Source organism: Acomys minous (genome assembly GCF_964271855.1).
Source record: "Acomys minous genome assembly, chromosome: 4".
Lineage (NCBI taxonomy): Eukaryota > Metazoa > Chordata > Mammalia > Rodentia > Muridae > Acomys > Acomys minous.
The window spans coordinates 98415548-98559726 of record NC_140486.1 but is presented as its reverse complement, the minus strand read 5'-3'; the positions used below and the strand labels follow the sequence as shown (position 1 = coordinate 98559726).

General features: G+C 40.7%; 2 long non-coding RNA genes across 3 annotated transcripts; both read left to right on the top strand.

Moving 5' to 3' along the window:
* Window positions 1-27474: 27474 nt before the first annotated feature.
* Window positions 27475-92670, top strand: LOC311595415. 2 transcript variants are annotated; one of them, XR_014778434.1, is made up of 6 exons: window positions 27475-27587; window positions 63763-63842; window positions 67427-67519; window positions 82869-82966; window positions 85130-85237; window positions 92404-92670. It is a non-coding gene; the product is annotated as an uncharacterized lncRNA (long non-coding RNA). The 2 variants fall into 2 exon arrangements; XR_014778435.1 differs by lacking the exon at window positions 27475-27587 and adding an exon at window positions 62423-62516.
* Window positions 92671-110649: 17979 nt separating this feature from the next.
* LOC311596081 lies at window positions 110650-120422 on the top strand. Its single transcript, XR_014778700.1, has 4 exons — window positions 110650-110798; window positions 116970-117069; window positions 117913-117994; window positions 120210-120422. It is a non-coding gene; the product is annotated as an uncharacterized lncRNA (long non-coding RNA).
* Window positions 120423-144179: the final 23757 nt, after the last annotated feature.

Below are 144179 nucleotides of genomic sequence, written 5' to 3'. Positions count from 1 at the left end.
GTCTCATTGGATTCTAAGCGACAGTTTCAACATTCTCTGTATCTCATCATTGATTGCTTGAATCGCTCAAATCAGCACTCATCATCCTGGTTATCTATTTGCTCATACAACTCCCCATTGAGAGGTTCCTACCATACACACAGTTCATACTCATCCTTAGAGGACAGTTTCAAAATTTGTCCTGTTATGTGACACCTCATTTCCCCCCACTCCCTAACTCTAAGTCACACCCTGTGTGCTCCCCCCCCCCGCCCCGCGCCTCCGTTTATGGGAACAATATTAGTCATTTCGGAACTTTCTAAACATTTCATCTTTACCTATATAACACTTTTTATGCTTACTTTGTATTATATTTATTTTACTGCCTATATTTTATTCCCTGTGCTGTAAATTTTCACAGAATAAAATATAGTCTTATTTACTTTTATGTCTCTATAATGCTGAGCATGGTGAATATGGACACTCAAAAATACTCATTTAATGATTGGTGGGATAAATGGGGAAAAGTTACAGCATTTATCTTCCACAAGATCAGCATCTACTAGAGATTTTGCATACACACACACAGAGAGAGAGAGAGAGAGAGAGAGAGAGAGAGAGAGAGAGAGAGAGAGAGAGAGAGAGAGGAGACTGAGAGAGACAACTGCATGAATATAATCTGAAAAGGCAAAAAATGTAACAAATATTTTAAGCAAATGCAAGAAAATGACTAATTGGAGGATTTGATAGGACAGAACTCTAATGAGGGTAGAATTTAGTTTCAGTTGAAGGTTGTAAACAAAATGTTTGAGATTGAGGCAAAACATTCAGCCAAGACAGAGAGGCAGAGGAGACCAGCAGTATATTCAGGACACAGCATCCAGCTAGATCTCATTACCCGTTTTACTCCTGAACTTAACTAAGTCCCTTATTATTGGGTAAAATCTCAGGTAAATTTCTATATTGAAAGTTTTTCTTGCCAATGTAGTTTAATTTGACTTAAGGTGATAGAACCATTTCTTTAATATCATGTGGGGACAACTCTGCCATTAGATAATAGTTATTTTGTGAACTCCAGCCCTCTTCCCTTACTGATTGTAATTGATGGTTACTAAAAATCATGGGAAGAGAAGTGCTCATTTCCGCAATTTTATAACTCAACATTTTGTTTTATGATTGCAGAGAATGCTGGCGATCCAACTTAATATGCTGTCAGTGTATATTTTTTTCCAGTGGTTCACCGAGTTTAAAAGGAGTTGATTCATTTAAGTGTTATGATGAAGTATAAAGATTGGCAAGCATGAAAATTTGAGTGCTATAATGCCCTGTATATAAAAAACGTGATTAATAAATATTGGCTGAAATAGACTGGTATGGAAGACAACTATTAGGTTGTCTGTGGAATATTCCACACTTAGCTATCCACATGACTGCAATAGGAACCATTGTGTTTGTCTCTGTCTACCTCTCATACATTTATTGTGGGGTCCATAAAACAATTTGTTGTCTTTAAAAGTTAATTCCCTGTTTTGTGTGTATAATCTTATCTTTTTCAATAGTGCTTTTATCTTTACTCAAATAAATGAAATAAAATCATGAGTTTCTTTTTTTCATATGTTATCATATTTATTTTTTAAATAACTTATATGCCTTTAAAAATTATAAATTAGGGCCTAGGGCTCAGTTGCCAAACTGCTTGCAAGACAAGTACGAGGACCTTAGTTTTGCCCCCAGAATCCAAAGTAAGAAAAGCTTGGCATTGCAGTGTATGTTAATCAAAGCAGAGATAGGTGGATCCTGGGTGCTTGCTGGCCAGCCAGTCTAGCCTACTTTAGGAAGTTCAAGGTCAGCAAAGGTCTTGATTACAAAGAAGAAAAAACACCAAAAAGAAAACAAAAGAAGGAAAAGGAAAGAAAAAGATAAATGGGGAGAAACCAACACCAAAGGTTGCTCTTTCTCTCTTCCAGGTATTTTGACTCACACCTACATGCACATGTGCACATGCATGCACCCACATACATATAAACACACACACACACACACACACACACAGAGAGAGAGAGAGAGAGAGAGAGAGAGAGAGAGAGAGAGAGAGAGAGCTGTATTTTTCAGTTTAAATAGAACCTTAAGGGATAAATTATCATTTTTGATGATTCTCCTTAAATATTAACAGAAATTTCCAACTCATTGACCTATAAGATTTTCCATGTCCCTAAACTCATATCTTTTTTATTGTACTTATAATAATTTCCGAGTTAGCACAGGCATCACAGGTTCCATATATACCTTTCATAAAGAGGGCGTATGGCAAGCATGACAGTCCATGCATGCCGCTCGCTTATTCAGGAGGCTGAGGCAGAAAGATTGCTATGAATCTGAGACTTGTTGGGGGCCATATTATGAATTCATTTCTCAAAGACAGCAAACCCTATAAAGATTTTAAAATATCCTTTTGTGAACCCAGTGTTAGAAAGTAGAGACTGAACGAGACTTTCAACTGGTTATGCTCTCCCCGAGGGTGGCTGATTGCAATTAGATTCCTTAGACTTCTTAGTAGGAATAAATTACAAATGTCAGTGTCTTAGTGTTACAGGGGGTGGGGTATGCACTGCAATGGTTTTCAAATGTCCTCTTACACTAGAAATGCTTTCTTCCCATGCAATCTAAACCTAAGGTTGATAGGAAATCTGGACACGTCAATCTATTGTTTCACAAGGACATGCGTTTTGCTATTGTTGGTAATTCATTTGCATAGCATCTTACTGTGTCATCTAAGCTGTCTGCACTCACGGCCTCAGTGTTTCTCCCAACTTGGCTTTTCAAATAGCTGGCATGACCATAACTACTTCCTGGCTTCCGTTTCGTGGCTTGGCCCTTAAGTTAAATAAAACTCAGGTGTTATGTCCCTACACAATCCCAGAAGATGGAGGGGAAATGACCATGGCCTCTAGAATAGAAAATCACAAAGGAGAGAGATACCCTTAAACCCCAGGAACTGGTGTTCCAGGGTCCTGACATAGTTGGCTTTCTTCAATGTTTTGGTGTTCTAGCTTCCCATCCTACTAGTTAATATATTTTCCTTCCTGTTTGAACTTGTTAGAAGTAAGCATTTGTCATGAGTGGTCAAACTCTGCTATAATCTCTGGTGTTTTTTTTTTTTTCTGTAGACAGAAAGCTGAGGTGAGGTTGTCACTTGGTAAGGATGACATAGCAGATCCCATAGAACAAGTGACAACTGTTGCCAGTATTTAAGTTCAGCTCAAAAGAGGTGGATTAAGCCAAACTAGCTGACTGGAAGTAAACGGTGCTGAATGGAATTAACTATGGTGAGCCACAGGGCAGAGGAGAGGAGAGAACTCTCTGTGTTAGAGGGAGAGGTTGGTTTTCAAATGCTTGGAAACCCATTCATGGGTGGTGTTTAAAAATCTCAAGCTAGGCTCGATGTGATATTTTCATACAGGAGTGTAAAAACAGCACAAATACACTAAATTAAGGTTTTTTTTCCTTGATTATAAATGCAATAGGAAATAGAAATGTGTCCTTCTCTTCTCATACCAGCATCTTAGCCCATTTGGACTGCAGTGACAAGCAATTAGGACTATGCAGCTTACAAACAAAGACATGCGTGCCCCGCGCAGTCCAACACTGAAGCCTCGATAGGTTTGGTGTTTGTGAAGGCTCTTGTCCTGGCTCTTAGAGGACAGCTCTGTCATTGTGCCCCCTCTTTTGTGGAAAACAGAAGTGGGCTTTCCTGGGGGAGAGGTATCTCATTTAGAAGGTCACCTATCCATTCATGAAGGCTCTGTCCACATGATCTAACCATCTCCATCCCCCATTCCCAAAGACCTACTTTGGGGATTTGATTTCTGCATATGAGTTTTGGCGAACACTAACTTGTAGTCAGTGACACCTGGGAAATGAATCACCATCATGCACTCTCATTAGATCCCATATGGCCCTGAACATAATGAACAAAAGCATAGCTGAAAGAGAGCCAAGCACTCTCTGTGCCATTCCAGCAATGGAATTGGTTCTCCCTTAGAACCACTACATCAGACTATGCTGACACAAAGGAAAGAACTCAGAAAATAACATCTTAGGCAGAATATTACAATCACATAATCGCGCGTAAGTGCTTGGCTCAAGTTCTTCTCCGAGAAGTCCAAAAGAGTAGAAACTGGAGGTCCTGGGGTTCATCAGGACGCTTGGTTCATCATGTCAGTGCCAGACAGACAGACGCGACAGTGGGCAGAGCGAGGCGCATCGTGTGTGTCAGAGAAGTTAAGTTTCTCAATCGCACAGTTGATGGATACAGAATTATGAAACACCTTCTAGTTTAGTTCCCTGGGAAGGCCAGGAATCTCTTTCTTAAACTCCCCGACTTACCTCCCGAGATGAGGCAGCACAGCTTGTCAAGATGACAAGCCTTAAATCTCTAAACTAGTTTACCACAGGTCTATAAATCAAGGCCATTTTTCATTCTTCACTCTGGTGGTCATCCCTCTGCCTGGCTACATCCTGAGGTGGGAGACCTTTCCCCTTCCCCAGATGTGTTTGGAATGCAGCCAGGCTCCCACCTTCCCTTTATCGCTAATTGCCTCATCTCTGGAGCAGGCAAGTGCAAGCTGAGTGCATGGGAGGACCGCATGTACAGGACCTTATTAAAGCAAGGGCAGTCGGGTTAGAAGCTGCAGAGTAACTTATGTCTACCCCTCTGACAGTCAACGTCCTTATCCGGATTCCTGACCCTGCCCCCATCCCCAAACTTGCTTTGTGGCCCATCACATTAATTATGGTGATATGAAAATTAAAAACAAAAACAAGAAACCCCCTTTGTCTTTTTGAGCCAAGGAAGTGGTTGAGGACCGCTCTGGGTTTCCACAGTGCGGTGAGTGGCTCCTGGTGCTGCAGCTGTCATTCTGGACAGCCTATTGCTCCACTGCCCCACAGCCCTTAACTCCCCCTTCTTGTTATGTTGGTTAAGAACATGTGAATTTGAGATAAGTGGCCACTTAAATTATTTAACATTTATGTATGATCAACATGCAGAACCCTATACACACCATCCTCACAGGGCACCCTGGGTGGTAAGAATGAACTTCTCAGAGTAAACTGGCTAGCTTCATCTTGGTGGCCTAGACAGGAATTATAGGAGCCATATCTATCTTAAATTCTTTTCTAGGGGGAAATGTGGTAGGGCTTTAAACATGTTTAAATAAATGTGAAGTGAGCTTGAAACCCATAAGCCTTGTTTCTAAACAGGGGGCTCCATATATCGCAGGCAACAGGATTATATTTCTGCTTTTTATTAATCACAAAGGAAGTGCATGCTCAGCCAGCCAAAACCGGCTTTATTAGAGAATGGACTTTCCTTGCACCTTCGTTTATAGTCTGCATTCTGAGAGGGCTTTATAGTCTTCCTTCTGCTGACTGAGTAATTGAGCTCAGCCTGAATCCTTGTGAATTCACCAAGCAACTCAGCTCGCTGAAGAGGAGAGCAATGCTGGCCTCCTGTCTGGGTCTTTCAGATGCCTCATGCTTCCACACAAGGCAAGAACCCAAGAGGAGATGCTTCGTGAAGACTCGGTCCCTTACACCATGAGGCATGAGGTTGACTGGCGCTTTCACGCATTGGCTCAGTGTTGTTTTAGTTTGCCCCACCGCTGTGCAAAGTTGCAAGGCTGTTCTGTGAAGCTGGAAACTTCACGCATGCTTCCCCAGGTCTCACTGCAGGGACACGTGATGAATGATCGGATCGGCTGACCTGTCATCAATCTCAGTGAACGGAGAGGGAACGACCAAGCTGACATCACCTCCGAGGACTGGGTTACAGGCTCCTAACTGATTTATCTGCCCATTTCTCCTCATTATGAAGAAAGGAAACGGTTTAGTGCAAATATTTTACAGAGACGTTTGGTTAGGGCGAACCAAGCTGGGAAAACAGACACCACCTCCTCCCCCACCTTCATTACTGCTCTCCAAAAGCCGTTGTTCTTGAATCTATATAGAGCTTTGATGCCTCCAAAAACAGTTTTTCCTAGGCAACAAAAGATCAACCCCGGACCTGCTGCACTCTTCTCTATTTAGGGGATAATTCAATAAAAATAACTTCAGTTCTGAGGAGCCCAAGACTTCCTTATTCCAAGTTATGGTTAAAGGGGGGAATATGAAGAGCCAGGCAGATAGAGTCTACAATCACACAACCTGTGTCTCAGATAGGCGATGACATGCATAAGGTCCTCTTATCCTCTTGACGTCATACAGTCAGTATAGCCGTGAACTCATAGCAGCTATGAATATTTGTCCTGGACCCGCACAGGATATATGCTCTCAACAATCAGGGATGGGGGAAAGGCTCAAGGGACCCTCTTCCTTACTGCTGAATTATTGGCTACTGATGAATGCCGGGAGAAGGAAGCCATGGTCTCCAGTTGCGTCTCTCCCCTGAGTCTCAGTTTTTCACTCCCCAAATGACATTCATCACATGCCTGTCTCCTTAAGGTTAAGTGAGATAATACCTGCCTTACATGAGTGCAAGATAAATCTGGCAGCATCTTCATCCCCATGAGTCCACGGCGTGAGCACCCACAGGAAGAAGTTACTAACAATGAATGTGAAGAAACAGCTCATGGCTGTCAGGCTCATGCAACCTCAGTTTCAGGACCTGGGAGTCTGGAGGTTGTGCGTTTTGTTTGACCTTGTGTGTGCTTAACCTTGCATCATCTGTCTCTGTCACCTCTGTGCATATCTGGAAAGACTTCCTGTCCCCCTCAGCCTCATGTATTCATGCACCTTTCCCTGTGACCCAGCGTCTGTCTCTTTCTTTAACCAGGATACATTTCCTGTCTGAACACTTACTCTTTAAAATGGAAAACTGTCTGCAGACTCCTGCCCAGTTCCACTTCTGTGCCTTTTTACATGCTGTTCTCTACCACAGACCAATCTCTGGTCTTCTTTGATGAGTCCTTATTTTCCTTTGAAAAACGTTGATATAGTAGTTTAGATGTGCCATTTCCCTAGCTCTCAGGTTGATGTTGTTGACACCCAGTACGCTTGTCCCAAACATCTATAATGTTCCTCAGTACTGAGCTCAGATGAGGGTTCTATCCCAAGCAAATCATTTATATGACTGACTCTAAGACTCAGGGACCATAAAAGAGAGGGAAAAAAATGTAAGAGTTGATAGAGAGAAGGGAATTCCAAACGCATCCTCTTGACACCATAGAGTTAAAATAGCCATGGGCTCAAAGAAATTATTTTTACTTGTCCTGAGCCTGCATAGGACATATGCTCTCAATAGTCATTGATATGGGAAAGGCTCATGGTACCCTGTCTCGTACTTCTGAATTATTGGCTACCGATGAATGCCAGGAGAAAGGGAGTCATTGTCTCCAATTGCATACTCACTGGTGAGCCCACCAGATTCCAGTAGATAGTGCAATGCCATTGGCCCCGTGGATGGCCCTGCTCAAATCCAGAGGGACACACAAAGAAAAAAAGGACATGAATGTGGGAAAGAATTTAGTAGGGTTGGGGGAGCCGAGGGAGGGGGTTAGATAAGAGAAGGCAGGGGAGGGAGTGATTTGAATGCATTATATATAGGTATGAAATTGTCAAAGAACAAGTTTAATTAATAAAAAAGATTGTCAACTTGCTGCATTTCCTATAATTATATGCACACGCATCTATCTTCTACTTTTACACTGGAGGCTTTTCAAGCAGAGATTGTCATTCCAAAGCCTGCCACAGGGAGCTGCTTTAAACGTGATTTTAGAGTACCATAAATTTAGTATGGAAGACCCTATAAAATCCCATTTCTTTGTTTATATAGGCATAGGATAAGCAAATGGTTGATATAGCTATAGATGGCTATGGAAAAGTATTTATACATGTACATATATAATACATACATATATGTGTGTATATACACAGACCAATACACAAGCATATATCTCTTTGTTCTGTTCGCCTAAAAGATAGCCAAGTATTGACGAATACAGCAACTGTAAAGTTGTTGATCTCTAACATCCTTTTCTGACAAAAGAAACCAGGCCTCTATGGGGAAATGGCCTTGTATGAAGGAAGAAACACACAAGTTTGTCTTGGAGCAGCTTTAGTGCTAGAAAATAAAAACATGCTAACACCTCCACACATCTAGCAAACACACCATAAGAGTGTGACACATTGGAATATGAACCAATCAAGTAACCAATGATCAAAACTAGATACAACAAAAATGAAAAACAAATTGGATTATGACTCCAAATACAAAGTGTGTGGATAGGTATAAGGCTTAATAATTATTGACTAAATTAATAGAAGAGAAGGCACACATGTCCTGAATATGATAACTTAGGGAGATACTCTGAACTAAAGGGAAAGGCTATAATAACTGTCGGTCTTTAATGATGGGATGGGCATGAGTATTCACTCCCAGCACAGAAAATGGAGAAGCATTAGATCTTTCCATTAGAGCAGTGGTTCTCAACCTTCCTAATGCTACGGTCATGCTGTGGTGTAACCATAAATTTATTTTTGTTGCTACTTAATAATTGTAATTCTGTTACTGTTATAAATAGTAATGTGAATGTTTTTGGAGATAGAAGGTTGCCAAAAGGATCTGCGACCTACAGGGTGAGAAGCACTGCGTCAGCCGGAACATTCGAGTTAGGCTCACTGGGGTAAGCATGTTGATGGTATGTATCCGACTGGATGTGATGGGAAGGACCTGCTATTTCTCCTCCAAACTTATAACCCTATTTTAATAATGAAAAAAATCAGAAAAAGAATCGCAGCTGAGGGGCTGCAGAATACACCTCATCAGTTCTCCTCAATCTGTCAAAGTCATCACAAAGGAGGAATGCCTGGACAACTGTTGTAGGCAAGAGACACTTAAGAAGCCATGATGACACCCTGGGTGAGATCCTGGAATAGGAAGAGGAGGTTTGCAAAAGCCTGAGAAAGTAGAATAAGCATGGAGTTTAACAGTACTGGCTCAACACTGGACCTCACTTAATAACCAGTGGTACCCTACAAGCTACGGTGGGAACGGTGGTGATGCTACAGCCAGGGAGACTGAGAGTGCTCAGATATCTCCTTCAGTTTCCTATAAAGCTGACATGAATCTAAGACAGAAATTCTGTCACAAACTGACTAAGGGAAAAAAATCCAAAAAAGAAGACTAAAAGCAGGATTTTATTATAATATCAAAGAGACATCAATTCTGTTTCAATGGAGGTACATTTTTTTTTCCTTGCTTTATCTGGGTAGCTCAGGCAAATGAGTTTATGCCACAAATTAACTCAAGAATTGCCTTGATTTTCTGCCCCATTATATCCCTCTAACAGACAGGAAGTGAAAACGTTACACAAGAAGTGGTAGCATGTTCTACCTATGGGCAGAATTTACTGGGAAAATTAATGCTTTCATGCCTTTAACACCTAGGCTAATCTTTGCTTACTCTGGCTGATTTTCTGGTCTTGTAAAAGGAATATTCTAGCTTTTTTCTAAGGTTGATTCCACAGTTACTGGGTTTCTTTTTCTTGTCGGACTACTATGTGATGTTTGCCTTTCTCCTTTTGATGTTTTGGGAACTGAAGAAGGACTGGAGAGAAGTGGTTGGCTCAATCAGAGAGTTTGTGATGCCTTCATGCTGAAAAAAAAAGAAAGAAAAAGGTCCTTAGACACTCTGACCCAGAACCCGCAGCACTGCCAATGAGCTCCCGGCTGTCCTTTTGCTGTATCCACCTGCTAGAGATTTGATTCAAAGACAATAGACATTTTAGTTCCAACAGGAACTAATGATGTTAGCATTCTGTACTGGCTAGACTTATGTCAACTTGACACAAACTAGAGTCATTTGAGAGGAAGAAAACTTGATTGAGAAAATGCCTCCATAAGATCAGGCTGTGGGGCTAGCCTGTGGAGCATATTCTATGTTAGTGTTTGATAGTGGAGGGCCCAGCCCATTGTGGGTTGGGCTGTCCCTCTCCTGGTAGTCCTGGGGTTCTGTAAGAAAGCAAGCTGAGCAAAGCCATGGGGAGACTAGAAGGGAGCAGTAAGGAATAGGGTCTGAGGAGCTCTGGGTACGTAAACTGTGAGACCTTGTATAACCTGAAAAGGGGGTGGGGTGGGGCGCAGGCTTTTGGTTAAAAACTTTCTAAAAAACATTTCAGGACCGTAAAAGCAGAGCACTGAATTAGCCAAGCCCTGTGGGACTGTCTAAGCCACAGGCCTGTGGAGCCAGCCCTGGCCTCAAGACACCAACAAAACAAAACAATAACAAAAGTACAGTCAACTCTTCTTTCTGCTTTTTTACCAATCACGTAATTTGGGGAAGCTTTCTTACATTCTTGCATTCAAGTGTCTTGTAATATGGACACCTCACTTTGGAACATTAAATAAGACAATTAATGTCATTATATAGTAAGCACTTGATAATAAGGATCATAATAGTAATAATTATAGTCTGAGCAGCAATCAGAGGTCCCCCTATTGGCATCGAGTAATTTCTGCCTCAGCTTTTCCGACACAGTGTGGCTAGGAGAATCTGGCTGTCAGCTGCCTGTTCCACCAGTGGCCCTCAGAAAAGGCCATCTGGAGCCTGAGTTTGACATTGCTCCTAGTTCAGACTCCAACGCAAGGCCAGGGGACTGCTTACATTGGCACCTCCTTGACAGGGGCGCATGTTTCCATTTACTGTTGATGTTGCCTTCCAGAATTCCAGTCCCTCGCAGGGGTCTGAAATGTCCTGGGGCTCTCTGCTTGACCTCCACACCTGGGGCTGCTGAGCCTGCTTCCTGCTGGCACTGTCTGCCTGTCCACCCGGTCGTTGACCTCCCGCGGGCCAGACCACATAGCGTGTGTGCCCTGTGGCCTTCTTGTCTCTATACTCTCTTTGACCCGACACCATGACGTCTGTATTTGCCCTCGGGCTGCCTGCTGACTCTGCTTGTAGCCCTTTGTAGCAGTTGAATGTCCTCTGAGTTTGGCGTTTCGCCCAGAACTAGTGACCCTGAAGCAGCCCCGGGCCTTGTGCTCCAATGCCCCATAACACACTGGTAAAATACAGTGCCTGTCTACCCTCACTGCCTCCATGGTTTCCTAAGCCAACAGAGAAACAATGTCTAGAAACTTCTCTGCTTGATCTGAGTTGGGTGCTACCCAAGTATGTAATGCATTCTGGGCTATACACACACCCATGAGCTGTGTTAGTCACTCGGTTTTAATTAGCACCGCTGGGGTGAGTCGCTCTCCTCCAAAGACTCCCCCTCCCTCTCCGTGATTCTAAAACGGCAGAAAGATTGGGCATTCTTTCCTTTGAGGTCAGCAAGAGTTCTCCATGAACACGCCTCTTTGTTCTTTATGACTTGATTATATTCATTAAAAATTTTCAAGTAGACCCAGTGCAGAATTACCCCCTTTGGGATTATATATACTAGTTGACAATCCTTAATCCTAAGCCATTTATTTTTCACTTGGTAGGTATTGTGGCAGTGAGCCAAATTGCACTGGAAAGATTAATAGCAAATCTGCCCCTGCTTTCCTGAGCTTAACGTGGTGCAGTGTGAATTGCCTTAACTCACCAATAGGTTCCTGCTGTCTACCTAAGGGCGCACGCTGGGCTTCAAAATGCGTGTTCTAGATAATTGTTTTTCTATTGGATGGGTAGCTCTCAAAGTGAGTTTTTGGCCCCCAATTGATTCCAGTTACAAATGACTTTGTGGAAACCATCTTTCTTGGCCTATAAATAGCCTTATAATGCTACCCTCTCCTTGGACCACTGTCGCTACACCCTCTGGACATCTCTTTCTTGATTCCCGTATGATCCACAGGATCCTTCTCTTTTGTTGCCTTGAAGTTTTCCCTCATCTCCAGACCTCTAAAGCTGCAATCATGCTTAAGGTTTGTGGTGGAGAAAGGTGTTTCCACTGTCCGTTCGACTTGTCTCCTCTCTTGCACCTTTTCTGACTAGTCTGTGCCCTGGGAGGGAAACTGAGTGGATTGTGTCATAGACTCAGTGACTGCTGTGGGTTGGCGTGTGCCCGCCTACCATTTGTGTGCTAGAGTCCAGATGCCAGTTCCACAGATGTAGCCTTATTGGGTTCTTGTGCCTGCACTTAGCTCACATGGAGTCATAGCCAGGTGAGACAGACTCTAACCAAAGCCGAGAATGTCTGTGGACACATGTCTACTTGCTATTTTCCATGGCAATATGAAGGAAGAAGCGGATCCATTTACAGCCTGGAGAGTCCAGCATTGTTCTCAACGTCAGAACCTAGGTTCAAGAGTAATAAGAACAGAGTCTCGTTATACTCACTGTCTCTTGTGGTTGCCTTCCCACACCATAGAAATCCCTAATAAATAACCCATTTTAATTTGTTTTTAATTTACCTATTTCCTTGGGTGTACTAATAAGACCCCTTCCCATTAAAAAATATTTATTTTATGAGTATTAGTGGTTTACCTGCATATATGACGGTGCACCATATTTTGACAATGCACACAGAGATCAGAAAAGGGCATTGGATCCTATAACCTGGAACTGTCAATCAAACCCAGGTCCTCTGGAAGAACAGCCGGGCCTTCAGATCATTTTTTCTTATGCTTATTTACCTCTTTGGTCATCTCTTTAAAGTACAGAGACTACCTCTAAATATTATGTCGATTCTCCATTCAGTTTCAGATCCTCCTGCTTATCTACTTGTTGTTTCCCATGGGTTATTTGATAGGCATCATAAATTCTCTTATTAAAAAATTTAGCTTTTGACACAGCCCCCTATTTGCTCCCAGTATAATCTTCTTTCTCATACCATACTTCTGATAGCTCAGTCAAAAAAAAAAAACTTGGTGTAGCATAGCTATTTGCTATTACAAAGTTGTATCTCTCACACCCCACATTCAACACTTCCACCAATCCTGTATAAACCCACATTAAAAGAAAGAGAAAGTGAACGACTCATTTATTGCAGACAGGGGTGTAAAATGCTACGATTACCATAGAAAACAATTTAGCATTTTCTGAAAGGTTAAACACAGACCTGTGTAGTAAGCATTTTTGGTTTCTTTAAAAACACAGAAATGTTCTGGGAATGTTTTTGTTTTAATCCCAGCTGAGAGCTATGGGGCTGCGTCAGACTATCCACACCAGCTGACTATGATTTGCCTCATGCTCTAGCAGGAGCATGATTTTGCCAGCTGAGGAGAGTTTATGTCTGAAATTCTAGGGATTCTTCAGAGGACATATAGAAACCAGAGACTCAAGAGAGGCAGCAGTTACTCCCGCTGCTGCTGTTGCGGCTGCTCCTGCTCCTGCTGCTGTTTCTGGTTATTGTTTGCTCCTGCAGTTTGCTGTATTGCTGCTTGAAGGTTGGAGGTATCCTGATGACGATGAAGGTCAAATTCGCCCCAAGGATCTTGTCGGCCCTAATCAGCAGGAAGTAGTCTAACGATACCAATGCCCCTTTCCCTTCTAACCTTCCTTCTCTCATACCTAGTGTTTGGGGGGGGGGTGTTGAAAGGGATAAGAGTGGTGTAGGGATGTAGGGAAAAAAAGAGCCCAATGGTAAAAGTCTGGCTACAGCCCTGAGATGGAGCTCAGCAACTTGGCTCAGGTGTAAATCCAAATGAACTGAAAGCAAAGACAGAATCAGGTATTTGTGCACCACAGTACACAGCACTGTTATCCTCAATAACTGCAAGACAGAGACAGCTCAAATACTCATCAACAAATAGCTAGAAAAGTACATATGGCATCACTTCCCAGTGGAATATTATTTAGCCAGGAAGAAAAACAAACTTTTATGCATGATACGCCACAGATGAATCTTGAAAGCATTTTGCTTAGTGAAAAAACAAACAAACAAACAAACCAGGCACAGGAGAACAGAAGAGGTTTCACTTGTAAGAAGTATCTAGAATATCAAACTCATCAAGACAGAGAGCAGATGGTGATGACCAGGAGCAAGAGGGAAGAGGTTGTTTTTATCGGGTTTAGAGCATGTGTTAGGGATTATACTATTTCCTGTTCTTGTTGCTATGATAAAATACCTACCTAACACATGGAAAGGAGGAAAGATTCATGATGGATGAAATTTTGAGGGAATAGAGTCATTGTAGCCATAAGGTGTGTGTTTGTGTGTTTGTGTGTACGTGTGTGCGTGCATCTGCGTGTATGTGTGTATTGGCTCATTACATTATGCCAGAGATTAAGAGGTAGAAGCTTAATGCAAGATTTGCTCTGAACCTCAAGGCCTGCATCCTCTTCTTGGGGACCCACTTTCCCAAGCTGGGCTACCTCTTCTGAAGGCTCTGCAGCCTTCCCCAAAAGCACCACCAGCTGGGAAACAAATGCTCAAACACATGAGCCTCTGGGGGAAGTTTCACATTCCAACCATAACAAGGATGATGAAAAAAAATGGGAGTGGATAGTTGATGTGATGGTTACACAGCACTGACTATATTAAATGCTACTCAGTTATAGACTTATGAATGATTAAAAGGATAAATATCATGGGATATATATTTTATTACTATTTGAAAAATAAATATATATGCCACTCAGTATTTTATCCAACACCATCTGTGTCTCCATTAGCAGCATATCTCATATGGACTGCTGCAATAGCCTCCTCACAGCTCTTCCAGCTTGAAAAGACTGTGTTCATATACCATTTATATCTCATATAAGCAACATGAGCCTGTCAATCAAGATACATCGGATACTATCATTTGTGCTTCATGCTCTGTAAGGTATGCCCATGTATCTCAGAATAAAGTCTAAATCCTTATTCTAGCCTATATGTTGGAGCTTCATCACCTTAGGCCTAACCTCCCTCACTTTTCTTTAACTCTTCTAGGCAGTCCAGCCTTATTTCTGCTTGAACATACCCAATAAATTCACACCTCAAGGAGCCTTCACTTGCTAGGCCCTCTGCCTGAAAGGGCTTGTGTCTTACTTCTGTCTGCCCATGTATAGCTCTTATCCCGTCACTCATGATGCCCTGATACTGTCTAAGATATGTTAAACAATACTCATTCCTGAACTTTATCTGTTAGCTTATTTTTCTTCATAGAACTTCTCTCTCCCTGGCACATCAAACACAGTACTATTTACTTGGTTCTTGCCTAGATTTTTTCCCCCTACCACATGCCTTGAAAATAGAGATTTTTGTCCCCTGATGTCTCCTGTGAACCTAGGAAACTGTTTGGCTCATAATATACTTTTGATAATGAGTGATCAGAGGTAGTACTGGTGTATCTCCTTCTGACTCAGATGGATAATTAATTCAATTAATAAAAGTTCAGACAATTTCTTATTGTGATCTGTCTCTGACATTTAACATATCATTTTGATGATATTTTAAACTTCAGGGTTTTTTTTAAATATAAAAAAATGGATTCTTTTTAAACATCTGGGGAAACTGACCACAGAACTTTGAGCAACCTGTATATAATTCTATCTCTTCTGCCCTGTTTGATCTGCAGGATCATTCACTGACTTCAATGTTGTGCTGTACCTGAATTTTCTCCAGTCCCTTGTTCCCTTTTTATCTGAGTCTTCGGGTAGTGTGTGAAGAATCATCAGAGAGAAAGAACCAAGCACCTGTTGAGGACATGCATAGAAACACACACATGTATATGCATGGATATGCACATATAAACATATGTATGTATATTATATATGTTCACATATATGTTCACATATATGTGGGTATATGTGCACATGTATGTGTATTTATGTATATATAGACGTACGTGGGTGTAACTACATATGTATGATGCGGATAGTGAGGAATTTATTTATTGCAAAGAATTGGCACATGTAGTCATGGAGTCTAATAAGCCCAGAAAGCCACTGTACAAAAGATCTATGAAAGAGTCCACAGTGTAGCTCATATGTGACAGTAAGTGCTAAGATATATCACATATATATATGTGTGTGTGATATATATGATGTGATATATTTATGATGTGATACACACACACACACACACACACACACACACACACACACACACATATATATATATAATTGCTGTACATTTTAGTCTGAAAGCTGGGAGACTTGAACTCCAAGAAGAGCTGATGTTTTCACCGGAGTCTGAAAGCAAGAGATCAGGGTTTAGCTCAAGCAAATGACATGGCTTCTCTCTACCTCTGACGCAGAGACCAGACAGCCCCTTTATTCTATTCAGGCTGTTTGGGTTTTTTTTTATTAAGGGGGGGTTTATAATTTATTTAGATTCAATTGTGAACCCCATCTCCAACCACAGAGACATGGCTAGAAACTAGATATTGTTTGAATGCATATATGGGCACCCAGGACCCAGTCAAGTTGCCATGGAAACCTAACCACCATACTTTCCTTCTTACAGTGTCCACTGGGATTGCTTCTTTGGGGTAAATGAACTACACAGTGCCTCAGGTTTCTCTTGGAGAAAACTCTGTCATCTCTTGTGTTTCCCCACTTCCAGAGGGTGTTGGTTCATATGGCGGCAGTTCTTTATGATTTTGACTATATCCTAGGGCTCAGCACCAGAGCTGTGACTGAGGATGCCTTACGGGCCTTTTTCTCAATCCTGCAAATGAACATTTGTCCACAGAGGACCTGCCATCCCGATTCTCTGTCAGCAGGAAACATGAGCAAAGGAGGCTAAAGAATGAGCAGAAAGGAAGGTGATGACAGTGGCTGGCGGCATGTTGCCTTGTGGCACTCTGAAGCCGTAGGGGAAGCTTGAATAGGCGATGCCTCTTTCTCTCACAGTTTGTGGGGCCAGAAAAATCTTCAAGCCACCTGCTCTGTGAGCTGAGAGGTCCCTGGACCCATCATACTGCAATCCTGTCTCCACAGGTCTGTTCTGGAAGACGGCCAGAAGAGGATCTTGGACGCACAGACCCACTGGAACAAGGTCTGCAGGTTTTCTTGTAGAACCCAGGTGACGGGGGACACTTGGCTCTGCCACTTGCTGGCTGAAGCTCTCATGCATACATTGGGCAAACTTTCTTTTAGACTAAATTCTACTCTGTAAGGTAGAGGCAGTGAAGCCCAGGGTTGCACTAATTCAGTGACATCCTTCTTCCCTGACTCAGGGTCCGGGAGACAGTAGAAACTCACAGGATTTAGTTTCTCTTTTGTTAGGTGGGTGAATGGTACTAGGCAGAATGTCAGGGTTGTGTTTATATCGGACTGATATAGTTAGGCCTTTGAGCTTGATTTTGTTACATTCCCAGCATTTTTTATGCATGCAGCATGCTTAGTACCATATAGTCTGCACATATCAGTCATAGATTATGTTGCTTTGTGTTCCCTCTGGGTATCTCTTTATTTCTGGTTTCCACTTTGGAAGTTTTATTTGACATCTATTAATATTCAGAAAGTACTAATTATATGCCAAGCCCTTATCTACATGCAGCTGTAGGCTCAGAAGATAAAGAAGGCAGAGGCTCGATCTTTACCAAAGTCATAATATATCAGCGGGTCATCAACAAGTCTGAAATATCTCAGAAGTTGAGAGGTGGTAGCCAAAGGTGCCAGGAAGTTAGAGAATGGAAACATTTCTTCTCTGAACTTATTTTATGTTTCTCTGGCAGCTCTTGTCCGAACATATTTGTAATTATTGAAATAAATATTTAATAAAAGATATCCAGGCTCACCCTACAGAATTAATGTTCCCTTTTTTACCGTGCTCTGGCTTTGAGCAAGATGTATTCTCATCCATATTTTTAAAAATTGGAATTAATATGCTCTTTCTGAGCAGTTCAATTTAATTACTACTTTAAAATTCAAAGAGAAACACCATTAAATATTAACAGACCAATCTGCAAAAACAAATTTCACTGGAACTTTGGCTTAGGTAAATGGGGATTTGAGAAAGTATGACAGAGCTTAAACAATAATGGAAGCATGAAACAGTTTGTACTTTCTAAGCTTCTTTTTTCTTTATTTATTAAAGTTTGTCTTAGAACAAAGTTCATTCTGGCTCTCAAAGTAGCAGGAGAGTAATAGGACGTAGAGAAGAGCGCTCCGCAAAGGAGACTGAGGAAAAGAATAGACATCACTTGGGTCCGGCCAAGACATCAAGATTTAGTTTTCCAAGAGGAGCCACATATCTGAATTTTATTTTTAAATATCAGGTCTGTGTTAGGCGTAACGCAAGCCCTGCAATTCATACAGTATGACTGTGTCTCCAGTCAAGCCTCCTAGCTTCATGTTTGAGATTCCCACCTAAAGGCGGTTCCACAGATACCCAGCCATCAATCACAGCTCACGCAATGGAAACTAACCTGCAAGCAGCGGTTCTCGCCAGCCGGAACCCGGGGAAGCCTCTTTACAACACGCAGGGCCAGGGTACCACTGGCAGAAACCCAGATTCAATTGCCTTTCTGTTTTGTTTGTTTTGTTTTGTTTTTGTTTTGAGCTGGGTAAGGTTTTTTGTTTTTGTTTTTGTTTTGTTTTGTTTTTTGTTTTTGTTTTTTGGCACAAATAGCTTTCAAAAACCCCACAGTTCATGCTAATGTGGAGACAGGTCTGAGAACGGTTGCCTGAAGAACATGTGTCCACCCCAACCCTGGCTGTCACACCTCCTTTTGTTTTCCGGGTTCTGGAGGACCCCTCGACAACCCCAAACCTTCCTCCAGCAGCAGTGCCTTTGCCTCTTGGTGAGCAGGGACGAGGAAGTCACTAACTATTCCTTTCAGCGGGATGTGTGGTGATCTGCGCTCATGTGTGATTCATGGCACCATCACGTCATCCTCTGTTGTTTCCGGCTCCTGCTTTTCTATGTATTGTAAAGTAGGAAATAAGAGGGACAGATACCGCCTTGCTATTTTTCAATTTTATGCTGCCTAAGCAATATTCATAACAAGCACTGTGGTAACTCTCTCATAGACTGCCATGGTTTTTCTGCTGTTTGGGTGTGTTTATATATATATATATTTTTTCTCCCTCTAAGTATTGAAAACAAATTAAATCCAGTTAAATAGAAGATCCAGGGAAATACAGCAAATAATTATTCCTGCCAAGTGTGAGTATTTAACACCTGCGTGCTTGGGAAACAATCAAATTGGTTTGCTTTGTATATTCTGCGAAAGCACTCCTGGGAGCTGAGGGAAGCTCTTTGGGGTTGGTTTTGTTGTTGTTATTTATTTTATTTTGAGAATGTTGGCAATAGGCAAGTTAGGTTGAGTCGCAAAGTCTCAGGATACAGCCATGCGATTCTGGAATATTGCATATGGTCTGGATATCATATTAGAGTCAGGTTTGGGTTATTAATCTGTGAACCTGGGGCCGGATGGATTCCATTAAAGTAAGACTTTGTACACTTTCATATAAGTCATTTCTGTCATGCTGCTTATATTTCTCAGTGGCTAAAGGTTCATAAATGGCCCATAAATAATTGTGTGAATGAAGGCTTGGGGATGAGAGTTTGTCATAGCCAGAATGAATGAGGGGCAGAAGGTAAAAGGGAAGGAAAGTGAATGCTGGAGGTTTCGTGGCTCCCCCATATCATGAGGGAACTGATTTAGAAACCCGTGTCGTTTCCCTTTAATTACCCCAGAGATGGTTTTTGGAAAACACAGCTCAAAATGGAGGCTTGGTATGATTTATGGCAGCATTTTTTATTATTTTATGAGATGGAATTAAAAATTCAAACCAGTGTAACTGTGGCAATGTGGAACAACTCATTAAGTGGCAGTGAAGGCTGCCGTTCATTTGACTGCACCTGCTGGCGAGGAGCACGCTGCTACTCGCCCCATTTGACTGGGTGCGACTCTGACAAGATGTCCCAAGCTCGGTCTCTGGAAAGCTCTTTGTGTGGAATTGAGCCAATTTTCCTAAATTCTCAAGTGAGAAGAGTTACTCACCTATTCCATGCCACTTAGTCTAGCGAATAGTGTAGTTTGGCAACCAAATATATGACTAAACTCTGTTGGATGTATTTGTTTCATTTGTATACATGTACAGGCTTGTGTGTGTGTGCACATGTGTGTGCAAGGTCATGTGCATGCATGGGTGTGTAGAGGCCAGAACTGACATCTTCCTCAATTTCTCTCCATCTTGGAGACATGGCATCTCTCACTGACTCAGGAGCTTGATGATTTGTTAGGCTGAATGCCAGCAAGCCCCAGATCTTCCTACGTCAGCCTCTCCAGTGCTGGCATTCTATCTACTTTTGACATGGATACTGGGATCTTCACTCAGAGATGTTTGGGCAAGCATTTTATAGATGTCACCATCTCTCTATTCCCTTGGTTCTGTTTTGTTTTGTTTTTAATTATTATTATCAAACAGAATTTCTAAAACCCTTTCTGTAAATACCAGCCACAATCATATAGGGGGAAACTTCTGTTGAGCATGACAGTGAGGTAAGAATGTAAATTATCGTGTGATAGTCTAATAATCTTTTTTTAAAAAATTGTTTCAAGTGATTCCTAGGTATCACTAGTATGGTTCTAAACAGTTGGTTCACAATTGCATGGTCTACCTAGGCCTAAGTACCCTATATTCTAAAAACTCTGTTAATGTGTCTACTAGTGTCCGTTCAAACTCCACGTGACTCTGGCTGTGTACACTGGATGTTTTGTTGGATCAGTATACATGATCTAAGTAGGTGTGCAAAGAAGATACAGGCTCTCCATTTTGTCTGTATCTAATTTCTCTTATGGTCACCTTTTCTGTTCAGCAGCCTTCCTCTGAAGCTTGGTTTGACCTAGATTTTTCCATCCTCAGTGAGTCTTAACAACATTCCATTTCCACTCTGGGTGCCGTTCTGAGGTGGAGGGGTCATTCGCTTCTCATTATCTCTCTGATATTTTCTCTCAACTCAACTGCTTTGAAGTCATCCTTCATGGACCGGCAAAGCACTCTCCATCCGTCTCATGCCACCTCACACAGAAGAGATGGGTCTGGAAATGGAAACAGTGGCCGTCCTTCTGACGACCACGCTGCGGTACTCACTATCTTTGACATCACTGTTTCTTCTTACCTGTTCCTCACTGAGATGATGCGGTAGGCTCTATTTTAGAATCTGTTTTACAGTTCTTGGCTCTTTCACTTGTCAGCCATTTAGCAAAAATACTTCCTGACCTTCAAGGCAAAGATTGGAAAGAGGCGACTAGGGCCCTCCTCACTCAGCCATTGTCTCAGCTCCCAAGAACTAAAAGAGACTGAGCGGACTTTATTTTATGACATGTGCCCCTTTTCTAGCTAACAAGCACCTGGCCTGGTTATTGTGGGTGGAAGACACATTTTAATACACAATACAATGCATTTTGAAATCTGAGTTCTGTGGGTTTACCGGGTGTGTGTGTGTGTGTGTGTGTGTGTGTGTGTGTGTGTGTGTGTGTGTGTTGGTCAAAGGCTATGCATGCTTCTGTGTATGGTCGCATGTGCCTATGCCCACAGAGGGACCAGTGGAGGGCATCTGGTACCCTCCTTATCTCTTTCCATCTTGTTCTTTTGAGGAAGAATCCTTTGCTAAATCTGGAGCTCAAGTTTCCAGATAGGCCAGCAGTCAGCAAATCCCAGCAATTCCTTGTTTCCATCAGCCTTGGTGCTGGGGTTGCAGTCATGTAGGATGTTAAACCCAGCTTTTACATAGGTGCTAGGATCTGAATCCAAGCCTCATGTTTGAGCAGCAGATGCTCTTAGCAGCAGACACATCTTTCTAGCTGCTTGACATTTTTTTTGAGACAGGGTTTCTCTGTGTAGCCTTGGCTGTCCTAGACTCACTTTGTAGACCAGGCTAGCCTCAAACTCACAGCGAACTGCCTGCCTCTGCCTCCTGAGCGTTGGGATTAAAAGCGTGCACCATCCTGTCAGGCTTGGCTTATTTCTTGATGTGTAAAGTTGCTATAATCTTTAGATGATTATTTCTCAACACACCTTGGCTTCATTGCTTATTGTCTTACTGGGAAAAAAAATCTTATTTTGAGATCAAGAGACACAGCTAATTTGTTCTTTTCTAATTATAACAATTCAAACAGCCCTTCACCCTACAGGGAACATATCAGATTTTATTCTATTCATTATAGGTGCTAGAGATATCATAGTAAAGAAAACAGAAGAAAGAACATACAGCTTCTATGATCTCAGTGTGTGTGTGTGTGTGTATAAGCACATGAATAAATAATAAATAAATTACTGTATGAGACACACATGTATTATACAGAGGGAAAAAGATAACACGATCAGGTGGAAATAAGTCATGAAGATGAGGGTCTGGGCTTGGCTGTAAAATTGGCAGTTGGGCAAGGGAAACATGAGAGCAAACCACGGCTGTGTTTTCTAGGGCAATGGTTCTCAACCTGTGGGTCGTGACCCTGGGGGGGGGGGTCACACATCAGATATCTTTTATATCAGATATTTATATTACAATTCATAACAGTAGCAAAATTATGCTTACAAAGTAGCAGCTAAATAATGTTATGCTTGGAGGTCAAGGCGTGCGGAACTGTATTAAAGGATCACAGCATTAGGAAGGCTGAGAACCGCTGACCTAAGAAAAAAGCTTAAGCTGCTTAGAGTCAGAAATATGGCTGGGAAGATGTCTCGGTTGGTAAAATGTTTGTCCCTCAAGCAGGAGAACCCATCTTTGACCCCTTGTACCCACATGAAAATGTCAGGAGTGGGGGCATGCACTTTTAATGCCAACTCTGGAGTGGCAGAAGAAGGCAGACCTTGGGCACACTGGTCATTAGTCTAGCCTAGCTTACTGTGAGTGGTCCAGGTTCAATATGGGACCCTGACACTGTCTTAATGGAAGGCAGGAGAGACGGGGGTAGGGAGAGGAGAAGAGGGCATTACACTTGAACACATCTGAAATTACTTTTGACCACCACACACGTGTGCACTCTCCCTTACACCAGCATGCGTACACACTGTGCGCAGTGCATGTACAACACACACACACACACACACACACACAGAGAGAGAGAGATATTATCTATAGGAAACATCAATATGTTTTCAAAACATAGTTAATATCTTATTACTTCCAAAAGATGTGGCTAGTTTGAGGCTGATTTGTCCATATTGGATAGTATTAACAGATTGTGCCTCTTAAATACTTCAAAGGTCAGGTCACATCTATGCAAAGAAGTCTGTAGAGAATCTCCATTACTGTGTGACAGAACCATTTAGTAGGATATAATAAGGTCTAGGGATATGAAGACCCAGTTCCTTCTTTCAAGAGTGCTTAATCAATTAGGGACGATGGATTTCATTATGAGTATATAATGAAATCAATGGTAGACATATGCCTCAGAACTGTTACAATCACAAAGAAGCCATCGTACACCCGAGAGAGAGAGAGAGAGAGAGAGAGAGAGAGAGAGAGAGAGAGAGAGAAGGGGGGAGGGAGAGAGAAGTGAGGAGAGGCCTCCACAGAGAAAAGCACACAAGTAGAATGCCAGAAGGGATGATCTGAGCGGAGACATTAGGCAGGTGGGACAAGCAACTCATAACTCTGTGCGCGCGCGCGTGCGTGTATGTGTGTATGTGCACGTGCGCGCGCACGTGTGTGTCTTAAGAGGTGGGGAATGATGATTAAAGGAGTTTCCCGTGACTGAAGCAGTTTCCCATGAGATACATCTTTCTTACCAGGCACAGGCCAGCAAGAGTGGGCTACTGTAGCCTCCACCCTGCTTAGACTGAACTAGGTGGAGGAGTGCCTCTTGTCTCTTGCCCACGTCTTCAGAGAGTACTCACCTCTTCCGTCCTGATTACAGCCTGCCACAGCTGAGGAGCCCTCCTTCATTACCACCTGTCCAGTGTGAGCTAGGCAATGTCTGCCGTATACCCTTAGGCTGCACTTACCTTACTTCAGCCATTGCTGACTCATGTCAGTGCAAGGTTGCGAGGGCGTGCATCTGTTTTTCTTTCACAGATCATCAATTTGAGAGGGAAAGCTATCATTTCCACATCAATCAACATATTGCTTAACATAGAATAGTTGCCTGATATGTACTTGTCTCAAAAGACATTCATTTCTTCTTTTTACTTGTGCTTTGGTTTTCCTCTTAGACAAGATCTTACTATGTCCCTTGGGCTGCCCTTGAACTCTTGATCCCCTTGCTTCTACCCTCCCAGCATTGGGATCTAGGCCATTTCATTACTATAAGCCTGCATTTTCCAATATGGCAGCCATTGTCCATTAGCAGTCATTTATATTGAAATTAATTAAAATTTAATAAGATGAAAATTCATTGTTCCAATGTCATTTGCCACATTCCAGTGTCTTAATAGCCCACATGTAACTAACAGCTGCTATATTGAGAAATACAGAAAAGATTCCATCATTAAAAAGTGTTCATTTGACTATCACTATGTTACAATATTTTTAAAAGGAAATTTCTAGATAAGAAGTGCTTCAGGCCACTTGGGAATTGTACCCATAAACTGTCAAAAGAGCACCACTCAATTCTATTGCACACGGCGTTAAAGTTATTGATGAAACATTATAATTTGACTCCAGGTAATTTATTTTTATAAGCTTGGCAATACGCAAGCAGATATTTATTGAAAGAATAAAAATAATAGCATTTTATTGATGTCTACTCTGTGCCAGGTATTGTGCTAATAATATGCTAAAAATATTTCATATCACATATATATTTAATTCAACCTTTAGAATGACCCCCTAGGAATATATATTATTGAAGAATTTAGATCACAAGAATGAAATAATTTGCCTGCAAAATATAGCCATGAAATAAAAAGCCCTGGCCCAGCCTAGAACTTTGGACCACAATCTGTCCACAAAGTACATCATTTAAGTGCATATATTTGTATCCACATTACTTGTCAATAAGCATCTCTAGATTTGGAGGCATCTTTAAGTCTTTGCACACTCAATTCTTCCTTCCTTTACAAGGGTGACTACTTCTCTGAAGATAACGCGCACTTCCTTCCCAGGAGGGTATTGTTATTTACCCCAGACAACACACTATGAACAGAGCTCAGTAACTTACGTTTTCCACTTACTATTTTTTTGGGGGGGGGCGGGGTCTGGCATTTATTCCCATCAGTACATGTGGCTTCGGTTCACTCATCTCAACTTTTTAATATGATCCCTTGCATAATTATAGTAGCTTCTCCATTCTTCTGATAGATATTTGTATTGCTCCTAGCTTATCCATTGTGTGCTAGGCCACAGAGGAGATCTGTAAGCATGCATTCTGGAACACTTCTCCCGAATTTTCATCTCTAAAAGTCACAGGGACCTTTCACATCCCTGGCCCTGTTCCTGGGCAGTGGTACATTGCTCTAAAAGTGCTCAAAAACTGTCCATTTCACATTTCTCTCTCCGATTTCGCCGAGGATGAAATAGTTCTGCTTTGCTTCTCCTTTCCTTGGTGAATGTCTTTTCTAACACATACGGCACACGCGCGCGCACACACACACACACACACACACACACACACACACATACACACACGTTTCCTCTTCTGAGCCTTGCTCAGGGGGAGTCCCTGCCCAGTGTCTACCTGGCTGCTGCTCCTTGATTTATGGAAATTCTCTAGGTTCTGGTTAATCCCTCGCTGTTTATGCACCCTACAAATCAGCTTTTTAAATTTTCCTTTTCCTTTTTTAATTTTCTTCTTAGACGCTTTGAATTTAAAAGTCCTCAAATGTTTCATTTCCCTTTTTAGGACGTATTTGTGTGTGTGTGTGTGTGTGTGTGTGTGTGTGTGTGTGTGTGTGTCTTTCTTAACAGCTGATGCTAGCCTTTCTTCCTGGTGTTTTCATAATGTTCACAGGATAACCTCATGTTTTCTTCAAATGGCTTTGAAACTTTGCTTTTTAAATTAAGAACATAGTTATTTGCGGTTTTATTTCCATGGGTGATATAAAGCAGGTATCCAGTTTCATTTTCACATAGAGTAGATAACTAAATGGACTATTTTATATTTTTACCATCTCCCTCCTTATTCTAAAAAAGAAGTTCTGTCAGTCACTGTACCCACATAATTGTAGGGAACAGAGCCCCAGGTGCTTCTCAGCCCCCAAGTTTTTTATTCACCTCACTATACAATGTTATAATTTCTGAAATAGGATCACGCACTCATTTGTCTTCGTAAATTTTTTTTTGAAATTGCCTTGGGTGGTCTTAGGTTTTTTTTTTCTTCTTGCTTTGTTTTCAGAAAAACTTGGCAAGTTTCAGTCTGTTCCGTCTGTCACTCCCAGAAACAGCCTGTTTATTGGAGCAGCTTCCACTGTGATCTCTCTCTCTCTCTCTCTCTCTCTCTCTCTCTCTCTCTCTCTCTCTCTCTGCACTGCTATGAAGGGGGCCCTTCCTGGGGTGTTCCTGAGATTTGGGGTAATGTTCAGGTCAAGGATCAGATAGCCAGTGCTATAGTCATTCCACAGAATGAACAAGGACAGAGCCTAATTCCAGGGCACAACGAGTGCCGCTTTCTCAACTCAACTTGTCAAAGACACAGCCCAGCACTTTCAAAGTGAGTGTGGCTGGGTTCAGGGCTACATGCCCCTGGCCTAGGTCCAAGAACTACATTGCTTCTCTTTTTGGCTTTAGCAGGAAAAGAAGTGAAAGTGACTCTTGTTCAAGTTGCTACAGCCACACAGAAGTTCCCGGTTATGGCACATTGTTTTTGTAGAGCTTGCCTTCAACAAGTTTCCCATGTTCTGCAATCTGACCAGAGGAGTGTAGGGCACGGACTACCAGTGTTCCAGCCACATGACTCTGTTTGCATGTTGGGGTTGGCAGAAAGACCCTGAGAAAGACAAAGGAGGGATGGGGATTTGAGTGACTTGGATCTTGAAAAAGCTAGATGTAATTACAAATGAAATTTCAGTCTTGCAGCTGTGGTTGTTCACCCAAATACAGTCTTCCCCCACCTGTAAACTTGACTTCCTATTCATTAGTGGCTCTCCCCCATCAGTGACTATGTTCTAATCATAAATGAATTCTTAATAGCTTCAAACCAAAGGAATTATAGTACAAAGGTCACTGTTTGTTTTTTTAAGTGGCTTTTTGTAACCTAATACCAAAGATTTGTGATAAGAAAATACACCCCTTCTGGAACTGGTTGGAAGATGAAAGGGCCAGGTTGACAATGTCACATTAAAGACACCAAAGTAAAGAGCGAGGGGCCCCAGGAGTAGCCCTACACCGGATGCATGTAATCACAGGCTTTTGTTTAAGCAAAATTGGAGCTTACCCTCTGACAGAGACCTGCATTAGCAAGGATATGAGTTGGATGCTGCTCTTAAGAAAACCAAGTTAACAATAACTTAAGCATGATAAAAATTAATTTATTGCTTTCTCTACCATGTAGGCTGCTGTAGAGGTGCTGTAATAGCATAGAGTGTTCTGCAGGACAAGGCCTTGTGTGGTTTCTTAGAATGAGGTGCTCTGTCAGCATGTGTATGAGTCCCCGCCCCTACATGGAGGACATGTGCCTTATTTATAGAACATTCTAGAAGCTCTGCAATTGTTTCTTCTCAAGTGGCCTTGCTCATAATATGGTCATGTGACACATATTCTATAAGAGAAGCTGGAAGTCTTGACCCTTGTTCTGGGAAGCCATCTTTCTCAGGAAAAAGCCAAAGTGATAGAGATGAGAGAGACCAAGATGGAGATGAGGTGGGTTCTGTTTGCATAGGGATGATTGGCTTTGATTCCAGTACACCACAGAGTCCAGGGAAGATTCGCATGCTTCAACCACCCCAGAGGAACTAGCTGTCCCTTCGTATCCCAAATTGTATGCCCAAAGAATTGGCTATTCAGACAGTGCTCATGTTTTAGATCCGTTTATTCTGTAGAGGAGATAAGATGAGACAAGAAGACAGATGTATGTGCCACACAGAGGTTCCAGACAAGTGACAGGAAGTTCAAAAGTAAAGGTTAGACTTTCCATAAAGATGGTGCTTCACACCTGACACATACATTTGTCACTTCTTATCCTATGTGCAAATCTGGGTGTTATTAGTACTCGTCTTTCAATGACCACTGAAACTAACAGTGGAGAAGACAAGAAGACAATGTCTGAGGCTGCACACACTAAGTGTGGCCAATCACTTAGGCCTGGACTCAGTCAGCCAAAGCTCAGAAATTGAAAACAAGGCTGGAGGAAAGACAAAGAGGGCTGGGGACAGACACTGCAGAAGATGACACTTCAGTTTCTAAAAGACTCTTGCACAGATAAGTACAGAGAGGTCAACTTATGGTGGATGTCTGGATGTGGAAGACAGTGAAACATTCATACTATGCCCCATAGGGCTAGAATGAGCTACCCTGAAATGCGGTACCCAGGCGACTATCATCTCTCCTTTGTCCCCTTCAGAGAGGCTGGCCTAGGCATAAACAGTGAGAAACTGAACGCACGTTGAGTTCTTATATGCGGTAACACACTTGTGCACTAGTTCTCTATGATACAATATTTCTAAGCAGTTCATCTGAATTTTAATGGAAGCTTGGTAATAGTTCCTGTTTTCCCCCTCCCCTCTTTTTAGCTTCTTTCTCATCAATACACATCCAAGTATTATGCAATGAAGACCTCATGATGTCAGGGCTGAAGAGATGGCTCAGCAGTTATGGGCATTTACTGTGCTTCCAAAGGACCTGAATTTGATTTCTAGCATCAATGTCAGGGAGACACAACTGCCTATAACTCCAGATCTGGGAGGGGGGTGGGGACTGGGATCCAACTCCTGTGGCCTCTGTGGGTTCCTGCACTCACATGTACATACCCACATGCAGACAGATACACACACACACACACACACACACACACACACACACACACACACACACTTAAAACTAACAAAATCTTTTTTTTAAAGGCTTTACAAGGCAACAGGCTAGGAACTATAGTCAGCGTTAAGACTGTGAACCAGGTTTAGTCCATGTCTAGCTCAGGCCTGTAGCGTATGCATTTGTCTTTGGCATATCCAGACTCTAAGTAGGTCTGAGCCAAAGGAGTCGGTAAAGATCTTGTTGTCTAAATTCTCCTTTCCCAGATCACACGAGAGAGGAGGTGAGAGAAGAAGAGATGATCAACACAGGTATGTTTAACCCAGGGCCATTTCTCCATTTGCATAGCAAAGAAATGTCTATTTTCCAGTTTCATCTTAAACAACATAGAATTGCAGGGAGACAAGAAGGGGGAAAGGAGTTGGGTGGAAGCACAGGTAGTTTTATTTTGTGTGTGTGTGTGTGTGTGTGTGTGTGTGTGTGTGTGTGTGTGTGTGTGTGTGGTTTAGGAATGTGCTTTTGATCCATAGTGTTTTGTAAAAACCAATTTTCTTATGTAAAATTGTGACCCCCCAGGGGCATTGTGGAATGAAAGTAGCAGAGTTGACTGACCTCTCTGAGTCGAGTTAAAGTCTATGAAGAACTTAAAGTATTAAAACAAATTTAAAGTATTAATATTATGTATCAAATATACGTTTTTAAACTCCAGTTTTCTGAGTAGCCATGAAAAAGCCAAACACACAGATTCTAAATACAAACCAAAGGGGGCCTGGGGAAAGCAGCACTCACAAAGCTGGGTTTCTTTGACCTTGAAGGTCACTGCTGGACTTTGGGGCATTGGCGATTTGGAGCACTTGAGAATTTACCTTTGGTTATTGCAGAATATTGGAGTACACGGCTATGCTTTACAAAACAAAGTTAAGATAAACAGAAATGGTGGGGTTTTTATGAGAAATCTCTGAGTAACGATTCTCCTTCTCCTGGAGGTTATCGATTGCCAATTACATTAAGGGTTAGTTGAGCCTTGTGAGCTCTTTTCCATCAGTGCTGGAGGCTTGGCTGGCTTGGCCATGTGTTGATCTTATGGAGGTCTCCAAAGTTGGTTGGTGTTCTTGAGTGGAATGCCATGGCAGGTCAGAAGAGGGTGTTTGGCAGCATTCCTTCCCTTCATCTAGTTCTTGCATTCTTTATGCTTCTTCTTCTCATGTCTATATCTATATCTATATATAAAATTGGGAGGCAGATGAGGTAGAAGATCTGAGAAATGTTGGAGGGGCAAATGGGGGATGGATATGATCATATTCCATTATATACTCATACAAAAATGTGATAGATAGGAAAAGTAATATCTGAATAAAAATTAATGAGAAATTAAATTTGACTTTCTTAAATTTATCTCTGTTGTAAGAAAACAATGAAACCAAGATTTTACAATCAAGATCTAGTATTCATTCATTAAAATTAAAATTCATTTCTACATGATATTAAAATTTCTTTTCCTCACTTGGTTTTCCTTTTTTCCTGTCAAGACATGACAGAAATAGACCCAATTCCCTCCAGGGAAATCCATTTTAAATGTGAGATTCAAGATATTCCCACTGAAAAATTCACAAGGAAAATATGCTTTTTATATTCAATAACAAAATGCATGTACACACACACACACACATACACACACACACACACACACATCCTTACACATTCACCCTCCTATAAGAGAGCCAGCAAAAAGACCTGACTTCAGTTTGAGAAGTTTGTACTGAAACTTGTAAAAACATAACAAAATACAGAAATTGAAACAAATATTTTTACTATAGTTAAATAAAACAGTGCTTGAAAGCTTGACTTAGAAATATTAAACCATAAGCAACGAAGGAGCATCCTTTAATAAGAATCAGTTAGGACTTCTAGAAATTAGAAATTGCAACACCAATACTTAAAAGGCTTTATGAGTGGGCCAAATAATAACTCAGCCAACAAGAAAACTAGCGAGCTGAAAGAAGGTCCAAGTTAGGTGGCTAAAACACAGGGCAAACAAATTTGAAATGGGCATTGAGATAAATGATCATGAGAAAACTTAGTAAGTGTCCTTCATATTTGCTAGGACATTATTTCCTCTGTTCCATTCTATATAATCTTCCAGAATTTTCAATTAGATAAATACTAAGTACTGAGTAAATGACAGTAAAGAACAGCTAAAGAGAGAGATGAAATTACACAGGAGAAGCAGTTAGACAGGCAGCCAACATCTCCATGACTGAGAAATATAACTGGAGTCCTTCACAGCCCATAACTCCATGTCCAGTGAAGCCATCCTTACAAACTCTAGAGTAAAATAGGACATGCTAAATAAACCTCACAGAGAAGTCATCGTTAAAAAGGAATGCTAGGTGGCATATACTGCAAATGAAGTGTGTGTGTGTGTGTGCCTGTGTGTGTGTGTGTGTGCGCGCGCGCGCGCGCAAAAAGTTCTATGATAGATTGTCTGAAAGATAGAAAGGGGTATGGACAAAGGAAAGCCATGTGCAATTAACCAGCATTGTTTGCTAAAGGGGTAGATAATACAGCATTTTATTTATCTGGAGAAAACAACTTTAGAACAAAATTATTGGAATATTATAGTAAATGAACGAACAACAAATTAACTTCTAATTTCAGTAAAATGATATCTTTATGACAATTATCAGCCATATGTGGGTGTGTGTTGTTTTTATTTTGTTTTTATGGGCACACATGTGCACATGCTTACATGTATGTGTATGCGCGCAGGCTCTTACAGAAATCAGAAGAGAATAATCATATACCCTGGAGTTAGAGCTGCAGGTTATTTTGAGGTGCCTGACATGGTGGTACTAGAAACCAAAACCCAGTTCTCTGAAAGAACAGAAAGTGCTTTTGACCACAAACATACCTCTGTAGCCCCAGATAGATAATAGTGTGTGTGTGTGTGTTTGTGTGTGTGTGTGTTTGTGTGTGTGTGTGTGTGTGTGTGTGTGTGTGAGAGAGAGAGAGAGAGAGAGAGAGAGAGAGAGAGAGAGAGAGAGAGAGAGAAGACATAGAAAAGGGGGTATAACACACACACACACACACACACACACACACACACACACACACACACACTCAAGGCATTTCCTTATTTCTCTATGGGATCTAACTCCAAAAGCCCTTAGAGATGTCAAATCCGCAAGCAATGAGGTCCCTTATACAGAATGGTTCAGTTTGTGAGTATGACCTGCACACATCGCACTGCACAGTCGAAACCATATAGATGGCTCATTGTGTGTAATACAATGTAAATGCTTCATAAATAGCTGTTCCACTGCACCAGTTGGGAAACATTAGGAAGAAGGCATCTTCACATGCTCAGTGCAGAAATACTGTTCTCATTAAGACTTCTTTCTATCCATGGTTGGTTGCAACCTCAGATACAGACATCAAAACCTATCTCTGTGTATATGAGTGCACATATATGCATGCATGTGCATACAGTCAAAGCTGGACAGTACGTTAATTGGAGATTCATCGACATGGCATTATTACTGCATCAGTGAGTCTGAAACTTCAGGATAGGAGTTTCCTTTGTCAAGTAGCGGAAAATGTGCTCAATGAGGAAGCAAGATGGATTTTGCTAATACAGGTGATGAGCTCATGCATGCAGACTTTATTATTATCCTTTAAACCTCGCAGGCGTTCTTTATCTATTCTTCCATGTCAACAATTCTTATAGGCTCTGGGCCTCCCAGTTTAGTTCTGTGCCTGTGCGGTCTTTGACAAGTCATTTTTGTCTCTCAAAGCCCCAAGTTCCCGATTGGTCGTAATGCTTGAAGATTTCAATTCTCTCTGTGTCCATTGTGTTTTTACAGTCTTGAACATGCTTTCACAGGAGACCTTAAGAGTCCCTGAGCCTCGGACTGGTGTTGCTGTGGTTAGAACATATGTGTTCTCTCTCCTGCGTGGTTTTAGAATCCATAATTTTGTACAGTAAGAAATGAGTAGTAAAAATATAAACATGGTCTAGATAAAGACATTTAGGACCCTAGAGGAAGTTACCACAAGATTAGAAGCTGATACAGTTAAAAGTAAAAATGATTAATTTATTCTGTAAATAGAATCTTTATATTTGCTTATAAAATTTGTGTGTCTTACAAATAGTAGTTTAAGGGGGGGGAGGTAAGATTTGTCATGAGTGAGTGGAACAAACAAACAGAACATTTGAGGAAAATAAAGACAATTAATAAAATCTGCCAGTTTTCATTTTCTTTTGGCTCCCCGGCTAAACAAAACGTGAGTACTGTAAACATTCCACATATGTAAACACTACCACTGCGTCTCTATTAATCACGTAGTACAACAATTGATATTCTCAATTAAAACCCTTAATTTGCCTGCTACAGTGCCTGTAGTCTCTGGAGTAATTACTTTCTTATTTTCCTAGATAACTTATTTAGGGGGGAAATAAAATAATGAAATGATCTTAAAATGAAAAGGCCTGAAAATAGCGCTCTCATTTAAATTACAATACTTCACACTGATCTGAGGATCTTTGTCTATGCAGTAATGCAGCTGTTTTCCTGAGGGTGTTCTCGTAAGTTCGTAAGGGGAAAAAATGCCATGAGCCTCCCTAAAACCCAAGGAAAGCAGCTGTGTTTTTGATAAACTGGCCCAGAGCTTCAACACTTCAAGCTATAGGGAAATTTACATGGGGATTTTCTGCCTTATATATCCATGAGCAATGTGTTTTCAACTGTAACAACTTTAGTTACTGGAGAATTACAAACCTGACCTTCAGCAGAAGACTTCAGCCCACCCCACCCCCAAGCTGCAGACTGCCACTCCCTCTGATCTATTGAAAGACAGGAGGGAAATCAGCAAGCAGCGAGAAGACGCTCCGGCTGAACCGATCATGTCTTTGATGGCATGGCTATGCCGTAAAATGATGGCATGACCAAACATACCAGTGAAATGTTGACCAGGTCTGCTGTGATTGAACAGCTCGATGCTGACATTCTGGAATATTCTTGGTTCATGGGCTGTGCAACCATCCTGCCCCATCACCTATCCTCTTAGAGGCTGTGTGATCCTAACTTTGGAAAAGATTTTTAAAATCTTAGCACCTGAAGCGTACTTCAGTTTCCTTTTAGGTTTTCAAGAAGGGACCTGGGTTGTAGCCACCAAATTGCATTTAAAATATGAAGAGGCAAACTATGCATTGGTGACTCCTCCCTGTGCTTGCAGTACAGTGCCCTTGCTTTTCCTAGTGGTCTCCATCCTCCAAGTTGCTTGCTCTGCTGATGAGCGGTCTCCTGGGCTGCTCTTCCCAGCAGAGTCATTGTTCTCTGTCAGACTCACTCTGTGTCAAGGCAAAATGTGTCCGCTCAAGGCTTGCTTTCCTCTCACACACCATCCATCCTGCTGGCTTTTCCTAATTCCCATTGCTTCTGTGCTTTGCTCAGAGTGCAGTCAACTTTCTCCTTCTTCGGTGAGCAGCACCTATTTTGAGAGCTCTGTTAGGGGGGGTGGTTTGTAAAGTTTGCTTGTTTTACGGGGAAAGATGGGATCATTATAATAGACATTCTGCAATCAAATTCATTTAGCACCATCATTTGGGAGTCCTGCTACGGCTCAAGGGTCTGTGTTTTCCAATAAAGAGGATAGTTAGGTGGACAAGGAAGCACGTGATGGACCATCATAAAATGAACCAATTGTATGGTTGGAACTCAAAGGTTATTTTTGTGGTGAGGAACTGGAAATTTATTCCTGAAGAGGCATGTTAGAAGACTCAACTGGACTGTGATAGTCATTGCTGCCTGTATTAGTATGCTCTCTTAGGTGAGTGATAATGTCCCCAAAGTCATAAAACCAGCTAATGGCAAAGGCAGGATTCTGTTTCTAAAACATTTATCTATCTCTCCATGTCTGTAGACAGTCTTCCTTTCCTCTTCATCAACCCAGTCTTCTACTTGTGCTGCAGAGTCCCAGAACCAATATGAAGATTCATGTTTGTTTACGCATGAACAAGAATGGTCAGTCACCTACCGATATGACAGAAACCAATTAAGTTGACTTGACTAGCTTTCCAGGTCTAATTGTCTTCCTGACTTCCTGTTCTCCAGGCCTGCGGAAGTGCAAAGTAGGTCATCTTTCAGTAGATCATCTTTATCTGTCCTATGAAGGGATCCCCAAGGAAACTTATCATCTGGCCTGCTGGTACCTTGCATGGCTGGGAGCACCATCCTGGTACCCTGCATGGCTGGGAGCACCATCCACATCTGTTTCTCCAGGCAGTTCTCCTGCAGTCAGCTTTGGAAGATATGAAGGCTTCAAATGTCTCTTCCCAAACTCACACTGAGAAGCACTAACTCTTCATGCTAAGAATACTACTGTGGCTGCAGATACGGCCTTTTATTGAGAATCACATTTAGATTGTGCCATGGCGGGTAAATCTTTCCCAACGTAGGCAATTTCATCTTAAGTGGGACATCTAGGATCCATGACTGAGAGAACATTATTGTGAGATCGGAGGCAGAGACCTACAGAGCGGTAATGGAAAATATGGCTGCAGTCACTTGGAGCTAGAAGAGAAAGAGGAGCACAGTCTCCCTTGGAGCTCCAAGGAGAAACTAAGAGCAAGGGCTGGACCATGATCTGGGATATCCAGTTTCTGGGACTTTGAGACAATAAATTGCCGTGGTTAAGACTGCATATCGTGTGGCATTTTATTAAGCAGCCCTGACAAAGCAATAAAGCAGCAGGCTGGATAGAGAAGCGAGGGAAAGAAGAAAGAAGGGATAGGATGGCCCTGATCCTAACCATGAGAATAGAGTGAGGGGAGAAAAGAGGAAGGAAGGGGGAAGAAAAACAAAACAAAACCAAAACAAAACAAAAAAGCTATCAGCTGTCTTATCTTTCTTCTGCAGCCGTGACGTTGTTTATGGGCAGAACTTATTACTGTTCTCCTGGGGCATGTCACTCTTCTTCATATTCGGTTTCCTTATTATCATCAATATCATGTATCGTTCCACATGGCAGAATAAATTAGCAATTGATCAAGCTGACATCTACTTAAAATGTTCTTCTGGCTTAGCAAAGTTAATGTTGCGTACAGCAGTTCTCAGCCATACCTACATCTCATTCTTTTGGAGTGGGAATCTGGGAGTAGCGAAAATCCTGTCTTGGCTGGTAGTCCTCAGCTGGTGTCCCAAATGTGCCACGAAGACAGAGTAGCTCTTCACGGGACATCTGTAGTGGTCCTGACAGAAGAGAGGTGACAAAGGGCAGTTTTCAGAGCAAAATCCCAAAGATATTTGTGTATCTCATGTGTATATTTAGGGATGTGAAAATTAAAACCACCTTTGACACTATTTTTAAGTGACTGAACAAGCAAGTGGAGTACTGAGTAATGGGTGTTTTGGTCTCTAAGAGTGACCAAGGGCATTGACCTGACACATAATTAGGTTAGTAAAGAAGATGTCACGAAAGCCCAACACAGTACTGTTACTTTCTTGGGCTCTCCTTGCTTTCTCTGTCATCTTTATGTGAGAACTTAAAAGCCTGTTTTCCACGGAGCATCTTGGTCCAACATCCACGGTCCTGGTGGTCATGCTTACGCAAGATGGACTGCAGGAATGCCACTGAGTTAGTCTCTCCTCAGATACAAAAACTTCCAGGTCTTATAGGAAGGATAAGACTATGGAAAAAGTAATCTTTGCAAAGTACAATTTTCTTAATCAATTACCGTCTTGTAAGGAATGAGTGCATTAGCAGAAAGCGAGCATCACACTCTGCCTTGGTGTTCAGGGTGTGTGGAAGGATATGTGTACCCAGTTGTATCTTCTCACCGGTGCACATTACAGGCATTGCCCCACGTGTCCAGACCTCATGTGATAAGTGTTACCTGTTTTGTTCCTTGTGCTTCTAAAAATGCCCTATGACCAACTGCCCCTGAAGGTACACTCGGCAGTTGTGATACTTCAGATAAAAATGGTGAGCTGTTATTGGTCGCTTACAGACTTGTGATGGCGGCCCTATAGATGCCACACCTATGTTTTTTTGGATGATGAAAGACGTGGTTCAGAATGTAGACTTAAAGGAAATTTCAATGTGTTGCCCGGCGTCTACGTGTGATATCTTATAAGTCTGTAAGTTGGCTCAGACCAACTAAAGATAGGTGGAGTGCCCCATCGTTCTGAGAAAGGCGTAGATTTAGCACCCCCTCCACCTATGCCTGTGAGCCTTCCTAAATGCCCTTCCTTTGCTAGTGTTAAATGCAGTAAAGCTTTATTCAAGGTTTGCTACGCTTAGAAAATTTCTTTCTTTGAAAAGAGGAAAGAGTTTATTTCGCTCACGTTTCCTCACAACAGTTCGTCATTGAAGGAAGTTAGGATAGAAACTCAAACAGAGTAGGAACCTGGAGGCAGGAGCAAGTGTAGAAGCCATTGAAGAGTGCTACCTGCTGCCTTACTCCTCAAGGCTTGCTTAGTCTGCTTTTGTTTGTTTGTTGTTTGTTTTGTTGCTGTTGTTTTTAGGTCTAGACAGACGTTTTGAGTTGATAGGGATGAGCTATGATAGATATTGATTTACAGTCAGAATTTTAGACCCACCAAGATAGGAAAGATGATTTCCTCAAGGTTTCCAAATACAAATAGCCAAAACACTATGAATGTAGCATTTGTATAATTCTTGACTGTTTTGTGGTTCTTCTTGCTGTATGTAGTTCATTGTATTTATGTGTAATAACATAAATGCATATGTAAAAAAGAAATATAATAAAAATATTTTTAAAAAGGAAATTTCTTTTAACTTCTTCTCCTACAATCTATGTCTAAATCTTCTGTTCCCAGAACATAGTTCAGTTTTAACCCTAACAGATGTCAAATATACCGATGCTTATGCTCAAATTATTGCTTTATGTAATATTTGAGACATTTACAAAAAGTATTATTTCTATTATGTCTTGTTTATATGAGATTCAACTTTAATCAATTATTGTGTATTTTTATTTGCTAAATATTTTCATTATAGATGTAATTTTCTTTAATTAAAAAATTTTAAATTGTAAAATTTAAAAATTAGAAATTAATTAAAAAATTATGCATGACTGTTCAAGCAGCAACTGTCTCTGTCATTTTTTTTTTTTAATTTGGAAGCTGATAACCTGCACTTCCTGTTTATTCAGGTAATTAATTTTACTCCTTCTTAAGTCTCTGATGGGGTTGAATACCAAATATTTCAGTTTCATAATTAAGCTTAGTTGTTTAGGGATTAAGATGTTTTTAGGTCTAGATAGATGGTTTAAGTTGATAGATATGAGATATGGTAGATAATGATTTACATTCAGAATTTTAGACTCACCAAGATGGGAAAACGTTTTCTTCAAGGTTGCCAAAAACAAATAGCCAAAATTCTATGAATGTAACATAAATATAATGTTTGATTGTTTTACAGTTCTTCTTGATGTATATAGTTTATTTTATATCTGTATAATAATATAAACATATATATATATAATTTAAAACTGTTAATAAAAAATAAAAAAATCACAATGCTTTTAAAATAAATTTTTGTTAGTGTTAAATGAAAAAAAATTAGGGGGACAGGCACCTGCCACAGTACATGTGTTAACAAACTTGCCAAAGTCATTTTTTATGTCCAACTGGGAAGCCTGTTGGGAATCAAACTCAAGTCCTCAGGATTGGAAGCAAGTGACTTGACTTGCTCAGCCATCTTGAAAACGACTGGTTGCATGTACTCTTCAAAATGCTGTACTTCTATCCCCCAAAGAAATTGACATCAATGCAAGTTTATTTGTGATAACAGTCTTTAGAATATATTACTCTTTTAATAAAAGTAACCAAATGAAGAATAGTTGAGTAGATTATACGTTTAACTTACTATTTTTGTTTTATTGGGGAGGTGGTGGTGTTTTATTCTGAGATAGGATTGCATGAATCTTAGGCTGGCCTAGAACTTGCTCTACAGTTAAAGTTGGTTTTGAATTTTTATTCTTACTACTTCCAGATCCTGTGTGCTGAGATTACAGGCAGGAATCACCATGCGTGACTGGTCTAACTTATTTTTTTAAGCCCCAGGAATTTTTCAATCTTAAGGTGGTAAAGAATCTTTGAGAAGATCATGACCTCTAAATGATAGACTCTTGTCAGCATGAAGAAACTTGGTTGTCAATGGAATGTTTGCAGGGGGGATCTTGCCTTATTTGTATCTCACGCTCAGGGGAAGAAGTTATAAATAATTTAGTCAATGTTTGTGTGTATGTATATACATATGTAATAGCTCCTTTCTAAAAATGGAGCTGTCTGTCTATGCTGGCCAGCTGCGCTCTCTCCAAGAGGGCAAAGTCCTTGCTCGCTATGCGAGAGAGAAGTGGACTGAAGTCCCTTGGAAGTTGAGCTGACAATATGGAAGAAGTGTCATAGCTGTGCATGACAACTCTCCCTGCTCTGCAACAAATATGCCACCTGGAGCCCCACCTGGAAGTCCACTGAGAAGCACAGTGCTGAGATAGTCAGTAAAAATCTTAAGTTTACAAACAAGCAGTTTTGTCTATGCAGCTCTCTTCCCTTAATGCTGTCATCATGTCATGGGAGAAAGTGATGAAAGAGGGAAGGACCATAAAATAATTGCAATGGCCTATTGTTGGGTAATTCAGAACACAGTGACTAGCTTGTCATGAATAAGGACTTAGAAGGAAAATGAGCTTAGAGATTCTCTTTCATTTCTCTGCTGCTCTCCGAGGCAGAAAAGTAGAGTGTTTTCAACAAAACTACAGCATGTGGTGAAGCGAAATGACATGAGCTATGTGACAAACCAAATACAATACATGTGCTTTGCACTAGAAGTGGCACACTGCTGAAAGACATTAGGTGCAGACTATGTGAAGCCTGGCCATGAGGATGCTAATCCAACTGAAAGACGGTGGCTACCACTGGAAACCGGGGACTTTTTAATGATGCTACAGATGTAGTTAAGGTAACAACATCATTTCCTCCTTCTTTAGGACATTCTCGCAATGGAAATTATGAAGCCCAAAGACACAGATGTAGCAAACTCATCCATTCTTAGATTAAAAAAATGAAGTCATTGGCAACATCAAGTATGATTCCATAAAAAAAAATGTTCATTCAACATTTAAAAGGTCCCAGATGGTTTGATATTTCTCCAAAAAAAAAACATAGCCTATACTTTTTATTAAATAAAAACAGCTAATTATTTCCTACGAATAGAAGCAAACATTGGTAAAATATGACATTTAGGTTTACCAATTACATTACATCTAGGGTCATAGATATTATACAAAATAACATTTGACTCAGATATTTATCCCACACTCTTCTTTAATATGGTTTTCAAAATCTTATCTACTTACACGTAGAAACTTAAAATGCCTTTCATTCTACAGATATCTTGGATCCTAGACATCCAAGGGTTGTTGGCCAGGTTACAGGCCAGGTTAATGGTCTGGGTGTGCTTGCTGTGGATGAGCAGTAAAGCAGGACCCTCAGTGTTGCTCTCCAGCCTCAGTTTCTTCCTTTAAGTCTACCCTTAGTAATCTCTCTATTTATAATATACCTTAAAACTCAAAATAAACTGTAAGAGCTACTTTCAAAAGAAAGAAAAGATATTTCTCTTTAGTGCTAGTCCTAGTAATGGGGCTGGAAACCAACATAATTACAAATGGAGGGAGGCGAGGGGAAAATGGAGGGCATCAGAGATATGGAAGGGAAGGAAAAAGGGAAGGAAGGAGACAGACAGGGAGAGAGAGAGAGAGAGAGAGAGAGAGAGAGAGAGAGAGAGAGAGAGAGAAAGAGAGAATATCATTTGCTACATTTTCTGAAACCACAACGAAAGTCAAATAGAAATCGATGACAGAAACATATCTGGAAAATTCTCATGGAATCTATAGATAGAAACCTTCCCCAACCTAGATCCCATGCATGGCACTGCCTGGGTAACCAAGAACCAGAGACTAGATATACCAGGGACATAGGGTAAATACTACTTGTCTTAAAAAGGCAAAACCAACGGCAACAAACAAAAACCGTAGTGATAAGATGACTCCTAAAAATATTCTGCTATACTCATATATCAGTGCCTTGTGCAGTCATCATCAAAGAAGCTTCCTCTTGCAGCAGATGGGGACAAATAGAGAGAGAGACATCACACACACACACACACACACACACACACACACACACACACAGCACACACACACACACACACACACACACACAGAGAGAGAGAGAGAGAGAGAGAGAGAGAGAGAGAGAGAGAGATATCTTGGAGCACTCAACCCTTAATGGATGTTTTTTATCACATTCCTGCCCCAGAGCTCAGGGAACTCCATGGAAGAGGAGGCAGAAAAAATTAAGTGCCAGAAGGATAGAGGACACCAAGAAAACAAGACCCTCTAAATCAACATGAGCAAAGCTCCTATGAACTCACCGAGACTGAAACATTATGCACAGGGCCTGCACACGTTGGCACCAAGTCCTCTGCATATTTTTTTATAGCTTTCAGTTTAGTGTTTTTATGGGATCCCTGAGTGTATGAACAAGTAGATTTCTGATTGTTTATTTATTTATTTTGCGGGGTTTTGGTTTTCAGATTTTTGAGACATGGCTTCTCTGTGTAGGCTTGGCTATCCTACAGTGACTCTGTAGACCAGGCTGGCCTCGAATTCATAGAGATCCACTTGCCTCTGCCTCCCTGAGTACTGGGAAAACAAGTGTGTCCACAATGCCTGGATAGGTTTCTGATTCTTATGCCTATTCTTGGGCTTTCTTTTTCTCTATTGGTTTGTCTTGCTCAGCTTCAATGAGATAGTTTTGTTTTATACTATTGTGTTTTATTTTTATTATGTCTTAGAAGCCTGTTATGTTCTAATGAGAGACAGAAAGAGCAGATCAGAAAGAGAGGGGAGATGGAAGAAACTAAGAGGAAGAGTGAAGAAAACCCCAGGATATATTATGCGAGGCAAGAGTCTATTTTCAATAAAAGGGAAACAGTTTTTTTTAAAAGAGTAGGGTATAACCCAATTTCAAGAATTATTCACTAAAATTTATCATAATTTTTTGGTAAAACAATAATTGTTTTGCAATCATGAAACTGAATAGACAGTTTGTTTAGCTCCACTTAGTACCCCGAAGAAGTTTCCTGATGAACTAGGATTTTATTGTTTGATCCTTACCATTGTGAAATTTTGTTTCTAAGAATATTTTTCTTATCCTGTAATGATTTAGTATTATGACAGTGGATTGTTTCTCTTGTACTTCTCTGAGTTTCTAGACTTAGTGTAAGTGGTGGTCAATTGGCTGCCAACTTGGCTAGGGTGTATGCTATTTAATCAAATAGTAGCCTAGGGGCTGCTCTGAAGGGGTTCTGTAAATACTGACTACCCTCAGTTGCTGATGTAAAGCATATTGCCCTTGATACTGTGAGTGGACTTGATTCAATATGCTGAAGGCCTGATTTTCCTGAAGAAATTCCACCTTCAACCCGAAGCAATCTCCAGCATGACAGTCGGCCTCGTGGATTTCAGACTGAAGAAGACTGTCACACTGCCTCCTGCCACTGTTTCCAGCCTGCTCTGCTAACCTCCACAGTGCAGTTTAGACTTGCTGCTTGTTAGCTGTGTTAGCCAGGGTTGTCAAGATACACATAACCAATAGGATAGGAGGGAGACAAATAGCGATGCGATGAGGGGATTGGCTTACATGATTAGAGAAGTCGAGAAGATTCATGAGCTGCATCCTGCAAGGTGAAAGCCTGCTGAACAGATGAGCACATTTCCTGAACAAATTCCAAAGTCTTAGAACCAGGAAGTACAAATGTTTGCCCTCAAGGCCAAGTGACCAAGAGTCACTGGGAGCGGATGGCTATCCCATCTGAAGCAGGGAACAAATTTGCCTCCCTTGTATGTTTTTTTTTGTTCCATTCAGGTCTTTAATAAATTATAATGCTCAGCTAAAAAACAACATAAAATAAAATAAAGTAAACAAGAAAAGAAACTCCCAGGCTCAGATGGATTTAATTCACAATTCTACCCAACATTTAAGGAAAAACTCGCACCTTTCCTATTTATTGTTTTCCAAAAAATGGTAGAAAGAATATATCATGATATTGTAGCAGCCATATATTTAAATTCTGCACACTGTCTCAGCATAGACAAAAATTTCCAATTCAATTCAAATGCATCAATATATTAAAAAGGAATCATAAGTACAGTTCATTCGGAAACACAATCAACATTGGATGCAAGAAAATCCAATGTACATTTAACTCCAAATTGATGATCTGAAATGATGTTACCTAATGGAGTGATAATACCTTATAGTGATGAAAGCAATGCGCAAATACACAGCGACAAAAATGGGACAGGTAAGGAGGTCAGAAATAGACCCATTAACACGCACTGCTTTGTAACAACAGTGAGAAGCTGATTCCACAGGGAGAAGCCAGGCCTTCAGTAATTGATGCTGGAACAATCAAATGCTAGTAGAAAATGACAAATTTCAATATCTCCCTCAAGGCTGATGCAAACAAACCTCAACAGAGATCCTGACCTAAAGGTAAGACTTTTAAAATGAAAACTTCTGTAATATAACAGTAGAATACGTGCATGATCTTGGATTTCCTTTTTATGTTGTTTTTATACAATAGGAAAAAATGAGTCATAATAAAACAAATTGGACTGTATTGAAATGAAAAACTTACTCTCAGTAACAACACAGTTATAAACCGATTAAAGCAAGCAGAAATATTATCAAAATTAATTGCAATCACAAATGACAATGAAAACAAGAAAAAGCTGAACCATATGAATGACCAGATTAAATCTCTAGGACAATATTTCTCATAGGTCACAGATGAAATATGTTCTTTGTTATGAGGAGCCCCATTCTCCTATGGTTTCCTTCAATTACCAAAGGCAAATGAGCCTTTTGGACTTTCCAACCCGTATTTTCTTCTCAATAAATTGGTTATTATAAATTAAGTCAACTGACTTAAAATATTCATGTATACATTTGTGTATGTGTGTGTGTGTGTGTGTGTGTGTGTGTGTGTGTGTGTGTTAGTGCATGCATGCAATGGCTCACATCTGGATGTCAGAGGGCACCTTTTGGTAGTATGCTCTCCCCTTTCACCTTTGAGGCAGGTTCTCTCTCTTATTGAATCTGTCATAGTGTATAGTCCAGACTGGCTGTTTTTGAGATTCTGGATGATTTCCCTGACTTTACTTCCAATTTTACCATAGGAATACATGGATTATAGAAGTGAGACACCACATCTGGCTTATTACATGGGCTTTGGGTATTGACCCCAGGCTGTCAGGGGTCCTTCTATTTCCCCATTCTTCCATGCTACTCTCACCTAAAGTCTCAGTAGGATGTCCTCTCCTCTGACCCACTTTCCTGGTAAGTAAAGTTTTTCATGGGATGTATCCCTTGGACTAGTGTCTCGATATAACTGAGTATATACCGTTTGTCTCTTTTTGCTTCTGGGTGAACTCACTCATTATGATAGTTTCTAGTTCAATCCATTTGTCCAGAAATTTCGGGAATTTCTTGTTTTTAATAGCTGAGTAGTATTCCATAGTGTAAGTGTACCACAGTTTCTTAGTCCATTCTTCTACACTTAGGCTGTTTCCATGTTCTGGCTATTATGAATAAAGCAGCTATGAACATGGTTGAGCATATGTCCCTGTTGTGCAGTAGGGCATTTTCTGGATATATTCCAAGGAGTGGGATAGCTGGGTCTTGAGGAAGCCCTATTCCCATTTTTCTGAGAAAGTGCCAGACAGCTTTCCAAAGTGGTTATACTAAGGCACCAGCCAAGGAGAATATAGGCAGTAAACTTCGAATCCCTACCCAGACCTAGCCGATGAACAGGATATTCTCCACCGTTGAGTGGAGAGTGAGATATGACTCTCACACGAACTCTGGTGCCTGTTTTCTGACCACATCCCCTGGATGGGGAGGCCTGGCAGCACTCAGAGGAAGGATAGCAAGTTACCAAGAAGAGATTCGATACTCTAAGAGCATATATAGGGGGAGGAGGTCTCCCTCCATCACAGACATAGAGGAGGGGAAAAGGGAGGAATAGGAGGATACAAGGGAAGGGCTAACAATTGAGATGTAATAAGAATAAATTAATAAAAAAATGAAAAAAATAAAATGATGGGAGTTGCCTTGGCAAAGGGAAATGGAAAAAAAAAAAGATGACACCCTAACAAGGAAAGGACAAACATTTCTCTATCTAAAACATGATGATATGTTGGTTTTGAAGGTACACACTTTAGCTGCCCTGTCAGTCTGTGAACTTGACTTATTAGCGGATGTTTGACCAAGTTATTTATAACTCTTTTTCAACCTCCAGCACAGTAGAGTTAATATTGTTTTGTAGTAATGCAGGAATCTTTTGTGCTTCAGGAGAAGTACAGTCTCCACTCATTCCACAGTCCTCTATTTGTCACTCTTTTTAATCCTCTCCCTTCTCTTCAGTCTGATAAAAGCCATGCCCCTCCCCCCCATGTCTATTTGTATATCTTATTTAATGAGGTGTGTGCTTAAGTCTTTGAACCATTTGTGGGGGCTTATTTGTTATTGAATGGAAATTTTACAAAATTCTCAACATTAGTGCCTTGTTTTATGTGTGTGTGTCAAATTTATTCACACACACACACACACACACACACACACACATATACATACACACATACACATACATACCAAAACATATACAAACTAAGATAGATATTTTCTTTCCTTTCAGTTTTATTTTGCTTAGGGGGGGGTTGTTTGTTTTAAGACAGTGTCTTACTTTGCAAACCAGGCTAGCTTCAGTCTCTCCTGCCTCAGCCTCCCTAGTGATGGGATTGCAGATTTAAGCCTCTATGACTTAAAGTTTTCTTTTATTATTTTAGATCACATATTGTGGCCTAGTAATTGTTTTCAAGTAACAGTTCTCTAGTGTGAAAATTAAGACTTCAGATGTCAAACATTCCCTGGAAAAAGCACTTTTCTTCTTCCTACTGACTGATTTGGCACCTTTGTTTAAAATGGCTCTAATTCTGGGCTCTGTCTTGATGTCAAGGCTCGGTGCTCTCAGCTTCTGTAGCTGTATATGCGGGATTTACATTGGGTAACTCAAGCCCTTTGTCCATTTTACCTTCTTTACACTTAAGCCTTTACAGTTGATCACTTAAAACCAAAGTTCGTCCTGTAACCGTCACGTTTTCTTATTCTGAGAATGTAACGTGCCAGGCCACGTGTTGTGATCATATTTACCCTCGCTGGACTCTCGCTCCCATCCTCTTCTGTTCACCCTGTCTTCTTCTCAACTGTCCGCTGCCTGCCTTTGTATCTTTTAGTGTGTGCCACTGCTGTCCAGGTAGCACCCGATGCTGTGTGTTGGTGACCACAGCAGCCATGTTATATCCAGTAGACAATAGTTCAGGGTGCTCCTCTCTATTTCCCAGCTCTTACACTGTCTCTCTCAGCCTCATATGATCCCTGGTGTTGAAGGGAGTGACACTGATGACCACGTTCAGCACTGAGCACTGAACTGCCATCCTTTAGATCAGTGTAAAGAAAATGGCCTTTTAACAATGTTGCACTTCAGAGTCCGTAACTATGATTGTATACTTGTTTTATTATCTAATTTAGGTGTTTAATTTTGCGTGTGAAGAGTGATATTGCCCTGTGTAGGTATTCTAAATATTTTACCAGATTTACTCCTAAATGATTTTTACTTCAAGTTTGCCTCCAATAACATTATTTTAAATTTCATTTTCCTACTGCTGGAAGCTGATGTAGAGGCTAAGGTTGATTTCTAATTGAACTTATATCCTTTGACCAATGTAAAATCACTTATTAGTTAAACAAGTGTTTTCTAAGGATTGTTAAAGATTTCTACAAGATTGTTAAGGAGTTCTACATTAATAATTACAATGCCTGTGAATAAAAGCAGATTCCAGCCGGGCACAGTGGTGCACGGTGTAATCCCACCACTTGGGGATGCAGAGGCAGGAGGATCTTTGTGAGTTAGAGGCCAGCCTGGTCTACAAAGCAAGTCCAGGACAGCCAAGGCTACATAAAGAAATCCTTTATTGGGGGGAAAAAGCAGGATTCCTTCTTTCTTTCCAATGGTTTGCCCTTGTATTTTATTCTTTCTTTTAAAAATTGACTTAATCTGTATTTTTATTTTATGTGTATGGGCTTTGGCCTGCATGTAAAGCTGTATACCACATGTGCACAGTGCCTGTGGAGGACAGACAGCAATAGCTCTCCTGGAACCGGGGTTATAGGTGGTTGTGAGCCACTATGTGGGTGCTTGGAATTGAACCCAGGTCCTCCAGAAGAGCAGCAGTGCTCTCCTGCGCTCATTTCTGAAGTCCTTTAATTTACTGTTTAATGCAAATGAGGAGTGTTCTGCCCTATCTTCATATTCAGAGCAAAGACCTTAATTAATTATTTTTCTTCTTAAACAGTGGCAGCATGCTTCCAATGCTATCTTGGTTTAGTTTGTCCTCACTTTTAGGGATGATTTTGTAAATTCAGAATGTTAGTTTAGGGATAGGTGTGTGATGTTATTGTAAATAATTGTGTCTTAATATGTTTTGTAAGTCATTGTTTCTGATGGTAAGTTGATCATATTTTATATCATTTTTCCCTGTATGTAATATATCTTCTGCTCCTCAATATTTTTATATTAAATATATTTGTTTTATGATCGTTATCCCTAAGTTTGGATTTTAGAGGCTTATTATGATACCCAAGTTTCATTTCTTTTGTATTTCTTCTGCTCAGAGTTTGTTGACTTTCTAGCTTTATGACTTGAATTTCTTTTCAATTGGAAAAATGATAGCTATAATAATAAAAATAATATTTTCAGTGGCAGCTAATTGTTGTTCCTGTCATTGCTAAATAATAATAAAACTTTATAGCTCTCAGAGGCTCATATACATATAAATATATCACAAGTAAACACACAAATTTTCACATATCGATATAGCATTTTTAATGGGTGATTGCTTTTCTAACCAGGAATTATAGTTTTATGTTTCTTCATATGCTTTTGTTCATTGTTTACTGGACCTTCTTAAAATAAACATGTTATTTTAAGATAATTATGAACGTGCTTTTTTTCAGCATGTTAAATTTTCTTTTCTTTTCTGAGGTTGATAAGTTGTTGTTTGACAAACTTGATTCCATCGAGAATGGGATTTACTTACAGACCTGGACCCACTGACACTAGGCATTGCATACAACAGCCTGCCATTCTTTAAGGAAAATACACAAACAAACAAACAAACAAACAAACAAATAACTATGACTTGGTTTTAGGATCATTAGTTTGTTTCTTCCAGAGTCCTTATTTGAATCAAGGCATGTTTTTTTCTCCCTAAAGTTTGCTTTTCTGGCATTTTGACTGATTGATCATTGTCTTGATGAGGCCTCTTCACTCCGGCTGGTAGACTTGCTATGTATTGTAATACCCCATGTGTGCTTTAGCATCCTCATCCTGCTCTCTGCCTCATGTATTGCTTTCCTCACTTAGCATTTGCCCAAAATTAAAAGGTACCTTTACTTGGAGCATGCTCTCTACACAGACTCTGTGCCCTCCCCACCCCCTTAATCCATCCCATAAATTTTAACTGCTTCAGCGGTCTTGAAAGTCTGTTCTTGGCTTTCTGTGAGAGGTGGCATGGCTGCTACCTTGTTGTCTCTACTTTACAGTATCAAGGATTGGATGTGATCCCATGCAGAAAGCTCAGATGAACGTGGTGCAATCCTTCTGTATACATACTTTCTACAGGGTGCTGGGCCTGTAGCTCCATGTTTGATACATGGGTGGAGTTGGTTCGTGTAATAGCAAGCCTTTATCTGAGGCAAAGTCAGAACTGTGCTGAGATACACTTTAAGGAGCCATACATGCATGCATGTGCATATGCATGCACACAATACACACACACACACACACACACACAGAGAGAGAGAGAGAGAGAGAGAGAGAGAGAGAGAGAGAGAGAGAGGGAGGGAGGGAGAGAGAAAACAGGAGGAAACTTCTTATCCTTTCCTATTACTCATTTGGATTGCCTTAGTATCATCTTTCATTGTGATGTGAACTTCAAGTGACATCTGTGAATTTTGTTCCTTTTTATTTCAGAGCTTCAATATATGCTGCAAACTCTACACGCTGCTGCCTTACCCGATGAGTGTCTCTGTGAACTTGCCTTGCCACGGTGATCAGGGTTTTGAGCCCTCAATTGTTCATTCTCTTGTGATGAGCGCATTAGGGGCTGAGTGGAGGACTCATTAAGATTTTAATGCTTTCAAAGAAGACCCATGCCAATAAAAATGTAGAGGGAAAAGTGCTGTAACAAACTATATTTTACAGTTTCTAGTTTTATGAAGTTCTAATGGGATTTATTGAAAATCCTCTTACAATGCTATTAATTCTACCCTGTGTGAATAACCAATAATCACTTCAAGATAGATTTACTTGATTTCTTGATAATTAATTGGCTCAGTTCTGGATCTGTTTGGATTAATTGTGAATACACCATAAGACATTTGACTATGTCTCTGATCAGGGAGACAAGCTCAATTCTATGTGGATAAGACCACATTAATGATCAATAAATTCAGAAGTAGTTGCTCTGGGTTTGTTTGTTTTTGACCATTTTAACAGTAAACTTGAGCCACTGTCGTCCTATAATACTACTGAGTGATGATGGCCCAGTGAGCTTCCATAAACTCACACCTTGCAGAGCATTTGAAGTCAGAAATTGTAAAACTGCGAGAAAATATCAAGATCAAGATTGCATTTAGTATGATTGTATTAGTCTGCTAGGATGGCCGTAACCAAGCACATGGCATGTTCATACAGCATAAATTTATGTTGCATAGCTCTGAAACTTCAAGTGTTGAGGGTCAAGGTACTGGAAGCCTTGGTTTCTTCGGTGGCCTCTCCCCTTGTCTTGTGGTGTCTTATGTTGCTGTTCTTCTCTGTATATCACAGCCTGGTGTCTCACATGCTCTTTTTGTAAAGCTACAGTGATACCGGATCCGATCTCAAGTCTTGGCAATGGAGCTTTAGTTATCTCACTTAAGGCCCCATTTCCATATATAGTCACATTGGGGAGTATGTTTTCAAATGCACATTTTAAAGGAAACAATTTAGACCATAGTAAGCCTTGTATTACAGTGTATTTATATATAAGAATATAATCAAATATTTTTTTTAAAGTAGGAATGGAGGCTGTTAGACTCCTGGAATGTTCTGTAAAGGCTCATCTGATAATAGCTAGGGATACCAGCTTTGGGTAAGTGATTGGAGTACAAAGGCTCTGAGTTCATCAGTGAACTAATCTACTGATAGTTAATAACTTGATAGCCTTATTAGACAGTAATGGGAACTATGAGGCAGGGTCTAGTTGGAGGAAGGTTTCCAGGGTACACCTTTGAAGCGTCTTCAGTTCCTTCGCATCTTTCTGCTTCCAGCTTTGAGTTGTTCTTTACATAATGCTTTCTCACCACTTTGAAAAAAATCAATATATATATAAAGAACCCAACCTGATCCGGCTTGGCAAACATCAGCATCAGCCCCATGGTCGCCATGACTTTCGCCATTGTACGAAATGGTCTTCAGAGTCAAGGCTGGAGTTCCCCGGGGCATACGCTTCCTCCATGTCATCGCTGTTCTAGACCCAGAATTCTTCATGTCGAAGACACAGAAGCAGCTTCCTGGACACGTGTATGTTTCCTTTCCGGTTTTCCCTTTAAGGGCAGAATGAGTGAATATTCACAGACAGAACTAGCTATTTGGAGAGGGGAACATGAATGGCCGCTCTAAGGAATCCACACCTGTAGGTGTTCCTTAGGGAATGCATTGGAAACAAAGAAGAAGAAAGGTACGCAGGAGAGCAGGGGCTTCCAGCTAGGGCCTTTCCCTGTGCGCACAGCAGTCTGGGCTGGAGAGCGTTCTTACCTGCCTTTCCTACTTTGGTGCTTCTCTTCTGGCCCCCCTGGCTATCTATGCTTCCTGCGCATGGCTTCTTGCTGTCTGCGTATGTGGGCACTGTTTCCGTTTTGTGCGTTGTCCTTTCCTTGAGTCATTCTCTGCCGACTCATCTCCTCCTGTTCAAATCTGAGATTTAAAGTCACCCACTCTCTTGAAGCTTTCTCCCAAATTCACTTCTAGCTTTTCGTTTGTTTTGCTTCCTTTTCATTTTATCCTGTTGTTGTTGTTGTTGGTGGTGGTGGTTGTGGTTTTTTTTTTTCTGTTTAGGATATTTGTTGTAAAACACCTTTTTAAAGTTATTTACTTGTTTTTTTTTAAGGGAACCGATGTAAGATTTATTTTAGCTCCTAGCTTCCGGGGGATCACAGTTTATCATGGTGGCAAAGGCGGCACCACATAGTGAGTTGTCTGTGGCGGCAGAGCATGTGACAGAAGCTTGCTCACGTGGTGAAGACCAGGAAGCAGAAAGTATGGCAGGAAGAAGCCGCGGATAGCACAGCCTCAAGAACCTACTACCATTGACAGCCTGCTCCAACACGGCTGTCCATAGTATCACCAGCTGGTGAGCAAGTGTTCCAATATGGAAACCCATGAGGGACATTTCAGATTCAAATCATAACACCAAAATTTTTTTTTGCAAGGCAGGATTTCTCTGTGTAGTCTTGGTTGGTATGGACTCTCTTTGTAGACCAGGCCGGCCTCGAACTCACAGAGATCCACCTACCTTGCCTCCTGAGTGCTGGGATTAAAGGCGTGCACCACCACACCCAGCTCCCATTTTTTAAAAACTTTTTATTGAGATGCAAAATACACATAGAAAAAAAAAATTCAGTGCATAAACCTTTCCTTCGAATCCTTTTTTCAATGTGATTGCTTTTGATGTATCTGCCAATATGTGTATATGCAAAAAGAAATGACAGAAAACCAAGTGGATTTTTCCTTTTTTGAACATTTGCCTCAGTGAGGGCTTTGTTCCCACTGAAGACCAGCAGTACACATAATGCCACCAGTCTCTCTGGGTAAGAACGGAAGGCTCATAGATTTTTTTTTTACTGGTGTGTGCTTCCCTAAGCCTTCTGACAAGAGGCATGTCTCTTTCCCACAGTTGGATTGGTAACCCTCAATTTCACGCCGTTATAGACGAGGAGAGGAGGTGTGCGACACACCGCTCAAAGACAGCGTCTTCCAGACTGACCACTCAGCTATCACCTCCTGCTTCCCTTGTTTGTTTTTTTTTTTCCTTCTGCCTGTCACTTCCTGACTCCCAATTACCTAGACATCTGCCTAGGTAAACAATCTGGGAGTGTGCAAGAAATTGTGCAAAACATTTTCATTGAAATGCCTTCATATTGTGCTCGAACAGTAGTAAATCAACAGGGGTACAGTTCATCATCCTAAAGACGATTTATTTTCCTTCTTTAAGAAGGAATTAGTATTTTCTGTTAAGTTGTTACAAAGCCTTTGAGTCCACAAGTAAAGAAAGGAGAGCCCTTCTGGAATGCTCTGTCTCCTCAGAAAAGCTGTAGGCTTGACACGACAAGCTGCCTAGGCGCTCTATGAAGTAGCCAAGGCTTGATTCTCGTCATAGTACTGGATGTGCAAACAGTGGACCACAGTCCCACCTTTACACTAACTGGGACTTAGGGACACCCTCATCATGAACATGTGGTCCTTATCTGTTTAAAGAGAGATCACCCTCATAACCTTGTTGGAACACTTGCAGACTGCAGACCTGGGAGAATTTGCCACTCTATAGCCAGACAAGAGGGATCTGGGAGAAGGGTGGGGACTCTCTCTCCCCTGACTCCCTGTGTGCTAGTCACCTGGGACAGCTCATTTCATCTGACTCCTGACAGACCTTGTTTGTTTTCTCTGAAAGGATAAGGCTGTCACAGTGGCACACTGGAGGGCAGCAGAAAAGCCATTCTTGCAGTCTGAGACATGGGAGGGGAAAGGTGTCCTGCTGGAGCTTATGTATTTAAGACATCCATATTTGGAACATCATTTTCAGTCTTATCCTCAAACGGTAGATTGACCAAGGGTTTCTAATATCACCTAAATTACTTTCTCATGTAACAATTTCATGGCAGTTGAGTGACATGTGTTTATTATTTCATTGAAGTATTCATTTCTACTAATACTATTAAACTTAGAGCCAGTGAGATAGGTCAGCAGGCAAAGGGACTTGCTGCCAAGCCTGATGTCTTGAGTTCAATCCTGGGGACCCACATAATGGAAGGAGAGAACTTAACCCTGCAAGTTGTCCTCTGCTGTCCATGTAGATGCTGTGGCATTAGTGCCACCATTCCACGCAGAAATAAATGAGATTTTTAAGTAATGAAAAATTAAATATGAGTTTAGAATATGTAAAATGTAATAAATAACATCAGTAATAATCTTTTCACCAAGAAATAACTGCTACTTTCAATTAGTATATTTGTTTTAGTTTAGTTTTATGTATATTATCTAATCCTGATATTACATCTAATTTAGTTTTATAAAGCAAAATTTTCCCATGTATTGTTTTAGTGCTTTTGTTTTTTCCTTTTAAATTTTCATTCTTTTGTGTGTGCCTATAAGTGCATGTATGTATGTATGTAAATGTTGAATGAAGATGATTGTCTATGCTCTTTGCCTAGTCCTGTACATATGTATATATGTACATACATATGTATGTATGTATGTAAATGTCGTGTGAAGATGAATGTCTATGCTCTCTGCCTAGTCCCATACATATGTATATATGTACATACATATGTATGTATGTATGTAAATGTGTGTGAAGATGTCTATGCTCTCTGCATAGTCCTGTACATATGTATATATGTACATATATATGTATGTATGTATGTATGTATGTAAATGTTGTGTAAAGATGAATATCTATGCTTTCACCTATTCCTTTAATTTTTCTCAGCTTCTGCCTTCCTAATCAGATCACTAAACCATGTATTTTAATTCCTATAAACATGTCATTTCTAAATCACATTTATTACTTTTTCTTTAGCCATGATCAAGACATTATATATATTTTAAAACAGTGTCAATGTGAATAACATCACTGCATCCTCCTTAAAACTATCACATCAAGAAAGTATTTGTAGCGTGGTGTGGTGGCACATGCCTTTAATCCCAGCACCCAGGGCAGCAGAAGCCGGTGGATTACTGTGAGTTTAAGGCCAGCCTGGTCTACAGAGTGACCCCCAGGCTAGCTAAGGCTACACAGAGAACACTGTCTCGGAAAAAAAACCAAATAAAATAAAAATAAAGAATTATTCACTGACTGGATAATTTTGTTGTTTGATATGGTAGCCACTAAACACATGTGACTATTCAGTTCAGTTTAGAACGTGATTCCTCATCTGTAATAGCTGTATTTCCAGTATTTGATATCCCTCTCTGTACTAAACCACCTTCATGATCTGCACATGCAGACCAGTCCCATCACTAAGGAAACATCTACAGGATGGCAGTGGTCTACAGTGTGGACCAAATTATACATATTTAAGCTTTTCAAAATCTTTATATCTTACATTAATTTAAACTGTCTAGATGATTACTTATTATTGCATAATAATTGGCACCTTCTATTCCTTACTTATTATTTCAGAATAATTGCTACCGTCTATTACTTTTGGAATTAGGTGACATATAAATTGCAAATGTGTCATTAAAATAATATCATAAATTCTTATAAAATTGATTTCCAACCATTAGGAGATGACTGGATAAAGTATCAGATTCATAAAAGGGACTTAAAGATTAATTATATCTAGGATGTTTAGATTTACCTTATTGCCTTGTGCACGAGTCTTTCTCTTTTATGTACACCTCTGGGGACTCTGATTATGCATGATGTTCCTATCTGGGTCACCATTACCAGGTTTAACCAGTGGTAGATGAACAGCAGGTAAGTTTCACCAAATATCAGTGTTAGTCCAAGTTAGGTCCTTTGGGGCATTTCATATGGTGTTTGGCTGGAAAATCCAAAAGCCACATTTATATTTGAAACATTCCCCACACCTAGAGGTTCTACTGAGCTGAGCTGGACTTGAAAGAAACAAAGCGATAGTATGTCCTGCAACTAGCCCAGGCCTCGCCTTTCAAAGTACTTAGGTATAACTAAGGCAAGCATACATTTCCTATTCTGACTATGGAGTCATAGAATGCTCAGCCATAAATCAGCACAGGCCACTTTAATTTCTTTCCTTGCCTACATAATCAAAACATGAAGCTCCCTTCTCTTTAACACATAATTCTTCTCAATCATTACATAAATCGCCATATTTCTTCATAACAAAGTAAATGCCCCGGTCCAGCTATGATTTACAGATCGGGTAAATTATTAGCCATATGGTTGTTATGTGCTGTTCTGCTTACAAAATATGTGTTTTAAGTAAACACATCTAGGGCTGAAGAAGAGGGCCATCCATTAGCATTTAGAGCTTTTAAACATCTTCTCTACAGCAAGTGCAAGCACATACAGCTGGGTTATATCACCTTAATACTTATATTGTTTTTCAATCTGTAAACATCGGGGAAAGGACGTAACACTACCCAAGCTATCATTTACCATACAGTTAACATTGCCTTTCTCTTGCTACTTCACCTCTGCACTTTAAGGACTTTGGGTGCTTAACTGTATCTGCTCTATTCCCAGGGCTCCAAGATCTCACCATTTCCATGATGAACCACAAACTTAACAATAATTTTACCATGGGCCGAGGAACAATCTAGTTCAATGAAAACCACATAGACTAGTGGTCAGGTGACAAATACTCTCTTCTTTTTCCAGAAAGCAGTAGAATTTTTCAGAAGGAGCAAGATATATCTGGTTTGGAAACTACAGCTGGGTCACATGAGTCTTGGGGTGGGGGTGGCACTAAGTCTTCTCTGTGTCTATGTGTGCACAACGTATGTTGTGAAATGCTCTGTGATATGCACACAAATGTGTATGTGCAGGTCTGGATATGGAATTCTGAGGCAGATGACGCTCTATGTACAGACCAAAGATTTTAGAGTCCAGACTCGGAGTCTAAAGATTAGAAGAAAACAAGGAGACATTTTAAGGGGAAGCAAAGTAAGAGCATTTCGTATGTTTGTGTGTTCCAAAAGATCCTCAGCAAACTGTGCATCAAAGATGGGTTTTGGTGAAAATTTGTTTTGAGACCGAAGCAGAGTTCGTAAGCGCAGAGGGGTTTAGGGTACCCCTGAATACTGCCAGAGATGCAGGAACTGCACTCAGCATAGTGGTGTCATGCCATGGGCCAGTCTGTGTTGATGCCTATAGGCTCTTTGCACCGGTCTTTTCTTTTACTCATCCATCCCTGTGTGGGAGGACTTTAGTTCTTGCCAGTGTTTCTCCTGCTAGACTCCGTGCTACAGAGTTCAGAGAACATACTTGAACATCTCTTCGGACACCAAAAATGTGTCTACAAGTGGCCTGCTTGGTTCCTCCAAATTTTTCTCTACACTAACCATCTTTCAGAGCAATTTTAGGAATGTCAGATTGCATTTTCGACATATGAAACTTCTCCTTTGCCATAATTTTTAAATTACATCGATGTATTCATTTTGTGTGTTTCTGTATGGGGGAGAAGGGTGCATATGCACCATGATGCTTGCACGTTGGTCTGAGGAAAGCATTCAGAAGTCAGTTCTCCCCTTCTCTACCACATGGGTCCTGGGAATTGTCTGAGCTCATCAGGCCTGGTAGTAGATCTTTTCATCATTAAGCCATCTCACCTGCCCTGCCATAATTTTTGTCAACAGAGGACATCCCCATCTAATAAGGTGTGGGCTCATAGGAAGTGGCATTATTTGAAAGGATTGAGATATATGGCCTTTTTGTGTCCTACATGTGTCACTGGGGGTCAGGGGGACCCACTTTGAGGTTTCAGAAGCTCAAGACAGGCCCAGTGCCTCACTTTCTCTTTCGGCCACCTGCAGATATGGACGTAGAACTTGGCCTGTTCCTTAGCACCATGTCTGTCTGTAGCACCACGCTTCCTCCCACAATGATAATGGACTAAAGTTAGGGACCTGTAAGCCAGCCCCTACTAAATGTCCTCCTTTATAAGAGTTGCCATGGTCACGCGGTCTCTTCACAGCCATATGACATTGACTGAAACAGCATATAATGCTACCTCATGATTCAGCTTCCTTCTTTTTGACTAATTAAAATTTGGCTGATTAACAGTAATTTTGAAGAAGTTTTCTAAAGACATTGCTCACCCCCTCCTATGTAACACTTAATTCCTTTGGCTGATATATTTAATTGCTTCTCTTCCAGCCATTCCTTACATATTTTTTCCAGCAGGTACTTGTTGTATTTGAGATTCTTCTATGTTCAGCTAGGTTCAGCTCCTATTCTTTTGAGACATTGTCCCTCACTGACCTTGTAGTTTGATATTTCAGCTGGAGTGGTTGACCAGTAAGCCCTTGGGATCTGCCCGTCTCTGTACATCACCACTAGTGCTGAGGTTACAAATGAGTACTAATGTGCCAGCTTTTTTGTGGGTGCTGGGGACCTGAACTGAGGACATGATGCTCACACAGAGAGCACGTCAACCATGGAAGCATCTCCCTGTCTTCCTCCAGAAAGCTGTTAAAGAGAAATATGTACTATTGCCATTCAGTTACAATCTTTTTTTTCTATGCTATTTTTTTTTTCTGGAGCATAGACCAGATACCTTGAGGAGAGGCATGTGAGAAGGACTCATTTGACAGGAAAGAAATGGAACTCTAGCGGAATCTCTGGAGGCCATTCCAGTCGTAGGTGGCCTCCCTTTCGAGTCTATTGATATGAAGACAACCAGCCCTTATTTTCTTAAGCATCTGTAGCTGATTTTTTTTAAGTAAGTAGCAGTATGTTGTATCTTCCTCTTCTCTTCAATTAGTTTGTTTGGTTTTCTTATCAATTCCCAAATGTTCTTCATATGTTATATAGGTACCCCCTTTGTCAGTTTTTAAAGATAACAAATACCTTCTCTGAGATACAGGGAGTTTTTCACTGGTTCTTTTTATAATTTTTACTGTATATTCTGAAAAATACAGTCTTCTTCTAGGGCTTGTGTTCATCTTTTGTAAAATGATGGGCAGAGAGTCCTTAGGGACCTGTCTGGCCCTTATATTCCAAGTGCACAGTACGTGCTTAATAAGCACATCTTTGAACAACAGGACAGGGTGCTATGCTTGGCCACCACCTGTCATGTTGATAAACTCCTTGCTGTCCCTGCCCGATTGATCACACAGTCCAGACTGATCACTTAAGAGACTATTCACAAACCACTTTGGTTAGCTCTGGAGTCATCCATCTTTTTGAGCATGTATAGAAATAGTCTTGCAGACACAGAATTAAAAAAAATGTCTTACCTTTGCCTAGGCCAGAAAAAATCATAGAAGCCCCCAAATAATATTGCATCATTTTAGCAGACACACCAAATGCATACAAGTTGTTAAAAAGAACCTGAAAATGGTATAGTCTATAGGTAAACCATAAAAGGAAATGGTTACTGAGCTTTCTATAGTTCTAGAAATATTCAATTAATTGTAAAACCTACAACCAACTGAAGCAAGTCGTTTCTAGCAGCCATGTTTGTACTGGAATAAAAAATACATCATCTGTAGGGGTAGCTTAAAAGAAAAACCAAGCAGCCATGACAGGTCAAGATGACTGACATCCTCTGGTTACTGAGGGGTACCCTACCTTTTCCGTTTCCTCCATTAATGCTGAGACAGGAAGGGTCATGAAATAGAGCTTGGAGGAGTCAGAGAGAATGCCTTTTCTGGGGTCCAGAAGGCCCTTGGCTATGACCTTCCATCACCAGCACCTTGGCCAAGGCTCATTTTGTTGATTCTTCCGTGTGTTGTCCCTGGGAGGAAGCTGCCAAGGTTTTGGTCCCTACTTCTCACATTAGTAAGAGCTTGAATGAGCTTGTGTGAGAACCTACTGCACTAAAATACTAACCCAGATTCAAATGAATGGTAAGTGTAACAGAAGCCTTAAATTGCACAAAAGAATAAAGACTCAGGCTGTCCAGCCCTATATGAACATGGCCCAAATTGGTGTCATTTGAGAGGAGGGTATTTCAATTGAGAAACGGATTCCATAAGACTGGGCAGTGGCAAGCCTGCAGAGGGCCTCTTCTTATTTAGTGGTTGATGTGGGAGACATTGTGGGTGGAGCCACGCCTGGGTTGATGGTTCTAGGTTCTGTAAGAAAGTAGAGTGAGCAAGACAGGAGTCTGTTAGCAGCACCCCTTCATGGCCTCCTCATCAGCTCTTGCCTCCAGGCTCACATCTGGTTTGAGTTCTTGCCTTGGTTTCCCTCTACATAGTGTGATTCAGGATATGGAAAACAAAGGAAGCCTTTCCACCCCAAGTGACTTTTGGTCGTGGTGTTTCATCACAGTCACAGTAACCTAACTAAGACAAATCTACACCAGGGCATCTCAGGGTGTTATCACGCCCTGTGATTGAAGTCAATGAGAAATGACAACGACTTAACCCAGGAAGGATGACAAAGTTCACAGAGCCTTTGGGAGTGAAGCTATGGTTCACTCTTCCAGGAAAAGAACCAAGACCTGCTGAGGTGCTTGCTGAGGGTAGAAGAAATACAGAATGGGTAGGAGGCGACAGTAGTCGTAAATTCCACCAGGGGTTAATATTCACCATGTTTTCCTTTGTAACTCTGTCTATGATACCTTCACAGAGGTGGGTGCTTACCTCAGTACTCACTATGGCTCAGTACTTCTCAAACTTCAGTAAAAGTCAAAGGCCCTCAGGATCCCAAACTTCCCTCTAGTCTAGTAGAAGAATAAGTCTAGTTCATCACTTAATGGAGAGACTCAGTGGTCTTGAGTTTTTCAAAGTGTCATCCAGGCCTCCATCTTGCTCTCTCAGCTCTGTGATAAATAACAGGGGGCTTTTGGGAACAACCCAAGCCTACTGATCCCGTGGATAATAAGAGACATCATGACCATGGAAACTCATATAAGGAGACATTTAATTGAGACTGGCTTACAGTTATCACCATGGTGGCAAGAATGGCGGTAGGCAGGCAGATGTGGTGCTGGAGAGGGAGCTGAGAGTTCTACATCTGGATAAGCAGGCAGCAGGAAGAGAGTGAGACATTGGGCCTGGCTTGAGCACCTGAGACCTCAGAACCCACTCCCATTGACACACTCCCTCCAACAATGCAATGCCCACTCCAATGAGGCCACACTTCATAATAATGCCATTCTCTATGAACCTGTGAAGGCTATTTTCATTCAAACTACCACGCATTCCCACCCTGTGATGCCACCTACAGGAAACAACCTACCCAGCAGAGGCTTACACCTAGACACTGCCAACCTTCACTTCCTGTGCCCACTGGAGGCTACTGCTTACCAGCCCCACTGGTCTCATCTGTCATCAGAGTTCATTTGACTCGATTTTCTCTAGACGCTAGCAAACTGGTGTCACTGGCAGCAGTGGCCTCAGGAGCCTTGAAGGGAGTGTCCAGAGCATGTCTATGACCTCTAGTTCTCCTCTTCAGGCCAGCTGAGCAGATGCAGAGCCAGACCCGGGACAGCCTTCTGCACAAGACTTGGAGAGCCACGGCCTTTTCTGCTCACCCTCTTCCCTGCCCCAAGGCTGTACCTAACTGATGCAGAATCGTCTCTCAGAGAACACACCTGGTGAATCCTCAGCCCTTTCATCTTTTGTTCTCTATTCCTCATACACGTGAACAAAGTCATCAAACTTTGGCCAGTGCCTTAGCTCCCTTTCTGTTTCTGTGATAAAATACACAGAGCAAAGGCAACTTCTGGAGTTTAATTTGGCTTACAGTTCCAAAGAGATGAGGGTCCGTCATGTCAGGACAGAGGCATGGCAGCAAGTGTCAAACACAGTGACAGGAAGCAAGAAAGAGAGCCATCACATCTTTAGTAATAAGTATGGATCAGAAAGTGAAATATTAGTGAGGCCTTAAACTCTTAAAGCCACTCGCAAGTGGCACACTTCCTCCAGCGAGGACGAATCTTGTTATAACCTCTCCCCAAAGTGCCACAACCAGAGGCCATTTCCCTCAGCCTAAGCGGGGCGTTTCTTATTCTAACCACCACAGCAAGGGTGCAGCAATTTCTTCTGTGCGTGTTTGTGGTTTTGTTTCATTTTGTGAACCATGGACCACATTGATTCTTTTCTCTTGAAGTGTTACAGTTACCTTCAGTGTCTCACCCTATATTTCTTAAACCATCTAGGCTTACCAGAAGTTGGATTTTTAAGAAAATAAATGCCAAGACACTGTGCTCCAGTTGGTCAAACTAAATCCCTACCACCCCAAACAAAACACAAACACATCCAAGAACAACCTGCTCCCCTGTGTCGGCGTGCTTTCTGGAGTCATAACTCCCATCATGCCTCCTTCATAACTTGACATCTTGTGGGTGCTGGGATTGGTTTCATGGCGTCTGTGTTGTTTATTTATTTATTTTTTTTAAACTAGAAAAGCCCAAGACGTGTTGACGTGAACGTGATGAATGGATCCCTCCTCCCTGTGGAATGCCTAGTCTCCACTTGGCCATTATTCAAAATTTGCATCAAACAACATGATTTCCATTACAGTAGCTTCATAGTCATAGCTTTATATCTGGGAAAGTAATCACAATCAATAGCGATGTCTTCTCAAGCTTCCTGAGTCACCTGACGGCAATTACTTATGGCAAATCTCTGTCTCCCCTCTCTCTCTCCCTCTTCCTTCGCCTTTTCCCTCCCCCTCTCCATTTATAGCCCTTTCCATCTCTGCCATCTCTCTACGTCTCTCTTCTCCTCCCTCTCTCTTCTCCCCCTCTCTCTTCTTTTCCTTCTCCCCTTCCCCCATCTCCTGTCTTCCCTCCCGCTTCTTCTTTCCTCCTCCCTTTCTCCTGTTCCTCTTTCACCCCTTTTACCCTCCTCTGCTCTCTTTCTGTCTCACTGTATTTCTTTCTCCTTCCTCCTTCTCCTCCTCCTCAAAATTCCTTCTTCCCCTCCCCACCCACTCACATACTCTCTTGGTCCTATTTTTTTTTTTTTATATAGGAACTCTGAGTAGTATACTTACCAAGATATTTCAATAAATGGAAAAAGGTTCTAACATGTGTTTGAATATAGAAATAAGTATTTTACAAATCTATCATGCATAGGAATAGAATGAGAATAATTTTGTTCCCAGTAATTTCATGAAGTGATGGTTCTGCGAGCAAAATGACTCTAACATCATACCTAAAAATCAATAGGTAAAAATATTAACTATGACTTAAAAATTAATGTTGATTATGACCACATTACTAGATTTTTAAAAACTAATTGTAAAGTCATTGTAATGAAAAAAAAAAGATGTAAAATTTCAGTGACTGACAAATGGAAGATTTTATTGAGCATATTTGAATAAGACTAAAACCACTTAGGGCAAAGGTTAATTTATATTCAAATTGGTATTGTGATAAAATTAACATTGACATAGTGAATATTCTACACATATACAAGGAATCCATTTACCTTGTTCTTGATACATGGGAATTACTTAATGAATAGTTTTTACTTTATGTACATTTTATGTGTAACTAAATATATAAAGTAGACAAGCTTTAAAATGTTTGGTAAATATTTAATTTTATACTTATAGGTCATAGTTTATTGATAATTTTTACTTCTCTTACAGTCTACTAATAAACGTATTGATACATGATGTGCATCAATTTAAAGTTTTGTGATAACAAAAGAAACAGAGTAAAGACACAACACACAGACTGGGTAAGAATGTTTGTCCACTCAACACTGGATAAGAAGTTAATACCCAAAATGCATAAGGAACAGACAAGAATCCCTGTTTTTTAAAAATGGGCAAATGATAACGTGAAAAAATGTGCAAAGGAATGGAATTGTCAGTTTTCAAAGGAAGATAAACAGGAACCCCACAGGAATAAAAATAAGCTCAATATTATAAACCACTAGAGGATTGGCAGTCAAACGCACAGTGTATTACCTCATACTCATTAGAAATGTTGTTACCAAAAAGAATAAAGATCTGGGTACAGTGCATCATGTCTGCAAACTGAATACTTAGGAAGCCAAGACAGGAGTATTTCTATGAGTTTGAGGCAATTCTGAGCAACACTGTGAGTTCTAGGACATTCTGGGCTACAGAGGTAAGACCATGTCTCAAAAAGATTAAAAAGGAGGAGGAGGAAGGAGGAGAAGAAAGAAAAGGTAATATGTTAGCTAGAAATGTGTAGCAAAAGGAATTGTTACATTGTTTGGGGATTTAAATTTTAAATTTTTTACCGTTCCACTTGGTTGACTCCCCAAAAGCAAATTTAAATACTGATGAAGAAAGACAGATCGTTTTTTTTTTTTCTTAGAATAAAGAGATAAATTTTCATTTGTTTATCCTGACCTCGTTCATGTTTTCTTTTTTATTTCTTTTCTTTTTTAAAAAGTTTAAGTGAGTTTTAATTGTTTGTAAGGATTGCAACAATAAACAGCTGTTTGAGAACTCCTCACACAGGTAGGACATTAGGACATTTAGTCTGCAGGGTGCACATGTCACATGGAGATGTGGTTGGAGGAGGAAGTTCTCATGATGCTTTCAAATCCTCGAATGTCAGAAACTGGGTTGTTCTGATACACTGATAGATATTGGCTTCAAGATTTATTTGATTTCTTCTCTCTGAATGACATGAGATGTGAGTGTGGCAGCTACCTCAGCACTTGGTGTATGCCAAGCCTTCTTTCCCCACCTTGTACCATGCAGACTCAGCTCTCCCTGACAGTTGAGAGAGTGGAATGGAAGTTCCTCATTGCATCTTTTTAATCCAAGATTACTGTCCCTAGGTATACCTGGTGGGTAATCTTCATTGTCAGTTTGAGGATTCAGACTCACCACTGATGTTTCTAGAAAGACTTAATTAAGAAGGGGGAGGATCTATGCCACACCACAGGCTGGGATTCCTGAAGGGCAAAGTGAGCTCAGCTTTCTCTCTCTGCTTTCTAATTACAGACACAAGGTGAAGAGCTACCTCAAGAACCTGCTGCCGTGATCTTCCCATCATGATGGACTGTACCGTGAAACATCAAACTGTAAGTAAACCCTTTCTTTCTTAATCTGTCCTCCCCAGATATTCTGTCACAACAAGGAGAAAAGTAGCCAACAGTATCTGCAGGCTATTGCCACCAAGACACAGATACAGAGACAATGGTGTGGCATTTGCATATAACCCACTCACCCTCCTGTCTATATAACAGTCTCTGGATTACATATAATAACTAGCATAATGTAAGTGATATGTTAATAATAGTTATATTGTGTTTAGGAAATGACGGCCAGAAATGTAGATCTGTGTTTTGAAACTTTTTGATTCAAGGTTAGTTGAAACCAGGGCCAGAAAGCCGATGGGTTGAGAAAAGCCAACTATATTTTCATTTTTACATCCGTTTACCTTGCTTCGTAAATGGCAGAGATGACATTTACCCATAATCACACTTACATTCTTCTAGAAATTTATTAAATTCCAGAAGATTCCCTTTGTGGGTTGGGACTTTATTTCTTAAACTTTATTTCCATGTGGTTACAAGCAGGGTGATCAAACAGACCAAATGAGCACTATCATTTTAACTGTCAACATTTTAAAACCAAGAGTACTAATATATCCCAAATTAAGATAGAGCCTTAAGAGGTGAAATGTTCTTTTATTCCTAATTTTCTTAAAAGTTTTTTTTTAATTGGGAATATCAACATCTTTTGGAAAATATTTTAAGTTACGTATTTGTTGTATTATTTGCCTCTTGTTGGATTTCCGCGGCTTCTTTCCTCTTCAGTGCTAATTGTTCATGGTGTTCTCAATCCTTAAGAAAGACACAGACAGCAAAACATCCTGAGCCATTATGTAGCTTCTATTATAATTGAGGATGTGTTTATAAGCAAGAAGCATAATTAAAAATGATAAAATAGATATATAGAGAAAATGCTGTGGGGATCAAAGGAGGGTGCAATTAATAGAAGTGAGACTATGGGGGGGCAGGGGATTCACAGAAATGTTGTTCTTTATGTTATAGTCTGACGATGACAATGCATTTTCCATGCTAGTGGCGGGGAACAGTGATGGGCTTGCAGTGATGCCACTATAGAAAAAAAAAACCTAGAAGTGTGAATTAAAAACGTGGGATAGAAAATGGAAATATCCTTTTAGGTTGTTCTTTCTGGTGTCTGAAAGGGGATATATAATACAAAGTTGCTTTGGGGTCAGGCTAATGAAAGCATTAAAGGATTTTTGTCCTCAGCCTATGAGTATGGGCATTCAGACTTGTCAAATAATTTTTACTGCAGCATTATGCTCAAAACTCTATTTTGCCAAATGAATGTGGAGAAAGTGTTGATGATAGATTGGCAAAGGAAAAAAAAACTAGGGAGCAGTGCTGAGAAGGAGATCAATGTATCCCAGACTAAGGCAATACGGGATGTGGTAACTAGAGGAAAAGCCACAAACGCCATCAATTAATTAAAAATGTGAGCTAGTGAAAATGCAGAAATAAAGATTTTTTTTTTTAGTTTTTCAGCCTCAGCAACTTAAAGGTTGCAGAGTTTTCCCCTTGGAGAAGCAAGGCAAGAAATGAACTGAGGGGGCTAAAGGAAAGGCAACATGGGTCCTCACGGTAAACACCGTGTCTGGAAATACTGCTCACAGCTTCTGTGCTCACAGAGGGGGAAGTCTTTGCTATTTTTGGAATAGCCCAAAATTTTCCCTTGTATAGCAAAGCTTTGGCTTCATTGAGTTTCTTGCTTCCATATCTGGAAAGGCTCCAGAATTACTACAGACTCTAGGCAATCATGGTCATCCGCGATCTCGGTCCACCATATCATAGATGCTTAAGCAGTGTCATGATGTGATGCGGTCAGGAAAGAACTCTAACGAAAGTGGTGAAGCTTGAAGGTGAGGCTCCTACAGACACACTTGTGTACAAATGGATTACGCTGTGCAGGATGGAAAGAAAGCAAGCTGGTAGCAATCTGGGTGTTCTTCCACCCAGGACTGAAACCTATGTGGTTGAAGTCACCTTGACATGGTTCCTTGAAGGTCATGTTGGGGTGGAAGTATTCATAAGTTAAGTTTTTAAAGGAAGGATAAACCCAAGCTTCTGACGTCCACTCAAAACAAACAGTCTGCATGCTGTAGTTACAGCCTAGGTCAGTTGTGACTCCCCTGGAGCCATCCTCTCTGACTGACTCAGTTCGCTGCAGCACAGACTTCTCTCCTGAGATGGACATTTAGAATCAAAGCTCAAGAAGCACTACCTACCTTGGCCGTTTAATCAATTATAGGACCATCCTAGAGACACAGAACACGGTAAAATGGACAGGGAAAAGGACTGTGCTTTATTTTATAACCCCCCCCCCACATATACACAATGTGCATGCATATAAGACATAAACTAAATTAAATCAACAAGGACAACAACAAGAATAAGACACTTCCTGTCAGCAATAATGCCACCCCAAAGAAACTAAACTATGGTAGAAACACAAAAACTCAAAACTGATGGAGTCACTTTAATTTTCATCTTTCACAATTCAGTCCATCCACTCTGCTTAAATAGAGTTCACAGAACTAGGCATATTTTCCTAATTTCCAGAGCTGTGTGACCACTCCTCCCCTGAAAACCTTTAACTCACTGCTATTTTAACTCACTTTCTTTCCCTCTCTCCAATACCCTTCCTGATATGCTCAATTTCTAATTAAATTGATTAGCCAAGAATGTCCTTTATTTTAATTTTATAACTACAGTATAACTTTGTTAAGACATTTTGATGCAGTGTAATTTCCCTGGGGTCCTTCAGTGACCCAGAGGAGACACCAGGTTGGAAATTAAAACAATAGGGGCTAAAAACAATAGAAATTTCCAGGCAATTCAAGACCTGGAGGGTGGAGACTGTATGCTTTCATTTTGTATCCGTGGCTATTTAGGCAGTAGAAGGTAAATTCTGACCTCAGATCTTCAGATGGCAGACTCTTGGAGCAGAGCTGTGTCACACAGCCCCATGATAAAGGAGTCAGAGTATTAAGTGAGATACATTTCCTTAAAGACCTTGAAACAGAGCACACCTGGCCATGCAGCACATAGGAAGACAAGAGAGCTGGCCTCTGGCTGTTCCAACAGGCATGCTGTCAAAGTATACATTTTCCTGGGGTCTGTTGACTTTAAGGTTTTCCTGGTTGGCAGGGTTTCCTGAAAAATGCCCGTAACAGAGTGGAAACGTTATCTTAATGATACTATAATTTGGTTTTTATTGTGATATGGTTCATCTAGTGGAAGTATTTGCCACCATAATCATTTCCAAATTTTTTCACTATGTATAGTACTCTTAAGCTTATGAAGCTCTGCACACTTCATCTCACCTCACCTCCTCTGACCTAGGCAATAGACTTTACTAACCTTGGTTTGCAAGAGTAGAGACATAGAACCCTGGAGAACATAGCAAATCCTCCAGGTTTTCTGCTTCTCATGATTTTGGCTACTAGACTACGTGGTCAGGGGCCTGGATGACTGCTCAAAACTGGGTTAAAACTCTTTGGGGACTCTGGAGCTGCTTTGAGTGTTTAGAATTTGCCTGCTTATTCTTGCGGTCAGACGTGTTCATTCGCTCCTTCCTTGTCTCACACCTTCAGCCGCAGTGGAGTTGTTGGTTCCTCTTAGGAGCTGCCACTGACGTCACTTGTGTACACTCCGAGGACAAGGGGGCATCTGTTTGCTGTGACTGGGTAAGTGATGCTCATATCCTCCTTTAACGTTCCTGAGTACCCACAAGCAAGGCAAATAAATCCATTCATTGTTATGCCCCAGTGTAGCAGTCTAGCCCAAGCAAGTACTCAATATATATTGTTGAATGCATGAATGAATAATTAAGTCTTACTTGAATAAGTTGACCTATTTGTTAGAAAAGCAATAATTTAATAATCCAGTACTGGAAATGGCTTAACGACTTTTCTCCTACTAAGCACATTTTCTTATTGTGAAACAGACCATGAATCCAATTCCCCTGTGCCTTAAACTATTGCATGTGAGTAAATGAAGCTACATAAAATTAGCTAAGTCAAGCAGAGGGGTATTTGAGAAGTTTCTATTTGGAAATGTAAAGCCAGTTTCATACACAATGAATTACTGAACCGATCAAAGATGTCAGATATTTTATTGTTGTTTCTTAAAAGAAAAAAAGAAAAAAAAGTTAGCTATAGAAAGACTCATATCAAGTGGATCAAATTCGCGCCAGTGTACATTTCAATGTAAGTTCAGGGTAAATGCATCTCAGCTGGCTCAGAGCATAAATGTCAGCTTGTGACACATTTACACATGCACAAACTTCCCCAGAGGATGCTAAATCCAATAATGCACCAATGATCTGATGTTTCCATTTTCCCTTGGTGCTGATAGTGGAACAGAAATGCAGGCACCTAGTTAGTTACAGGTAGGATGGCGGAGTGGTTTGAGAAGTGAGATTTTTTTTTTTAACCTTGGCCCATGTTTTAGTTTTATTGTTTGTTTTGAGACAAACTCTGGCTATATAGCTCAAGCTGTCCTTGAACCTCATCTTATAATGTTTTTTTTATCTTGCTTCCTGAGCTAGCTTCTCCTTTGATAACAGCAGCAGACTAAGAAAACTATTCACTGGGGGCATGAAGCTATTTCACTACATAGACTGAAGGAAGGGCCCGGAGGCTATTGCCTGCTCGAGGCTCAGGCATCAGAGGAGCCCAAAACAGATGCCTCTGTGGAGTGAGGTTCTTCAATGGACGTGTGTAAGGCTTTTCTGCAAAAGCTTGATCTTTTTATTTAAATAATTTTTAATTTACTTATTTAATTTACTTATTGATGTGTGTGTGTGTTTCTGTGTCTGCATCTCTCTGTATCACTGTTTCTCTGTCTCTCTCTGTCTTTCTGTATTTCTGTCTCTCTGTCTCTCTGTCTATCTCTCTGTCTCTGTCGTCTCTGTCTCTCTCTCTCTCTCTCTGTATGTGTGTATGTGTGTGTTGCTGTGTCTCTGTGTGTGCTTGTACCACACAGAGGAGATCAGAGGGCAAATTGCTGAAGGAGTTGGTTCTGTCCTCCCGTCGACATGGGTCCTGGGAAATGAACTCAGGTTTTCAAGCTTGGTGGCAACTGCCTTTATTCACTGAGCCATCTCGCCAACCCAATTTTAACATTTAAAATTATTTTCCTTTTTATTTACCTCTATAATGTATGTCTGTTTTTGGGATGGTAAATGCAAGTGAGTACAGGTGCTCACAGAGGCTAGAAACGGGTATTGGATCTCCTGAATCTGTAATTAGAGTGTGGTAAGCTGCCTGGCATAGGTGTTGGAGATGACCTGGAGTCCTCTGCAAGATCAGTCCATGCTCCTAGCTCTGAGAAACCCCTCCATCCCTCACCTATTCTGACCTTTAAGCCAGGTGCATATGGACTTCAGACTCCACAGTGGAAACGGTCTTGAGCAATAAGAAGCCTCACAGGGAGTGTTGCTCAAATTCTTTCTGCGCTAGAGGTAGAAAACCCCCATAAAGGGAATAATCAGGCTGGGAAGTGGGAGAACAGGGTCTCAACTCTGGTTTGCAGCAACTTTTGATGCGATCATTGGTAAACCTACTTTCCTCCTTTGGGTCTCAATCTTTATATCTGTAAGTGAGGAAAAGAAATTCTGTGTCAGTCCCTAAGCAGGATTGCTCTCAAGCTGCACCAGAAGGTCTTGCAGAGCCTTTGGGAGAGCAGCCAGACTCAGGAGTCTATGCTTTTACTGGCTTCATAGGTGAATCTCAGAAATTAATGAGATGCGTATGGAATACATCCCTCCACACATTGTAAGCTTTGGCTTGCACAGCCAGCAACCAAATCACCTCGGATATCCCAGGGTAGCAATAGAGTAGGCTGGAGGTATGTCTGGGTTTGAACGAACACAACTGTTCATGGGCTTATGAGACAATGTGTATTGGAGGAGGACAAAGATAATATTACTTTCTTCAAGGTCTATAAATGTCACAAAATAGAGATGGGATGTAGTGCTGCCAACAAAGAAGATTCATGGAAAGCTTGTAAGGAAGGGCTCATCGTGTATAACGTCTTTTTGTTTGTTTGTTTTGTTTTTTCAAGACAGGATTTCTCTGTGTAGCCTTGGCTGTCCTGGACTTACTTTGTAAAGCAGGCTGGCCTTGAACTCACAGAGATCCTCCTGCCTCTGGCTTCCCGAGTGCTGTGATTACAGGCGTGTACCATCATGCCTGGCTATGTGTAACTTCTTAATTGAAAAGTTACCTCTCACTGTAGGCTGTGTACTCCCTATTGCTGAGCGTGAGAATTGGAGGAGTCAATTACTAAGTAGGTAACCTTAACTAGAAGCTGCCAAAGTAAGATTTTTGCCATTGAAAGTAAATAGCAGTGCCTAGGAGAAGATACGTGCTCATGCGCATGTGTGCTCTTCTCTATCATTGCTTTCTTATAGATGCACTGGAGAGCGTTGTGCTTTGCACTGGATCTGTGTGTGCAATGTATGCATTTAAGTGGTTTTATGGTGCTCGGGGGGAAGTAATAGCCATAGCTGCCTGAGACTGCAGTTAGAATTTGGGCTAGAAAAATGACACTTTGCAGATTTGTATTTCTTTCATTTAAGCAACTGATTCAAGGATAAGACATCCTTTTTGACATGCTTATTATTAGCATTGCTTGTTTTCTGACAAGTTTTAAATTTGGAACCATGATAATACTTTCTAATTAAGACATTTAAGCACCACACTTAAAACCAAAAAATGAAAAATTTCAGTATTAAAAGCCTTTACATCTCAAAAGAGTGTGGCTATATTCAGACCAGGATTTTTAGCAGCCAGAGAATGCTGGGGGTATTTACATATCTGAGTTTCTTTCAACTTTGTCCTTCTAATTGCTAGCTTATTGTGATTAAAAAAAAAAAGATAACAGTATATGGGTTTTTGGCCAGTATGCATAGTTTCGTCTTAACTTCTCATCTCCAAAATCTGTATTAGAGAGAATTTGTGGGCTATAGGAGCCTCTGAAAGATAGCGTCAGCCTAAAAAACCTATGAGGTAACCAAGATGCCAGTTCAAAAACTGATGGGCATCCATGTCTGAGATTGTATAATCTTCAGGCAATGCATTCCAGATCAGGGCTCCCTGAGAGTCCTCCATGTAACACATTCCTTAGGACATACTAAGCTCTCTATCAAGATATCAAACTAAAAGTTTCTTCTGGGCTCTGCGGTTCCACTGCCTTTTGCAGAGCTCCCTGTGCAAGCTCATTGCTCTACTCAATAGTTTGAGACAAAGATCTGCGATCAGCTTGGAAACGCAGGGCCAAGGACAAGCTTTATTTGAAAGCCTCTATTTGAAAACCTGGTCTATTAAAGCTCGCTTTGCAGATCACCAGCACTGTGACCTCACTGTGGAGGAAAGGATGCTGCTACAAGAAGGAAGCTGGCAATTGAGCAGCATGGCTCCACATTTTGCTGAAATCAAATAGGCCCTTTCCTCTTTGTTAGGTGTCTTATTACCTAAGAAACAAACCAGCGGGACACCCGTGTCTGTTATTCATCCTTTCTGCCCTGTTCAAAGAGTGCCAGTTCCCATCACTTGTTCAGCGAGAAAAGTTTCTCCCTGCAACAAATCATTTTCCCAGGAGAAAGTAAAACTCTCACATAACTTAGGAGAGTAAAAAGTAAAAGCACACGTGTAAGTTAATCTCTCCATGGGTGAGTCTAGGTATGATATTTGGTGATTGAACCTAAGGACTTAAATAGTGCCCTGTTATTGGACTATCTCTCCATTCTCACTGGGCTACCAGGAGAAGAAATAGTTTCTATAGATGTAATTTTTTTTTTTTTTTTTGCTATTCAACTTTGTTGTGAGACACAGACCTCCATTTTAATCCTGAATCTTCTACTTATTAGCATTTCACTGTTTTTTTTTTTATGCTCTGAATTTTAATTTAGTCATTTGTGAACTAGAGATGACGGTAATAACTCGTAAGGCTGTTTAGAAGATTAAATGTCGTGGCCAATATGTTCAGGTTTTGCAAAGCTATGATTACTCCACCCCAAACAAATCCTTCAATTACCTCAATAAAAGGTATGTGTGTGTATGTGTGTGTGTGTGTGTGTGTGTGTGTGTGTGTGTGTGTGTGTGTATAAATGTGATAGACATAGGAGGAGTCTTACGTTTTAGGTTTGCCCTATCTTGTGTCCCGGTCACATGACTTACAATAGGCCACATCCTCCGTGAGTTTCTGTTTTCTTTTCTTCAAAATGGGCCTAACTCAGGTGAGGAGGTGGTGACTAGTGATGATTGTTCACATGGTGCAGCCTCTCAGTGACAACACCAATCTCCTTCCCTTTCTGCCTTTGACTATGGAGCGAGCGATGAAATGGGGGAAGTGAAATGCCACTGCCACATATTTCATCCTCCCATCATACTGATGCTTATATTGATCACCAGGACCTGTTCAAATCACTTATGCGCATTATCTTATTCAATTCTTCCAAGTAATCTTCTCTCTAGCATGGCGTGTGTGTGAGGTTCCTGTTATGACCTTTGTTTCATAGATAACAAAACTTAGAAATTGGGGTGACTAGTTAAGGTCAAACATAGGCCTCCCCAACTTCCACCTCAAATTGATATGGTCAGTCGATTATTTCCTCCTTCATTCAATGAGCATATCCATTAGTTTATGATGAATGCCTTTGCCTTTTAATGTTTGTCTCTTGTAAATAATCTTTTTATTGAAACCTGGAAGGCTTCTGCCTTAAGAATAGGTAGACAGGCCTTATCTAAGCTGTCTTTGCACTTATTCTACTCAAGATAATATCAGCCTATTTCAGCTTGAGTATTTGGTCATTGCTTTTTAAAGTATGTAATTAATGTGCTCTTATGAAAAAAAAAACCAACAACCAAACAACGAAACAGCCCCAAAATTCATTTTCTCATTTGCTTTGTAAGAAAGGTATATGACTTGAAGAAGACCGGCCCTTAAGTGAATAGACAGCTTGTGTGACTAATAAGAATATTGTCCCTAAACAAAGACAGTACATCTGCAAACATGAGTGTTCAATTAGAGTTTTAAATTAGCGTGTAATTATATATATATATATATATATATATATATATATATATATATATATTCAAGTTTTGCATATACATATGAAAGAGGGGAGGAGAGTTTTAATCTTTTAGATGGCCTAGTTTTGGTGGCAAAACAATTTTAGGAAGTGTTCAAACTTTAGAAGCCAGTCACATCTTGCTTAATTTCGGACCCAATCCAATCTCAGAAGGACTGAAGGCAGATGCCTTTGCTCATACCTGGCCTTTTAAGTCATCACATTTTATAATTCAACACAGGGATGAGCTGTTGATATGGATTACTGCACTCAGTATAATGAAATTGTCAATATGCTTTGAGATGCACAGCATGTAATCAGACACGGAGGAAAATAGCCCATTCAACCTCTAAAACAAAGCACTTGCCTTTGAAACCATGACTGCACAAAACAGCTGTGATCTCCACTGAATGTAGATTGTTTGTCTTAGAGCAAACTAAGTATGCTCTTGGTTCTATAACACTCAGTAGTATCAATAGACATTTTGTAAATAAAAGGTTATTTCTTGATGTGGTACTTAATACTACAGGTGGACGATAAACATCCATGGAGCTATCTGGGAATCTATTCTTGTTCCAAGCACTCCATTTGTCAATTACGTTGAACAACTACATGGGTTTAAATCTGATGGCCTGCAATGTAGCTCTTAACGAATTTCAAAAAACAACTTAGTATAAGGAGGAAATATATGCCAATGTTTAACTTGGGATCAATTTTCTGATAAGGACTCAAGGAAAGCCATCAGTTGGGTATTGCTCTATATTGGAGATTCTCACAAGTACTCACATTTGTTTAAGGCCCCGTTTTTACGTGTTATGAAGGTGGGTGTTGCCTCTGTTCTTATTGAAGAGATATAGTGATCTTTGAATCTCAGAGCTATGATGAGGTAGGAGCAAGCTTGAATCCTCCAAGTGTCCTCAGTAGGGACCAACACACACACACACACACACACACACACACACACACTGACACAGAAGTGTTTGTGAAGGAAGAGGTGAACTCTGGCACATCCGGCCACAGACCTTTGCCTTCAGACAGATCACCAATCTCTGGCTGCATATTTATTTATTTATTATTAATTTATTCTTGTTACATCTCAATGATTATCCCATCCCTTGTACCCTCCCATTCTTCCCTCCCTCCCATTTTCCCCTTACTCCCCTCCCCTATGACTGTGACTGAGGGGGACTTCCTCCCCCTGTATATGCTCATAGGGTATCAAGTCTCTTCTTGGTAGCCTGCTATCCTTCCTCTGATTATGAAGCCTCTTTGGCAAATACATATTTGTGCAGCATAAATTATTCTAGAATCTGGAAATTCAGAATTTGGGAAAGTACTGGGAGTCATATAGAACCAAATTCCCCATATATACTCAGAAGAAAATAAGACTAAACCTTGATAACAACAAAAACAACAACAAAACCCCTTGACAAATGTCACCTAAAGGCTGAGTTACAGAATGAGGCCATGCTCCAGTCCTCGCTGCCCGGGTCCTATCTCTGTGTGGCTACATTTCTGGGTAAGCAGTTCCATTTTTACTTGTTTCTAAAGACACATTACAGGAATTTTCGGACAGGGAAGAAGAAATTAGATTTTTCCCCTAGTGTTGTTTTTCCCTTAAAGCCTACACAGGGATTAAAAAACTCTTGTTGAGAAAATAATTATAGACAAAACCGCAAATAACTGCAGTGCTATTTAGAGACATCTGTAGCCAGAAGAGGAGGCTGAAAGTAGCAGAATAAACAAGTCACTGAATTCAAGAGCTGGGAGGGAATTTTTAAAAGTCATATTTTCAAATGTTTTTCATAGACCATCTACCCATATGGCTTGAGCAGAGGGATGACTGGGGGTACATGGATGTATTAGAGTTATATAAGCAAATTTTAATACTTAAACTTAGCTAAACATATGTATGTACATATTATGTATGTATACATATGCATGTTTATTGTTGCTGAGTGTCAAGAGTCTGTCTATGTACCTGGAATAAATGGGGGCTTTAGAAAAAGATCTTTGTTCTCGGGGAACTGACTTTGATGTTGGGATTATTGTCAATTCGACCCAGTGACTTGGTGAAGTTAAAAGTCTTCTGGGCCAAGCGACAATGAGTTTTCAATGTCAGCCTTATCCTGTAAAATCTGAGCTGTCACTGTCACTGTAGGAGTGGCTAGGTGCAGCCTTTGGCTGAGAAGACAGAACCGGTCATTAGGCATGGCCTACGACCTATCACAATACAGACGCTTCATTAGCCATTCTCAGCCTCATAGATAATGCAGCTGTGGATGGCATCATTTGGCCTAGTGAAGAATTGCCCCGGAGATTGTGTTGACATCTGAGATTTATTTTAATCCCTTTTTGCAGATTTTATAACGAGCCCTGTAACAAAGTATGCCAAAGAATCATTACATATCTTATAAAATCTTAATAATACAAAAATTAGAAACGTTTTTCATGCATATGTTCAATTTCTTCAGAATCCATTGGTTTTCCCTTGACTGATTAGCATATAGTGCCCTGTGTGGGAACCTTGTCTTTATCAGGTCACGCTGCTGGACGGCTCTGCACATTTGATTTTGTAATGAGAAGTCTTTACAAGATGAATACAAGCTGCAATTGTCAAATTTTGCAGTTTGGGCAACTAAGATGCTGGATACATGAATACCTGTCCTGAGGGCTCTCCGCACTAACTCACCAAGTGGCTAATGTTAGCCTGTGTGGAACATAGTATTAGGTACAAAGCAGGTGAAAAATAAGACTTTAGAAATGTGGCCAGAGTTCCAGTGTTGCAACGAATTATGGGGAACAGTAAGGAAAATCACATGATTCTCTCAAAGGCAGAGAACCAGGGAAATGGCCAAACAAGAGTCCAGAATCTACGGTTAGTGATGTACATACCTTCTCATCCTGAGTTCATCACTTTGTAGCTGTGAGATTCTGTCAAAACATTCAATTATTCCAGCCTGCTTCCTCCTTTGACAAATGAGATTGATACACCCTACTTCATTACACTACTGTGAAAATGAAGAAGAGAACCTGGCACTGAGGAGGCATCCAGAGAAGGTCACTTTTATTCCCCGTGATGGCATTTAGTGCATAACATCTCAGGTTCTCAAGCCAGCCAGTTGCTTTCAAAACCAAGGGAAGGTACACTGTCCATCTCAGCACATCTTCATGAAATTCTCACAGTGGCATGACCTCTCATCAATGGTCTTCTCTCTACTCCCACTCCCAACCTACGAATCTAATTGATTTCCCATTCTTTTCCTAAACTTCACTTTTCTGGGTCCTGCAAGCTTCTGCTCTATATAGCAAACTAACTTTTCCTTTGCATAGCTTTTTCTTGATATTTTCTCCAGCATTACAGTTTCTTTCAAAATTTGCCATGGATAAATCTTTCTATCCTGATAGCCCCTTCCCCAAAACCAGAAGCTCATACTTTTTGTTTTGAATTTTTATTTATGATAAAGAAAATATGAACTATAAAATACCTTCTTTGGAATGTTTCAAAAGTCATATTATAGCAATGTGAAAAGTTTGAGGTAATAGTAATGGAACCTGTCTTAATCATTTTTTGCTCCTGATTCTCCCCACCAAACCTAAGGAGACAGTCAGGCCGCAAGCTTGGGGTTTCTATTAAAAGGCTTGCTTATAAATCCTTCATCATCCTTCACAACTGTCTTGGCTAGTCCTCACCTCTTTCAGACATTCAGGATTTTTATTTCTAAAATTAAAGTCACTAGGCATATATACCCAAAGAAAATTATGGAGACAATGTCGTTACTCACTGGGAAAGGACATATGAAGACACTCGGAGGAATTATCAAAAATGAAGACAGTGTCTCCCATTTTCCTGCATAGGGAGGGTGAGAGCAGAGCCACTGGAAGGTTGGGCAGGACTTCCTTCATGCATGATGAATGATGGTTTGTGGGACAGTCCCACAATCCTGGAATAGGAAGAGGAGAAAGAAACTTCAGTGATAATGAATTTCCCACAAGTCAGTTGGATGGAGGCATGGTATCAGACTGAAATTCAGGAAACAGAATGCACGACTGTTTTATAGATATATTTTATATTATGTAATTTGTTAGAACATATTAAATATGGTGGAGGGAAATAAGTCAAACATTGTGTAGGGAACTTTATTGTTGGAAGGCGTAATTTTGAGTATTATATAAGGGGATAATTTCACTGAAAATAAAACATTTGGAGAACATTTTGAAAGAGGTGAAAGGTACCCATAAGGAACTATAAAGAGTATTCCAAACAGAAGGACAAGAGCTGTGGAAAATAGATATATGACATGCCTGGTATAGTGAAAGTAATTGGTGGAAAACAAATAGAAATGCATTGTCCAGTTGGCTGACCAGTGACCACATGTGGCTTCCTTGCATTTTCACTGTCGGCTGTTTTGAGCTGAGGTGTATTTTAACTGGAAGCCCCACCCCAGATTTCAGGATAAAAACAGAATATAAAATATGACATATGTAATGTTTTTCTGACTACATGCTGGGAAGATAATATTTTGGATATATTGTCTCAAATAAACTCAGATATTAAAATTAACTGCATCTGTTCTTTTGGATTTTTTTTTTTAAATGTGACTACTTAAAAATTTAACCCTGTATTCTGCCCCTCCTGTGGCTCATATTATATTCTACCGGCAAGGCTATTAGAGAAGGCAGTATCCAAATAGTGATAAGAGGTTTATTCTTAATCCCTTTAGGTCACTGGAAGAGGATTTGCATATGCTCTAAGTGAGAACAAAACTATTGGAGGATGTTGGAGGGTTGATGGGCATCATCTGCCACTTTTTATAATAAGAGCACTAGTTATCCTTTCCTAGGTTGTTAGAGGACAAGGATGAAATCAAGGAGACACGTTGCAGGGCATTCAAATAAGCCAGGCCAGATGTTCACTGACTTGTGTAGCCACATAGATGGTGAGAGGGGGTCAGGGACCAGAGGGATTTCTGGTGTACTCAATGTGGAATGTGAGTTAAAAGAAAATAATTGAGTTACCCGCCCCCTTACCTCCCCCCCACCCATGTGTTGGCCCTGAGCACATATAAGGATTCAGTCTGCCATTACTGAGGAGAACAAGCATGGACTGGGCCAGACACTCCATCTAGATCTGCACATGGTAAGGTTGAGATGTGCGTTCGGCTTCCAAGTAGAGACTGAAGGGGACTGTTTGCTGTCACAGTCAGGGGAGAGAGATTAGCACAAGACACGCTTTAATATAAAGTTGGTATTAGAGCCACAAGGTTGGATGGTATCACTGACAGAATGAGCTAGAAATAAAGACAAAAAGGCAGGAGGACATGGCCAGGGTCACCGAGAGTTCATGAGCAATTCCCTGGTAGGCTGGAGCTGTGCTGCGCATGCTCTCTCCAGCACTCCCCTCAGGGTGCTCGTAGACTCATGCAGAAGAAACAGCAGGATTAATTTTAAAGGTTCTATTTGTTCTGGGCTGGGGAGTTACAGCAGGAAGACTGCTAAGCAGTGTGAAAAGAGTCAGATGTAAAGTGTATTTCCCAATGTGCACATATGTCATGGTTTTACATCGTGGTGAACTCCTAGAAACATTCCCATCTTAACCTGTCATTGAAAATCCCAGTGATCCTGATACCATAGTGTGCCATTAGTGATCTCAAAACGTGCCTCTCATAACATCTTGGCAAAGTTTTAATTTAACTCTAATTGTATATGGTTTTAATTTGTGAGGCTGTACTTGATAATGCTTGAAGTGGGGCTACCTAAGCATGCTGTGAATGCTATTCATTTTTTTGTCTACCTGTCTGTCCATCTATGAGTTTGTTAACCATAACTAGTAAATTGCTAATCATAAGTTGCTAACCATAACTAGTAACCTACATCTATGCAGTTCCCATTATTTTTTGATCTTGGGAAATTAAAATTGCCTTTAGCTTTTTTTTTTTTTTTTGTAGTTTTTTTTTCTACTGCCTTCTTTCTCAGCCTTTCGTCACCTACTTACATGTGTCATTTAGAAGGCATGCGTTGCCTGGAGCCTTTTTGTCTTTTGCACATTCAACTTCTGCTTCCTCTGTGCTATGAGCATACTGTCATTTCCCTCTCGTGCCAATAGGTTTCTCTTTCTGCCTCCCAAACAACGGCAAAAAGCATTCAATGTGTGAAACAAAGCTTCCTGAGACACTTGGCACCGGGCAATGGAGAAGAGTAGCCTCTGAAAAACAGGAAACAATCTGAATCCTACGATTGCTTGAGTGTAGGATCAGGAGAAAGTTTCATAGCCTACTTGTAGTAAATGGGCCCTGTAGTATTAGACAGAATCACTGAGTCGAGGAGATATAAGTGCATGGAAAAAAAAAACCACAAAGTAGCTAGAGTTTTTAGGACTGAGCAATGGACCAAAGTAGGATCCACATAAAAAAGATTCTAGAGAACCAGGGATGCTCTCTCTTGACATCCTGCAAGCATATGAAGAAACTAAGCAACCCTAGGGGAAACCACTTACAAGGGTTAGTGCCCAGGTTACTCAGCATCTACACAGATCTAGGAATACTGCTCTACTCACTAGTCACACAGAAGACCAGGGGGCACAGGAGACACTGAAGGGAGCATGGCTGAGCAGAAGGACACATTCATCAGACTGAGTATGGTTCTAATCCTAGTAAGAAATCTTAAATTCAAGAACCAAAGGGGTCAACCTACTCTGCAAGAGGTTCATAGTGCCTCTTGCATAGGCATGCCAGTTTCATTGTCACCATGCCAGTGTCCAAGGAATTACTTGTTCCTAAAGTGTGGGATTATCCATTCATCGAAACCAACCCAGGCTTGGCAGAGGTTTTGAGATAAGAATCCATGGGATGAGTTGTGTCCTATGTATTTAATTAGCTACATAAATGTAAAACTCCCTATAAAATATTTACAATGGAAAATAGTATCTGAAGAAAGAAAATGACTGGAGTTAGATTTTTTAAAAAAATTAGTGACATCAAAGGCATGTCTCAAAATTAAATGAGAAGAAAATTTTTAGAGAGAGATAAAGAGAAGAAAGCAGTGATCTCCAGTACAACCTCCACAGACTGATATAAGTAAGTGTGTTCCTATCTTTGAGGAGCAGGTAGTCGAAAGACACATTTGGTGAAACAGAGAGTGAAAGTTTTCAGAATTTGGTGAAAAGCATAAATCTGTAGATCTACAAAGCTTCAGCTTGGGACACAAACGCTCAGCACAGTGCTCGCCTATCAGGTGTAAGTCCCTGGGTACTACCCTAGTATTAACCCCCAAACCTTACATTAAAAACTCAGGTTGGCCTAGAAAGCTCAATGAATCTCAATACAGGAAACATAAAAAGAATCACAGCAAGGCACATGACCACCCACTGCTCCACGACAATTGTGTTAGCGAGGCCTGAGACTGTACCAGGACGCCTGGGATTATTATAGAGGTGGGGATTGTTAAGCTTACAGTTTCTGCAGTGTCCTTCTAAGATCGGAAAGAACCAAGCAAGCACCATAGAAGCCAGAGCTTTGGGTCTCTGCTGGGGCTGCCGAATAGCAATGGCTAAGACTGGGTGGCAGAGAAAGCCTGTGCTCCTTTGAAGTCGGGAAACAGAAGGAAGAGTGTCAGTGTCACATTCCCCTCTGGTGCCATGCCCTCCAAGTCCCTAAGGGTCTGCCCTTTAAAGATATTACCTACCATTCATAAAAGTGCCCCTGTAGGGACTAGACCCTTAACACAGGCGCCTCTTGTGAACACTGTACACCAGAACTCTAATATCAGTTTTTTAAAGTCTTGTAAGGAACCAAGGGAAAAGAATGACACAGTGAGAAGAAATTGACAAGCATTTTTTTAAATTACTGAAGAAAACAAGCAAGCAAACAAAGACTGTCAATCCTAAAATATGATCAGAGAGAACATTTCTTTAAAAATAAAAATAAAATAGCTATTTCACACATGAAACGTTCCCATAAGTCACTAGCAGGTCTGCCTCATAAGAAATGTTCAACATGGTCCTAAAGGCAAAAAGAAAATTAAATCTTTAACAAAAGAAATACCCAGTGTAATATTTGGTTATATACATGAAAGCCAAGTAAATTATAGACAATAGTAACATAAGAGTCAAGAGGCAACATCAAGGCCTTCTCACAATAGGTAGGAGGTAGTATCAGAAAAATTCTTATCTAAAGCTGTACACATGTAGACACATCTATAATTAATAATTCATGCTAAATCTTTACATTGTATACATACTGACAAATCAAAAGAGGTAAAACAAAAGTATGAAGGAAAACCTGCTGTTCACTCTAAGTCAGGAGTTTACACATTACACTCTTGGAAATGCCTTTGATCAACATATTAGTTGATTTTGAGGAAAGAACAACAACAACAAATAGCAATTGAAAAGCAGAGAGTAAACTGGAGCTGGGAAAAGCTCATTAATTGCCAATTGCTCCTCACTGATCCTGGGGGATCACGGAGTCATCTCTGTCCAGTGGAAAAACCTGCAAGTGGGAAGTTTACCTCAAGATACAGGATTAGTAAATTTAAAAGGAAGCAGGAGATGCCAGTCGGGGAATAGCCCACATTGTATCCTGTGTAGGGCAATTGCTACATTAGGTGTTAGGCCTCATTTCTGGTATGTGGTTCCCATCCTAAAGCTTGTGGGAAAGGAATTCCTACATTGTTGTAGATTCAGCCTTACTAACTGATGCCTTTAAAATATATAAAAAGTGGTATGTATGGGGGTTCCAACAAAGAATAGATGCCGTCCATGTACTTATGTCAACCAATTTAGGGAGGGAGAGATAAACATTGAGGGTGTCTTCCTGATGTTAACTGAGAAGACAGGGTGGACTGCAGGAAGAGGCATCATCCCGTCTGAGAAGCAAGGCGAGAAAATGCTGATGGGACACGCAGCAGAGGTTAATTAGTGTGCGGATAGAACCATCAGCATTCGAGTTGCCCATGTCTGCTTAAACAACACCTGACTGCCAGAGGCTAGTTCTCTGGTCAAAACAACAGTAAAGAAAAGCCACGTTGGTTTTAGTTACATAATTTTTTCTGGAAGACCAGGAAGCTATTGTTAAAAGAAGGCAGAACAGATAAAGTGAACATGGTCACATTGAGACAAGCCTCGTTCACATGGCAGCCCTGTGAGCCCACTCGTAGAGTTACACACTGTATTGCCCCACTATTAAATAGAGAGTAATTGAAGGCAGGGTGGACTGATGGCATTCCACCACCTCCCCAAATCAGCTGTTTGGGGTCTTAGAGATAACTCCGTGTCACTCCTGTTAGATATCAGGAAATTAAGGATCAGATCAATGACATCGTTCTTAATGGCAGAGCCAACATTAGCTCCCATTCTTCCACACCTTTATGAGTTTCTCTCTGATCCCTACTGCCTCACAACTACTGACTATATCACATATTCTAAAAGGGTAAGAAGAAAATGATAACAAAAAATGGATATTTTGAGAGAAAAGCAACCTTGGGGATGAACTAATCATGTGTACAGAGATGTCACGAGCAGGGTTAAGGCAATGAACAAAACTGAAATGTATATGTAATTACATAAATCAGATAAGTGGGAGTGTGTGTTCTTATACGATATTATGAAGCCGTCTTTTCGCTGATTTGGTGAGAGCCTCAGCAAAGGGTATTTTATTTTTTTGTCTCACTTTCTAATTTTTTTTTTTTTTGGTTTTGTAATCCTTTTAAGGGGAAAAATCTTGCTAAAATTGAAGTGAATACATTTAATGCAGTATAATCAGCTTCTAAATCTACTTAACTGGAGCCCCATCATGCATTTAGCATGCTGAATGAAAGGCGCAAATGGGAAACATATTATAATGAGGGCCGGGTGAATTTTCTGAGACTAAAACTTCACTTTCCTGAAATGTTTTTAAGCATCTGATTTTGTAGTCAAGTATATCTCAATTTGCATATCTCTCCATTTGCATTTGACCTAGACACCTGCATTACTTTTTTGGAGAATTCTGCTTTTGGAACACTTCAATGACACCCCACGATGACAAAATGCATTTTCCTTGCTGTGGCTCTTTGAGGGGTGAGTTGTGATTATTTTTAAACTTTTCTCTTGCTTATATTTAAATTAGAACTATTTGTTTACTTATATTTAAAGGCTGTTTCCCTTCTCTGGGTTTATTTTCCCATCTGATTTTTAAGAAGTAGATGTAGTTTCAGCAATATGGACATTTTCTGAGAACTGAATACACATGGTAACTACTGACAGTAATTGCGAGTGCAAACATAGAAGGCTCCTTATTTTTGCTGCACTTGGAGCCCCTTATCTTGTCTTTCTCTGGTGCTGAGGAGACAAACATCCACACCTCACAGATTCCAAATTGAACCTATCAGCTTCCAACTGGCTCTGCTACAGAACAGTCAAAACGATGCATCATGCTAAATGCCGTGCTTCCGAATTGAAACCCTGGGGTTACCCTTGAGTGTTACCTGCATGCTCTGTGCTGTGCAATCTATCCTTGAGTTGGTTGGGCTGGCCTTGTTTGGTCTTCTCCTCTATCTGTACCATGTCATTGGCTTAGTTCGAGGCCCCATTCTGCCAAAGTTGAAGCTTTTCAAGAGGGTGTTTGAATGCTGCATTTTCTGTCTATGATTAACATCGAAATATCACACTATTTTTGCTCAGGGTGCAGAATACGGCATATCCCACTTGTCTTTACGTTTAAGAAATGTAAGCATCCTTGTGCTATGCATTGCATCTTGCTCTCCTTGTCAACCTCAAGCTTGCCGCTGATTCCTCCTCAAAGACAGCCACCCAACACCCCTCCTTAGGTACCATTGCATGATTTTCACATACTCCTGGGCTAATGTGAATATTACAAGTAGAACTCCCTCCTCCTGACTACACAGTTGGTGGTACATGCCAGGAACTGTGTTAGACATGGTCTCAGAATATGGTTGGTTATTATATCCCAATTCTTCCACATATTAATCAGCAAGGAACTTTGGACAAACTACTTAGTTTCCCCCAAAGGTCAGTTTCCCATTTGGAAAATGGTGGTAGTGACTCTGTGCACTTCCCTGGGTTTTTGTGAAGATTATATATGAGGGTGGGAGAAAATGGTGATGAAAAGAGTGAAACCAGTGCAAACTCCTTTTTGCTTTGTTTTGTTTTCCCACACAAGATTTCTCTGTGTAGACTTATCTGTGCTGGGCTCATTTTGTAGATCAAGCTGGCCTCGAACTCACAGAGACCTACCTTCCTCCCCTCTTCAAATGCTGGGATTAAGGAGTGTGCCACCATGCCTGGCCAATGCAAACTCTTAGGGACAACCATGAATTCTCAACAAAGACCAAACCTACTAAGGCTACCGTATCATATCTCTTACAAACTGCCTAGACTTGTATTTAATAGTTGTACAAAAGAGAACATTTTTAAAAGCTATGGATTTTCTCTACTACACTTTCAATAATTGACTGATTTGCAAGTCAAATCTATGATTATATGTAACATAATCCATCTTTCACAGATGTCCATGAAAAGGGGTGAGAAATTAGTCACCAAGAAATTATTGATTACTAGCTATGATTATTGATTAATAAATTATAAACTTCTAGGGCCCATGTCTTGGATTTTCTTAGGCAAAAGATTTACCTGAAGTTTCCTGTGTGTGTGTGTGTGTGTGTGTATGTGTCCTCATCTGCTTTTTCTGTTAGTATTTCCAGTCTCCAGGCCTGCCTGGAGGGTAGCAGGGGTGGCCAAGAGAAGCCCCTGATTTATCAAGCCCTTTAAACAGCCCCTCCAGTTCTTACCAGAGGGTTGAGCTGCCTACCCTCCACCTTTACTTGACATCCTCTGCAGTCAGCTCCTATTCCCATTCTCTTTGTGGTCCAAGCCACCTCTGCTATTGAAGTGAACCTTTCACCCCAACTCCCAGAGCAGCCATCAGTGCCTCCTTCTCAACGGGTCAGAGAGCAGGAGAAAACCTTGCTCCAGAGTTGTTTGAAATACACAATTATTGTAGTTCCCAGAAGATGTGGGCAGAGAAAAGGTGAGCTCAGCAAAAGGTATCATTGAGTGATGCCAGGGTCTCTGTACTCCGAGACACACTTTAGACTCTTCCATGGCAATAAAAGTAATACAATAAAATAAAAATAAAGGGCACACACAAGTTATCTTACTACTTACATTAGGAAACAGCGATATTTGTCAGTGTGAGAGATGAGTTTGTTTTATGTTCTCCAGCAGGGCTCCTGGGACTGTTCCTACCAGCCTTGTAGCTGGGTCGCCACATTTTCTTGTCCCTGGAGCTGGTTTCCGTTGCTCAGAATAAAAGAACATCATGATTTCAAGGTAAGAGTTTATGGAGTCTTAGTTATATCCTCTTAGATTAGTGGTTCTCAACCTTCCTAATGCTGTGACCCTTTAATACAGCTCCTCATGTTGTGGTGAGCCCCAACCATAAAAGAATTTTGTTGCTACTTCATAACTATAATCTTGCTACTGGTGTAAACTGTAATGTAAACATCTGATAGGCAGGACATCTGATATGCGACCCTAAGGGGATCACAGCCCACATGATGAGAAATACTGTCCTAGAATGCCTAGTTTTGAGTATCCTTATGCCCAGCTAGTGCCTCTTAGTGGCCTGAAAGAACAAGGATGTGAAGGGAGGGAAGGTGACATTTATCACTCTCTTCTTTGGAAAATTGTCACAGTAGTTTTCCTGAGAGAGATGCAAAGAAATGTCTACTTACCCCAGATAGCGAGGACAGCAACAGATGTCCAAGTCCAGTGGATCAACTGAGGTGGCTTATAAGACCTTTGGTGACTCAGAAGTACTGGAACATCTCCAGGGCAATGCAGAGCCTGCGACAGTTGGAGTCTTACCAGTGCCCATTCTACTTGAATATAAGCTCTGGGAAGGCAGGGCCCTTTGGTTGGATGGTTAATTGGTTGTTGGTGGGTTTTTTTTTTTGAGGCAGGGTCTCTCTGTATTCTTCACTGTCCTGGAACTCACTCTGTAGCCCAGGCTGGCCTCAAACTCACAAAGATCCACCTGCCTCTGCCCCCCAAGTGCTGGGATTGAAGGCATGCACCACCACCATCAGGACAAGGAGAATCCTTATGACGATCACACAATGACTTGTGAGCCATATGAGCCTAAGAACTCCTAAATCCTCCAGCCCCAGTGATTTCATGTGGGTAAATACCCCTGTCAAGATTGTAACATGTCGAATCCATAGCAAACAGTTACACCATACAAATGTTTACTGGGCCCCCTCCATGTGCCAGGTGCTATGTGGAGGTGCTGGCAGCAGGGAAGACAACATCGCCATTCATGACTCTACCCTTTGGGCAAGAACAGAGGGATGAAGTTAGGGAGGGCAGGGAAAATCGTGAAGAAAGAGTGAGGGAAGCAAGCTCAATGGCGGATCAGAGCTATAGAGAAGATGCCAAATAGCTCTCCAAGTAGACAGACAAAGCAGAGGACTCAGCCAACGAAGGGTGTTCTGAAGTGGAGGGAAGTGTGAATGAGCTGGAGGGAAGGCAGGAGCTGAGTCACGTTCATGTTATGAGGTGCTATATGTACTTTTGATGTCATTCTTCCATATTGGCTTTTATGTAAACTTTCATGCCCTTCTTAGTTTCCCACTATTAGGATAACCTCTTCCCATCTTAGGAGGCAGCTCTCATCCTACTGTGGGAATTGTCTAGCTGCCCCTATTCTTTATTGTTGCCTAGCTCATGGCTATTATTTCTAAAAATAAGTAAAACAACACTAACAACAATAATGATAGTTGTTTATTGAGCCTTAATGTAATCCATGAGTTTATAAGCATTAAATCATTCCCACATCGAAACTGCCTTTCACAGAGACAATGTCAACCCTTTTTATAAATGAAGAAACCAAAGCTAAGAGACTTTAACCCCTTCAAGGTCACTGGGAATGGAGCTGACTTCTTCATCTGACCACACATCACTGCTGCTGGTTTTTAGCCACAGATTGCTTCCAGGATGACTTTTCGAAAGCTGGTCGAGTGTCCTGGATCTAAGCTAATGCTAACGTCTGCTGTTGGGCATCTTCTGGGAAAGGTCCTAAGCCCTAGTGCTTCAAAGTGTTATTTGGGGATAATGACACTTACCACTGTCAAGGCCACATAATAAAGATTAATTAGTGGATTTTGGTAAAGCACTGAAACAAAGGGTGATTTAGGCATAATTGGGAGTCTTGCCTCTCATTGATCTTGAGCATCCTTTTTATTTTGCATCGATTCAATGTTATTGACCAGCCTGATGGCCATTAATCAGTCTGCCTTAGGTTTTACTATTTCTAAATGAAACTCTGCAAACCAATAGTCTGAGGTAGTTTTCCTGGTCTGTCCACACTTATAACTCTTATTTTAGCTGTGGATTTGGAAGATCGAATTAATTCAACCTTCAACAGGTTTTAAAATACTTTAAAAATAGCCATTAACACATGGAATCACAATTTATTACATGTGTCATCCAAGGCTCCCAATTGGAACTCTTAGGACAAGGACAATAATTTCTTATTCATTACAATTTAAATGTTGCTGGTAAACATGATGCTCAACATGCAAATGGACTAAACATTAGTAAAATGAAACATTTGGGAAAAACATTGCGGTGTGCTCAGAGTACTCTCCATTCAGATTCGCTTTAGGAACAGACACTTAAGGACCGTTAGAAAGAAGCTCGATACAGTCAGATGAACAAATGGCTTGGTTTCTTTTATCCTTCCCTTTCCTGTTATACTATATTAACCCAATAGCTATCATGAGACTCTTTACAGCCACTTCCTCCCAAGTCTTAATGTCTCTGTTTTATTTTAGTCCGTACATAGATACCTATAGCACAAGATAAGGATTCTGAAGACTCGGTTTTATTTCTTTCAGGAGAAAAAAGTCAATACTAAAGATTCTGTATATATTGTGTGCACATAAACTTTAAACAGAAATGTATAGGGGGATTGTAGGGCAAGCTATAGATACCCTAGCATTGCAAGTGGCCTGCCTGCATCTCCCCTTGCCTATTAAACACCTCCTTTATTCTTGAAAAACAAATATTAAGTAAAGTTTAGACGTTAAAAAAAAAAACCAAACTTCTGACTGACTCCTATTCCTGTTCATTTCAACCCATATAACTCCTCCATGCTTTCTCATAACAGAGTATAATCGTGTAAATATTTAGCGGATTTAAATGCTGGGATCTTCTAACCCATTGTCACTTATTTTTCCCTTTTGTCATCCAGAAAAGTAGAAGAGGTGGAGGGCTATTGTGCTGTTTCTTTGAGAGGGTTTGCGTGGCTAGGAACACTAGAGCAGAGACATGCAAGCCCTGTGCACTGTGGGCAATGCTATCCCTAAGAAGTGAGTACCCGCAGAGGAAGCATATACTCGCGCAGATATGTGCTCAGAGGAGACGACTAACAGGACTGGCAAATTCTAGAAAATGTCAGAAAGGGTTGGAGCTTCGCTCAAGTCTTAAAGAAAGAGACACGAGTTATCTCTCTGAAATAGTGGGCTGTTAATGCGAAGCCCCGGGACGCAACGCCACACCAGAGCACTGCCGAGAGAGCGCATGCAAATACGCCTGTACATAGTCAAGTTGTTCTCCATTGGCGCGTGTAGTCTTCTGGAAAAAAGCCTGTTCATCTGCCGCTTGCGTCCTATCCCTGTTCTCTCTGCAAGCTCTTCTTGCCAAGAAGCCCAATCACAGCATGCATCTGAAAGTCCCATGATAGAAGCAAGCCCTGGGCCCCATGCGCAGTGCCATTCTTAGGCACATGAACCTGTGCTGTATAAGAAATCTATCCAAGCAAGCCTAGGAAGCAGCCAGTGAGTAGACTTCCTCTACGGTCTCTGCTTTACTTTCAGCTCTGGGTTCCTGCATTGGCTTCCCTGGGTGACAGGATGTCACTGGAAGTGTAAGGAGAAAGAAACCCCTTCATTCTCCAACTTGCTTTGAGTCATAGTGTTTTATCACAGCGACAGGAAGCAATTTTGAACAGGTCCTTACACTTGTGTGACAAACACTCTACTCCCAAACCAAGAGCAGACATCTTATCATGTCCTAAGACTCCACTGCACTTAAGAGAAGAAAGCCAAAACTTGGTTAAAAAAAAAAGAAAGAAAAAAAGAAGAAAGAAAAAAGAAAAGAAAAGAAAAGAAAAAGAAAGAAAGAAATGGCAGATGGAAAGGGAGAAGCCATGACTTCTACCTTCCAACATGACCTCCAAAGTAGAGACTATCTTGATGTCGCTGTGCTGCTACATAATAAAATGGAAACAAAAAATGGTATGATTTTTGCAACTTGTTCTGTTTGCAGAAACTTACATTGGCTGAACAGATATCAAAGTATCTTGGGCTCTAAGGAGACAATCCAAACTCTTTGGAGCACTGATATTATTCAGAATGGATTTACTTTAAATTGCTGCCAAATGGATTAACTAACATTGCGATTACTTGTCTCTGTGCTATTTTTTGTGCCTTCAACAGCAAGCACACCCCATCCGGCTCCATAATTGCCTAGCAGATTGCTGTGGGGTGGCTTTGGATCATTGCAGATGGTGCCTCCTAGTGCCAGTTCCTCAGTCCCTGTTTACTCTGCCAGTGGCCTTGGTCATGATCTTCTAATAGCTCATTTAGAAGAGAAGAGAGAAGCATGGGGTCTCCCTGTTCACAGTTCACTTGAAATCAGCAGCCAATACTGCATTGTCATGGATACAAGGGTACAGGCGGTGAGCAATTGCTGAGTATGGCAAGAGCGTTCCCAAATTACTGTTCAAATAGATGATAAAGAATGGAAACATACAGTATATTTGTCAAAAGTATTAAATGGATGACAGGGATAACCTATTACGGTGATCAGTGACATATCGACCACTTGAATGCAGTAGGGAAATCTGTCAAGATGGAGCCAACGTTGAGTTCAAGTGAGAGATTTGAAAGTCACTATGGTGTTTCCAGATTGTTATTATCCCCACATGTGCTGTGATGGGGTTAGCAGACCTTCTGTCATGTTTTCTTGATCCTTTTATAAAACATTCAAATCTCCAAAAAATTCCCAAAATGTGCTGTGTTTGAGAGCACTGTGGACATAATCAGCAATAGTCAGAGAGGTCCTAAGCATCATAGTTCCTCCTCCTCCTCCTTCTCTTCCTCTTTTTCCTTCTTCTTCTTCTTCTTCTTCTTCTTCTTCTTCTTCTTCTTCTTCTTCTTCTTCTTCTTTTCTCTCTCTCTCTCTCTCTCTCTCCCTCCCTCTCTCTCTCTCTCTCTCTCTCTCTCTCTCTCTCTCTCTCTCTCTCTCTCTCTCTCTCCCCCTCCCCACAAGCATTATGGGATTATAAAGAAAGTTGCCCTATAACTCCTAATATTCATGTTAGGAGAGAAAAGCAAACACTCGACTACTTATACAGTAACTGAAGTAAAGTCTTTGTCTATCAAGCTGTAGACTGTACTTTACATGTCTCCACCAACATCAGAGTGTGTATTTCATTGCCTTCTCAGACAATTGAAACCTCTGATTGTAGCTGACATAGGTGATATAACACCACCATGGGACAATTGCAGATGCCTTGACGGATCATTCCATCATGAAAATGTGGTGCTGGTTCATATCTTTAACTACAAACACTAGTAGATGTTTCTAAAATTATCAAGAGAAAGAGAGAGTTTGTGAAAGGATGGGTAGATGGGTAAAAGTAAGAGGGAAACGGAGAGACGAAGACAGGGAAAGAAAAGAAAAAAACAGAGGCAGCCAAGAACATAAAAAAGAGAAAGTAAACTAAGTAACAAAATGGAAAGAGTCTGTTGGCTGTTTTTATTATTTTTTTTAGAGCTAACCAAAGGTCCTGTAGTGATTTAACTCAAGAAACATCTGATTAATGCTATCAGCAGCAATATATTCAGCACCTGAAGTTTAATCCTTCATAGGCTGTCATTTTGGGAGTTAGAAAGGGAACAGAGCTAACTAAAGTTACTGTACATGAAGACCATCCAATAGTATTCCATAAGATTAAATCATTTTGAGGCTAAGCATTTAAGCATTAAACTTAATAACTTTTGTAAGTACCCAAATTAACAAACAAATTTAATAAATGCCTAATCTGTGACAAACACATTTTTTAAAAATAAAATCACCATCCATGGGGTCTGGGGGAGATGGCTATGTGTATAAACCACTTGCCATGCAAGCACAAGGACCTGCATTTGCATCCTGAAAGCCCACCTAAAGTCAGATGTGGTAGTGTGGTAGTGTCTCTAATCCAGCGCCTCCACGGTAGAAAGGAAGGTGAGCATAGGATCCCACAGGCCCCTGGGCCAGCTAGACTGATGTGAGCAGTGGACAAACAGGGGAACCAGTCTCAAGCACAGTGGAACTGAAGACCAACACTAGAGACTGATTTCTGCTTCCACACATGCAGACAATGGCATAAATGTGCACGCACGCCACAGACATGTACATAGTCTTTACACACAAAGATTTTAAAAATTCACCCTCTAGCATGTATTAAAATTACTGCTATGGTATAGGGAAATTTAACCTTTGTTAAACCATGCTGACCTGAGCCTGAAAGGTGCTGGCATTTCTTACTTACAAATTGTTAAACTTTATCTGAGGAAAAAAATTAGGCCAACATTTTCTCCATCAAACAAACTGCCTATGACATTTTAACATATGACCATGAAGCTAGCCGAGTTCGAATTTCTTTTTTCTTTTTCTTTTTTCTTTCTTTTTTTTCCCTTGATTTGCAGGATGTTTCTAAAATTTTTGCCCAATTTTTAAAATAGCGTTTATTTGGAAAAAGAGAAAACATTCCATGGAGAATATAAATGTTAATATTTAATGTGAAGAGAGAGAAAGTACAATAGACTTCAAATATTCTTTGAAATGACATGTGTTTTGTATATACCGTATCTGACCAAGGTAAAGTCAGAGAGATGACATTGACAGCTGTGGGTCATGACAGGAAAGTCAAATGCTTGTCTAGACACCGTCTTTGATAACAATGGGCATTTTCAGATGGCTATAGAAAGCATCTCCTTTTCTAAAAGGTAACTAGATAGGATGATGTGTTCTCACATTACCAATAATTGCTGTTAGAATTGAAAGTATAACATTGTCATTTCCCTAACTGGCTTGTGTATCAGGTTAGAAACCATTCTCTCTTTCATAAATGATATTCAGTGGGTAGAAAATAATTCTGGTTCTTTTTTAAAAGCTATGCATTGTTAGGGACATCATTATCCCGCTAGGTAGTACACCAACTTTTATAATGACCTCCTCTTTCAGTAGATTATATGAATCTATATGGATGAGCAGCTTTAGTCATGGTCCCTTAACAGTCTCCTTTAATGGCTTCTGTTATACATTCGGTCGGATTGTGCTGCTGTGTATTTGTTCCTATATACCTCTTTTGTCATTATCAAGAATGTATATACCGTGTGTAACAAAGTGCTGCAGTAGGCCCCTCCTTTCTCTTTCTCTTCAAGGCCAGAGTGAGCTGGCTGCTGTCCTGAGTAGAACTGAGCCTGCGCAAGCACAACGGAGCCAGCTGAATTGGACCTTCATCAGGTTACCGTGCAAAAATATCACGACAAAAGCCTGTGTTCCATCTTGTCTTTTGATGAGTGCAGTTCAAAGCGGAAACTGTTCCTGTTTGGCATTGAGTGCCAAATTTCTAAACTGGCGCCCTAATTACAGCCTCGCGGCATGAAGACCTGTCCATTTGCGCATCAGTGGAAAGTAAATCCTGTATTGTCCTGGGGTCGGCCGCGATGCTGTCAATGAGCTACCAGAGTGTATAAATGACTCTTTGTCTTATGTGGGTTTTTCTTTTTTTTTTTTTTTTTTTTTGTCCTCTAACAGTTTAGAATGAAAAAATTTCAAAGATGTAGCAAAGTTTGGAGCACATTTCCAGTGAATATCTGTATACTTTCCAGGCAGAGTCTCCCATTATCAGTTTATTATGCCTACTTTAGCTCAGATCTAGTTTTCCACCCACCCGCTACCTCAGAGAAATCCCTAGTATTCTTGTAAAGCTTTTCCAAGTGAAGCACAGCCACTGCTCTCCCCTAAACACTTCAGCCTGGTGTAATGGTTTTGATGAAGAAAATGGATGCATTTCTCCCTAACCAACTTTGAAAGTGCAATTTCAGAGAGGCGAATAAAGGTAGAGGAAATTATTTTCCAGGAACAAAGATATGAGGAAAAATAAGTTTTGAGATACCACCTAGGGTCATTTTCTGGTGGGCTACTCCAGCCTTACTGGAATGTCAATCAATATAACTTCTTTTTGCTCCTGAGAGCAGGAGGAGGGGTTGCTCATCATCAGATTTTTGTGGCGTCCTTGGGGATTGGCAGCACGCGAGATTAACTCAGGGCCATGCAATGCTCAGACCCTGAGAATTGATAGTGGGTTGTGTCGTTATGCCACTTAGCAGACTGCGAACAGGTCTATTAGTATGTGCTGTGAGAATTAAGCAGTGTCTTTAGGACAACTCGGGCTTGGGATGAGATAGCAGGTTCCCTTTCACGAAGCTTTGTTTGGCTAAACTACTGAATATTCAAGTGACTGAGACACTTCTGTCTGTTCACAATGTGTTAACGTTATCTAGACAGCGAACGAATCTTCCTAGGTCGGAGATACTTGGATAAATGAGCAAGCAAACAGGGTGTGGAAATTGAGGAGAACGAAGTGTCCTCCCACAGATGTTAGGATAATCCGCTTCACGGGAGTTCCTACATTAGAAACACAAATAAATTAAAGGGGCAGCACTCAGACTGACAGGTGAGTGAAATAAGGGATTACTGGCCTTCAGGATGCTCTCCAGGTGCTTCCAGTGATTTGGGGCTATAAGTCACAGCATAGAATGGAAGTTGAGTGCACAGGACAACCTGCATGACGAGGTTGTACGGTACTCCCGTTGCCTGGGGTAGAGGAAAGGAGGGTGGAGAACAGCCATAGTTGGCTAGTTGGGGCCCAATCCAAGGATGAGATAGAAGCAGGGGTACTTAAAACTTCTTCCAGGCTAGAGAGAAACAAGGAAAACATTTCAGGGGGTTGAACAAAGATAACTAAGTGTGTGACAGATTCAAAAGGAGAGATACAGGTGTTGACAAATGTGCACCCCTTTACTGGACATAGAATCTTGCCCGTGTGATTCTCCAGAGCAAGAATGCTTGATTTTTCTCTTTTGTAGGGAAATATCTATAGAACCATGGTTAAAGTCTGCACCAGGTCTCATCCGATGTCCACTGAATTCTTCCAAGTGTTTCTATCCCTGGCGATCTGTAATTGGTGCTGTGCCCCACCTCATCAGGACAGGCACATCAAGAGTGTGAGTGGAGAAGACCCCAAAGATGGTGGATTATTTGGTCCAAGGGAAAGTACCACAAACTGAGAAATTTCAAGAATATAAGTCTTCCGTGATTAGGGAAGTTTAAGCAATTCTCCTAAATTCATACTGAATGTTAACTGAAAGCATTATATTTCCTTCTAATGCAATATTCTTGGTTTGGGGGAGTAAAACAGGGGTAGAAATTCACAAATGGGGAAAGCCAAGGAATGAGAACATGGAGGCAAGAAAAGGAGGAATAAACAGTAAAAAAAAAAAAAAAATGGAGGTGAAACATAGTCTTGAATCCCAGTGTTTTATCTTGAAATCTCCCCTTCTCCCATTTTTCTACAGAAAACTACATTACACATAATCCTTTCTCAGGACAACTGACTTGATTTATACTTTCTATCTATAGCTGTGTTTGGTTCACACACGTTTTAGTTAAAGAGAAAAATAAATCCCAAGATATAAAATTGTCCACAAATTCTACACATATTTTTATGTGTATGTGTGTATGTCTTTCTGTGTGAGTATAAACAGCTTGTGGATGCCAGAATAGGACATCAGATCCCCGGGAGCTGGATTTCCATGTAGTTGGGAAGTAAAGGACAATCTGATGTGGGCACTGGAAACCAAACTTTAGTCCTCCTGATGAGCAGAAAGCATCCAACCTCTGGGCTATCTCTTCAGCCCCAATGAATTCTAATGTCATATGCTAATTTTTTTCATCCTAAAGCTTCATGCCCATTGCCTTTCTATAAGTCATGGTTATGCTCAGCTCAGAGCTCAATGGACAGTAGGCATACATTGGGGGCCTTTAGTACACTGCATACATGAGCATTTCACAAAAACATTGAAGGATTAGCTAAGTTTTTATGTTTTAATGGTTAAAAGAAACTCCATGAGAAGAAAATGCCATCTAAAATTTTCTGGAAGAGCAGTCAGAAATCAGGAGCACAAAAGCTCCATTTGGCTGCTGGTACCCAACAGCCGCATCCCCTTCTGTAGGCATCCTTGTTGCCCTCCTCTAGCACTTGACAATGGGAACTCTGGGTTCATGGAATGTTTCTCACGTCCTATAAGAAAGAAGTCCAGAATGTATCAAGTGAGGGCGCATTATTCCCCATCCTTTGTTCTTTTCACAAAAAACCAAAGTCAATGTTCATCTTCTATACAATTGGCCTTGCTGGCAACCACCCATTGTCTGCTTGATAATGGAATAAATTTGAATTTTAGCATAGGCCTAGTTTAGAATGGGTACAATCAATAAGCAATAAACATAGGCCCTGGGGGATTCTGAAGATGAAAATAGGTACTACCTTGTGCATGATGAAGAGGAAAAGGCTGAGCTGAGTGCCCAGAGGAAGGAATTAACAAGATAAATTGGATATAGAAGTTCTCTACTGCATCGTTGCCAAAAAACGGATATATAAATACACCCTTTATTTTGTCATCATGTATGAGATTTTCATATCTATTAAATAAGGTTTCCAATATTATGCAAAAGGTAAAAAGACCACAAGTTAATTATAGACATTTTAAATGATTGGCAAATGCAGGTTTTTCTTTTTTCTTTGTCTTCCCAATTTTTATAGTATTTATCCATTTATCCTCTATCTACCCAACTAACTATCCATCTAACAAGCCACTCACCCATATCCACCCACCCACCTATCCATCCACCTATCTCAAAAAGAATACATTGTAGACATGTACTAACATTATGAAAAACAATGGAATACATTTCTTCCTCCAAGTGGTTTCACAGTGTAACAACATACCGTATCTTCCCATTGAGGGAGTTATGTCTGGGTTTGTGGAATACGGTCTCTAAGGATGGAGGATAACCATGGTGCATTATCTTGGGAAATTTAATTTTTTCTTTGAAGCTAATTTATTAGAAATATCAATTAACAGGTCATTTAAACATTTTTCATAGATGAACATTTTTTTTTAGATAGAACAGTTGGAAGTAGTTTATGGAACTGGCAAAATTTATAAGGTTTTAAAATATTGCAGCATTAACAATGAGCCTGCCTGACATTCCATGATTCAGGAAAGGTTTGCGTTAAAGCTCTCAGAATGAAGGAGGGTAGGTGCAGATTTCCAAGGGAAAGCTTTGGGAATGACACTGCCTGGCAGGTGGAGCCAGCCTGGGAAGGGCATCAAATGCAATGCTGAGGAACTTGGACTCCATCCCGGAGGTTCCAGGAAGCCAGCATAAATGAAACAATGTGACGAAACTCCCAGAATGGTTTCGGTCCTTTGGTAAGCTGATATCAGGTACTGTCTAGAGCTTGTTGAGTTAGCAAAAATAACCTGGATACAGTGCTAGAGACTGTGAGTCAGAGTGCCACCCTCTCGAGGCCACCAACCAACTTGCCGTGCAAGTGAACTTGTATAAGCTCTTCATCCTGATTGCGGCTCAGTCTAGCAAAAAACGGAGAAGGCGTTTGTTCTTCTGCCCCTCCAGGGCCATTGTGTGTCTCAAGGGAGAGACATGCCCGTGAATGCTCTGGGTAAACAGGGTGGGCACTGAACAATACACAGAATGCTAATAAGTATGAGTCACTGCAACTGTATCGTAAAAGCGCTCAGTAAATATTTTCATAGATTTCTCTAAGTGAGTTACTAAATGTTGCTCTCTCTTTTTATTTTAAATCCATGCAGCATGCCCTTACTCAGAGGATTAAGAGTTCATGTTCCTTCAAGGTTATAGTCTCTCTGGTTTCATAGCACCTAAGCGCAGCCTCCAGTACAATAATTTAAAAGGTACTAAGCAAGCATTCTTGCACAGCACTGTTCTGGTAACCAGGCATCATATGGGTGGCCCTCTCTTCTCTTACCCCCAAACAACTCCAACCTCCATCTCTCTCTTATTTCTGAACATCAGATTCAAGAATATGTCTTGAAACCCCACCACCACCAGGAGTCCTTGTCACTGTTTTGTTTGTGTTCTTCTATGCCATTTTCTGCTCTCTTAAAAGTAAGCATAACCTGGCTTTCTTTTTCTTTATCATGTGTGTTTGTTCCTATAGCAAGAATGAAACGTCTCCACCTTGTACAATACTAGATTCTAGAAAAATAATAAGAGTATTGGAAGTCTCTGTGTCTGATGTGAAGGGGCTTCTAAAGGGATGGGTAAGCAATGATGGAAGAGGTTTCCTGCAGAGCACTACAACAGGGAGAAGAAGTGGGCAGCAGAAGATTGTGGGCACCTTGAGCAGGCAGTGATTGACACTGTCTGCAGAGTACTGGCGAGGACTCATAAAAACAGAGGAATTAAAGGACGTCAAAGAAAGGGAAATTTTTGGATTAATTTATTCGAATACAAATTGCCCCCCAAATGTTTTCTGATGTATCTTAAAATTATAGACAATATGTTTGAAAGTGAGTGAGGAAATCAGGACACTGAGCAAACAGGGAGAGGAGAATAAGATGAAAGCGGGGTGGGAACTAGTCTACAAAAATAATTAAGTCAGATCCCATTGTTTGTTGGATGTTCATTGCAGATTTGGCTCTGAGTTTCCACAAAGAGAAGCAACATTATGCAAATGAATCAGAGCATACTCGAAATGAAAGGCAAACCAACCACTTATTGATCTCAACCTTTCTTGACACTGTGAGACATGGCCTTGGCAGCCACATGAGAGGGCCCTAGTGAAATATAAGCCATATTTTTGTACACCATCGCTGCATCCAACAGGACAGCCGAGGAGTTTGCACTCACTGCCGTTCTGCTGGGAACCAGTGGCAGATGTCTGTGCCAACTTCAGTGAAAGCACTTCTGTGTTGTCAGGTATATAACTCAGAACAATAAGTACAGTTTTGCCAGGTTGGGCTGGTGTTTGGAGCTAAAGGTACAAGACCTACTATGGCAAAGAGTTGGGAAAGCAGCAAGGGTGACTGTGGAGCCACACAGAGTTTGGCATGCCCATAGCATGGGGTGTGTCTGGGAGCTCCCGTTCCATGTAGGATGAAATCCAAAGTCTTGCTGTTACATCAAGGCCCTTGATGACAGGTACCTGCTTTTGCTTGTAGCTATAAGCATTGCTTTGTCCGCACCTTGGAACCATAGATTTTAATCTCCCTGAAGTCTTTGTATTTTGTTTTGTTGTTTCCTAGCTATCTCATACTTTGTCATGATTGCCATACCTATGTCCCGTTCATTCAAGGCTGAGCATCTTCTGTCAACTGTAGAAAGAACCCACCATTCAGAGCTGACATTTCCTTTCTCCTCTGGGCTTCTCAGTGCCTTGATCTTTTTTTTTTTTTTTCCCAGAGCTGAGAACCGAACCCAGTGCCCTGCTCATGCCTAAATCCCGATCCCTGACCCTTTGTTTGTTTGTTTGTTTGTGTTTGGTTTTGTGGTTTTAGGCATGCTGGACTTGTTCTCTCCTCTCTAATCTACACCGATGTGACAGGATTCTGTTTCATTCATTTGCATTTCTCTACCACCTGGCAAAACATCTTACACAAGTAGTCACTTAATTAATATTTGTGTAAAGAAGCGGAGGCAGAAAGGGAAATTGAGGTGACAGGCTGTCCAGGACACTAACATTGTTAGCTGAGAAAAGATTGAAAAACATCTCTCTCTCTCTCTCTCTCTCTCTCTCTCTCTCTCTCTCTCTCTCTCTCTCTCTCTCTCCTCCCTCCCCCTCCCCCCTCTCTCTTTTCTGGAAATGTTGAGTTGCATATTATAAAAAAAAATGGAGATCCAAGAAAGGCACAGAAGGAGTAAACATGATAACCCAACACTTAGCAGGGATTACTGGCCGTATTGTGTGACAAGATAAAGACAAACTGATCAGTTGGCACTTCTGGAAGGTGCACTGTTGTGTTAGAGTACAGGTCTTGGCTGAGATGGGGTCTGAAAAAAACAGTGTGTAGACAAAATTGCTAAGACTTTGGAGCTCTTTTTAAAAACTTGACTTCAAAGCTACATACTTCATCAGCTGATTCTCTCCTGGCATTAATAATTATTGTAAAACCAGATAGACATAGAGTGTGTCAATGAACCTGATACATTTATGGAGCTGTAGCTACCGCCCTCACCTAGGATGCCTCCTTCCTAATCCATCAGAAGGGTCCTCAAGTCTCATTGTAGACTCTGTCACTCCCGAGGAGTAAGTAGCCACTTTGCCGTTTTTCATCACCATTTACTGGTCTTTAAGTTTGGTGTAAATGGACATACAATGAACACTCTTTTATATTTTCCCTTACATTGTATATGATTACAATTTTATCATTTTCGCTGATGCATAATATTCTACCACACGAGTATATAAATACTACTAATTTATTCTATTGGTGGATATTCAGGTTATTTCCAGTTTTTATATATTGTGAATGATTATTCCATCACTTTAATGCCTTGAATTGTTCCGTGAGGCCGACTTTGGCTCTAAATCAGTTACATCGCTCAAAACCTTGAACTTAGGGTCTAGTGCTATCTCTGACAGTTACTAAGTCTATTACATTTGTGAACAAAGCCAGTTGTGTTCTTAGCAAAATTCAGATAACTCTCTAAGCCTTCCACTTGACTCTTAAGACAGAGGAGATCTCAACTACACTAGAGAATTCAGTGCTTGAAATGACACTAAAGAATTTAGCGTCTGCATGAGATCATCAGGTGACTCTGAGTCACTCACTGTTGGAGCTACTGAGGCTGACATGCATTAAACGCCCCCAATTGTTGAATAAATCAATGAATGTTAATAATAGTTAGCAATTTCACCCTTCATCTTCCCTGTCTAAGCAATAAGCCTTTCTAATAGACATCTTATTCAGACACGAAGCCAGCACAGAAATCATGGGTACCTGACTGAGATACAGTGGCAAGGCTGGCCCGATGGCTCCTGTGTGCACCTCCACTGAGTTGTACAGTGGGTGCGCTGCTTAATTCCTCTTCTTTTCTTAGTCACTGTTCCCCTACCGTGACATTCTCAGGGTGGTGAAAGTGTTGTTTGATCAGGTGCCGTGTTCCATGGAGCACGTCTCAACAGGGACTTACGATGGGATGGAGAACAGATGTTGCTTGCCTAATACTCTACGTTGCTACTTCATCCTCGATTCCACCACATGTGCTTAGCTCTTGTGAGTCACTGCAGAGACTCATAGTATTTACCAAACAGACCCACTTATGTAACAGCAGCCACTGTGAGTGCTTCCTTTAGAAGATGCTCATTGTCCCTGTTCTCGCTGCTTAGCTGCTTCTGATGGGGACCCTGGTCACAACCATCTGCTCGGTGCCAAAACAACTATTTGCTGAATGGATCATAAACCCAGCCCAGGTGTTTTGGTTACATGCTACCCAAATAGCTGGTTTGATTAATGTAGAAAGAGTGATTTTTTTTAAAAAATGGGGATGAGGGCATTTTAAAAAGAGAGACGGCAACTAATTTTTATACATTGTGTTAAATTGAGAACATTTATGATGATTGAATCAAGAAAATCCATTAAATATGGCTGTAATTTCCTGTATTACTCAATTTGGGGCTGTAGTTTCACTTCTTAGAAACTGTCTTTAATGAATGGCAAGGTTCTTGTGGCTTAAGGAAGCCATTTCTAGTTTTCCTTCTGGGGTACTACGCTCTTCTCTCCAAATGTCAACTAGGCATCTAGAAGTCTCCTTTTTTCTCTTTTTGAAATATTGTGCAACTTATGTCCTTCTTGCTGAGTAGAGGTCTTCTGATGAACCGGTGTCCACTTTCCCAGAGACCATGTCACTCAATCACACAGTTGGGAGTGTCCTGAATTGGCCCTTCATATCTGTGGCTCCAATCTCCTCATTCCTCCTATCAGTAAGTCCTCTTTTCTTCATACCCCTATGACTCAAGACTTAACACTACGCTGTGGATGGATTACTGTCTTTGGAATCCTTTTTTTCTAAGACCAACCCTCTTCCTACTCTGACCCTGAGTTTTATTTGACCTTATTATTCCTCCCTGTAAAATTAACACTACACACCCTTACTTCTGCCTTAAAAACTTCCATTGGCTGGGCTTCCAGGAAACAAAGAGTCCTTTGTCCTTTCCCTCCTTTCATGTGATGGCCTTGGCTTGGCGCTCCAGCATTGGCCTCGCCCTACTCTGGCAGGCATTTGTCACCCTTATAATAACAAATTCCCTCAAAGGTGTGATGCAGTTACTCTTCATGGGACTGACTAGTATGTTTAATACTTACACAATTCCAAGATGACAGCATTCTTACCACGCGAAGCCCAAGCGTGTTCAACTATGCAAAGCATAGAGGCCCCGCTTCTCCCAGCTTCATACTCTCGGCCCCGAGTCAGTGCTTTTCATATACATATTCTCTTTTTCCACCCTGAGTCATCCGTCCTTCACTTCAAAAAAGTTTCATGTCACCCTTGAACTGTTGGGTTGAATGCTAGCTGCTCTGAGAAGCTTCGTCTAGTTCTGAACTTTGCCTTGCAGCCTATACAAGCTGAGAAGTGAGCATCTGTGTGCTCATCCTGAAAGCTCCCAGCCAGAGGAGAGGCTCCTTCCAGGAAGGCAGAGTTGACTTAGTTTTTGTGTCCCCAGATTATGATCAATGGATGACTGATAAAAAGTGAATGAGCAGATTACTTAACTTGTCATTTGAAGTATGAAGCAGAAAAGAGCCACAGAGAAAATTATTATGGAGGATTGAAAATGGTATTCTATAAATCTATACAAGTAACACTAAATGTACTGAGCATGCTGTATCATTTATTTAGAATATATATGTAAGTACACACACATTATATACATGCTTATACACACACATATACATGTATATACACATATGCCTTTATCTATCTATCTAAAGAAAAAGAGATAAGGATTTTGAGAGAGGTTAAGGGTGATACATGGAAGGTGTTGGGAGGAGGAAAAGTAATAATTTCCAGAGCAAATCTTTCCCCAACAATTTAATTTAATTTCCATCAGTATTGAGAATAAATTTGTTTTATTAAACCTTTACTTAACTTGTTTTTTGTCCATATATAAAGTTTATTCTGATTATTATAATCCCTACCTTGTCAAATTCCCCTCTCATCTCTATTACTTGCTCAGTTTCTCCCTGAAGTTTCTTTTCCAACATTCACACATTTGTTTGTTTGTTTGAGGGTTTTGTTGGTTGGTTGGTTGGTTGGTTGGTTGGTTGGTTGGTTGGTTGGTTGGATGGCTGGCTGGCTGTTTGGTTGGTTGGTCCTCTACTGAGCTTAACTAAGATCCTCTGATTGGCCATGAATTTGGAACTATTTATTGGAGTTTGGTGGGCTCCTAGTAGGTATAATTGAAGACAATGGCTGTCCCTCCACCAGAATCCATAAACATTCCATAGTTTCAGCAGGGAACAAGACCAGCCCTGTGAAGCTCTTCTCCGAGCCGCAGTTGAGTATTGACAGGCCCAGTCTTGCACAGGCCTAGTCCAAGCAACTCCTACTGTGAAATTATGATTGTTTTGTGTCATGCCCAGAACATAATATTTACAGCTCTTCTGCCTCTCTTCCAGTTCTTACATTCTTCCACCCCTTCTTTGGTGATGATTCTTGAGCCTTCGGGAGCACGGTGTAAATGTAAGTCCTCTTTAGGACTAAGCGCTTAACTATGTCTCATTCTCAGTCCCTTGAACAGGCAGGTGTTTCTTCATCGACTTCTGTTCACTGCAGAGAGGAGCTTCCCTGATAAAGGCTAGGGTAGCACTTATTGGTGGTCATGAACATAAATATTTAGAAGCTATCCTGGTGCCATGACAGCTTAGCTAAACAACAGTAGTCAGTTCACTCTAGGGCCAAAGACCTCAGGCATAGGTTTTTGATGGAGCTTGTAGTACCAGGCATGAAATCTTTTTCTCAGCCTGTGTTATCTCATCCAGTGTAATTATTTTTCCATTTCCATCCATTTATCTACAAACTTCATTTTTCTTTACAGCCGAGTAAAATTCCATTGTGTATATGAACCGTGCTTTCATTATCTGCTTATCAGTTGATGGACATCTAGGCTAATTCCATTCTCTGGATATTGTAAACAAGGCAGTGATGAACTTGGTTGAGCAATTATTTCAATGGTAGTATCTAGAATTTGTGAGGTGTAAGTTTGTGAGTAGTATAGTTAGGACCAATAGAAGCTCAATGTCTACCTTTTAAAAATCTCCAACACTGATTTCCATAATAGCTGCTTCAGCTTGCTCCCCCAACCAACAGTGAACGAGGTTCTTCTTTCCCACATCCTTACCAGTATTTCTTGGCATTTGTTTTTCTGATGTTAGTCATTATGATCCTGGTGAGATGGAATCTCATTGGAGTTTTAATTTGCATTTCTCTGATGACTAATGGTGTTAGGCACCGTTTTGAAGTATTTATAAGCCACTGGTAAATTTTGCTTTAAGAAGTTTCTCTTCTGATTCACACCCCAGTTTTTTTTTATTACTGTCTGTTTTCTTAATATATTTTAGCTCTTTCTGTATTCTATATATATAGATATGGAGGTATAGCTGGCAAATATTTACCTCCCATTTGTGGGCTTCCTTGTGGGATTGACATTGTCCTTAGCTGTACAGAACTTTTTAGTTTCATGAGATCCCATTTGTCAATTGCTCATGATATTCACAGGGCTAATAGAATCCTATTCAGAACTTCCTTGCCTGTTCCTACATGTTCATGTGTACTTTCTACTTTGTCTTCTAACACTTTCAGAGCATCCTGTCCTGTAATAAGGTCCTTGATCCACTTGGATTTGGTTCTGTAGAGATTTGGAGATAAAGATATAGCTTCCTTCTTCAACATGTTGGTATCCAGATTTCCTGGCACTATTTGTTAAAGATGCTGTCTCTTCTCCAGTGTGTATATTTGGCATATTTCCTAAAAATCAGGTAGCCATAATTGCATGGGCTTTATATCTGTATGCTCTGTTGTCTTCTCCTGAGCTGCCTGTCTGTTTTGTGCAAGTATCATGTAAGCTGTATTCCTCTGGCTCTATAATACAACTTGAAATCAGGAGTGATGATTCTTTCCACAGCATTCTTACTTTGTTCAGGATTGTTTCGACTATCTCTGGTCTTTTTTTTGCCAGTTAAATTTAAGGTTTTTTTTTTTTCTGTCTGTGAAGAATGGCCTTGGAATTCTGATTGGGACTACACTGACTCTGTAAGATGCTTTTCATAAGATAGTCATTCTTACAACATTAATTCTCACTATTTATGGATATTAGGAGGTCTTTCCATCTCCTTGTGTATTTTCTTCAACTATAATTGTCTTTCGTTTATTTAAATTAGTTTATGTCCGGATATTTTATTGTGGCTATGGTGAATGAGATTGCTTTCATGACTTGTTTATACTATGTTTGTCATTATTTGCTAAGAAGGCTATTATTTTTTCCTGGTAGCTTTATATTCTGCTACTTTATTGAAAGTTATTTGTCAACTCTAAATTTTTGGTGGAATCTTCGGTGTCTTTTATGTTGAGAACCATACCATATTCAAAAGGGGACATTTTGGCTTCTTCCTTTTCTGTTTTTATCCCCTTTCTTCCTCTTGCTTGTCTTATTGCTCTAGCTAAGATTTCAAGCACTGTATCAAACAGACATGGAGACAGTGGCACCTGTCTTGTTGCTGATGTTAGAGCAACCACTGTGTGTTTTTCTCCATTTGGCATGGCATTGGCCACACGTTTGTCATGTATCACCTTTATTATGCCGAGGTATATTCCTTTCATCCCTTCCCACTTTGTTTTATTATTGAAACACTAGATTTTGTCTAAGGCCTTTCCCACATCAGAGCTGGTTTTTCCTACTCCAAAGTCATAGACATAAAGAACCTTCTCGCAAAGCAACAGCCTAAGAGAAGACACAATTGTAGAGAGGAAAGAAGGTTCAGCAGTCCTGGATAGTCTAGATAGATTAAAGAAAAAGATAGAAATTTTGAAAATGGTTAGACACCAGAAATTCTTTATTTTTTTAATTAATTAATTTTTTTATTTTTTATTTTTTCTTGCTACATCTCAATGGTTATCCCATCCCTTGTATCCTCCCATTCTTCCCTCCCTCCCATTTTCCTCTTACTCCCCTCCCCTATGACTGTGCCTGAGGGGGAGGGGACTTCCTTCCCCTTTATATGCTCATAGGGTATCAAGTCTCTTCTTGGTAGCCTGCTATCCTTCTTCTGAGTGCCACCAGGTCTCCCCCTCCAGGGGACATGGTCAAATATGAGGCACCAGAGTACGTGCGAAGGTCATACTCCACTCTCCACTCAACTGTGGAGAATGTCCTGTCCATTGGCTAGATCTAGGTAGGAGTTTAAAATTTACTGCCTGTATTGTCCGTGGCTGGTGCCATAGTTTGAGCGGGACCCCTGGGCCCAAATCTGCCTATCATAATGTTCTTCTTGTAGGTTTCTACTTCACTATTCTCCCATGCTTCCCTCATCTAGAGTCCCAATAGGATGTCCTCCCCTCTGACCCAGTTTCCTGGTTAGTGAAAACTTTCATGGGACATGCCCCTTGGCCTAGTATGCAGATATAAGTGAGTATTTACCAGAGATTCTTTAACTATACACATAGTGACTTGGTTGTCACCTCTATATGGATTTCTAAACTCAAGTCTACATATGAAGAGATTCTGCTAAAGTGACAATATCTCACAGAGTACCATATACACAGTCTGGCCTGAGCTAGCCTGTACCACAGAGGGTCAGATATTTCAGAAGATGAAAAGAAAAGAGATTCAGGATTAAGACAAGACAGCACAGGGGCCCTCCTGTCTGTGACTATTTTAACTCCTCTGACACTGGTGTGGCGGCTAACTAGAATCTCATTACCATCACTTCTGAATATTGATTATAAATTGCTGAATGTATATTTATGCTAACTTGGTTGCATTATAGAGTTTATTACACAATATAGAGGTAGTCTGTTTAAATGCGTCTCTGGTTATTTTTGTAAGTCTCAGTGAAATTCCATGGAGTCATCTGAACCAAGTAGGGATAAATCAGTTTGTGTTGGCCTGCTGTGTTGCTGGTTAGGTGGAATCACTGAGTTTCTACCAAGGTCCGATTTGTGCCTCCTCATACCCCTGTTCAAATAAGAAGTCACGTGGACAGAACACTCCTCTTGGAGCTAGGGAGATGTCTCAAAGAGTAAAAGTACTTGCTGTACAAACATGATCCCCTAGATCAAACTAAAGGCCTGGGTGTGACAGCACACACCTGTGGCACCAGCCTTGGAAGGATGGAGTAATGTGGACAATGGGAGCATTCCAGCTGTCTAATCCAGCCAAATCAGGGAGTTTTGGTTTTAGTGAGGACATGTCTCAAAAAATAATGTGGAAGATGATACAGGAAGACATGGGCATTTTCATCTGACTACCACATGCCACATATGAGTAAGCACACTTGTATACACACCTGTGGGGAACCACAGAGCCCTTTGTGGACCCCCGCCTCCACATGGCGCCTGGCATGCAGCCGGAGCCACCTCGATTTAAACAAACAACCCCTTATTTGAAAAAGGCCCGCTGCTCGAGAGCCTATTAGCGTGTGAGACGTAGCTTAGTGTGATTGGCTGTTTGGGTGGTATAAATGAGCATGAGGGGAGTGGCTTGGGGGATTTTCCGAGAAAGAAGGCCTGAATAAAGCTGCTTAGGAGAAGAACTGGTGGTCGCCTCTTTCTTGCCAGTCAAGCGAGGCACACACCTGCACACACACACACACACCACACACACACACACACACACACACACACCACACACACACACACACACACACACCACACACACACACACACACACACACACACACACACACACCAGCTTGTGCTCCTGCGTGCACACACTAACATATCAATTGTCCTCTGTTTTCAATAAATGTATTTCCTCCACTAAGTAAACTGATTAGATACAATGTAGCAATGTTTAATAATAATATCACTAAAAGTTAAAACAAAAGCATAAATGGAGTGCTGGATCAAGTCCCAGGAAGAAGTGACAAGGAACCTAGGTTACGTCGTTTCTGGGTTGATTTAAAACTGAAACCATTAATAGGAGGGCATCAAGGAAGACTGGACAACAGGAGCGATGACATTTCACAAGCGAGTTAGAACCATAAAGCTTTCAAAGGGAACTAAATATGGAATAATGGCTACTATGGAAAGGTCAGTGTCAAAAAACCAGGAGATAAATGAAAGGGAGTGAATTTAAGGGAACTAAGGAGCTGATTTATTCAGCCTCTTTGCTGTTGCTAATTTAAAAGCATGTGCTTTGAGAAATGGATAAAAGTTAATTGGTTACAATGAAACAAGATCAGTAAGATGAAGTCATTAAGTGACATATAAAGAGCACGGCTCACTTGGGTATGACATGTAAGAAACACTTAAAATGTGAAAATGAAAGCACATGATACTGTACTCAGTATTCTGAGCTGAGATCCCAGGGTACAGTTCTTGTTTGTTCTTTTTCCCTATGTGTTCAGCTTGCCCGTCGCCTATCTTCACCTCCACGTACCCAATGAAACCTTGTGCCCTTAGGCTCACCTGAGACCTTTCTGCTGGTCTGTATTACCGTTAGTCTCTCCTGACAGCTGGCCTTTCCAGGGTACATGGTAGGCGGCTATTTTCAACTTCATGTTGTTTTTCCTCTTTTCTTGGCACCCCTCATGTCACTCTCTAGAACTTTCCCTCATACCACTCAAACTGTCTCTCCCACGTGCTTCTTGTTCTTCAATCCTTTCTATTTTAGCCAGTCTGGGTTCTTTCTCACTCTTCTACCCAGGTTAGTTCAACAGGTCCTTTGAGAACACAGCCAACTTCCAAGTTTCAGCCCTGATTTCCACGGCAGATTGCCTCCAGACGTTGTTTTATCTCCCTACCCCGTGGCTTCTGGGAAGGGATTCTTCTACCTAGAGCCTGACCTCTCTACACAGCTGTGTAGTTTTTATCTTAAAATGAATGTGAAACTCAGAGTGGTGGTTTGTCCTTGCAATGCCAGCCTCTTTAAGGAAGAGGCGGGGGTGAGGTGGTAAGTTTAGCCTGCCCTACATAGTGAGGCCTGTATCAAAAGTTAAGTAATTAATAGAAAGTGAACACACTCAAATACCCCAGATTCCTTTTTTCTATGCTCTTCTCCTGGGAAATGGCTTGAGTTCACAGTTAAAGCTTGAGTTAGAACTTCATGCATTTTAAGAGTCTTCCTTTTTTTTTTTTTTTCTTTTTGACTCAGCAATTAGAACCAGTTTTATCAATTCGCCCTTCAGTGTTTCTGTGTTTTGGCTGCTCTCTCCTTTATGCCCCAGCTGGGCTCAGGCCTCTATTCTCTTGTACATTAACAGTCTCTGCAAGTCAGTAAGCACCACAGCCCTTCTCCTGATCTTCCTGCGTCTCTTAATTTCATTTCTGTATTTTCTCCACAGTGAGTCTGCAGAAATGCCATCAGGGTCTCATCGTTGCTCAGATTTCAATCCTTCACTGGTCTCCAAATGCTCTGCAAGCTAAAATCCTACTCACTGTGCAGGGGGGAAAACACCAGTCCCCATATGAGAAATGAGCATGACCACAAAGGTTCACCTTGAGTTCTCCCACATTTACCTGCCAAAGCAGGTTAAGACCCTCCCCCTCACTGACAGACATGACCACAGAATGATCTCTAGTGTGTGTTTTTCTATCTGTCTTCTTGTATTTCCACTCATTGCCTGCTTGGCGGACCCCTCTTTTTTTTCTCTAGGACATAAGCGGCACACTTCCTCCACTAAGCAGCTTTCCTTTCCAGCGGGTCACTCTTTCCTTGGCTGCCTCCTGAGCTTGTGCACATGCTCTTGTAGTCACACTTCCCAGACAGACAGTCTTGTGACCATCTGTTTACCCACTCAGTTTCCCCATTAGACAGAGATCTTAATATTCTTTTCAGATGTGACACATTTCGCAGATGACATTCAATAATGCAACACATTTCCCCCGGTATTTCCAACGAGGTAGCTAGAAGTCACTTTTTTTCCCTCCTAGTCACGAAAGTGTATTATAAGGACAGTGAGAGCGACAGATGATAATGACCCAGGATCTGCCCATGAACACGTTCATATGAATTTATTTTGATTTCAAAAGTCATTTAGAAATCTCATTCTGCAATCAGTCTGCCCAGTTTAAAATCCTGCTTCTATCCCTTTTGCCAAAAACCCAAAATAAACCTCATTCTCCACATAAACTTCAGTTGCTTTCTGTGTTGACCAAGTAGAGAAAGGTGTTGGGAGGATTAATACTGTTAGAAGTGAGTGAAGCAATTGCTTTGCTTTATAAATGCCACCAATTGACATGTATCAGTTGGTTTCTTGGCCAGTGAACAAGCCACTTAATGATTCTTTTCAATTCAATCTAACTTGATTCGGGCACTTTGAGGAAGGCACAGAAATAGTTATTCTTGAGCCTTTGCTCAATTCCAGTGACTAATGACGTTGGAAACATAACAGCATTGTGTAAAAAGGGGAAATGCACTATTTGAGAGCATCAAGTACACCATCTCTCTGCAGTGGACACTCAGCTGTTTATTCCTTTAACTTAACCACATCTCCAATTCAGGGAAGAAGAAGAAGAAGAAACTGGAGGCGGAACGATGGGGGGGGGATATGATGGAGTCGGCATCACCACGGCATCCACCAACTTGAACACGGACGAGAAAGTCCCTGAGTTATTGAGAAGAAATCTCAGTGTGGGCTGCTCTGAGTACAATATAAACCTTGTCCGTTACAGGATTCCAGCTGTCACTTTACTGCCTCTAATTTCCCATTAGTGGCTCCGTGTCTGGGAAAAGGTGTCTGGCCTCCAGGAGAGGCACTAAGGTCAGCACTGGTGTTCGTGCCTCTGCCAGCATTCCAAAGAGTGTTTAAACAAATCCCACTGCAATGATCATTTATCTACACTTAATTCTTCTGAGTATTATTCGTGATTATGAGTCTCCTTCTCACCGCCCAGCTCTCATCAGGACATGGGATGCTGGCATAGCATAGGAGTCTTTATAAAGTATGATGCGGAGGCGTTCCCTCCTGGAGGAGGAGAGTGAATTGTGACGATAAGGTGGGGTGGGCTCTGTTATCTTATTCTTCCCCTTTTGATTCCACAGATACACGTCTCTGACTCTACATGTAATGCCAAAAGGTGTGTGTTCTAGCTCTGTGTGTGTCCTACTCTGCCCACTTACATGACAGGCTACTGGGCATTGTGCTGGTGGAATTCGATTGTGTTGTCTGGCATAGTAGAGCAGCACCCTGTGGGCATTACTACTTACACAATTTCTCTAATAAGAAAAAACACCTCCTCTTAAGTTAAGAGATGAGTCCATGCCAAAAGACTTCTCCCATTCTTCATATTTGTAAGGTTCTTCTCTAGTGTGGGTTCTAGAATGTTCTTTCAGGATTAATAATTGGAGAAAGAACTTGTCACATTCTGTACATTTGTACGTTTCTCCAGTGTCAACTCTTTTGTGTCTAGTAAGATGTGAGGACTTACTCAAGTATCTGCCATATTCCTGGCATTCATAGAGGTTTCCTTGAGCCAACAATCCTAGGTAAAGAACAAGATTTGAAGAGTAAGTGAAATGTTTTTATTTTTATTTTTATTTTTTGTTTTTTGTTTTTTTTAACCAGGAACTACTAGAATCTTTGAGCAGTTGAGGGGATGTTACACTCGCAGGGATTTTCAGAGGCTTTGTCTTCAGATTGAGGATGTGCATCCTGTGATGGTCACCTCACCGGTGAGCTTTGCAGAGCCACACATGGATCCCATTCTATCCATCTTCTCATTGTAGACAGTGAGATGTCTACAGGAGACACAGCGAGGCTCTCTCTTTCTCTCTTTCTCTTCATCATATATGTCTTAGTCTTAAATCTTTCTGAAGCTTTGAAAGCTCAAGTAATGAAATGCAGGTGGACCCCTTTGACACCCAGAATGTAAAGCCGCACAGTTAGTTAGACTATTCAACAGTTAAAGATGCCAGCCTTGTGGTTTCAGCATCCATATTGCTCCAAACCTTGGAATCAAGATTGCTTAGTTCTGAGTACATCATTGATCTTGACGTACCCAGCAGTTAGAATAGAACAATTATAGTAAGATAGTATGATATATTTAAGAAAATGCACAATAGGGGTGCATGCATGAAACCTCAATGCCATCTTCTGAGAATTTTGATTGGCAGTTATAGCATCAGTCATTGGTCAGCTCCTGGCCAGGCCCTATGCTTAAAGGACTCAATCAGCATGCATCAGTTGGTCATAGTATTTCCTATTAAGCAGCACAATTAACATTGCTTATCCTGGGCCCGTGTCTAGCTCCTGCTTGGCTCTACCGAGTTCAACTCTTTCAAGCTGATGTGTGGGGTTTTATGAGAGCCCATTGTTGAGGCTTATCCTAATGCCATTCCCGTTACAAACCAATTCCTCAGCTGGCGTTAAAAAAAAATAATATGCAGGCACTTATATTTCTGGCAGTGCTTTTCCATACCATCACACGGCAGATACCCAAAGTCAAAAACCCCGCAGTGCTTCCGATATCACTGTCGTGATGCTCCTTTAGCAAGGCTGAGGCAGATGGTGGTCCAGAAGGGGTGGGAGACCTCAGCTCTCACGCTCTCAAAAATCAGAACAAAGCGGACACAACTCTGCCAGAGCTTGCAATTTTTGGCCTCAAATATAGTTGGACCTCATCCTTATGTTGCTCTATCTTTCCCCCACCTTCTGTGTGGAGACATTGCCTGTCTCAGTCACTGTGCTGTCTGTAAATCCTGCCAACACTGGCAAGTGTGCGTGGTCCAAACCATCGAATCCGAGATGCAGGAGGTACCAGTTCGCTAGTCCCCTCCTGGTGAGAGAAGAAGTGGCCCGGGGCATGCTCTGTGTGGAGCTTGATGGTGTTTCCCAGGACGGAAAAAATTTTAATTCTGCTCATCAACAAGTGTTCTTACTTCATGAACTGAGTATTTTCTTTGAAGTTTAGCTGATGGTTGTGTCTGAATGATAAGAAATTATTAGATTATATGAAACTATAGTAATCCAACTGGATGGTTCCCATTGTGACAATCATATTGAAAGATGGGATTTAGTCATGAGACTTATTACAAAGCTTTCATGATAAACTCGAAACAGATTTTATTGAAATAAAGTGCCCTGTCTTAATTATAGTCATTTGTATTTTCACACTTTTAATCAAGGAATAGTGTTTGGTGGAATCAGACCTCATAGTGATCTTTACAGTTGAAGTATGCACAAGCATTTTAAGTTAGTATTTTCAGTGTCACAGTCCTTTTGAAGACTGTGAGCTTCCATTTATCTGCTTGTTGATAGGACTTTTCTTCTTTTGAAGAATTCAAATGACAGCACCCAAGGCAGTGGTGGTTTGATAGTTTTACACTCAATGCTGTCATTTATGCCCCTTTTGTGTCTAAATTTTTGCTTGTGCTCTTTGCTAATGTCACTTTATTATCCCTTTCATCTCTATCTGAATTTGCTCTGTAGACACACTACTCGCTGAGCTGAAGGGGGGACATTGCCACTCAGTTAAATTTAAATCAACATCCATGTGCCATGCCTCTTAAGAAAATACCCTGTCATTCTTTCTCCGTGAACACCACGGGAGAACCATTGAAAAAATTTAGAATCAGTAAATACAAAGTTACAAAGGTCTCTATACTCTTATTCTCCTAGCGGATACTAGGAATTCACTACATGAAGTCTTTCAAGAAAACTATTGATTTATTACTAATCTAGTAAAGAAAATGGCAAAGGAAGTAATTTAATTATATAATGCTATTACTTTTGCATAATAAGGGCAGATGAAGAAGAGTAAGATGAATTTTCTATCTGAGGAAGTAAGACCAGACTTCATGGAGGAGGTAGCCCTTGACCAAGAAATGTATGAATTAACCAGGAAGGCAGAGGAGAGGAAGATGAATGAGAAAAAGATAGTTTGAGTATAAAGAGCTGTGTAGAACTGAGGTGATGTTGCATACTCGGGACTGTCTAGGCAGCTCACACAGCTGTAATATGTGGTTCATGGAGCAGAAGACTTCATGGGGAATGGAGATGCGGCTCAGCCAGAAAAGCACCTGCTAGGGAACTATGAAGACCTAAGTTTTGGTCCCCAGCATCAACTTAAATGTCAGGCAAGGTGGGGTGTGTCTATGTATCCCCAGAACTGGGGGAATGGAGACAGATCTCCAAGGCTCATGGTCCAGCCAGTTCAGCCAAATACTGAGAGACCCATCTCAACAATCAAAGCAGACAATCAAAGAAGACACCTGACGCTGCCATTTGGCTTCCAAATATATTCACACGTATCATTAATTAGAACAAGGAAAATAATACATTGAAGTAGGACAAGACTAGGCATGTGCTAATGATATATATTTGGATTCTTCGTGCAATAAAGGCTGAGTAAATTCACTAAGAACAGAGAATCCAGGGAACATCCTAATTGCAGCATCAACTGGACTTGGCCAATCACTAATTAAAAATAGATAGGCTTGCTTCTTATGCAGATAGACACAGCGTATGCTATGCCGAAGATGCCAAATCTGTGAAAAAACAAAGCTTGAACTGAGGTTGTGTTGAATGGGGTATGTGAATGAGATTTGCCAGGGCAATTGCTCTGTAGACGTTTAATATAAAGAATCTGTTGCTCAAGCAATGGGCATTTGAAAGTCACCAGTACCAAAAAGGCTGTGGTTACCAAGCAGCATTTGTTGGCATGGACACTATTGCAAAGGGCATAGCCATCATCATAAGAGGCCAAGAAGAAATCTTCAGAGAAATAGGAAGAGTAGGGAAAGGTGACGTGAGAAAAATAACAGAATGACTGAAAGCTGTAAAAATACTGAATAACAATACTGAGTAAATGCTATATGGAGAGAGAAAATAAGAGTGAGCGCACACAGTAACAAACATAAAAGCTTTCCTTCTGACAACTTTAGAAAAAATTCAAGCTGAAGTGCCATTGACTAGAAGTGGCTGCCCATATAGAAACACAGACAAAAAAGGACACAGTCCCAAGTGAGTTTGGACTCAAAGTATGTGAAAAGGGTGTCAAGAGACGAAGTCAGTGCAGAGGCCAGGCTAAGGAACCCGAACTTTATCTCAGAGGCAACATCAAAGCCTTGCGAGTAGGGCAGAGATAATTTCAGAGCAGTGCTTCAGGAAGACCATTCTGACAGCTCTGAGGAGGAAGTGTGGACTGGAGCCAGCACGACAATGGAGATAAGCCGAGGGCTGTAGGGGATCCCAGCCAGAGAGAGGGGGACCTTCATGAGGGTCTAGCAAGTTGGCAGTCGTCCCATGACTGCTTTCTGACATTTGATTTTCTGTCTGAAAACACGTGGCCTCTCACTGGATCCAAGAGCTCCTGATAGCAGCTTGCCCAAGATAGATCAGAGTGAGGTTGCACATTATAGTGACATTGTATGATTACCCTTGGCTTTCGGTAGGACAAGACTTTAGCCTGCACTTCACCATGGCCCCAGCTCTAGTCTTAAAGGGTGAAGAGGTAGCAGAACCATTTCAGAGTTGTTCAGATACAGGGCTGAGTCACCTCTGTGCTTTGTGAGTGCCATTTGCACGGCATGATTTCTACCAATCATTTTCTACTCTAGCTCCGACCTCATCATAGATTCAAAAATCAGTCTGTATTTGAAAGTAGTGGTAGTCACCTAGAGATGTGTCCCCTGACCCCAGACAACATCTAGAGCCATTTTGGTTATAACAATTCATCAGGAAGAGATAGGTTGTTGTTGGCTTCTAGAGGGGTAAAGATGTTGCTTAGAATCGGGCTTCTCAGCATCAGAGCCACCCTGACAGCAAAGGACTACCAGCTCTCAGGTAGCAAAGTTAATCAAGCAAACCAAGGACTGGGATATTATTTTTTGAGGAACAGCATCTTATGACATTCCTTATCATAAAGATGTATGTTTCTGGGTATCTCCTTCCAGTTGTATATGCTTCCATTACCAACGGAATACAAAATTGACTGTGGCTTGGCTATCCCAAGCCAAAATTTATTTTTAAAACTCTTGTCAAGTTCCTGGCACTTTTCTAGCCATGCTTTATCAGAGCTGAATGCCTCCAACTTTGTCACACCTTTAGACCATGGACAGATAAAACCAAAAGGGTCAGTTCCAAGTAGTTATGTTTACCGGATTTGAGGCACAATTATTAGAATTTTTGAGCACCTATAAAGTTCTTTTGCATCCACGACAATGCTGACCTCCTACAGTGATGTTCTGTTATTGGAAGGGGCCTGAGAGGAGAATGCACTGATCTTCATATTTGCATATTGAGACCAAGGCACAGATATTAAGCTATTTACTGTCTCTCTAGCATAGTACCGTCACTGTCTCCTTTTTGTTAAGAAAATAGATCGTGTTTGTGCTACAATCCTCTCTTCCCAGGATATTTCTAGGAAAGAACAAATTCTGGCAGGATGCAATAGGTCTATGCCTTTATAAGGCAGGAGAAAATTCACACTTCCCACAGCTACTAAAAATGCATTGGGTTTATATTAGAAATAATCTGTACCTTCAGTAAAGCTCCCTTTTTGCCACATTATGACTTCCATTTTTTTCTAGCCAGTATTTATGATGTTAAAAAAACAACATTCAAACAAAAACACTGCGTTTACCATAAACTTAAACATATGTCTGTGAGGCAGTATATTCTGTGAATGGATATTCAACAATTCAAGCAAATGGTTAAATTTTTTTTTCTGATGTTAGGTATTATGCACTCATATAAACTAAAGGCATAGAATTAGCAATAGGTCTTCCAAGGGTCCCAGGAGGGCAGCCTGGGATGAAGGCTGAGCCCTGTGCACCCTCTCTGGGTACTGAGCACCCAGAAGCTCTTCCTTGGATGCATGCAAATGTCTTCTTGAAATTTCATATATTTTCCATTTTGACACTGAGGGGGCGCAGGGAGTCACCATGAGAGTCACCTTTCTAGCAAGTGCCATAACTCAGCCTACGAATGGTGAAAAAGTCTGTGATAAAAATATGATTGTAAAGACCCTTGTAACTGTTCTTTCTTTGAAATGCATTTTTCATATTTGCTGGGTAGCTTAACATCCAAAGAATGGGGACTATGACCATCTAGGTGATAGCCTGAATAGCAAAGCACAGGCTGCTCTGCCCTGCATACCTTTGCCACGGCACGTGTCTCACTATATTTAAATTATCTCTGTATGGCCGTTTCCTTCATTAGAATGAAGATCTTGAGCTAAATATGTCTATTCAGTTTTTCTTTTCTTTTCTTTCTTTCTTTCTCTCTTCCTCCCTTCCTTCTTTTCTTTATCTCTTTCTTTCTTTTTAGTTTGCAGTGTATAGCCTGATTATAAGCACGGAAGTCTGAGTAGGTGGGTGAGTGCATGCCTGGGTGGAAGCCCTGAGAGAGATGAAAAGAGACTGTTTATCTGGCACCAAAGATACTTGTAGCATATACTGTTAATGGCTCTTCAGGGCAAAACTATTTGAACTTCAGGTAAAAGATATTTAAGAACGGCTCCACCATTTAGGGTTCTGATTTTTTAATAAGTGGAAAGACTTCACATAGATTATATTTATTCCCATGCACATTGTGAAATTTTGAGAAGGAATACAGTTCACAGTATTTCAGAAAATGTGTAGTAGTAGGACAACTACTAACTTGTCCGGCAATTGCATTCATGAACCTGTTTGCTAGAGCCTGTGTTCATCTTCGGTTCTTTCACAAATCATCTTTAGAAGGAAGTTCAGAGCCACATGTGAGAAATAAAAAGAAACTTGAGAGAAGAGACATTGGGAATGAGACTCTCATAGCAAGCACTGTGAGTTTATGCAAAAGGTGAATTTTCCTTTTTTTCCTGTTTATTTTTTATTAATTTATTCGTATTACATCTCAATTGTTATCCCATCCCTTGTATCCTCCCACTCCTCCCTCCCTCCCATTTTCCCCTTACTCCCCTCCCCTATGACTGTGACTGAAGGGGACCTCCTCCCTGTTTATATGCTCATAGGGTATCAAGTATCTTCTTGGTAACCTGCTATCCTTCCTCTGAGGCTAACCAGGCCTCCCCATCCAGGGGACGTGGTCAAAAATGGGGCACCAGAGTTCACATGAAAGTCAGATCTCACTCTCCACTCAACAGTGGGGAATGTCCTGTCCATCGGCGAATTTTCTTAAGAGAACTATTGAAATGTGTTGAGCCCACATTCACAAGCAAGAAAAATATTAACGCGATTTGGAGAGGAGGAGTTTCCAAGTTGAAAACATGGCATTGAACTTACTTTTTTGCATGTTTACCCTTCAGTAGTCCAGACGTATGGCAGTGAATTAAACTGCTTTTTGTGTTTTTTATTAAAATACCTAACTAAGGTGTAAACCCTTCCACCAACAACTCATGGCATCATCTTCGAAGATGCTTGTTTTCTTTCCACTCTAGACACCTGGACTCCTTTCTGTCTTTCAAGAATGTTAAGCACTCACTCATAACAAGGCCCTTGTGTCACCTTTTCCTGACCTCTAGAAAACAGTCCCTTTATCACTGCCATCTCCCACATAGCTTCTCCTTAACATAATTTTGCCTGCATAGAATATTCTACAACTACCTTACAGCATCTACTACTATCTTGCTTATATTCTCCATTTCTATCAGGCTACTGACACCCACTTTATCTATACCGTCAGTGAATATTTGTTACTTTCCTTCACTGAGCTACAGCCTTACTAAAAGCACTGGATGACATGCCAAAGGCGTGCTGGAAAGAAGGTGAGCATGTTCTTGGTCTTCATAAAGCCCTGGGCTTAGGTGAGCTTAGGTCTTCTCTGTCCTCACTTCCCAGGACAAATTAGGAGAAATTCTTTACCATATTTGACAACACAGGAACACCAAAGATGTACACTAGTTGTAAATTTTGTAGAAAATTGACAAAAATGGAAGGATAGTTCATTCATAATATTACTACAAATTCAGTGCATCTTTGTAAGCGGTAAAGTGTCTTAGAACCACATATTACTATTACTAATGTTATCTGGCAACCACTTTTCGTTTACCTTTTGTGTTTCTGAGCCAAATTAATGAAAAATGACCTATCCCTCTAATGAATAATTTGTCCCCAGGCATAAATTGGATGTAGTCATAAACACATTAGCAGTTTCAGGCTCACTGGTTTTAAAACTCTGATGTTGGAAGGGACCTTAGGGATCAACTAGCACAGCCCCCTCATTTTCGTATTTATGCTTACAGCACTAATTATTACAATCTGCGGCCATGGGCAATGGTCGGAAGGCATTAACAGACCCACAGGAGTGCTCCACCAACCTGGCCTCTAATTGCCAGTTACAACTCAATCCTGGCATGAGAGGGAATTCATTTCCCCCCATTGCTGTGAATGGATAGCCTTAGTTCACAGCAAGTGTTTCCATACAAAAATGAGGTGGGTGCGGGGGACACACTGAAAATCAACAGAGATATTTCTGTGTCTGGACAAAATAACCTGGGTTGAAAATCAACTCAGTGTTGTGAGCCATTCTAACATGGGCAACTTGATGTCAGAATTCAGTGGGTTGAAAAGAGCTTATCGTGCAAGAGTGAGGTCCAGAGTTCGGATCTTTAGAGCCTGCACAAAAGCTTGGTGTGAGAGAGATCTGTTAGTCACAGAAAGTGGGAGGCAGAGACAGGGAATTCCCACAGAAAGCTGGCAAGTCAATTAGCTGAAACAGTGAACTCCAGGTTCACCAGTCCTTGCATCCTGAAGAAGACACTCAGTGCCAAAATTAGGCCTCAACATGACGTTCACACATAGATGTTCACCTTCACACACATGGAACATACATACCCAGTGCACATGTGAGCATACATTCACACACATACCACACACATATTTTAATACATAGGAAGAATAGTGAAATAATCCATTTTATGTATATATGCACTCTATTGTGTGTTAGATTAATACATGTTTATATATAGATCCCGCTTGTTGAAAATAGTTTCATAAATTGTACAACATTTAAATGACTTTTTATTTCTATAATACACAACATCTGGTTTAACTAACTTTCACATGCACTCACTCATCACCTCTGGGTTGGGGACATGGGCTAAACTGTTTACCAAATGGGTTTTCAAGCCTGGCCCCACTGTTAAAATTAAACAGGGCTAAACACTCAAACATCATACTTTCAGATGAATAATAACTCCAAGCAATAAACTGCCTTAGATAGAGATCTGTGTTTTGTAATGAAAATGTAATCATAAAACTCACACTGGAGTTTCTATCCTGCCAAGCCAAGTTACCATCAACAAACATGTTAATACCTGCCAGCACATTTCAGCACCTTAATGTCAGAAAATCAGGAAATGCCAATTTCTCCCAGAACTCAACAGATTCCACCTACTTAGGCATCTCCCAACTTGTGAGTTGAATGTAATTTTACAACTTTGATTACTCAATCAATGATATCCATCTTTTAGGGATTGTGTTTCTTATTCGAGAGTCAAGTGGTAATTTATAGCAAAGGTGTTTTTTTTAATGAAATGTTTCCAGTGTTTCGCAGTGCTCAGCTCCTTTAACAAGGGCGTTTTATGACAGAATTATTCTATTGCTTGCTCATGTCCCTTGTTGTGCCTAATCCCATGTGTCAAGACAAATGTTTTCTATCATCCGGACTCCTTTATACATTTTATGATTTATTTGTAGTCATTTTTTCCCCACAAACATTTATTGAGCTCCTTTTCTAAGGCAGGCAACAGTATGTTAAGTTTTATTCAAAGATGAATAAAACATAGTCCCTTGCCACCAGGTGCACACAAGGTAACAAGATAGGCACTTATGTAAATTGATGCCTGCAATCCACTTTTGTAAATAAAGTAATCAGGTTGTGGGTGCAGACACTGAGGCTTCAAGTGAAGGGACACTTCTCAGCAGAACAAGAGAAGCCTGCAAAGAGAATAAAGTATGGGTTTTTTTTTTAATCTACAGAAGTAAGAGGTTCCTAGAAAATAGAAGAGACCAGAAGATGATAGATGCAGAAAAGAAACAAGGAGGCTCATGAGTGGACATTCACATAAAGAGTAGGAGGAGGAGGAACCTGGAGAAGCCAGCTTAGAATGACACTGATGAAATGGGGCCGAAATACCTTACGGAGCCTAATGCCAAAAGAGTTGGATTTTTTCCTCCTAATAAAATGAAACATTACAGGGTATTAAACTATTAATTTAGACATCTAAAATTATTTCCTGTTATTTTACCTGTCAATTAAAAATTAACTTTTTTTTTGGCATTTGGATTGCCTGTATTTCTACTAAGAATAGCTTTAACACAAGGATCTGAAGGCTGTGGAATGCCCTATACCAAATGTGAATAGGGACCCCACAGAGAGAATTATGCCCACATCCACCTTGGAGAATAAATTGTGGACCAACCTCTGATGTCCCTATGGCCATGGCTTGTAATCCACAAATTAATAGATGTCTGGACTGTACCAAAAAAAAGCATTAAAAGAAATATTTTCCCCATATTATCTACAACCTTATTCATTCCATTGGACAGTCACCCTCTCTGAAAAGCCTATGAAGTCACAAGCATCTTACTTGGGTGGTACACATAAGTGTGTGAGCATGTAAAGACCGGGTCACCCAAAAGACACCAGGGATTTTTTTTGAAAAAAAACTTTTGATTTGTAAGTGATATAAATGCATTTAGATTTGGTCTACACTGGCCAAAGAAGGGCATGGCCAAACACCACAGGGAAGCAGAGGGAGAACTTAGGATGGACAGCAGGAAGTGTGGAGTCTTTCTTCTGCCATAACTATCACACCTGCCATCATTTTTAAAGGTTTAGAAGCACAACTCAACAAACAAAAAAAGCAAACAGAAATGAAAGCACATGTATTTAAGTAACTTACAGGAGCATGCGTACCCGGTATTAGATTGCGTTACTCCCCCTTTCACCACTCTGAAAGAATCCTCCACTCTTCCTAGGTGCTTTTTTGCTTCAAGCACTAGTATACTTTCCAGTTTGGCATCATATTGGTTCTATTTTTCCCTAAGATGTGAACATTTTTTATGTATCAACGCAGACTGACTGCCACTGCCTCCAGCCTCAGTGTCCTGGGGAGTTCTATGGTTCCTGGTGGGATTTAATGCATCCTGGCATTGTGTCCTGGTCATTGTTTGACACTTGCTACTATCAGACGTGAAGCTGAGTGCATTTAGGACTCCACAGTCCACTTCAGTGATGGTGCATCTCACGCTGAACTCTCCCCTACCGTGCCAGCCCTTTGTGTCTGCATGAGGCACAATCCTCCTCTTCTGTATCAAAGGCCCCTGTGTACTTTTTCCCATCCAGTAACTTGCCATTCCATGTTTGGACAAATCTTCCTCTTCTATTTGCTTGTACAGACTATTGAAGAGCGTGGGTCCCAAGCTCACAACATGATAAAACATTTGGTCTAGAGTATCTGATCCATATTGAGGACACATTATTTGAATGTGTGTTGGGAGGCATGGGAGATGGGATTGGACAGTTACATGCTAACACTGCAATACCACTTTCTACATTAACATGAAATATGTACTGGAATAATCATTATAAATCCACATATATTCTTTGTGTGTGTATATATATATATATCATGTATGTGTGTGTGCATTTTACCTGATCTAAAAATGTTGGCTCTAAACATCACAAGCCCACTTCTTTGGAGCAAACAAGGGGTCAACTGTGCATTCACAGAGCATTAAACATGAGAGAGATGGTTCTTTCCTAGCAGGCCATCTCTTTTTTTCTCATGGATCAAAGGAAGGACCTACCTATTCCCCAACACATGTGTACACACTATGCTTTGTTTCAGTGTCCTTCTGATGATGTTTCCCATGAGCCTCTGCAAGGACCCCATTTTGCTAGCATTCTAAGGTTCAGTCATGAAACATATATATCTCAGGGAAAATTGACATTTTACAAAGCTTTTGGATAATGCTGTAATTTTTCTCAGCATTTATGGCTTCCAATAGCAAAGTTGGAACATAACCACAAAGTTCTTTAAGGACTTAAAGAGCCAACATTTAAAGAAATTGTAGAATGCTTACCAGAGACTTAGAAGCTAATACGCACATATAAGCAGTACATACCACATTTATTTGGGGGGAGGGTCTGGGTTACCTCCCTTGGGGTTATTTTTTACTAGTTCCATCCATTTACCTGTAAATTTCATTTTTCAACGATTGAGTAATATTCCACTGTGTAAGTGTAGCACTTTTTAAAAATCCATTTCATTTTTAAATGGATCCCACCTGCTCCTTAACCCATTTTCCATGATAACAAACCATAACTCTCCTGCTCAGCCCTCTGTCTAACAAAAGAAAAATCTCTATCACACAATGCGAAAATATTCATCATTTCTGTAATTTTTCATTACCCTAATTTTCAATTTTCTCATGAAGAAGAAATCCCTGTCTAGTAGGAAAAATACAGCAAATCTGGCTGGATCTGATTCTTTTAAATACCCACAATGCCATAATAAAGTCTTCAGTTGAAACAGTAGTTCTCCTGGGCATCTCTGAGGGTGTTTGGGGGTACACTAGTAGTTTTTAAGTGTCAGGAGTATTTTCAGAATGACAGGATATAAAGCCTGTCACATGTACTGTCATTAAATTCGTGTTTATGTTTGTCCTTAGAGTCCAAGTTGGAATGCCTTAAATTAACATCACTAATCACATTAAGATCTCTCAAGAATTACAAAGATCTTGTACCATGGTGGATAAAACAGAGCTAAACAGAGGCCTCTCAAAAGATGAAATACAAGTGGCCAAGAATCCCTAAGGAATGTTCAACATCCTTAGTTATCAGGGAAATGCAAATCAAACGGCTTTTAGAGTCCACCTTACACCAGTCAGAATAATTAAAATTAATAAAGCAAATGATAGCTCTGGTAAGGACATGGAGTTAGGAGAACACTCATCCATTGCTGGTTGGAGTACAAACTTGTACAGCCACTGTGGAAATCAGTGTGGTCGTTCTTCGGGAAGCTGGCAGTAGAAATACCTCAAGATCAAGCTATACCACCCTTGGACACACACGCAAAGGATTCTGCATTCCACTATAGAGATATTTCTTCACCCATGTTCCTTGCTGCTCTATTCATAACAGCCAGAAATTGGAAACAATTTATGTCTGTCAACAGACGAATGGATTTTTAGAAAGTGCTACACTTACACAGTGGAATATTACTCAATCGTTGAAAAATGAAATTTACAGGTAAATGGATGGAACTAGTAAAAAATAACCCCAAGGGAGGTAACCCAGACCCTCCCCCCAAATAAATGTGGTATGTACTGCTTATATGTGCGTATTAGCTTCTAAGTCTCTGGTAAGCATTCTACAATACTTTAACCACAGAAGGTAAGAGATTAGAGGGGAGGGGAGGATCTCCTAAGGAAGGGGAAATAGAATGTATAATTATGGGTGGACAGTAGAGGGACTGGAAACAAGAAGATTAAGCCCAGAAAGAGAGGGAAAAGAAGGGTAAGGGAGGAAATACATGGAGGGACAGCTAGAAATAAGGGCCACTTAAGGGATCATGCAGAACCTTCTACAGTAGAAGCATCTTAACATATATAAGTATATAAAAGAAATTAAATGTAATCACCAAATAATGGAGGAGGCAAATGCACAACTAGAAATCTCTCACCACCAAATGAAACCTTTAGTGCCAAGAACAGGTTACATCTAATTGAGTTATTGGCCAAAGAAGCTCTATTGAACCCCCAAGCAACTCAGGCTATTGCAAAAGTATCAATCACTCTCTACAAATTGATGATAAGGCCCTAGAGCTGAAGACAGCACCTACCCAGTGCATCAAACATGGAGAAGTTGAGATGTTGCCTAACTAGAGCCTTTGGCCTTAGCTGGCTATTACTAACCATGGTACTGGTTAGTATTCTGCATCCCAGCATAGAAGAAAAATAAACAACCAACTCAGCCTATGATCTACAATAGTGACTTGTTGATATGATCTGCTGGTGCAACTGTCGCACAAAAGTGAGAGGAACCAACCATTACCTGATTTAAGTTAAGGACCACACCATTAGTTGGAGCCTGTGCCTGGCATTGCTTGAGTGGCTAAGAACTTGAGACTAAATAGGCCATGAACCTGGGAGAAAACTAAGTACTATGGTTCTGATGAAGAAACACAGCAATAGAATGACTCCTTGGAACTGTCTGCTATACTGATAAATCAGTGTATCTCTCAGCCATCAAAGAGAAGCCTTCTTTTAGCAGAAGGGCAAAAGCAGAGTCTCAACAACTAAACAATGTGCAGAGAGTGAGAGACTTTGGACCACTCAGTCCTAAATCCTTCAAGTCTCTCCCCTCAGGGTTAAATTGACCTTGTGAAGAGGAGAGAGCAAGGTTATAAGATCCAGAGGAGGTGGTATACACCAAGAAAGCAGTGCATTCCGCACACAACAGGGCTGGCCCATAAGTAGACGCACAGGCTGTGGAAGCATACACAGGGTTTGCACAGTTCTGAGACTGATGGGGTCCCAGTTCCCCCATCTCTAATCCAGAAGCTATTTCTGGTTGACAGCTGCCTGCTAAGGTAAATTTCTTTTCTTCGATGGAGTCTCACTCTTTATACAAACCACACTTAAGGGCGGGTGCCATGGCCAGTTATAGATGGACAATACAACATGAACTCAAGGGTATTTTTGGAGAAGTTTTGCCTCATAATGCTTTGGACATTTCTATTTTTTTATCTTCCAAATCTTTTATTTACATATTATGGGTCAGGTGTGGTGGCACATGCTTTTAATTCCAGCACTCGGGAGGCAGAGGCAAGTGGATTGCTGTGAGTTCGAGACCAGCCTGGTTTACAAAGCGAGTTCAGGACAGCCAAGGCTAACACAGAGAGAGACCCTGTCTCAAAAAACAAAAAAAGAAGAAAAAAGTAAATAAATACATATTATGGTTTCTGATGCTGTGTTTTTATGGGGTTTCTGTGTGTGCAAGTGTGTGTCTGCATGTCTGTGTGTACATGTGTCTTGTGCCTTTTCTTTGCCTCTTTTTTGTCCTTTTAAAAATGTATCTGTTTTCTAACAAGAGAAAGAAAGAAAGCGTGTGGATTTGGATGGTGGAGATGTGAGGAAGACTTGGGGTAGGGGAAACTGTATTCAGAAAATATTGTATAAAAAACTATTCTCAATAAAAATTAAAATTATAAAAAAAAAAACACAACAAACGAACCCAGGTACATTCTCCTTGTGTAACACTTATCCATGTTTAAACAGGTGAAACACAGATTTAAGACATGTGAACTTAATAATTTTCATTCCAAAGAAGTGATTAACATGCTTTTCTTTGAGTCTGCAGAGACAGCTCAGCAATTGAGAGTGCTTGTTTCCGTTGTACAGGGCCTGCTTCTGTTCCCAGCACCCATGGGATGGCTCACAGCCATACAAATATGAATTCATTTGCAAGGGATCACATGCAGTCTCTGCGCCCACAAGCATCAGGTGCACATGCAGTACGTATATGTTTACAAATGTAGGTAAGCACTCATACACAGAGAAAAATATATAATCAATTTTGAAAAAAATATTTTCACTTTAAAAATATTGTCTTATAGCATAGGATATTGACAAATCTAACACATAACAAGCTCATCAATATTTGAAACTGCAAAAATGCATTACTCTCCGATATGTGATTATACTGATAAATATACTGATAAATTGAATTACCTGACTGACTAAATTACTCTCCATTCTCAGGGCAATTTGAGTTTAGGCTAACTGATGCCCATAAAACTACTCTACTCTTTGAACTATTTCTCTTCTTTCAGTTCAGGTTTTTTTTTCCTCTACCCCTTAAAAAGTGTGTGTTAGAACACATATCATGCTGGTAGTGCTTGTTAAATCGTGCCAATGAATGAGATTTTATGCAGAGTGTCTCCTGGGATGAAGAGTTGTCTCTCACTCAAGCGATGCTTCCATCAGAAGCAAAATGAGAGCAATCTGAAATATTTTAGGCCATTAAATCATTGATTTGACCAAAGACCAGAGAAACTTAGAAAAATTCTACCCCAAAGGGATTTGTGTTACTTTTGCTCATATTCCAGTGACCAGAACAGACAGTAAGTTTATTCAGTTCAAAGGGAGAGGGGTGATGCAACACTGTCATGTACCCAGTGAGAAGAGAGCAAGAAATACCAGAGGAGAGAGAAAAGGACCTTCCTGAAAGGCAAGGATTTGTGGTTGTTTTCCCCCATACTCCTTAGTAACATCTCCCCTTATGCTCTATAGTGGGCACCTGTGAACACGCCCTCCCGTGGCCTGAGCAGCCTTGCAGTAGACAACATGCTTGCAGACATTCAGGCTGTGGGCCACAGGAAGCTTTCATCGGTTGCTTTCAATCCTAACTTTGGGTTGTATAACTTCTTTGAAACACATAGCTTCTTACCCAAAAGCTAACAAGGTCCAGTATTTCATATATATATATACAGCCCTTCCCATGCATTGACAGTGCTCCTGCCTTTTGTTCCCTTGACGGGTGTATTTTCCTATTCGATAGACACTCGGTCGATTTCGAGGCGCTGCTGTAAAACCAACACGGAAGCTAACATCTCCCTTCTGGAGCCACTTTGCGGAAACATTATGTTCAGATTGTTTTGTTTGTTTGTTTGTTTGTTTGTTTTGTTTTGTTTTGTTTTTTGGGTTGTTTTTTTTTTTTTTTTTTCTATTCTAAAGTTTCTTAGTACGCGTCTTTGCTATTGTGGAGTGAGAGCACTTGCTATTTCCCCTTGCTCTCTGTCCTGAAATTTGTGGACCACTTAGAAAAATCAGCCATTCATTTTCTGAGCTCATCTTTTTCTTACACCATACCTCATCAACTGTGGCCAACAACAGCCCCCACATACTAAGAGGCTAACATTCTTCCAGCATTCTATTCCCTGAAAGAGAATATACTAGATGCCCAAGCTGCTGTCAGAGCCACTGTGGTCTTGGATACAGCTTCACTAAGCCCTTCCCTTTAGCTGTCGTACTATCCACGTCTTCAGTATTCAGTTGTTGGCTGCGATACAATGAACACGAAGCCACAGCTGTGTATTTCATGGCTATCTTCTTCTCATGCGCGAATCAAACGTCTCTTCCTCTGGACTGGTCCAAAATGTCTGAGTTATGTTGTCATAAGAGGCCATTCCCAATCTTTGGAATCTGAATGCAATAAACAAACAAACAAACAAACAAACAAACAACTGTCACCCCTTCTACATGTCTGTCTCACAGTTTAGATGGGCCGTGCTGCATGAATCTCAAGTGTTACTTTTCCTCGGGGAGGAGAATGTCTGCTCATCCCAGATGGCACTCGACAAAGACCAAAGAAAGGATCCTGTTGAAACACAATTTAATAAGCACATGGGAACATGGCAGAGGCGTTACTTACATGGGTTTAACTGACCCTCACACTACCGCACCCCAGGCAAGCCTACCCCATGTGGGATCTTGTGAGAGCTTCACTCCGTCCTACACCCTCCCTGTACTGTTGTGAGTCACCTTCATCGCAATCCCGAGGCCTGCGCTCTGGCACTCTCAAGGAGCTTCATTTAGAAATTTGCAAAGCTGCCTTGTAATTATGCATTTACCTGCTTGTTTTTAGACTTTGGGCTCTTGAAGGATAAAGTTTCACTAATTTTTCAATTCCAAGCACCTATGCACTGTCAGACCCGTGATAGATTCTGAAGAAATTACTATGGAGGGAATTTGTTTTTGAAAAATTGATTGTATTATAGAATCTGCAGTTGATTTTTTTCCCTCTAGATTAAGATTCTAATTACATATTTTAACATAATGAGATTTGAATTTTAATAAAGAAATTTAGTCTTATAATTGTTTCTTATTTGAAATACCTTTTTCATCCCATCTCCCATTATCACAGTCTACGCTTTCACAGACTTTGTGTACAGGCAGTGGCTCTGTAATAAACTTATTTAGTTTTATCTCTTCTCGTTCATTCTGTGTCTAACATAATTACTTTCTCTCATTAAAAAGTTATTTTGTCCATATTGACCATCATGATTTTTCTGCCATTTGTCTCAAATAACTTCTGCTGATTTCAGGATAAAACCAAGACCATTTCACAAGGTTCCTGGAGCCACGCGTGGTCTGCATTCTATTTCACTCAACTCCCACTTTTTCTTCTCCAGACCTCTAGCTCTACACGCTGTCAAAGCCACTTCTAACTCCTCTAGAGTCTTCAAGCCTATGGCATGTCCAATTTCTGCATTTTGTGCTGGAAACACTCTCTTCCTTTCAGCAAGTCAAATTCTACTCCCTGTTCTGATACTACCATTGTCAGAGTACACCCACTCTTGACTCTTCCTAGATTGGGTCATGCTTTCTTTGCATTTTTTGCAGGTATGCCTGTATTTTTTAATAATTATGATGCTTTGTGATCCATATCCATTTATTGACCTCACACTGATGGTAAGACTTAAATAGATGGTTCTTACTAGAGGGCAGCTCTGCTCCTCAGGTGTCATCTTGAGTATCGTCAGGTAGCTGTGATTGTTCATACTGAGAGATGCTATGACATGTGGTAAGAGAGGCCAGGAGTTCTGCTAATGTGGCACCTAGGACAGACACCAACAAAGGATCCTTTGACCCAAGATGTCATTAGTCCTGAGAATTAGTGCCTTAAAATGCTAACATACCACATAGCTACACACAAATAATTTATAACTCATCACTAAAGTTAAATATATATTTATACACAGAAATACACCTAAAGTACTTTTATGATGGAAAACTGTGAACCAAAACAAGAATTTATATACCATCAGAATAACATGTAATAGATGCTTGATAAAGGTTACTGTTCGCCTTCATTTAAAGGCTGGTTAAAGTTTTGAAAATCATGTCACAGAAGTTGCTTAAGTATCTGCCGTTTCTAGAATATAAAGCAGAAGATGAAGGGGCTTGTTATCTGTTTTTCAAAAACCTGAAAGAGCATGTTGTAGAAGAAAGATTTGTTTTAGTGGTGTACCTCCAGAAGGCAAACTAAGATCAATGGAATCAAACACCGAGTACTATTTCAATACTATAGAAGGAATTTTTCTAATAATTTTACCATTGGGCTGAAGAAATGACCTAGTACAGCATTATAGGTAGCTGTCTGTTGGAATAAGATGTAGGGCAAAAACCAGCGACATGATCATAAAAGCAACAGTTCCAAAATCATGTTGTTAACCTGTCTCAACAGACACAGATGACGTGAAGAGGAAAAAGGAATAATGGGTATGGAGGCTTATTACATGTATGTGCACACACACACACACACACACACACACACACACACACACACACGTACACATATAATTTCTATTGCCCTAGAACAGAGACTAACATTCCTGCCAGAGCTATATGTTGCCAAAAAGCCTTGTGCCAGGTGAGGATAACCTCCCCTTGAGTTATTTATTGGTCAGGTGTGTCCTGGACACAACCCCCCCACACACACACCAGAAAAACAGGTGATTATCATTACTCTTGTTTCACACAAAAATGTGATGGCAACATTCTGTTGCTTAGGGCACTGCTTACTTTGGTCCTAAAACACAGAGAAACCAACTGGGGAGCGTCCTCCTTGCTGCACAGCTTTCACAGTACCTGCAGGTTCTGCGCAGGCCCCAGAGTGAAATAGTGGCACAGGCATTAGGAGAATAACCTACTGCTTTCTGATTGGATCTTGAGCCTGCTTAAAGGAGGAAATGCTTGCCTGGTATTGTAATCAGACTAAGAGCCAACGGTTGGGGAGTTCACAGACTCCAAGGAGAAAAACTGCTATTATTATTCTATTAAATGGACACAGTATCAAACTGCCCTTTATACTCATATATTTATACTCATAGATTAGTGCATCTCTCAGGCTTTATTAAGGAAGTTTCTTTGTACAGTGGATTATGGTTAACACAGAAGTGCACAACTGGTCAAGGTATGGAGAATTAATGTCAGCATAGTGTTCAGCCACAAGTGGGACATTTATATCACATGCCCCAAGGCTTAAGAACCATTGTAGAAGAGAGAGTCGAAAGATGATAAGCACAGATGTCAGGGAATACCTGAGTGCAGCTCTGTCCTCTGGACGTGGAAATGTTTCACTCAGGAGCTCATAGCAGCTGTGGTTGCCTGCACAAGATTTGCACAAGACCAGGCCAGTTGGCGTTCTAGAGTTCATGAAAAGGGTTTTCGGGGATTCCCTCCACCCACCCACCCACCCACACAAACAACTCTTAGCTAAGAACTATTAAAAGCTGATGGCTTCTCAGGGAGGGAGAGTCAGTTTTCTTTAAAAGTGTGGCCCTGAGTAGGTTGACCGTGCAGCAGCGGATGGATGGCTACCACACAGACAAGAGACTACAGACAGTACAAACTGGATCCAGTGGGCGATTAAATATAAGCAAAAGGGGACACAAAGTTGGGAGGGGAGGGGAGGTAAAGGGTGGATCTGGGAGGAGTTAGGGCAAGAAGTGGGGTGGAGTAAGTAAGAACAAAATACAGTGTATGGAACTCTCAAAGAATCAATAAAAGTATTTTTTTTTTTAAGGAAAAACACTGTGACTAGAATTTCAAACAGTTCCCCATGCCCTCTAGGGTCCCTTGTTCTGTGTTTAAAGTAGAAGATGAAAACTCATTTTTAGGAGTGTACTGTGTTTTTTTTTAAAAAAAATAATTTAATAGCAGTTTTGAAATTAGCACCTAAAGCGTGAAACCTTAAATAAACAATCCAGGTTTCTCTTATAATGTGAAAAAGTAGGTCACCTTCATTGGAAATGTAATAGTTTCATATCAGAAGTTCACAGTGGAAACACGCATCTATGAGAGAATAACCTTGGGAGAATGAAACACACCATTACTAACACACTCAACACGTGACACTGGTTACAAGCGGGAGAAAACCCCAAAGAGATGCAAGCAGTCAAGGTCAAAGATGTTTGTTAGTGCCCTGGAGGGTCACTTTAGTCTCCCGGGACCACTATTCAACAACTTTTTAATGGAGGGCATTCAAACAAGTGAAACTCAGATGATGCTTGTATTAAAAATCGCCTCATTATCTTGTGTAACTTGAATTAAAGTTTAATTTCCACTCTCCGTGAGGTTATATTTTTGTCCTTTAATGGAAAAAAATAGTCTAAATAGGAAATATATTGGTGGATCTACTGAACTTTTATATGGTGACTAGAAAGTAGCTTTTATACGAATTCTGTAAGATTCTTCCCTTTGGATCAGGCCGAACAGGCATAGTGTGGCTGCCTTCTGACACTGGTTACTATTCAAAGTGAAACCACAAAGGCCGGACCTGCAGGCTCATTTATTCTCCCGAGCTAAACAATCTCCCAAGGAAGACAGATGCATTTTCTAAGATAGGCTTTTCATCAAAGAACAGCTGATAATGACTAATCAGAGCTGCCTGGCGGCTCAAGCTCACATCTGTTTCAAAGATTGGCCAGATTCTAACAGAGCACAGCTTTTGTTTGAGGCATCCTTAGGGTCACTCATTGCCTTGTATCATTAGACCTGGCCACAAATTGGTTTACATGATGCCATCTACCGTACCAAACCAAGGGGGAAAAGAACAATCAGACATGCTTGAGATGAAAACAAGGCTAAGTTTTAAAGTGCATGCTCATTAGTGCAATAATGAAATGGATTTTTGTCAGGACCAATAGTTTCTTTTCATGACTATAGAGTCACACAGTTTACATGCGGGAGGCAGAATGAAATCACCCAGAAGTGTGCCCCAGTAGAGAAAATCAGAGCCCATACGTGACTTTATGTAGGCATTTTAAACAGGCCACCTTGTTCACAGACCTCGAGAGTGGCACAGTTAACCTGCTGTATGCTGGCCTACATTTCTCTACAACTATTAGTATCCCATTAAGCGTGCCTACCAAACTATAAAACTACATCTTAGAAGATCTGTCTAGATACTTCGCACATTCCCTTATGACAATCCTAAGACAGAACCGTGCACATATCACACACTCCAAAATACATTTTGGTTGCTTGACCTAGGTGGTAGATGTAGAAATCGGTGGCAGAAAGAAGACAGCTTCTAACAGAAGCTGAGTTTTCAAAGGATTAAGTATGATTTACATAAAGAGCGAGAGGGGCTTGTTTCAACATTATGCTGGCACAGGAATGGCACATAAAAAATGGGTGATTTTGAATGGTGAGTAGAAATCTTTGGTGGCATTGAAATGGATTGAATTTTAGAACCATTTTTAAGTCACACTCTGGGCTAGAGTGATTGGTATAAGACTAGAGTAATTAAACATTTTCATTATTGATTTTTATTTGAAGATTTTACTTCAAGTTGTCATTATTGTAAATGTTCTTGATACTGCACTAATAAAGGCTTGGTTAAAAATGGGTAAACAATAACCTCCAAAATTTAAGAGGCAGAAGGCCCTGCATTTGAGCCCAGCCTCCGCTGTATAGTGAAACTCTGTAACAAAGCAAAATAAAACTGATCTAAAGTTAAATGGCAACAAAGATAAACACAAGGTGTGGCTAGGTGTTTTCCTTAGAGGCTTTAATAATAAGAAATATGTTTTCCATTCTTTGCAACTAACGACCTCTCCATCAACTCATGGTGTCCCTGGTGGATACTCGGGATTTATCTGGAAATAAGGAATCCTATTCAAATTTCAAGGGTATATTTTACACATGATCAGTCAAATGCCTTCTGTGAGGTCAAGAACCAGCCCTGAAATGTTGACAGTGCCTGCAGCTCTCTTTTAGAAGCAATCTATTAGTCCAGGACACTCATTCAAAAGCTATGATGACATTTATGTAAATGCCAATATCTTTGACATGTGCGATTAATCTGTGTAGGAGTCAAAACGCTGCCACCCCTAGAATAGATGAGTGATGGGGTTTTGATGATATCAGGATGTATTCAGATGCTCCTGTACCTGGGCACCTTACATGAAAGCAGCACACCACTGAGGCCCTTCCAAACAAATGTAATTGAGTGGAAGTAACCACCTTGTCACTCACCACATCTGTAAATCCATGTAGAGTAGGAGCCATGCCACGTGTTGTGTCTATTTTCTATTTCTTACAGAAGAGAAAAGAATGTGAAAAGATTTACTGAACAAGTTTTAGGGGTCAAACTTTGCATAGAGCCTTAACCTGAGGAGCTCTTCAATAATGCCCTGAGAGAGATCTAGTTGTCCTCATTTACATAGAAGGAGGTATAAGGGTAGGCCAGTGAGTCACTCAGTCAAGACGAACACAGCTCATTTGTGTTTGAGCTAGAACTGGAATCCAGATCTTTCACGTATCATTTATAATCGTTATCCTCTTTCTCCCTTCTTCTCAGTTAACAATAAAGATTTTCGATCATCTACAGTTCTACCACCCTAATCACCTCATATTTATAGAGCTAACAATTATTGGGTATTGACTGTGTTTTAATGCTTTGTGTTTAAGCCTTCAATATTTACCCATTTTAAATCCTCATATGGAGTTTTCAGTCTGTGAAATGGATATAATTTCTATTAGTTCTGTATTACCTATAGGGAAATCAAGGCATGAGGAAAACTTTGGAAACTGCTTGGGGTCATATGTTTGCAGAACTATGTCAGGACATGTTCAAAGAGTTTGTCCTTAAATCCATCTGTCCTCAACTGATGTACTCTGTATGCTGTGCCATGTGAAACATAGCAAGCACAGGCTTAGCTTTGACCTTGAAGCATGTCTGTAGTGCATCGCTATGTAATTACCTAATAGAGATGCCATGGAGAGCTTCCCTGAGTGTCTTACTGCAAATGGTTTATGCACTTGCAGAATCAGACTGAATAAATAACACTAGGCTGAGCTATGCCTTTTACATGTTTAGGAATCAATTTCTTCTATTTAATAAGACCATATTTCAGAAAGACCAATTCTTTCTATTCTATTCAGAACTCAGGAAATTCTCCAACAAAAATACATACAATTTATATGCTGTTTGCCTACCAAGCTATCCTTTCTACTCAACATAAATTAATTATGGAGGGTGTATGAGGTCAAAGGGGGTTCCAGTGCATCTGAATATCCATACTGTTTCAAACAGAGGATTCGAAGTAAGATCTTAGGTTTGCTTTATGTCTTTCTAAAAAATAAAGTACATGGGCCTCTTGCTTGCCTTTGAACAGCCCGTTGCTAATCTCAGACTGCCATCTGAAATTTTAATTAGTGATTTCAAATGTGCTTACACAAAGAACCTTGCCCAAGTTGTCTGTTTCTGCCAAATTAAACTATTAAACTAAGTAACCTAATTAAAATCCTTTTAGCTTTTAATCAATATTTTATTTACATTCATATTTCCTGGGAAGCTTGATGAGTGTTTCTGGATGTGATAGTTATGGCTCCTCCCTATTTATCAAAGGTCAAGTTCAAGGAGTTTCCCTCTCCAAGGCCACGGAGTCAGCAGGAAACTGATGAGGACACCTTTGGTTCATGCCCCTCTGTCCTCTACTAGCCCTGGGTGCACAGAAAGTAATGTTGCCTGATGTTCGTACAGTTCATGGGAGAAACCCAGGCTGTTACTGTAGGAGGGAGAGAGAACAGCTTTATTGCTCTCATGCAACTAGTGACTTCACCTGACAGCCTTCACCATGAGGGGCTCTTCAAATCCAAACCTGCCCAAAGTCCTTATAATCAAGTTCAACTACTGACATGCAATATATAACAACAATACATTTAGTTTTCACAGCATCCTTCTCATCCATCCTATTTAACAGAGGCAACCACTTACAGAACTTTAATCAATATATATATATATCCATATCTCTAAGAACAATTTCTAAATTTTAGATGCCAGTTATTCATTTCTTATGATAAAGACAATGATTTATTTCCCTTTGATTTTTGCTGGTGGCCGTCCCATACACATGAAGTCATCTCAGCCTTCCTATCAGAGAGGGAGTGTTGTTAGAGAGAGAGAGAGAGAGAGAGAGAGAGAGAGAGAGAGAGAGAGAGAGAGAGAGAGAGAGAGAGAGAGAGAGTCCTTTGCCTTCTTGAATTGGACTCTGGCTTCCTTGCCAACTTCATTTTCTTTGAGTTTGGCTCTACTTGAGCCTCAGATTCTTCCCTAGTCTGAAGAAGTCTCTCTTCGAACCATCAAAAGCAGTCATTTGTCTTTATGGAAACCTTGTGGCTGGAGCTTCCAGACATGTTCCAGGCAGGATGTTGGGTTGTCCTGTGTGGATGATGCACACTGGCTCTCTCAGCCTCCACCCCTGCATGGACCTTGGTCCTCCTCTAGATTTCAGTCACCACATGTTTTGTGAAACACAGTGTCAGGAATTCCAAAGTGGCCTTGGAACTACACAACTGAGGGTGGCCCTGCACTTCTAGTCCCTCTGCCTCCATGTCCTCAGTGTCAAGTGGGTGACTTCTTGAATGTGGTACTGAGGCATGACTCCAGAGCTTTGGGGGAATCACCTTTACCAACTGAGCAAAAATCCTCAATTTCCAATCATTATCTTTATAGAATGATCACTCAAGGACATACACGCCCCCATTGTGTCCGAAGAGGGCAAGTCAAGTCTTGCCATCTACCATGTCTGAAAAATGTCATCCTGACACTTTGACAGTAGTTGATAGCTTCTCTGGCTACAGAATGTTTGCCATACTAATTCTTCTTCTAAAAAAAATAACTATGACAGTATTTCCTACCTTACACATATTTAGAATGTGACTTTGATATTTTTATCTCAGAAAGATAGCATTTTCACCGCTTACCTGGGAATCTGGACATGATTGTGACAATGACAATATTGAAATTATGTGAGTTTCATTGTGTGTGTGTGTGTGTGTGTGTGTGTGTGTGTGTGGTGTTGCTGTTGTGTATTTCTTATATTATTTTCACCTTGAGACTGTTCCTAGAATTCAACTAGTATGCTGATAGGGAACACACAGAGTGTACACATTCACAAGAAGATGGATTTGCAGCCAACCCTACAGGTGGGCTATCTCACAAGTGGGTCTTCTGACCCATGAAGCCACTAAGCTTGCACCACCTGGAGAAGACAAGCCTTCCTTTGTGAGTCTAGTGCAATTCCACAGCTGTGGAAAATACTTATGACATGGTACGTCAGGGGTTGTTGCTGCTGTGCAGCAACGGCTAGCTAGCCTAGCTGAGGGGAAATCCTGAGGTGGTTTAAAATGGACCAGTCCTTTGTTTCTTCGATGTGTGCATTGCTTCGATAAGCATGACTGATACTCTAATTTCTGACTGACTTAATATAATGATTCTAAAACACAAGGAACTTTGTGGCGTTTGCTTTTTGGCCCCATGCAGAAATCTTGCCATGTTGTATTCTGGCATGGATTTTGTTTTCACGCTTCAGACTCCTTAATCCTTGAAAGTGGTTTCTTCTATTCTTTCCTCCTGATTTTCTATCTAAAGAGGAATTCTACTGGGCCAGTTTCTCTCATCTCTGATTTTTTAAAATTCTCTTTCATTTCTTTGTTTTATGTTTTCTTTTTATGTTTTGTTCTACTTCCTGTGATAATTCTAATTTTTTTCTTAGGGAACCATCCTTTGAGACTTGAAATTTCTTTTACTTGAAGTCACAGGTCGTTGGACAATAGGGACATTTTCTGAGAATCAAATTGTTATGGTGATTTTGTCATTGAGTGAGTGTCATGGACTGTACTTAGCCAAATTGAGGTGGCTGTGGCATCCCAATGATGCATTTATGGGGCTACTGTTGAATGTGTTTCATTGTGGGCCAAAGTGCCATTGTGTAGCCTGTGACTAAAATCTTAACATTCTTAAATTATCTCTTTCTACTGCTGTTTTCTCATGATTATATCAGCCTTACTCATGTCTAAGATAGGGTTAGTAGTAAGCATGGTTAAATATTTCATTTTCTAAATATGCTTTCTTTTTTTTTTTCTCTTCATAGATATTCATCTGTGGAGGTACATTTGCCACCCTTTTTTTTGCTATTTTTCTTTTACTTTGACTAACTGACTAAAACAAAATGGCTTTTCTACACTGTCTACCTGTTCTCTGTCTTTCTTATTGGAACATTTCCAGGCTCATTGGATACTAGTAAAATGTGGAGGAGAAAGACAATATTAGCATCTTTGTGCCTCTCCTGTCCACTCTTATCACCATCTCAGGGTGTATTGTCTGATTGGGACATTCCAAAGGACACTCTCCTTTCTCCACTGAGTGAGCTCAATTTAGTAGGGAAGAATTTCCCAGTGTTCTTAGTGCACACTACGTACTATCAGAGTGCTGATAAATGAATAAAGAAAAAGGTGTTGGCAATCTCAGAATGTAGAATGTAAGATTTTTGCCTCCATTTTGCCTGAAATCCCCCTTACCATTTCTGAAGAACGAAACTATTTTCTCTAGGTTTGGTTCTGAATTCTAACTATTCCTCAAAGATGATTATTCCTTTAATCAGTTAATCTTTAACTCTATCTGTCTTTGTCTCTCTCTCTCTCTCTGTCTCTGTCTCTCTCTCTGTATGTCTCTCTCTTCTCTCTCTGTGTGTGTCTCTCTCTGTCTTTCTCTCTGTGTCTCTCTCTGTCTCTGTCTCTGACTCTGTCTGTCTGTCTGTCTGTCTGTCTGTCTGTCTGTCTGTCTCTCTCTCTCTCTCTCTCTCTCTCTCTCTCTCTCTCTCTCTCTCTCTCTCACACACACACACACACACACACACACACACTGGGAGGTGTGCTCACACCCTCTGTAGAGATCTTGTGCTGCATTTTGAAAAGTGAAAAGCAAGCTACCTTCCTTCTTCCCTCTACCCACCCTTCCTCCCTCAGTGCTGCTTCCTTCATTCCTTTCTCCTCGTTTCCTTTCCCTCCCCACTTTCCTTCTTTTATCTTTTTTCATTTTTATTTGTATACACTTTATTGCACTTGGGTAGGTGTTTGCATAGAGGCCATAGGTTGATTCTGGGACTCATTCTGAATTGCTCTTCTTTCTTACTCATGGATTCAGGGTCTAGCAATCAAAGCCAGAATTTTGCAATGTGGGTAGTCTGGCTAGCTAGTTTTCTCTGAGGATTACTTCTGAAGCTGGAATCACAGGCCGGCTCCCAAAATAACTGGTCTTTTTTTCTGTTTTTTAAATATATTTTATTAATTTATTCATATTACATCTCAATGGTTATCCCATCCCTTGTATCCTCCCATTTCCCCCTCCTTCCCATTTTTCCCTTACTCCCCTCCCCTGTGACTGTAACTGAGGAGGACCTTCTTCCCCTGTATATGCTCATAGGGTATCAAGTCTCTTCTTGGTAGCCTGCTAGCCTTCCTCTGAGTGCCACCAGGCCTCCCTGTTCAGGGGACATGGTCAAATATGGGGCACCAGAGTTCGTGTGAAAGTCAGACCCCTGGTCTATTAAGTGAATTTCTGGGGATCTGAACTCTGATAATCATGATTGCTAGCTTGCATGTCAGAGAAGATGTCTTCCCAGGCCTGCCATTTTTGTCACTTCTTCTCTTCTTATTTTTCTCCCCTTCCCTAACACCTCCTTTTCCTCTTTTATCCTCTTCCTCCTTCTCCTCCTCTTCTTCCTGTTTCTCCTTATCTTTTTCCTTTTCCTTCTCACCTTTCTCATCCTTACTATTACTTTATTAGCTTGCCTATTGCCACTAGTCCTTTTTTTTTTTTTATCCATTTTTCTCTTGTTCTTCTTTTATCATTTTTCTCTGTCCTTGTTGATTGATGAAAGCATACACCAGAATTGGAAATAATTTTTGTGGTCATTATTCCATTGAGCTTTTGGAAGTGAAGATAAATGCTAATACCATTTCGCTGTTTCCATATGACATCATCCTAAAACTCAGTGTCTTAGAGCAAGAAGCTCTAAGAGATACCACAGATCACCTAAGATATTCTAGGAATCTTCCTTTATTTAGGTAATCTCTGCCACAGCCAGCATTACCACCTCAACCAGCTGTTAGGCTGACTTCAGATGTATGAAAGACGCCAACTAGGACCAGTCAACTTTTGGCCAACTTTGCTAGCCAAGCTGACAACTTGAACAAGCAACAGAAGAGGAACTAGAGCAGTAGTGAGAGCTACATCCTTGGCCATACGCAGCCTGCAGAGTACAATGTGGACATACCTATGATCTGGATCATTTTGTGCTCAATTCAGTTACAAAGTTCCTTGCATGAGGTTATTAGTTTAAGTCAGAGAAAGAAGTAAGGTGACAGAAGCAGACTCAGAGTGATGGCCCTGTTAAGAGGCAGGTCACAGGCCAAGGAATATGCACGGCTTCTAGGAGACAGAAGAGGCAAGAAATAGAGGCCTTATTTGTGGCTCCAGAAAGACTATAACAATTCCCACAGCTTGAATGTAGGACTCACAACTTGAATTTAGGACTCACAACTCCCAAAGCATCAGAAGATGATGTCACGCTGTCTTAGCTCATGAAGCTTGTGGTGAATCGTTAGAGTAGTAAGAGGGAGCTCACACCTCTCATCCTCCTTCCACTCGGACATGCTACATCAGGGCTTTTGCTGCATGCCACTTCTACCAATGGTCATTTGTTGGTTTTCAAGCGTGTAATTTCTATGGTTGGATCTTACATTTCTCCCCAACACTGTGTGTTTTCTTCTCTTCCTTCTCATCCCTTTCTTCTTCCTTTTTCTCCTCTCAGTCTTGAGTCACTGGAGCTGCTGGGAGATGATTAAAACATCCTTCTGTTCACCTCAAGGAAAGTAATTCCCTGAGGCCTCTGCTTCCCTCGGTGACATTCAGTCTTGATACAGACCCAGAAGCCACTGAGCCAGCCAACCATGGACAGAAAGCTTTGAAGCCATGAACCAAAATAAAGCTTCCTCTTCACATATTGATTTTCTAAAATATTTTCTTCACAACAATGGAGAGGTGTCTGAATTTCTTTTTTTTTTAAATCTATTTTGAAAACATATCCAGGTTATATACATTAAAATATTCCTGGGAGTCAGAAATATTTTATGCTCATTTTTAATAGGTCATGGCATGATTATCATACCGGGGATAATCATAGCATGTTTGTTCATGCAGCGCAACAAAGAGCTCTAGTGTGCGGCATGTCTCAGTTCTACGTGTCTATATTATTATTTCTTCACAACATAGCAATTGGCTACCCGATGCCAAGTAATCAGCCCTGAAAACATACACACAAATAACATCACATGGGTTGAGAAGATTGCATTTAGGAATAAAAAGGCATATGCACAAATGTATGTAACAACAATCAATAAAAAAGAGGCCATGAACTTGGAGGAGAGTGGGGAGGGGGTATATGGAAAGGCTTTGGAGGGAGGAAAGAGAAGAAATGATTTAATTATATTATAATCTCAAAAGTAAAAAGTGTTTTTCCTTCACAAAGCAAATAAGGTACCTCTAAGCTCCAGCTGAGGAGATGAGGTGCCACACTGCAGAACAGCTGGAGAACATGAGCGCTGCACGACCTGGTGCTGGAGATGTGTCAGCCACCATCCTCCCAGGGGAGGTGATCTGCAGACTCTTGGAAGTTCCACAGCCTTTACTCAGAGTTGATAGGATTCATCCATCCTGACTTTCAACTGTTCTACTCTACCACAAAACCCTACTGTTCAATCTTCTTCCAGTTTCTCGCCTACTCCTTTCCATTCTTAATGTTCTACTCAGGCCAAGGTTGTTTTTTTTTTAATGTATGTATTTATTGTTTATGTACTTATTTTTTTGTGTGGCAGAGTCTTATGTATTCCAGTATCCTTGAATTTGCTGTATAGCTAAGTCTAGGTATGACTCCCGAGCCTTCTCTGTCCACATCCCAGGTGCTGGAATTACAGGAGTTCGTCACCATGGCTAGCCTTACACTTTGTTTTAGGAAGATTCTTAATTTTAAAATGACCTAAATTTTCTTGCTATGGTAGCCTAAGTGGATATGGCATACCCATACTCCCTACATACTACAAAATAAATTCTAAAGTTGGGACAGAGACATAAACTGCTTTCATGGGCAGACATGGACATCACTGAGGGGTTCCACCCCTTTGTGGATCTTGGCCTGCTCTGAAATAACACAAGTGTACTTACTCCAAAGAAGCCACCAAGGGATAGAGGAGCTAATGTAGCACCAGTGAGTTCAGGTCCCTCCTCTCCATGGCGGTAGCCAAGGGCATCTGAGAACTGTCCATGTTACCTGGAAGAAGAGCAATCAAGTTTCTTTCTTTTTTTAAAGCAGGCAATCCAAGAAAGGAGGACAAAGGTGGCCTCAACCATGACCTTGCTTTCCAGTGCCATCTTTTGCTACCCAATATGTGTTCTTCCATCTTTGTACAACATCTTTTAGAATTAAAATGTATTTCAACAAATTATAATCAAAACCATTGAAATAAAAATGCCCAGAGATGTCATTTGACTCCAAATCACACAGCCAGTCATGGGAGGGAGCAGGGCAAATCCAACATTCTGGGGTTCCTGAGCCATCTTCTTTGTCTAAGCTCTAACACTGGCCTTCTTGGGCTGAAAGTAAGGAGTGTGAGACACAGCGACTTTAAACATTTATTCAGAAGCACTACTTAAAATTGCATGCTATACTCAGAATTAATTTTGCATCTGGGAATAACATTTTTTCTAAAATTGCTTATAATACATCCTGTGGCATTTTGGCTGAGTCCTTCTTCTGTTAACTTGTATGTCCTTGATTGTCAAGCATCTTCATTATCTTCTCTCTGCCTCCATTTCCGGGGACACTTTCATAACAAATGCTTTATAAATTCTTGTTTCCTCTCAAACAGTGTTCAGTGTCCTTATTACTCATAAGGCAGGAGAAAATGTGGCCATGCTTCACAGCTCTCCTCAAAGGCTCTCCTTGGCACTCCTCTGCTACAAATCACAATGTTCTTTTCATCTGAAGTACAGCCTTAACCGTACGCCATCTAAGAACAAGCTGCCGAGAAATCCTCCGTTGCTCTCAGAGACACTCAGAGTCACTCTTGCGTGATCCCCTCATTTGCAAGTCCTTGAGGCTTATAGGGAATGACTAGACACCAACTGCTCCCGTTTCTCATTTACTATTCAGCCAGTACATGGTGACCACCAGCACATTTGATTTAGTACCTCCTGATATAAACACATCACAAGGCAAAACAAGCTTCAATTTTGCTCAACCAAAACACCCACTTTGTTCCTAGGAAAATCGAATGCACGCAGCTAAGCAACGTGTTTCTTAACTGGTATGGTGTCGTTATCAAAGTGTTTCACAGTCTGCACAGCATCATGATCAAAATGAAATTACAATAATCGTAGTCCATCTCTTTCTGTTTGCCTGTGCTCTGAGTTGGACCAGCCAGTGGCAAATGCAGTCTGAATGTGGTTTCCCTCTTCCCCTAAGTGGGGAACACGTTCATAATTAACTACAGAATTGTAATGCCAAGGTTTCCTGTGTCCTCCTAATCCTTCTTAACACAGCCAACATTCAAATTGTCCATGTAAACTTGGAAATGTTCAGCAAGTCGGTATTATAGTTATTCTATATCTTTAAAATAGTGGTTGTTATATTGCATGCATCAACCAGGGCATCACAGCTATTGCTATTTTTTGAGACTTTTTTTTTTATTTTGTCCATTGCAAACTGTTGGAATATTTTAATAAGTTTACAAAGGCATCTCAGAAGTTTTTCTTGGCTTAGTGTGACCTCTTTAAGACATAGTGTCCTCATAGGCAAAAGCTATAGAGCAGATTTAGTCTCTCAGTTTTAAAGTCTATTGTCTGTTTCAAAAAGCATTAACTCTCTCTCCCCTGTTCCCCTTCCCCCCCACACACACTCGCATACACATATGTTGATCTAGTTAGGGTTACTATTTCTATGATGAAATATGGCCCAAAGTAATTCGGAAAGGGAAGGGTTTATTTTTTAAAATTTTCATATAACAATTCATTATCAAAAGTACTGAGGGCAGACGCTCTTGCAGGGCAGGAACCTGGGGGTAAAAGCTGATGCAGAGGCCATGGAGGGTGCTATTAATTGGATCTCTCTTCATAGCTTGTTCATCCTGCTTTCTTATAGAACCTAGAACCACCAGCCCAAGGATGGCCCCCACAATGGACTGGGACCTCCAGCATCAATCACTAATTAAGAAGATGCCCTACAGCCTTGCCCACAGCCTGATCTTATGGAGTCATTTTCTCAGTTGAGGTTCCCTACACTTATATGACTATAACTAGTGTCAGGTTGACATAAAACTAGCTAGCACACACATACATAAAACACACCCATGCACATATATACACAAGCACACATGCATCTACACATACACATATATATACACAAACATGCACATATATATACACATACACACACACTGAAACACACACATATATACATATCACACTCATAATTGCCCATACATGTATTCATACATACATATATATACATGTTCATACACACATACATGTACACATTATCCTGATTAGTTTCTGTCAGCTTCAAGCTAGAGTCACCTGGGAAGAGCAAACCTCAATGGGCAAAGTGTTTCCAGCAGATTGTCCTGTGACTAAGCCTGCTGGGCAATTTCTTGCTTAATGAGGGCTTTGCCAAGTGTGGGTGGTACTACCCCCAAGTAGCTGGTCTTGCATTGTACAAAAAGCATGCTAAGCAAGTCATGGGGAGCAAGCCATAATAGCAGCATTCCTCCATGGCTCCTGCTTTAGTTCCTCCCTGCAGGCTCCTAACTTGAATTCCTGCCCTGACTTCCCTGGATAATGAAGTACAGCTGTAAGATGACACACACGTCTGTGCATGCGCGCGTGCACACACACACACCCATGCACACACACACACACACACACACACACACACACACACACGCCATATATACGTATTCATACTTATGCATACACATGTACTCCCACACACAAAAACACACATATTTAAACAGCCATACTGCCCACGTAAG